This window comes from Galleria mellonella, unplaced genomic scaffold, assembly GCF_026898425.1.
Source record: "Galleria mellonella isolate WM207_F2 unplaced genomic scaffold, CSIRO_AGI_GalMel_v1 utg63, whole genome shotgun sequence".
In the NCBI taxonomy this organism is placed as follows: domain Eukaryota; kingdom Metazoa; phylum Arthropoda; class Insecta; order Lepidoptera; family Pyralidae; genus Galleria; species Galleria mellonella.
The window spans coordinates 12175875-12317691 of NW_026442130.1; the positions used below are offsets into that span (position 1 = coordinate 12175875).

The 141817-nt window shown below is 34.6% G+C and overlaps 4 protein-coding genes across 4 annotated transcripts; 2 read left to right on the forward strand and 2 right to left on the reverse strand.

Moving 5' to 3' along the window:
- Window positions 1-5449: 5449 nt before the first annotated feature.
- On the forward strand, window positions 5450-98767 carry LOC113521930 (sodium/potassium/calcium exchanger Nckx30C). Its single transcript, XM_026907607.3, has 7 exons — window positions 5450-6194; window positions 23960-23983; window positions 62689-62860; window positions 77476-77672; window positions 82624-82762; window positions 83298-83550; window positions 93770-98767. The coding sequence occupies exons 1-7, from the start codon at window positions 5499-5501 to the stop codon at window positions 94011-94013; spliced, it is 1725 nt and encodes a 574-aa protein (XP_026763408.1). The 5' UTR covers window positions 5450-5498; the 3' UTR covers window positions 94014-98767.
- Window positions 98768-99844: 1077 nt separating this feature from the next.
- LOC113521984 (uncharacterized) lies at window positions 99845-103865 on the reverse strand. The gene is made up of 5 exons (XM_026907688.3): window positions 103715-103865; window positions 102828-103065; window positions 101603-101765; window positions 100819-100980; window positions 99845-100514 (listed from the first exon to the last, which is right to left on the reverse strand). Exons 1-5 carry the CDS (start codon window positions 103746-103748, stop codon window positions 100386-100388), a joined length of 726 nt encoding a protein of 241 aa, XP_026763489.2. The 5' UTR covers window positions 103749-103865; the 3' UTR covers window positions 99845-100385.
- Window positions 103866-104954: 1089 nt separating this feature from the next.
- Window positions 104955-125896, forward strand: LOC113521737 (uncharacterized). The gene is made up of 17 exons (XM_026907385.3): window positions 104955-105513; window positions 107086-107262; window positions 107796-107973; window positions 108518-108697; window positions 109483-109659; window positions 110841-110959; window positions 117138-117279; window positions 118012-118082; window positions 119006-119225; window positions 119622-119810; window positions 120673-120770; window positions 120860-120979; window positions 121748-121906; window positions 122353-122430; window positions 123510-123581; window positions 124021-124197; window positions 125758-125896. The coding sequence occupies exons 1-17, from the start codon at window positions 105238-105240 to the stop codon at window positions 125827-125829; spliced, it is 2505 nt and encodes an 834-aa protein (XP_026763186.2). The 5' UTR covers window positions 104955-105237; the 3' UTR covers window positions 125830-125896.
- On the reverse strand, window positions 112479-117129 carry LOC128201814 (uncharacterized). Its single transcript, XM_052899898.1, has 2 exons — window positions 116055-117129; window positions 112479-113023 (listed from the first exon to the last, which is right to left on the reverse strand). The coding sequence occupies exons 1-2, from the start codon at window positions 116911-116913 to the stop codon at window positions 112665-112667; spliced, it is 1218 nt and encodes a 405-aa protein (XP_052755858.1). The 5' UTR covers window positions 116914-117129; the 3' UTR covers window positions 112479-112664.
- Window positions 125897-141817: the final 15921 nt, after the last annotated feature.

Consider the following 141817-nt stretch of genomic DNA (forward strand, 5'->3'; position numbering starts at 1 on the left):
ATCATTCGATTGGGTAGCAATAATTTAGATATTGGGGTAATAAAAAGGTATGGTGTGTTTTATTTATTCTAGATAAAGGCTGTTGATTTCAGATGTAATAATAAAATAAAATAAAAACTTTTAATTACCTCCATAATATGCAGATCTAAAAGTTTTTTTTATACAACTTAGAATGGCAAACAAGCTGATGTCCCACCTGATGGATAATGGTAAACGTCGCCTATAGACATGAGCAGTACCACGGACAAAACAGAGTATACTGTTTCGCCCATAATACCCCCCATACATTTCCATTCCTGAGGACTTAGATGTTATTCTTCTGTACCCTGTAAATTCACGTCATATCCCATCCTTCAAACTGAAACACAGCCATGCAAACACAACTGCTTCACGGTAGAAACACGAATGGGACAGAGGTATCCAAGCAATCGACTTTTGTACAAAGTCTCCCTCTGGTAATCTATTATTAGAGAAGCATGCTAAGTTTGAAAATTTTAATAAAATCAAATGGTTAGCAAAGGCTTGATAAATCCATTTTCTACAAATTATGAAACGGGAAGCCACACCTGCAAGTGACAAGACTTTTATATAAAGTCACCCTCTGGTAGAATGGAAAACGATAATCGTAACTTGTAGGCGTTCTTCTTCTTTGATTTTATCTTTTCCTGTTACTCAGGGCGCAGATAATATAATACTGGAGGGTCAGCTTTGCCAATCATGTGGTGTCATTTATTCCTGTTATACACGTCTTCTTCCACAAGATTCAATTGTTACATATATATATATATATATATATATATATAATTTTATATTTGTGATATAAATAAAATTAAAGGAACCTTTATATTACAAACTCTTTTGTAGTTTGTGTATTTAAACGGTTTTATTTTACTTTGTTCTTTTTTATTGTTCATTATTATCTTATATATAAAATTCTCGTGTCGCGGTGTTTATTACCAAACTCCTCTGAAACGGCTTCACCGATTTTTATGAAATTTTGTGTGCATATTGGGTAGGTCTGAGAATCGGCCAATATCTATTTTTCATACCCCTCAATGATAAGGGTGACCCTCCCCAAAAAAAAAATTTATTAATTTTTTGTCATATTTTTCCATTTTTATTTTATTATGATTTAGCATTGAAAAATACATACAACCTCAAATTTTCACCGTTTTACGATCAACTCGCGATTTTTATATGCCGCAATAGGGTTGCAAGATGGCAATCCAATATAATAATTGTAGTAGGATAAATTTTCATGTATAGTTCTAGAAATAATGTATATGGTAAAACAACGTTTGCCGAGTCAGCTAGTTATAAATATATTATTGTTTTTATATTTTACAGGTTTTGGTGATGTTTTAAAAGGGTCGCTGCTACCTATCTCTCGACCATTAAATTCTTTTAGTCACCTCTTATGACACCAGCGGGAAAGAAAAGGGTAGCCCGTTCTATGCCGGGACCAAATGGAAAGAAAAAATATAAGTAGTTCGAATACTCTATTATTGGGATATTGCTCTCAATAGAAATCAAAATAATATTTTTAAGGAATTTTGTCTGTCCGTTTGTTGCGGGATTATGTAAAAACTACTGCACCAAAGTGGATTATTAGTTTTATTTTGATACGCCATCTAAAATTAATTTGTTGAAAATCAAATCGAATTGCCAGTAGTTGCCACGCTTGGCAGACGGATTGGCAACCGCAGTCAAGCTTTAAAGATGTTTTAAAAGGGACGCTGTTGCCCATCCCTCGTTCTCCCTTAGTTACCTCTTACGACACCCACGGGAAAGGAAAATATGGCTTTTTATATGCCGAGACTACACGGCACAGAAGTAAGTCTATAATAAATAAAATTCTCAAATGTAAAAAAAAATTCTAAAAGATCTATAGTATAGGTCATTTTTGGTCTACGGTTTTAAGGATATTTTCTTAATGATATCTCTGCTTAACGTTTTTTTTTTTTAACTTTTTTCTATTCGATAAGAAATATCCCCTTCGCTCTTATCAAGGCACGTTAAGCTCTTGCTCTCGACTACTATCATTAAGGTGCAGTCGAGAGACGTCGGCCACGTGACAAATGCTTTTTAAAAATATTATCATCCAGGTGAAATCTTGGAAATAAATGAAGGGATTAATATATATTATTATTACTATACTTATACATTTATTTATTTATATATGTAAATTTTAGTATTTTTATTTATTTATTCATTAGTATAAATATGTGTACATGGCGGACTTAATGCTAAAAGCATTCACTCCCGGTCAACCATAGGGAAGTGTATGAAGAATACTCGAGTGCAGTACTACTAATTATTGATATACATACATACTAAAATTACATATATAAACGAATAAATGTATATAAATAACAAATATACTTAGATATATATGACATATACTATATTATACACGAAATTAAGAATAATATAAATTATATAATTGTTAAGAGAGGGACTGGCTGAAAACCAGCGCTGTGCAGCTGTTCACATTGCGCTGGGACACTCACAGCATCAGCTGAGCCGGTTCCTTTTGCCTAGTATGGGACACTTTTTGTATATGGTATGTTATCTATATTTCATATTGTAATTGTGTGTTTACTGGCAATAAATGTTTTCTATTCTATTCTATTCTTTAATCATTACTAGTACCGCATTCGAGTATTCTGACACTTCCTTAAGGTTCAATAGGAGAGAATGCTTTCAGCATTAAGTCAACCATGTACACATACATGTATTAACGATTAAATAAATAAATAAAAATTAATATATTGAAATCCGAGTGCGTTTTACCATAAACTTAAACGAGATGGTTGCAAATATGGCACGCATGTAATGTCGACTCAAACAACCTCTCACTAGAGCAAGGTTAGATCCTTATCTGCCACCTATGTGGGATTACAGTGAGCATAATTTCTTGTACTAGTTAGTAACCCGTGGGTTCTAACTAGTACACGGGTGGGTGGGGTTCATGTATTTACAAAAGTATTTAAGTGGTTCTATCAATAAAATTAAAAAATAAAAAGCTATATAAAATTAAATGTTTAAACTACTCAATTTAGGTACGTATGTTATGTTGAAAACATACCGTACGCTTAAGACAAAGTAAATAAAAAAAATATTATATATAGAAAAAGCGATAAATCTTACTCGAAATAGATAGATAGATAGATATATCGTTTATTTGTTTGTTACTAATCACACACAACATGTACATAAGAATAGATAATACATAAAATAACATAAGATCTATAAAATTGTGTTATTATGTGTGATCTGCAGCAATACAAAAAGGTCGAAGCTCAGCGTGGAACATTGTTCGAGGAACAAAACACTGATTTTCAGCTTTAACCCATTTGAGGGTACGTGAAAATAATAATTAAAATATATATAAAATAAAAAGAGCAATATTTTTGGTGATTGTCTGTGCAGTGTGTGTATAATAAAAATAATGTAAATAGTTCAGAGTATAATTTGATATAATTTTAACTGAGTGGTAAGGATAAAGCGAAAAAAAAAAGAAATTATTAATAAGAGAAACATGGAAAAAAAATATAATAATATTATTAATACAGCTGTTAATATAGCTGAGGTGGGAAGGAAACCGCAGGTCTACTCTTGAATCCAATATCAATATTAATTTAATCTATTGCCAAGGGCAATTTTATACTGCACTCATGAAACAACAGGAATTAGGTTATAATTGGGATCGGTTTACAATAGTTTGCATTGGACTCTATACAACAAGACTCTATGGAACAATATACAATCATGTCGCTAGTATTGCAATTCGAGAGTGCAAAACGTCACCTAATGGAAAGTGGTAACCGTCGCCTATAGACATGAGCAGTACCATGGACATAACAGAGTATACTGTTTCGCCCATGATACCCCCCATGCGTTGCCATTTCTGAGGACTCAGGTGTTATTCCTCTGTACCCTGTAAATTCACGCCATATCCCACCATGCAAACCGAAACACAGCCATGCAAACACGACTGCTTGACGGTAGAAACATGAATGCGACAGAGGTGCCCAAGCAACTTTTGTACGAAGAAGTACAAAGAGATACAATAGTTAAGAAGTAATTAATAAATAAAATTATAAGTAAAAATAATAAATACTATATTTCATTAGATTTACCACAAAATGCATGCGATAAAAACCGGGTAAAAACTCAACTCGAGTTTTTTACTCGAGAATAATTTTTTTTTTCTACTGCAGATGTTCGTAGGCTGCGGTAACCGTTTATCACCATGCGAACCGCAGTATTTGTTTGCCATCTCAGCAGTTCAGAAACTTTTCGGTAAAATGGGTCAGGAGTGGACAATAGTGGTTCAAGTGACAGCGTTAAGAAAAACCTCCAAAGATTTGAATTCCTACATAGTAAATTGCGATTTTAACTCTTGCCTTATCAGGTCCATAGGCATTGCGGTTGGGTGAACGAGAAATCGCTTCTAGCTGTATCTATCAAGGAAACTTCGTCGCACGTACACGAATCGAAAACCAAGAGGCGCATAGTTGTATAATCAATGTGCTGAAGTCATGTAGGAATTATGAAGCGTATTATCACGGCCAACTCGAGAGATGTTAGTTTTTTTAAAAGGTTAATCATGGAATAGTAACTCGGTTGCGCTAATGGTATACACTGGCGGAGCAGTGAGGATGATAGGTGAGGATGAAGCAGGTCAGTTAGTCCATCGTGACAAATTCAATAATAAATTAATCACAATAGCTTCCAAGGAGAACCCGTGTAGGTCAACCTGATAGGGTATATTGCTAGTAATGGGGTTCACACGTTGTTCTTCCTGGAAACCATCGTGGTTAGCTCTAGTTGAATTCATCATGATGAGCTAACGGACCTGCTTTCATCCGTATCTGTCATTTCTCACTGGTACCATTTTATCTTCATCAATTAAAAATAATATAATGAATAGTTGAGCCTTAAAGTGCCAAGAGATAATTAACTTAATTTGTCACTTATGGTGTTAAAAGCAGTCTGTGTACTTGTATGATAATGGGTAAAAGACTTGGTCCTATTGATGGTTAAGCTGGTTTGAGAATTAAACAACTATTATCGATTTATAACAATTGGCAAGTATTAGACATTGATAATATTATAATTTTGAGAAATTTTAACTGCACCACCAAAAAAATTTCCTGCTCGCTCCAAGGTTGACTCTATTAGAAGATTCTATTAGAAGCCTTTAAATATTATGTATAATATGCATACCGTCATTTCAGCGCCATACCTATCTAGCATTTCCAAACTAGGTTTTCAAGGCGAGCGTCCAGGTCGGGAGCACGAATAGGGGGTTCGCGAGGCGGCAGCGGTGGCGGCGGCGGCGCGGCGCAGTGCGGCGCTATCGAGCGGGCGCCGGGCAGCTGGCGGCGCGGGTGGCGCGGGTGTCGCGGGTGGCGCGGGTGTCGCGGGCGGCGGGGAGGGCGCGGCGCGGGGGAGGCACGCGGCAGTGTGCTCGGAGCCCCCGGGAGCGCGGCATGGGTGGCGCGCTGCTGCTGGCGCTGCTGGCGGCGGCGCGGGCCGGCGAGCCCAACGCGACCGACGCGCTCAGCCCCTCGCCCTCCGGCGCCGAGCCCGAGGAGAAGCCCGCGCCGCTCTTCCCCACCGACCTGTTCACGGAGGAGCAGCGGCGGTCGGGCGCGGTGCTGCTTCACGTGCTCGGCATGGGCTACATGTTCGTCGCACTCGCGATCGTCTGCGACGAGTTCTTCGTGCCGTCGCTGGACGTGATCATCGAGCGGCTGGCGATCCGCGACGACGTGGCCGGCGCTACCTTCATGGCGGCGGGGGGCTCCGCGCCCGAGCTCTTCACCTCGGTCATCGGGGTGTTCGTGTCGTTCGACGACGTGGGCATAGGGACGATCGTGGGTTCCGCCGTGTTCAACATATTGTTCGTGATCGGTGCGTGCGCGCTGTTCTCCCGTACCACTCTGTCGCTGACGTGGTGGCCGCTGTTCCGTGACTGTACCTTTTACTCCATCAGCCTCCTAGTGCTGATATACTGTTTCCGCGACAGCGAGATCTACTGGCAGGAGGCGCTGGTGCTGTTCTCGCTGTACGGCGCGTACGTGATGTTCATGAGGTGGAACCAGCCAGTGGAGCGGGCGCTCAAGAAGCTCATCTACAAGAATAAGGTGACGCGCGTCCGAAGTACAGATCAGCTGATGCCGACGGTGAGCTCGCCCGCACAACCTTGCATGCTATGTGTACCTAATGTTTGACGCAGACTTGTACTGAGCGTACTACGTCTTTACTACGCCCCATGTTTTCGCTACTTTGCCTTAACAAAACACTCGAAGCAGTTTGAATTAAACAGTCTACTGTGAGAGTTGATATTGAAATATGGATAGGCAGATGTTTATATAAAATTTTAACCAATAATGTAGTGTACAGTTAGATGTGGACAAAATAGATAGGTAGAGGCCATTAGACTTAGTTCTGCATATTTCTTAAGGAACCTAACATGTAGATGTAATTAGAGTAGATATAACATAAATGGACGATTTCAAAAATTCTCTAGAATTTATCTCACCAGAATTCGTATATAAATTGTATACCCATCATGACGATGATTATAATCTCTATATAAGGCCATGATCTATAACTATGACACGTTGAACTTCGAACTTCCAAATCAATTGTTTTACCATGAATAGACACCCTTTTCTATTATCGGAGGTAAATACCTAGTTAAATATAGTTTTCAATTAAATAAAGACGTGTTTACATAAATTAGATTAATTTAAAAATAATATTTAAGACCTCAAGAACAGTAATTCTTTCTATTCTTTTGTATTTGACATCGTTCTGTTAAAAGTCATTTCCATTCTTACATAACATTTTCAAACTGTCTGCATTTTTCTATGTAAAAGTGACTGCTTTTATGTATACCACATATAATTTAGACCGATTTAAGGCAAATGTCTTCACTTTGCATCAGAAGATTTATTGATCATTTGCAGGACCCTTTAACAGTAAAAAACAAACGAAAGAACAACAATTAAAGCACAGAGGGAATTGAGCACGTCCCTCGTATCTTGTTTACAAATGTATGCAGTACTATAAAAAGAATTAAGTAAACACAATTTACAACTCTGTCACCAAGTTATTTAGATAGAAAGCAATCGTACGATATACAATACAAATTTATAATGGGCAATGGAGTAAAAAAGATTTAATGCAATTGTTAAAAGAAATTAATAGAATGCTAACTCTCTCTCTCTCTAAGATTTTAGCCCTAGTAATAAATGCAAAATAATCGCTACACTATTTAAAAGATGTCTCAGTCCGATAGAACTGGAAACTGAATCTGTACGAGCATTTATAAATGATTAAAACAATAAAATAAATGAATATTCATAGCTTTGTATAACTATTTATCATAGATCTGTGTCTAAAATATATGTATAAAATATATCAATATGGATAGGTTTTATGAAAAAATCTACCTGCAATTTAGTATAAAATTTTCAAACTCAATGAACTGGTTACATAAATTTCATTTTTTATTCAAAGTGACTGGAGACTGGTACTACTTATTTGCTCAGTGTATTTTTCATTTATATAAATCTATTTACTTAAAGTCTGACAGTATAAAATCTAATAAATTTAATAACAAAAAGTTTTTGACACAAATCGAAACATAATTATGAGAAAATACATAAGTAGTAGGAGTATTTATCCACAAAGGAAAAGGCAATAGAACTAAGTTATACACCCTGATATTAAAAAAAACATAGAAAATATAAAAAATGGACAATGTATCTTTTTAAGTTGTTGGATAATAAAGCAAAGTAAGATTCATCATTCAGTTAAACACATTGTTAACAACAAGTTTACCTATTTATCTAATATTCTCATGTTATTTATTACCTTTATATTAAGGCAGACAGATATTAGAGTGTCAAAGGCCTCTTTATATTATAATTTTGTATAATTCACTTTTGTCGCATATTTACATGAAATGTTTCAGGAAGGTTTCGTCCCACATTAATGAGGGATACAGTGGTGTAATGTTTTCATACTCATTATAACATTAATGTTGTAAAAAATACATATCTCTCTATCCCTCTCTCTCTCTCTCTCTCTCTTTCTATCTCTCCAGCATATCAAATTTAATTAAAGTATATACAAGTCTGCGTCAAAATTATAGATATCTAGAATATAGATACATAAATGTTGATATTTAGATACTAGGTACGAGTACCCCATTAGTCCATAGTGCATTTGTAGTGTTGGTCTAAACTAAACTGAATGTAATATTAAATTCGTATTCCTTGAATTAGTACTTGTCATTATTTTAACACTCGTTAATAGTTTCCCGCCATTTAACGTAGACTGTAGAACCATAGATAAAATAATTCGTTTTATTTTTTATGACAAAGACCTTAAAAAATTAAAGCTTTATTTACAAACCGAGATTGAGTTATTTGTAAAATGCACAAAAGTATTATCAAATAGTGCAGTGGCTTTTCGTTTCGAATTAATTTCAATTAAGTAATTCTTTTCACTAAATTAATCCTAAAATGTAATGTTACGAGTTATTTGAGGGCAAATTTTCCTCTAAGAATAAATAAGACATATTTTATGGCGACCCATTTTTAGGTAGGTGTGCGCATCGCGCTTTCTTCTTTTCACATAATAGGAAGGAGTGAGAGGTCACAATGCTATCTGCGGTATATATTGGAACAAAATGTTCTGAATATATACAATTGTGGGCCATTACGCGGTATAAAAGCTTTGATGTCATCGCAAGAATTAAGAAATGTCGTAGAAAGAGAATGCTATTCTTAATCTGTGAGAATGTAAATAAACCTTACCTTATAGATGTGAATAGGTATCCAGATTATTTTAAAATAAAAAGGAGAAGAGATAGAAAATTACAGTAAATTATTTTATAACTTTACTAAAGTTATAATGTAACATAAACATCCCATTGCTGGGCGCGAGTATCTCCCCGGAACAGGAGGGTAAAGCCTACTATTTCCGTGCTAACCGGGTAGTCTGGTTTTTATCTGGGTTTTGTCTTTATTATAATTTATTTTAAAAGTTCTTTCTCCAGGCAGTTTTTTTTTAATGATTTTCACTACACTTAATGAAATGAAATAACATATTTATTTGCTTTAAACAAACATTATCCCATAATAAAGGCCATGTGACAGATCTTTTTGGCATCTATTTAATTGCCTTAAAATAGTAGTCTTGCAAATTTAATGTATTAATTAAATAAGGATATAAGACTAATGCTCGTGATTATAAAGATTATAGAAAAAAAAAATAGATTAAAAAATAAACCTTTATAGAGGAAAGTTATACAGTTGCATAAATACTATTAGTGAGTATTGGCATAAGAATAACTATGTTAGGGTGTTAACGGCCCTCTTGTTTTTAAGATCCGAATCGACAAGGGCTTGCACGCAATAGACACAGTGAGTCATACGCACTCACACGTCACTCACTCGCACGTGTATCACGCTTAGAACAAGGAATCACACAGAAGGAATGATAAAATAAAAACTGAGAATCATATGGTTGCCTCCTTTCTTCTTATGCAAATATAATTAGTAAAAAGAGGACGAAAGACACGTCATCAGTTGCTATTTTTGCCAATTCATAGCAGGCTAGTGTATAGAAAATGTATACGGCCGTATAACCCTGCCAAATTCAGATACAACCTGCTTGCATACTTTCTACATAAACTGTGTCAAATATATAATCTAGTTATGTAAAATTTGTCATTGACAAATAATTGACATATAAAACATTTTCTATATACTTGTTGTATCTTTCGTCCTCTTTTTACTAATTATATTTGCATAAGTATAAAGGTGACAACCATATGATTTACAGCTTTTATTTTATCATTCCTTCTATATAATTCTTTGTTCTTAGGTAGGTATCACGTATGTGATGCGTCATATAGTAAAATTATTTGCTATTCATTTGTGACAACTGTCCCGACCTACGTAGTTTCTGAAGGGAAGAATGGTACATATTGCCGCCCTTTTCGCCTTGACAAAGGAATATACACAAATATCATTTCTACTAGGTCCATTTATTCCTATGGATTTTGATTTGAGATACGCGTTACGGGTAACATTATATTTACCGTTTCTTGTGCACATTGACGAATTGAAAGGGGCGCCCATCCCTGAATAGTCTGCTGTCCGCCGTAAGATACGAACGGTAAAGAAGTAAATAATACTAAAACTAAATTTAAAAAAGACCCAGACAGATATCGTGACAACTACGTGCGCATCAGAAATCTCTGCAATAAGATGTGTAGGGAGGCCCAACGTCGCCACATCCATAAATCTGTTGAGAATGGAGATCCAGCAAAAGTCTGGAAATTTCTTAAATCTTTAGGAGTTGGAAAAAAACACAATGAGAGTTCCACTAGTATTGATATTGAGAACCTTAATAGACATTTTTGTTCCTCTTCTATTGTTGTTCCTAATGACAAATTAAAAACACTGTATTATCTTTCTTCACTTCCAACTCCTGATTACACTCCTTTTGTTTTCGGACAATTGTCCGATTGTGATGTTGAGAGAAGCTTACTGTCAATATCTTCTAATGCTCTGGGTACTGACAACATCAGTCGTGCTATGATCATGCCTATCCTTGATATCCTGTTGCCAACTATTACTTTTCTCTTTAATAATTCATTGTCCTCAGGTATTTTTCCTCATATCTGGAAAGAAGCCTTTATTATCCCCCTACCTAAAAAAAATATCCCCACAGTTTTTTCCGATTATCGACCTATTCTTCTTCCCTTCCTTTCCAAAGCTCTGGAAAAGTTAGTACATCAGCAACTCAACTTGTTTCTGTCCTAAAATAACCTTCTTAATCCTCTGCAATCTGGTTTCCGCGCAGGTCACAGCACGACTACTGCTCTTGTAAAGATCTCTGATGATATCCGTTTCGGAATGGATAGCTCAGAGCTGACAGTTTTAACATTATTAGATTTCAGTAATGCTTTTAATACCGTCGATTTCGACATTTTGTTGCAACTGATGACTTCTCTCAACATATCTCCAACGGCAATTGAATGGTTTCGTAGTTACCTGGTTGGACGTCGGCAGCGTATTCGTATCAACGACTCTTTGTCATCTTGGTGCAGTACATCTGCGGACGTGCCCCAGGGTGGCGTCTTATCTCCTCTTTTATTTGCCTTATTTATCAACAATATCACGTCTCAGCTTCGGTCTTCCTACCATCTTTATGCAGACGACCTTCAAATTTACTGCCGGGCTCCTCTTATTAATATTTCTGTTGCAGTAAATACAATAAACGAAGACCTTGAACGTATATCTGCCTGGAGCAAATCCTATGGTCTTGCTGTAAATCCGACCAAGACCCAGGTTATAATCATGGTAGCCCTAGTTACATTTCCAGAATGGCTTTGAATGACCTTCCTTCTGTAGTTTTTAATGGAATGAAGTTAAACTACAGCGACCGCGTCAAAAATCTCGGCATTTGTTTTGATAGTACTTTATCCTGGTCACCTCAGATTGCTGAGATTAGCAGGAAGATGTTTGCGGCAACTGGATCCCTTTACAGGTTGCGTAAGGTTCTTCCTATGGATACCAAAATTGCGCTTGCTCATACATTGCTCCTCCCCATCCTTGACTACGCCGATTCCTGTTATTCAAATGTCACTGAAGAGCAGTTAAATAAACTTGAGCGTCTTCAAAATTTATGTATACGGTTCATATTTGGACTTCGCAAATATGACCATGTATCCCAATATCGTACACGGCTCAAGTGGCTCTCTATTCGTCTTCGTCGTAACTGGCACATCCTTTCCCTTCTTTACTCAATTCTCTTTAATCCAGTTACACCTCATTATTTAAAAGAACGTTTTATGTTTCTTGGAGAGAGCAATTCTAATTCTTATTCTTTACGTAGTACTGACAACCTCCAACTCATAATTCCTACCCATTCTTCCTCTTTCTACTCCAAATCCTTTTCCGTGCAAGCAGTTCGTTTGTGGAACTCACTCCCTACCTCTATACGGTGCGCTCAATCGTTGCCCATTTTTAAAAACTTAGTTAAAGCCCACTACCTATCCTTATAATCACTTAGTCCTACGTATTTCCAGTTTTATGTGTGTTATATATATGTGAATTAATATGGTATATTTGTATGTATTTATGCGTATATATGTATATGTATGTATATATATTTATAAGTGTATGTGTATGTAGATATATGTATATGTTTGGTTGTATGTGTTTATTTATGTATGTATATGACTACGCTGTCACAGATATTATTTTTTACAAATCTATCTTTTTTAACGCGCCACCTACCTACTTATGCTTTAATCCTTTCTACCCAAAGGTTGTCTGGAAGAGATTGCTTAGCAATAAGACCGCCTTTTGTACTTCACTATACGTATTGAAAATTGTTTTAACAAAACATGTTATGTTGGTGCAATAAAGTGTTAAATAAATAAAAAAAAATAAATAAATAAATATAGCCCATTTTAGGGGGCCAGGACTCAACTGGAAAATAATCTTAAATATGCCAATACTTGTGTAGTCGATTTAAAATTTGGTAGTAGGCCATTATGCTACGTTTACGTAACGTGTACGGAATGCGTGAAAATACTTCGTATTAATTTACTTCTCCATGTCGTTCTCCAGGTAAAAGTATTCGAAGCAAATTGTTAACAGAGTGTTATCGAAATATTTAGCATCCCTTCAAGAGTTCCCATCGATGAACAATTTAAAAAAATTAATATTGGTCGAAGAACGACAAAAAATTTTGAGCTACCTACACTAATGCAGCGCATTTGGATTCACATAATTTTTGTCCTAATGTTATTATTAATTGAGACCAAAAAGACATGTAACAATTATACATTCTGCCCCTAAGCCGACACATAAGTCAAGGGCTTTTTTGCTTACAGTTATCTAATTTTTAACAATTAACAAATTTTAGTTTTATAGTTTGTATTATATATTTTGACCAAATACATTCCCAGTTTTTTCACAGTATATATTGTCTCTTAGGGTCCTTTTTGGAATATTTTAACTTCTGCTCTAATAGTTGTTTAATAAAATTATTGATATTATTATTTTTTCCTTTTATTATTATTCTTTCTAATCTAAACAAGAAATTATTTAATGTAGTGAATCTTATATTAAATAATATTAAAATAAAAAATACCAACCTCAATTCTGACAAAAATCAATTTTAAAATTGGAAAACAAAGTGAATTAAAAACCTCATTTTTTAATACTTGTACATATAGAATACATGTAACTAATGAAATGGAATTGGAATGTAGGGGAAAGGACATTATTAGTAATAGAGATCTGACAGTTCTGTTACTAATAATATATCCTATCAGGTTGACCTCCACGCGGTTCTCCCTGGGAACCATTTTGGTTAATTCTTTATAAATTCGTTATTATGGGTCAACTGACTTGTTTTATCTCTACCTACGAGTATCACTGGAGCCCAGTCAGCGTATACCGATAGCGCAGACTGGTTAATCATTCCATTATCACCCATTATAAAATATATAATAATAATATTTATTTATTGAATCCAAAAATATATGTTACAATTTTACATTTGTTCCCAAGACTTCACACTAGGATTCCCTGTATCGTTATATATGTACATACATACGTACTCGCAAATACATTTATAAAAACAATTATGTAACGTAGATAGGCTTCGCTGTAACTATAATGGCGGCTAAATATGAAATATCTATTCAATATCACTAATCTATTACCTAGCCTTGGCCCGTTGTGATTTCATATTACGACGACCTTGATACATAATTTCTTTGTGGGCTAATTTCTATTTGCTTACAACAGGTTTTTTTTATGATCGATAAACGTACTAAAACTTCCATGGTTATTTTTCGAGCGCGTTTTAACTTGCCTACTTACAAATTATTATAATAAACATCTTTTATTAGATATTTATTATGTAAATAAATAAATATTAAACGGCGCTGTCTAGTCTTAAACTAAACAAATCTTATACTATAGATATTAATTAATTTAATTTATTAAAAGTATTAGCACAGTAAAATTTTATGTACATTTGGCGGACTTAACACCGGACGGTGTTCTCTACCATTCAACCAATCTACTGATAAATTTACTTAAATACTTTTTTAATATTATTATCATCACATCAATCAAATTAACTGTCCACTGCTGAAAATAGGACTTTAATTTTATACTCGAATGTAATTACAAGGTACAGAGGTATACCATCTTAGTGCTTAGGAATGGCAACTCATGAAGGGTACCATGAGCAACATACTCGTAATATACTCTGTTATGTCCATGGTATTATAGTTCATGTCTATAGGCAACGGTCATCACTTACCATCACGTAGGCCATCAACTTGTTTGCCATTTTAAGTTGCGTAAATTTTTTTTTATAAATATGGACATAATAGAGTATACTGTTTCGCCCATGATACCCCCCATGCGTTGCCATTCCTGAGGACTCAGGTGTTATTCCTCTGTACCCAGTAAATTCACGCCATATCCCACCCTTCAAACCGAAACACAGCCATGCAAACATAACTGCTTCACGGTTGAAACACGAATGGGATAGAGGTACACAAGCAATCGACTTTTGTACAAAGTCTCCCTCTGGTTCTGTACTCAGATAGACATTGTAATTTTACTGTACATTCACTTCAGCACTTCAATATATTTATAGCGAATCTGGTATCGATAGAAGGACCGTAGTACCGCCAATGCTTCGACGGAATCAAAGACTTTCTTTATAGTTCACAAACGACAGACATACGAGTAGTGGCAGATTATACAGAATGATGTAGAGACAAATCTATACTTATAATAAATCTGTAGAGAGGTCAATTCTGTACATGAAATATATCCAAAATAACTATCAGGGGGTGATTAGTGATCGATATTGATGCCAAAAATGCAATCAGTAAAATTTTTGTCTGTCTGTCTGTCTGTATGTTCGTTATAGAAACAAAAACTACTAGACGGATTTTAACGAAACTCGGTACAATTATTCTTCATACTTCTAGGCAGGTTATAGTATACTTTTCATCACGCTACGAACAATAGGAGTAGAGCAGTGAAGGGAAATGTTAAAAATGTCCACCCGTGCGACGCCGGGACGGGCCGCTAGTATTAAATAAATTACAACAGTTTTACCCAAGGTATCAAACATTTGCCACCTTGAGTTAAATCAAGTTAAATTAAGTTAGTATCAACTCGTACGAAGCCAGGGAAAATTGCTAGTGATTAATCATTTAGCAATCAACTTAAGATATGCGTAAACTGGTATACAATATACATATTCGGTGACCAAGTTACTCGATAGCAGTGATTATTCTAGGTTAAGTAACGATCGCGTGATTGGATCACGTGTGGAATTTAGTCCTGATTTTACTGATTACGTCCCCCTCGCCTTCCATCGTTTTATGGGAACGATTAGCAACTTAGTATTAAAGCATGGGTTAGTGGCTCTCGATTGCTAGAAATTGGGTTAAGTTTTATGGGTGGTTTACGAAAAAGGTACGATTTTATAAAAAAATTAGGTAACCTTTGCTCGCAACTTCGTACACGTGGATTTTAGAAGTAGCTTATATAATCATTTCTAGATAGCGTATCAAGATAAAACACAATAGACTTATAGCTAGATTTTCTGGACTACGACAGTGAAAATTGCATCTAATTTGAGAAAGTAGTTTTATCGTGATGTTGGAACAATCGTATATTATGTAGTTACTATCGTTATCATCATCTTCATTCGTTAACTGTCCACTGCTGAACATCCGTCTTCCCCATTGGAGGGTTTTGCCAGTAGTTGCCATACTTGGCAGACGGGTTGGCAACTGCAGTTAGGCTTTGATGGTGTTCTAAGAGGGACGCTGCTGCCTATCCCTTAACCATTAAGTTCCCTTAGTCGCCACATACTATTACATTACTTCGTTTTTGCCCACCATCTCGTACTAGTGAATTTTGGAAATAGGAAAACAAAAAAACCCTTCTAAAATACTATATAATACATATAATAAAATATAATATTCTAAAAAAATACCAAGATGAAATGAACACCATATTTTAAGTTAGAGCTTCACGAACATAATTAAGAAAATTGTATCGAACTTGGTGTAATAGTTTTTATATGATACTGAACCAAACATATAGACAGACATGACAAACATATAAATATTCATTTTTTCTTAAATATCTCATTTACAGACATCGCCTAGTTTCAATTTTATTATATTAATAAATGAAGATAATATGAACTGTGCTGGACACTCGATTTTAGTAACGTAAAATTTGACGATACGTAGACATCTGATTTTAACATTTTAAATTTAATACTGTAAGTAAGTATTAAGTATTAATGCGTACAACATTAATTATATAGTGTAGTAGTTGTAGTATAAAGTATTCATGTAAAATAGGTTTACATAGATATTTCTCATCATCATTATCATACCAGCCGTGAACTGATGAACTGGCCTCCTCATGAAGGGAGGTTTTGCCAGTAGTTGCCATGCTTAGCAGATGAGATTTCAACATATCATGGGCGAAACAGTATACTCTGTTATGTCCATGGTACTGCTCATGTCTATAGGCGACGGTTACCACTTTCTATCAGGTGGGCCGTCAGCTTGTTTGCTATTCTAAGTTGTATAAAAAAAAAGAGTTGGCAATTCCAGTTAGATTTTGAAGTGATGTTTTAAAAAGAACGCTGCTGCCCATCCCTCGACCATTCAGTTCTTTTAGTCGCCTATAACACACGCGAGAAAGGAAGAAGGTAGTCTATTTTATGCCGAGAATACATGGCGTGAATATTTACAATCTGTTGCAAATACATTCGGATTTTGCCATATTTTTATAAAATATAATAGCATCCATTCTGTTGTGACAGTTATTTGGTTTATCTTTAAATAAGATTATTTGACTTTTTTTTTAATGGATGATAATGAAATGGTTACCCCGCCTGCGCTAACGATATACACTGGCGGGGTACCAGTGAGGGATGCCAGGTGAGGATGAAGCAGGTCAGTTGGCCTATCGTGACTAACAATTTAACAGTCACAATAGTTTCCAGGGACAACCGCGTGGAGGTCGACCTGATAGTGTATATTGATAGCAATGGGCATTAATCTCTCCATTACTAACAATCCCTTCACCCCGCAGATTATTTGTCTTTACAGAGTATAATTCTAGCAATAATCTATAAGATGTCCTTAGAAAATATCGTGGTTTAAACTTGATGAAAAAAATGTGATGGGCCTACTGACCTGATTCATTTTCAGCGGTATCATCAGTGGATGATGATATGGTGATGATATGATGAAGGTATACGCTGGCTGGGTAGGTATCAATGGATACCTACCCAGCCAGCGTATACCAATAGTGACAAGCGAAGTATTATTTGTACAGGCATTTAATTTTTGTTTACTGTAATAAATTAAATATGTTATATAACTAATGAAGGGATATATAATGTGGAATACATACATATGTAAATTTATTATAATGTCAAACATTTGCACACCGATATAAAGGCAGAACATGTACGGGAAATGTAGACCTCTTTAATCTAAGAATTAATCTACATCTATCTACTAGCAAAATAAATTAATTTAATTTCATGTTGTTATTGTGTTTTAATACATCCAAAAAGGTTGTTATAATATGGCAACGAATAAAGGCTATCATGGGCGATACAGTATACTTTGTTTTATCAATGCTACTGTTCATGTCTATAAGCGACGGTTACAACTTTCCATCAGGTGAACCGTCAGTTTGATTGCCATTCTAAATTGCATAAAAAACCGTTAATTAAGATATAATCTCGTATAAAGTCTATTTAAAAATAATAAATACAAAATTTTATACCCTAATTTTCTGATTACTGGGTTTTAAAACGGGAACGTAAAACTACCGAGCTCACTCGACTTCGACAACAAAGCTATGCATTATTTTTAATAGCTCGTAGCCATCAGCGTAGGCTCGTAGTCCGTAGCGTGAGTACTGTAGTATAGGCGTAGCGCTACGAGATTCTTTGTGTGAAAATTTCACTTTTGATGTTTATTGTATTGTTATATTTTTAAACTTATTAAAAAAAAAGGAGGAAAATAAAGTGGAATTCGATGGTGCTATTATTTTTCTTATTATTATTCATCATAGGATATCTTTGTCTATTTCGAATAATTTTAAGTCGATTGCTTGGATACCTCTGTCCCATTCGTGTTTCAACCGTGAAGCAGTTGTGTTTGCATAGCTGTGTTTCGATTTGACGGGTGGGATATGGTGTGAATTTACTGGGTACAGAGGAATAACATCTGAGTACTAAGGAATGGCAACGCATGGAGTATCATGGGTGAAACAGTATACTCTGTTATGGCCATGGTACTGCTCATGTCTATAGGCGACGGTTACCACTTTCCATCAGGTGAGCCGTCAGCTTGTTTGCCATTCTATGTTGCATAAAAAAGATATAAACTGTTTTAAAGAAAATTAAATTAAAAAATAAAAGAAATTTAGAGAGTATTTCCATGATAATTCCAGCAAATCTTGGTCGTCTTCTCGTTAAGTTCTAATTAAATAGACTGTAGCGCCACCTACCACTTGTACAGTGGAATTATAATCTTATTACATAGAGTAGGTAAAGTTATCGCCCGCTTGAGCACTTGGGCAGAAGCCAAGCGATTCTCCAATATAGGCCGTCGGTGAAGCGTGTTCGCGGACTAAGTGCTTGTGATTAAGTGAATTTAGTTGTAACTACGCTTGAACTAGTTATGACTTGAAAATTTCGACCTTGGCAGCCTGGATTGCAGGTTCGATACCCGCGCAATATAATTATATTGTATTGTATTGTATGACGATACAAAGTTAATCTAAATTTCAATTCAGAAATGTCCATTATATACGAACTAGAAATAATTATTTTTATACGCACTGGACATTGTATTGATCTGGGCATTTACAATTTTCATCCTTTTTGGAAATCGGTTGAAAAATAGGAGATTTTCAATGCGATCGTATTTTTTTTAATGTTTGTGTCTTCAGAATTCCTTCATTTATAAACCGATTTCGAAAATTCTATTTTTATTTGAAAGGATATAATTTTAGATTGGGTATATCCAGTTCATTAAAATCGATTAGGTAGTATAAGTTCACAGTACAGTTTGATTTATAATAAAAAAGCCGGTTAATGGAGGGTCGGATTCGCAAACGAGAGTTCCGTATAATAAAAGTACGTATAAAAGTGTAAGCAGTTGCACAAAAAAATGTGAAGCTGCATTCATCAAAAAAAAAAGAAAAAAAAATGTGAAATAACTGCATATTTAGGATTTTCGGATTTTACTTATACTACATTACGTTGCTTCTTGACAAATTTCATGATTCTAGGTCAACGGGAAGTACCATATAGATTTTGATACCCTTTGCAAATGTCAAACTATACGATATAAATGAAACATAAACGGCCGTATCTTTTGATTGCGTCGATTTAGAAGCTTGATTTTTTTTCACTGCTTTAAGAGATTGCAGACCTGAGTATATAATACTTGATACCTCAACCCGTTCCTAAGAAAAAGGATTTTGCCAGAAGTACGAACGGACAGATGGACAACGAAGTGAACCTTAAAAATTCATTTTACTATGAAGTCGATGTTATTTTGTGTAATTAAATATATATAAGCATGGGTAATATTTTTTTTATACATTTTAGAATGACAAACAAGCTGACGGCCCACCTGATGGAAAGTGGTAACCGTCGCCTATAGACATGAGCAGTACCATGAACATAACAGAGTATACTGTTTCGCCCATGATAAGAAAAAGGATTTTGCCAGACGTACGAACGGACAGATGGACAACGAAGTGAACCTTAAAAATTCATTTTACTATGAAGTCGATGTTATTTTGTGTAATTAAATATATATAAGCATGGGTAATATTTTTTTTATACATTTTAGAATGACAAACAAGCTGACGGCCCACCTGATGGAAAGTGGTAACCGTCGCCTATAGACATGAGCAGTACCATGAACATAACAGAGTATACTGTTTCGCCCATGATACCCCCCATGCGTTGCTATTCCTGAGGACTCAGGTGTTATTCCTCTGTACCCAATAAATTCACGTATTTGGAATGGAGACAGAGATACGCTATCTTTTATTAATTTGCCAGCCGTTAACTGTCCACTGCTGAACGTAGTCTCCTTAAAGAGGAGGGCTTGCCAATAATTGCTACGCTTGACAGGCAGTTTAGCTGGTGATATTTTAAGAGGGCTTACGGCCATTCCTTAACCATAGACTCTCTTAATCGCCTCTTGCGACACCCACGGGAAAGGAAGGAGTGGCCTATACTATGTAAGGAACTACATAGGAAGTACATAGACACCTTTTATTCCTATCAATAAATAAATTTTTGCCCACGACTTTGTTCGTATGACCGGGTCACACGATCGTAGTCGTGGGCAAAAATGTTCATTAAACGAATGATGGGCAAAATAAAGAATAAAAACAACAATTATAATAATTATATTAATATTTTGATTTTAATTATATGAGTTACTTTGTATATATGTCAACATATTTATTTTTTCTTAATAGAAACATCTATAATATTTCCTCCTATTATTGTACGCACACTGCCCGCTGGTAATTAATGCTCCTTCCCACTCAGGGTTTGCTGGAAGAGAACTCTTACAGAGTTAAGCTCGCCTGTTGTACATCTTTATTTTATATATATTACCTATATGTTTGTAATTTTTTGTGTACAATAAAGAATAAATAAATAATTCTTTGGCCGAAGCGGCAAAATAGCTAGATCGAGCCTTGTAAACAATTAAAGCTATTATTACCTCAAGCATTGTGGTGGTGAATTTACAAACTAACTAATTATACAAACATGTGGACACATCAAAGTTAACTGTTCTGATTACTATCTAGTTGAATAAACAGTACGGCCGCCGGTACTTTACTTGAATATTTAAGTAATTACACGACTTAAAAACCTTTGTGTGTAGCGCTTACATTTGTTAACCTGTATTGCGCTACCTTGATTTTCACACAATGAAATAATAATGGGGTACTGTTTTAAATGTAATTATATTTTTTTTTTGTATTTTTCTAATTGAACTGTCAAATCTTAAAATCGTTAAACTAAATTCTAGTGTAAGTAGTATATTCATTTATTTTAACATTTATTATATAAGTAGGTAGGTATTATATGTATTTATAGTGTATGTATTTATGTAATATTTTATTATATATTTAAATATTTTATTTATGTATATTTGTTTATGTATTAATAGATGTAGTACTTCAGCTGCCTGCTGACGTAATGCTTTCTTACTGTACTGTATTGACTGGAAGAGATCTCTGTCAGAGATAAGTCCACCCTTGCTCACAACATTTATAAATACATTATTTTATATGTAACATACAAGTGCAATAAAGAATATATATAAAAGAATATATATTTATACCATTGTATCAGCTGTTAACCGTCCATTGTTGAATATAGGCGTGCCCCTACTGGGAGTTTTTGCCAATAGTTGCCACGTTTGGCTGGCGGATTGGGATTATATTTATATAGTACTATATAAGTACCTGACCAACATAATTGCTAGTAAGCTAGCTTAGTAATAAGTAAAGTTAGTAGTAAGTAAGTAAGTTAAAGTTAAATTGTGGTCAGAGAATAAATGCTTTATTATATTATATTATTATTATTTATATATAAGTACATATTTTACACAGTTATTACCCGCGTCTTCGTCAGCGTAATCGTAATGTTTTCATTGACTAAAATAAAAAGTATCCTATCTATGCCCTACTCTATCACATATAGTAAATGTGTACCAAATTTCATAGTGATTGGTTAAGCCGTTAAAGCGCCATGAGGTAACAAACAAACAAATAAAGAAACTTACTTTTATAACATTAGTTTGGATTTAAATCCAATATAGGTACTATATGTTATGACAAATAAATAAAGGCTGAAGTTTGTGAGAGTTTATGAATTATGAATCTTTCAACGACTAAAATGTTTATAGGACTTCAATGTAAGTTAATTTTTATGCGGTTGTATGTGTCATAACACAGAAAACTTTAAACTTATACTGATTAAATCATCAAATAGGGAGAAGTATATATTTAAAAATATATTAAATTGAGTATAATAAATAAATATTAAAATATAAAATATAATATATATATATATATATATATATATATATATATATATATATATATATATAGATAAATAGATATTTCCTCTAAAAGATTACAATAGTAAACTTATTATAAAAACAAACAATTATAAGAAAATATTACACTCAGAAAACAATGGGCAGCCGTACCGTGAAACGCGATCTCTTTTAGGCAACCTTTAGATGGACAGCAGTAATTATAAATAGTATACCAAGTTCGCTGTGTAGTCCCGGCGTAGGTCATCATTTGCTTTCCCGTGGGAGTCGTTAGAGGTAACTAAAGTAACTTAGTGGTCGACGTATATGGCAGCGTCTCTCTTAAGAAATCATCAAAGCTTAACTGCGTTTGTTAACTCGCTTGCCAAGCGTGGCAACTACTAACAAAATCCAGGGAGGCTTAGATACAGCAGTGGACAATAAACGGCTGATAAGATAGTACAAAGTTAACCTTAATTTCAATTCAGATATTTCTACTACATATAAACTAGAAATAGTTACTTACACACTGTACATTATTAGACATATTTTTTTTAATACAACTTAGAATGGCAAACAAGCTGACGGTGCACCTGATGAAAAGTGGTAACCATCGCCTATAGACATGAGCAGTACCATGAACATAAGAGAGTATACTGTTTCGCCCATGATACCCCCCATGCGTTGCCATTCCTGGGGACTCAGGTGTTATTCCTCTGTACCCAGTACATTCACGCTATGTGGGATATAGCCTTCAAACCGAAAGACATCCATGCAAACAAAACTGCTTCACGGTTGAAACACGAATGGGACAGAGGTACCCAAGCAATCGACTTTTGTACATAGTCTCCCTCTGTATAATATAATAAATATAATATATAGACATATATAATATACTCATATTTTTATTGTTTGACATATTTAGTTAATAATATTTACATGTAATTTTTTTTTTACACAATAACGTGCCCATTTTAGTTATTTTTTTTTTGATATTGCAATTTGTACTAAATTAGTGACAATTAGTTAGTGACAATTAGAAACAAGCTGATGGGGAATTTGATGAAAAATTAGTAATAATTACTTATATGTAAACTTACATCCTGAACATTAGAGAATACTGTTTAAATCCATGATACACCTACGCTTTGTCTGCATTAAGATTAAGGTATTATGTCTCTATATGTTACCACAGATAATATATGAGTAATACTATACTAGATTATATACAGTAATTACACTGCACTTACTTTAAAAAAAATAGACTATTATGTATAAAAAATAAGCGATTAGTATACAGGCAAATTTTAATTTCTAGTGTGCCTCCAACATATATGTATATCTGTAGCTAAAAGAATAAAATAAAAATCTTTCATATAAAAGTTGTTTAAAAATTAAACAAATTATATTTACTTATATATTCATATACCAATACAATTTCAGTCACACAAAATTATAAAAGTCTAGTAATTTTTTTTTTATTCTTAAAGAGACACTTGACAATTTATTACATAATTAAAAAAATGTTGTAGATATTATTTTTAAAATATGAAACTCATATTCCAATAATTATTATCTTATTGAAAAATTATTCAATTGCTTGAACTAAGTGACCTAAAAATCAATAAAAAGTCATTTCTTTTTTAAAAGTATACTAATGTGTCTTATATTTCATTGATTAAATTGGGCTGTCTCACTCTTGCTTAAGTGACTCTTCTAACTGGCTTAACTGACTTCAGCCTGTTTTTGCAGCACCAGACGGCAGCACAGAGTTTGGTGAGTGTCCGCCTCGTTTCAGCACTTCTCACTTCTGATTTCCTGTTTGTTATTCCTTCGCTTGCATTCAGCTTCACACCGTTCCCGAGGTACAGTCAAATTGATCCCGCATTCAAATGTTTTATTCTTTATTCAAAAATAACATTGTTGTGTATTAGCCTTAAAAAAAGTATACATTTTGTTTATGAAAATATCAATTCGAAATTTGAAAACACTCATTGAATAAAGTAAACAAAAATATCATAAAGTTCATTGTACAATATGTTTATATTATAATTTCCGATTTGTTTAAATATTGATGATTGATTGATAAAAAAATCTTAAAATAAATAGTTTCCTTTAGAAAAATACTGTTTCATTAAGTTATTAAAAAAAATATACATTTGTGGCATAAATAAATGTTAAGGAAAATAAATGCAACTGCTAAGCTAATTATATTCTTTTTGCATGAATTATTTATTGTACGAGTACATAATTTTTTATAAACATATATTAATTAAGCATTTTTACAAGAGCATGCTATGCTTTATATATTTATATTTAATTATTAAATATAAATAATTGAACTCTGCCTTTGCTTGGAATTTTTTATTTAAAAAAATATATATAAAATATGCCTGTTGCATTAATATCAATTCGCATGGTACTGAGTACAGGAAAATTTTGCATTTTAATAAATTTACCACTTTATTATTGTTTGCACGGATCCAGTATTTACAATCTTTATTGTAAATTTAATTTATTCAAACATATAACACCTTGAGTGATGGCCTTATACGGGCAAACGCAGCACGACGCCCCACTAGATGAAGCGACGATCTTAAATGTATTGCAAGCAGTCAATGGATAGAGGTGGTTTGGAACCGTACCTTATGGCAACAATGGCGGAGACCCATATTCAGCAATGGTCAGATAATGGCTGAAATAATGATTATGATGGTTCTTCATTTTGACAAAATCTGCAAACACTTTTTGGACATAAGCCTAGTTGGGCCATGTATTTGTTTAGTTTTTAGTGTCCAGTGAGAGTCCTTGTTAATACACATGTTGATTTAAGGGATAAGTATGCCCGCGTATAACCTTATCGTTTTTTTATAACCTGATATTTGTTTAAATCAACAAACAAACAGTCGTTATCATACATTTTAATCCAGTCATAATAAAGCACTTAAAATTACATGCTAATAGTACGCATTTGTCTTTAATAAATAGGTATGTACTCGGTTACACAGAGAGAAATTTCGTTGTTATATATTAGTTTGCTTGGATAGCTAATTAAGGAGCCTTTTGCTGAAGACTGAATACTATATTTGCTACTTGCGGGTAGAAAGTGCAAGTCAGCTTCTCCCGTGGTGGGTGTCATGATTAACATGACCTTGCGGATTGCTGATGGATGAGGGAGGTCGTGTGCTAATCTTCACCCATTTCTCTCAATGTCAATGTTCGTTTTTATAATCTACGACTGAACGATAAGATATCGTACGATATTACAGCACAAATAAATGTATAGGACGTCTTTGTAGTTAACCGCAGCATGACACGGTATTATACAATATTACCGCGATATAATAAGAAAGTCAAATGTATAGGGCATTTATATAATTAATCATAGCATGCTACGATGTTGTGCAATATTACTGCCACATATAATAAGAGAGTCAAATGTACAGGGTATTTATATAGTTAACCATAGCATGCTATAAAATTGAATAACATTATCGCCACGATAAAATAAGGGAGTCAACTGTACGGGGCATTGATATAATTAATCATATCATACTATGATATTGTATAATATTATCACTACGATACAATAAGGCAGTCAAATGTTCAGGGCATTGATATAATTAACCATAGCATGCTATGATATCGTACAATATTATCGCCACGATATAATAAGAGAGTTAAATATATGAAGAAAAACATGAAGTAAGTACAAAGATTAAAATGGTATATTTATTTGCAACCTATTTAATGTTTAAGTTCGCTAATAGAACACTTTTTAAATAATCAATCAGAAACATTGAAAAATTTGAAAATGATTATTGAAAATTGACAAAAAATTGCGAGGTTGTCACACGGTAAGCAGAAATTATGAATACTCTTCATTTTCCTCAACGATATCGTGGCTCGTTCGCGTCTCCATATTTACAAACATTTAGCTTTTCTATTATATCGATACAATAAAATGGTACGAAATTTTGCTACACTACAGTAAATTATAAAATTGTCTATGCATTTTACGTATTTGTATAACAGACTCTGTCTTTGGTCATCGTAATTTTATTCTATTTACCATCATTCCCTTGGCCTTTTCCCATTTATTTGGGGTTAGCGCAGTATGTTTTTCTCTTTCATGTATCCTTATCAGCATTTATACTTAGACTCGCTCTTTTTTTATGCATATCATCTTTCATACTATCCGTACACCTTTTCTTCGACCGTATCCTTCCTTTATATCCATTCATTTTCGAATTTAACACCTTTAAAACATGGCTTTCATTCCTCCACATGACTTGACCGTGCCAAAACAGTTTGTTTGCAACTTTTCTGTTACTCGGGCAGCTTTCGGACTTTTCTGTAGACATTCATTTCTTATTTTCCTATTTCTTGTCATCCCATATCATCTGGATCGTAGCTACTATTCTTAATCTATGATTTTAACATAATTTTAAACTATCAATATCTGCAACTATGATTTTAAGCCACTTACAAGAAAGGAGGTTTTCTGTTTATACAGTATATATGTTGGCAATGTAAAAGAGAAGAAATATAATAATATATAAGTTAGAAAGGGATAGAAAAGTAGCCAAGAATAAGGTAGGAATATGAACAAAATAAATTCTGATTATTTTTAGATTTTGAAACGTTATTATTTTTAATATACAAAATTTTACATTTTTCATGCAATTATGCTGTAAATAAAGTTCCGAACGTCTGCGAACTAAAATAAAAATTGTAACAAACACATGAAAATTTTCCTATTTTTGTAACTTCATTTCGATATAAATTTAGAACTGTCACATTGCACACATTTACATTATACGTACTCTAGTGTAACCATTTTCTTGTCTCGTTTTTGTGATTGCATTACCAATCTGTCAGTACGTGAGTATTTTATACTGCGTCTATGTTTGGCTTGTATATTTTTTTGTGAATAACATATGCGATATCTTTGCGAATTCCCAATAGATTTTGACTTTTTGTTATTGATAAAGTTTTCTCTAATGTTAGTCTTAATATTCTATCATATTAATTTTGTTATGGTTAGTTGTTTTTTCGTTTCATTAGAAAAACAAATTCGATTCCATGAATACTATAATATAGTATTAATCTAAGATATAGTCTATCTATGCATTAAATTTTATTTAAAAGCGTTCAGTCTTTAATATTGCCTGGTGCCTTAACTTCCCAATGTTCCAAATGTCTTTACGAAATTTCACGTAGTAAGATTTAAAATTGGGTTTACAATTATTCAGTAACTCTAAATTAAATCCAAGTAATAGTAAGGACTTATAATTGAGTTATTATATAATAAATGATACTAGGAGCATATTAATGTCGTGACACTAATTAAATTGCAATTAAATATGACGGATGACTGACCGATGATAAGAAAATTCAATTATCGCAGTATATTTATCGTGAAAGGCGAGTAGAAGTATTAAAACTTTATACAAGGCTGCCTGTCTAACAGGATATTAGTGGGCTGACAATCTCTTCTAGGAGAGAAGCGGGGGGGGGGGGGGGGGGAAGAGAAATTATTAGTAATAGTAGTAGCTTCACTGCTAACAATATACCTACACATATATCAGGTCAACTGCATTCTGAATTCGTCACGACGGACCATCTGACCCGCTTTTCTCCTCATCTATCGTCTCTTACTGGTGTCTCGCCATCGTACACATTGATACAGCAAAGGATTTGAATTCAATTTTTACTCATCAATTTTTTTTACTTTTATTACTCACCATGGACTAACTGACCCAACTTCATCCTCACCTATTATCCCTAACTAGTACCCAGCAAGCGTATACCATTAGTGCGGGCGGGGTTACAGTTCTATTTTCACCCATTAAAAATATCCCCTTCTAATTGGAAGATATCCATATCCAGCAATGAGAAATTCACTAAATTTAAATTGAATCAACATGGGAGTTAACCCTATCTATTGCAAAAAAAATTGTAAAACTTAGTTCATAAGTAGCAAATACAGCAACATACTTCTTTAAGTTCCACTCCTATAGATGATTTATTTATTTAAAACAACACCAATAGCATATTGCATTATAACACTATCTATCTATCTATCTATCCTATTTAAGAGCTGCGCTCTTGTCGGTGGAGCTCTTGCCACTCACTACGATTTTCAGCGAGTCTATTCACCTCTTGATACGACACGACACCAACTCCTTCCTTGATCTGCCTGATGTAACTATGTCTCGGTCTCCCTCTTCCCCTTTTTCCTTCTATCTTACCTTCTATTATAATGTTCATAAGTTGGTCGTGTTAATACTATGGCACGTTCCATTTAAAGGTATTCACAGCATTTAGTTTAACATAATTTATACAGTATGAAATGAAGTAAACAATTGTAAGGAATTAAAAAATACTAGACTACAAATATTCTAAAAGTTACGTTATTAGTTATGGAAATATACATGTAACCTGAGTTGTGATGATTGAACAATATAAGAGCGATTTTGATTATTAAAACTGCTGCTCTGAAGAGTGCAGTGGCGGTGCATTCAAATCACTCCCGCTTGTTTTTAGCCTGAAGTGCCGCCTCCCCTGACACTTCTATTACCAGCAACCTTGCTTTAGATGATTAACTGGAGTAATCTGTACTGTTTTTCCCCAGTAACGTGACCGAAGTACGACATATTCCGAAGATTTACGATGTTCATAAGCTCCAACATTGTACATACAAAAAAATCAAGTAAATTAATTAGAAGCATTTTCTTGTTTATTACTCAGAATTGCCATCCGGTATTACGTTCTCGACCACAATTTAAAATTCTTTTTAATTCGATAATATTCTAGAAAAATAATATCTCATATCTGTAATATTCTAGAAAGAATATCTAATAAGAATTATTAATTTACAAAGTTTTTACTCATTTCAAAAGCAGTAATTACGGTGATGAATAGAAGGCAAGTTAATAAAGAATAAAACTCTAATTCGAGGATTTTTTGCATCGTTAATTTCTCTATTCTTGAGTTTACATTGATCTGAGGGATTGTTTTACTTGTTTTTGAGCGACTTCTAAAAGAAAGTCTTTCCCAATTCATATTTTTCTATATGTAGTAACTATGTTGCCATGTTTGAAATAAATTTGCTATCGTCATAGTCGTAGAATACTGACGGATACTTTATATGTAATCTTTGTCAGATCCATCAGTATTCTATGACTATGACGATATGGGTTCAACACGGAATCAAATCCTATGATCTGATACCGTATTCGATCCATATTAATTTGCTTACGATTGAAATAATTTCACACTTGCAGTAAAACTTTTTTATAAACACCCAAAACTTCGTTAAAGGGGTTTTTTTTTTTAAATATTACGTCTATTAGTTATTTGGACGTGTAAATAAGAATCATAAATTTAAGAATTACATATCCTTATTCACAAGAATAGAGGCGCGGAATATAGGTAGCGAGAAATTAATATTGTTTGAACGTAAAAGTGATTTTGTTTATTTATCTTGTAAGTGGTTATTTGCTTAGAATTATTTTGTTTAATTCCACTACCATTAGTATGTAGTTACACATACTAATAGTAATAATAAAAATAGTCACATCTATCTATACTTATAATAAATCTGTAGAGAGGTCAATTCTGTACATGAAATATATTTCCAAAATAACTATCAGGGGGTGATTAGTGATCGATACTGATGCCAAAAAATGCAATCAGTAAAATTTTTGTCAATCTGTATGTTCGTTATAGAAACAAAAAACTACTCGACGGATTTTAACGAAACTTGGTACAATTATTCTTCATACTCCTGGGCAGGTTATAGTATACTTTTCATCATGCTACGATCAATAGGAGTAGAGCAGTAAAGGGAAATGTTGGGAAAACGGGAGAAGTTACTCTGCTTTTAAGCTTCCGGCGCGTGTGCAGCCTTAATGGCCACTTTTTAAAATATAAAAATGTCCACTTTGATTTCATAATTTCTAATGAGTGCATTGGTAAAAACTGTAAAACTTACCAAAAATATGTATATAAATAAATAAATATTTAGCAGCGGACAGTTAACATCTGATATAATAAAAATAATAATTCATTTGACGAAAAGAGAAACGTAATTAGAGAAGTATCATAAGACGTTTAAGCAAAATCGCTTTAAAATATGAGTGCAATTGTTAACGTTGAGCCTTAAAACCTTGCGGACGGTATAAATTGCGTAATGGTAGCAGTGACGCCGTATAATTAATACCCCACAAAGGACATTAGTCCCTCTAGAGGGACGTGAAAGAACTTCTGCTCGTGATTATGACACGCTAATAGTTAATATTCAATACCTACTTTGTTTGCCGCTTCGACCACCTCGTGAATAACGTAAGATGGTCATTAGAGTTCATATTGAGAAATTTTAATGTATAATATTTAATTAATGGAGTTTGTGGTTTGATTTATTGCACTGTTGGGACTTCGTATGGTTACTAGTATAGCATTATTGGCTTTTACCCACCATTTGATTTTGTTGACTGAGACATGTGCAATATACCAATGTACCGAATTAAGGTCATGAGGTAAGAAACTCACTTTCAGATTATTAGTTTATATCCGTCCTTTTACTTCGGCGATGTGACAGAAATAAGAAAGAAAGAAAGAAAACATTTATTGACGACAACAAAAAAGTTACATTAATTATGAATTAAAAAACAAAAAACATTACATTTATTATTGCCAACGTGGTCACCACTCAGCATGTGCTGCAGCAATTTAATTGCTACAGCGCTAAGAGGTAGCTTAAATCCTTCTACATTTCAAGTCCTTAATAGAGCGATCATAAGGATTTTCTTAATGATAAAAATGGAACGGTAACTCCGCCTGAGCTATCAGTTTATACTGCCGGAGCAACAGTGAGTGATGATAGATGAAAATGAGGACAGAACAACTGGTCCATCCTGACGAATCCTGACGAGGGGGGGGACCGCGAGAAGGTCTACTTTACCAATCTTATATTGCTAGCATTATCGCCGCTTCAGTATTAGTAACAATCCTTTCCCCCAAACATAAGAGTTTGTAGACTTACCGTATAGAATGTATCCACATTCGACATATCCACGTTTCTTCAAGTGTAGAATCCAATACGGTAGAAGAGCGTACCCCCATCATTAAGTTTTATTTAGTTAGGCGATTCTCTTCACTGGAGAATTTAAATTGACACTTAACATTTTGTTATTCATAAAATTCGAACTTACGACCTTTGAGATTTATACCTTGGAGTAGGTCACTTTCTTTAAAATCGAACCATGAGCATAACCATTCATCCATATCCATCCATGGCCATCATAATCACGCTACCACTTTTGCTTCTAATTTTAGATATATGAACAGCTTTCACTAGAATCGATCGGAATAACTTCCCTCAAGGTAAAGTAATACAATGCCAATCATCTTGATGTGATAAGGGTATGATAATTAAATGTATTGATCGAGAATCGGTTTTAGATTGCCGGTATTAATAACATTCGGGAGGCTTAAATTTATATTCTGTGATGCCCATGATACTGTTATTAAGTATAATTAAGTAGATATTAACTATAAATGAAGGGTAGAGCAAGACCTAAAAAAACATGGACGAACTGCGTGAAACATGATATGGCCAGAATGAAAGTGAATCCAGAAATCACTGCAAATAGATAAGAATGGAAGAGAAAAACATATTACGCCAACTCCAAATAAAAATTGAAATAAGTATAGGAAGATGATGATGTCCTTGATACTTAACGAGTATAGATGACAATTACAACTTTCCATCAAGTGAGCTATTAACTTGTTTAAAATTCTTTATTGCAGTAACAAAGTAAATTTTTGCCGGCAAAAAATAGGCTACTGACGATGATGATTACCGTAGATACATTAGATTGAAAATATTTAGATTTAGAAAAAAATGTGATTTTACTTTTTTTTTGCTAAAGAATAGAATAGGCTTTTGTACTGATATGAAATGGTTTCTAATGTTACAAACCAAGATGAAAGTAAACCGTGTAGTTTAAAAAATAATTGAGAATAACCACTCAGAATTGACAACTTTATTGCGTAATGTAACTGTAAAAAATTTTGACGATTTATGAACCTCTTTCTTTAGAAAGTTACATAAAAATAGCGAATCTTCCCTGTTCTCTTTCAATGTCTATTTCAAACTTCTTTCCTAAATCAGAAGACTAAATGCTTCTTACTTTTCCAAATTCAATACTGTCAGATTTTTTAACTTGAGCATTCTTAAAGAAATTACATTGCGATTCAATACATCCAAACCAATTCAGGAATCAATAGGCGCCTAACCATTCTGTTGTAATATGCAATAGTTGGAAGTAAATCGAGATTCAACGATCCTATGAATCGATACATATCTCAGATACCAAACCGGCACTGGAATAACAATATCGCCTAAGAATGATTTATTGAAGACAGGCACGCGATCGGCTTGCTATAAGGAAACAGAGCACAGCCTTGGCATTTTTAATGGCAAGGATTTTGTTGTATCACTAGCGAGCAGGGTTGTCTTTGCACGAAACTACAAATTGCTAAGTTTAATAGTTTGAAAAGTATTTTTGTTATCTGCAGATATAAATAGAAGCCAAGTTGATACTGCAGTTTTGTTTTGTTTTTTACAAAGTATATAGATTGGTAATCTAAAAGAGTTAAAACTTAATAACATATATGTTAGAAGGAAATAGAAAAGTAGGACATTCATTTACACAATATAAGCTCGAAGCTGATTTGGCGGAAGTATGAATAAAACAAATTCGTATTTTAAATTTTGAAGTATAAATAGTTAATTGAATATTGTTAATTAGATTTAAGCATGTTGTTTCTGGATACAACATAAATTAAGAAAAAAAAAAAAGGATTTTTACATAGTTACACTGTAAGATTTATCTTTTTAAACGCAATATTATCAGAACCGTCAGAAATATTTTGTACAAGATTTGGTAGAAAAAAATATTTAAAGAAAAATATTTAATCCAAATAAAGTTTTAACCATCCACGAATTGAAATGAAAATTTTAACAAATACGTAATTTTTTCCCGTCACATGCACACAATTATAAAACATACATACTAGTGTAACTGTTGTCTTGTTTCGTCTGTCTGTTAGTATGTAAGTAAAAGGAAATACAAAAATTTAATACGTTTAATCATTATTTCACTTAATATTTAGTAACAATGTGGTCTAATGTATTGCATGCAAACAATGCTTATTCATTCTAGCCTTGAAAGGTCCTATGTTAGAAGCGTCGGAAATAGTAATGCCAAGAAAAGTACTACTTGGTTGTTCATATAAGAAATTATGAAGCTAATTGTTTTATAATACATATTTGATAACTAACTGCTTTTCTAAAGTACATAAGCTATTCTATGTACCAAGTTAAGATATTATAACCTACCTGTGTGCCAAATTTCTTTCAAATCCGTTCAGTAGTTTTTACGTGAAAGAGTAACAAATATCCATTTATCTATTTATTATAACGAAGTTTCACATTTATTAAAGTAATAGAGATAAATTAATATAATATAATAAAATTATATACTTTAGAATTAATTTTTTTTTAATTTACCAATTTTATAATTTTAATTATTTAAACAGGCTTATTTCTATATGTCCCAGTGAGTCTGATTTTCAAATTACAAGATTAGACTTTGATAACTACGATAGGTAATTATCTAATATTATCGCGGAAATAAAAATATTTTAGATATTTACATGAGAAATATAAAATTCTGGTAAATAAGTAACTCCTAAATATAAGGGTCCCATATAATATGTCAAATTAATTACATTACATTAAGTACCAAAAAAAAACTAATCTAAATTTCTAGTACAAGTACGAGTATCATACAAATTATAAATCAATTAAGATTCCTCTTTCCTGCTTCTGTCCAACAAAACCTTGTCGGTATTCTATTAGGATGATCTGGTTTTATGCCCAGTTGTCCAAACACAGATTTTCCATTTAATTCTGGAATCTCACCACATACCAAAGAACCATTACTCTTGTCTTCTATTTCTTTATTTAAGTTTACAGATACAACAACGCTTTTACCAGCAACATTCTGCTTTCTTCTTACATTTTTTTCTTTAGACTCATTCGAACTTGTGTCTTCATTAACATCTTTCAAATCCTTTCCTAGTTGTTCTAAAGTTGACGCTTTGACTGTGTGTATTTTAGGTGACTTAATGGATATAATTTTATTAGCAGGATTGTCAATTTTTTGCTCAATGCACGTTATTTTATCTAAAACGTTGTCTAGTTTTTCATTATTGCACTTTATAAATCTTTGCACCGTTTGTAACTCCATATTTGTATTATTACAATTATTTAATTCATAAATGCAATCTTTAATTGCGTTAATAATAGGGATACTGACATTTTCGGTAAAAGATTTTTTATCAGTATCATTCATAAGGTGTATTTTGATCTTTCCATCATATAAATCCATCGATTCTGTGGCCAAAGCCTCAAACGAATTAGATATAACAAATTTATTTGACTTATTATTAGATTTTATTTTATTTATTTCTTCTCTCCTACGATGCTGTTTTGCATCTGACATCTCCGAAATAGTATATGATAAAGTCTCATTTATATTTATTTCATCTAAAGTATTTTGTAACGAATGAGTAACAGATTCTTTTAGACTTTCTGTGTGGTTAATTACTTTTTTCTTTCGAATATATTCAGTTTTTTGGAATTTTTTGTCCTTCTTATATGTCAAATCCGGTTGTATATTACCATCTTCCGGATTTCTTGATTTTTTCTTTTTATATTTTTTTGTTTTAATAGTGTAAAAGACTGGAGAAGAAGAATCATTAGGTGGAATAGTTTCTGGTACCAGTTTTTTTGCAAATCTTATTGTTTGATTCATAACAGGATCATTTATAAATTTACAGTTAATAGGTTCTTTTTTATTAAAATTATTGTGTATTAGGTAATCGCTATTAAACTGTTGACATTTGTCGTGTTTAAGATTTTTCTTTTCTTTAGCTTTCTTTTTCTTAATTTGATTTTTTGTTTCTCTTTTATTACAGTCTTTACCATCAATCAAAAATCTTTTGTGTACATATTCTACAAAATTATATGAACGGTGATTAGGAAAGTAATTAGCCAAGTTGATCTCGTTAAACCCTCCGGCAGTCGGGAACAATTCTGCAAATAAAACGCAAAATATTCCGCTCCATTCATAAAAAATTTAAAAACAACAATTTAAATACTTTAATTTTATCGAATAAGAGAAAGTTGTATAGTGATAATTTTCAAGGTAACGTGTATTACTATGACAAAAAGAAGCACAAATAAATATTTGGATAGTAGTAGTATCGTATATACAGGTAACTAGTAAAAAAAAAAAACAAACAATATGGCAATAACCTAAGTGCATCTCAGCAACGCCTTATTGCTGAAATAATCTTTATATACAAGATAATATGATTATATACCAGAGATAACAATTTATCATTTAGAGATTCCCATAATGTAATCTTGATCATTATTAATTTAATAATTAAAAAAAATAGTAAAATATCTATAATAACTTTACTTTTTTTTAAAGAATAATCTATCTAGGAATGATATATATATATATATATATATATATACATATATATATATATATATATATAGTAACATCATATAATTATTTGATCATTTCATATTGTTGGAACAATAATTTGCTAAACCTATAAAGACTTTAGAACATTATCTTGCTTACCGAATGCCATGTAATTAAGGATTTAAAATTTTATATAACTACAATTGTTTCGTATCAAATCTTCTTTATATAATGCTTATATTAAAATAACTTCAAAAATATTACATATCCTGTTTATCGTGCAATTGGTTTTTTTTTGACATTTTGTCATTTGAGAGAAGTGACATAATTTTTTTTTTTCATTTTTGTTCAATAAGGATCTTTAAATAATATAATAAATAAATGATCGTGACTATTAAAGAAAAACTAGTAATAATTAAGACAATTATTACTAGTTTTTGTTTTTTAAAAAAACAAAAACTAGTAATAATTGTCAATAAAAAAAATTAATTAATTGTTCAATAAAAAAAAGTCTACTTCAATTGTGGCAAACTCAGTTATTTTGATTTAAAAATTAAACTAAGAAGATAAAATTTCTACGAGACCAATTTGTAAGTGCAGCCTTTCAGATAAAACAAATCCAAATTGATTTACAACTGACGGAGGACTGAGGTAACAAATTTAAAAAAATAATATAACCGAAGTGAGGAACTCTTTATTTTTAAATCGGTTGAAAATGCAACAATGGTATAAAGAAGGTTAAAGTTTTTTACCAGGTTGATTACCTATAAATTAGCCATTGACAATTACTGCACGATCGGTTCGGGAGCAATTGCTCATTGTCAAAGATAGAGGTATTACGAAGAATGATTGCTTCCCAATTACAAGATGATAGATAACGATAGATGGGTTAGAAGAATTTTCTTTAACAAACCGTAAACTAGCGATAAAATGGCAATAGGTAAAATGAATTCTAAATATTCTATTATAATTCTCTGCTTTTATGTATTACAATATGTAATAATAACTGAAGTCAGTCGTTTGTCGAACACAAAAACCATTATTCCAATTGTAATAGGCGCAAGAGAAATAGTACGTAGCTAAAAATATTAAAAAATACACAAATAAGCTAAATACCAACATTGACCGCACCATCTTACAAAAAACAAGCAATCAACCATCAACCATACTCAGCAAAGTATTTTTTTAATGGGTGATAATGGTATGGTAACCCCCGCCTGCGCTATCGGTATACACCGGCGGGGCACCAGTGATAGATGACTGATGAGGATGAAAGCAGGTCAGTTAGCCCATCCTGACGAATTCAACTAGACTTAACCGCGATGGTTTCTAGGGGGAACCACGTGGAGGGGTATATTACTTTATATTATTCTCAATTTCGTGTATAATATAGTATATGTCATATATATGTAGTATATTTGTTATTTATATATATTTATTCGTTTATATATGTAATTTTAGTAGGAGTATGTATATCAATAAGTAATAGTACCGCATTCGAGTATTCTGACACTTCCCTATGGTTAACTGAGAGAGAATGCTTTTAGCATTAAGTCCGCCTTGTACACATATTTGTACTAATGAATAAATAAATATATTGCTATTTGACACCATTACTAAAAATTCCCTTCCCTCCTGAGCAAAGTATTAAGAGATACCGTATTCGTTCAGAATACCTAAAATCATCACACTTAAGATACACAGCAGTCACCAACCATCACCACAGACACCAACACAACTATTCGCAAATTCAGTACACATTTAACAAAGGAGAGGGCAAGGTAGAAGAAGAAGGGTACAAAAAACTATCAATAAGAGGCATTATGTACCTTTTTCCCGTGGGCTAATGGACAGGATATATATTAAAGTCGACATAAGTCGAAAAGGTGAAAACCAAGTTGTAATAATAATAATAAACACAATTTTTGAGCAATTTTTGGTTAGGTATTGCAAACCTTTTGCGAAATATGTGATAAGAAGTGAAAGCATGTTTGCATATGTACATGCATACGTATATCTAGATCTCTCGATACAGAATATCTTTATTAATACTGTAAATATGAAAGTAAGTTTGTTTGTTTATTACCTTATAGCGCCTTAACGGTTCAACCAATCACTATAAAATTTGGTATACGTGTAGTATATAGGATGTAGAAGGCTACTTTTTATTCCGGTTAGTAAAAATATTGAAGTCATCGACTATATATCATCTCTCTTTAGATTGATAGATTGATGATTTTGAGAGATGACCGCGATTTGAGAAGACGAAATCGCGGGTAAAAGCTAATAGACTATAAATGGCTGAATTGAACTTATAAAATAAGATGTATTTATCTTGCATGCTAAAGCTAAAAGATTCTGTAGTATAAACTAAATGTAACAGAAATAAAATTTGCAAAATTTGTCAATAGAATTATTAGTGACATTTTCACGTCGATTTGTTTCAGTCAAATTACGATAGAAACAACTAGCGACCAAAATAGTGCCTAATGACTTTGGCCCGGACTCATTTGAACAATCTTTAACATCAGCAGTGCCTAATTTATCTCATGTTTCGTATTATCAAACGAGTTGCTGCAAAATCTCTCGAGAGATTCTCTACAGTCCATTACCAACTTTATGTCAAAGTGCTTGAGTCGCATTTCTAGAGAATACTTCAACTCGATGGAATTTGTGTCTGTGCACAAAGTATTTTCAGTCTTGCGGCTAGGCTTTAAAGACGGTATTACGTTGGGTCGCCTCATTTATAAAATGATAGGGTTTTCTTTGTGACAAACTGCAGGAAATCCCGAGCAAGGCTCAACCGCTCTGCGCTGCTTCTGGAGGCTTTTGTTGCTTCAGCCGCGAGTGTAGATCACTCCACTCGGCTTAAAGATGCATAATGTGTGGATTGTATTTTTCAATAGAGTTCATTCTCTTTTACCATTGTCTTTATTAGTATTATAAATTACAGCTCGTTTGTTTATTACTTGTTCCTCTTATACTGTTATGCTTCTTGCGCTTTAAGAGAATAACCAATTGTCATGAAGTTTAACACTGCTGTCTGTGTTAGAATCACGATCAGGACTCAACGTCACGCAATTACAGTTAAATGTACTAACATAATAAGCAAATATGTTGACACTGGAAATATATTATGCACAATTAAATCAATTATGTATGATAGATACATAGATATATAATTTATTTGCATTACTTGCAGCACATTAAAAACAATACAAACATACACATAATACAGACATACATAGTAAAAGAGATAAAAGAATGAAAAACAAAAAAAAAAGCACGTAAAGCAAAATATATAAAACAACAATTTCCTTCTTTCGTGCTTGTGCCATAGTAACACAAAATGGTCACAACTCAGTATGTTGCTTTGCTCTCAAAAGAGCAAAACACTGATATTCTGTATGCTAGATTCTGGTGAATAGTGTAAACAATATTTAAATATTATGTACCATACTTTTCCACTTTTCAAACAAAATAAAATTATTTGTATCTGTAACATATCTCATTTTAATTGTCGACGTGGATTGCACCATATCGTGGTCATAGTACGACTGAAGGAGAGGCGTCTTCTTGTGGGAGCCCGCGCAGTTTCTTCGGCTACCTTCACATTATCACCATTATTGAATATATCCACTCTACATATTGTAACCGTACTCAAAATGTCTTCTTTGTTTAAACAATTGTATACTTTGTATATTTTATTTAAACAAATTATCGTATGACTTCAGTTTAACACATCTTTAATGAATATGTTTTTATACAACTTAGAATGGCAAACAAGCTGACGGCTAACCTGTTGGAAAGTGGTAACCGTCACCTATAGACATAAGCAGTATCATGGGCATAACAGAGTATATTGTTTCGTCCATGATACCCCCATCCGTTGCCATTCCTGAGGACTCAGACGTTATTCTTCTGTACCTTGTAAATTCACGCCATATCCCACTCTTCAAACCAAAACACAGCCACGTAAACACAGCTGCTTCACGGTAGAAACACGAAAGGCACAGAGGTACACAATCAATCGACTTTTGTACAAAGTCTCCCTTTGGTAATATTTTTTATTATTAACAATTGGCAGTTTAAGACTATTGAACATCATTCTTTAGTAACAATTACATGATTAATTAATCTTTCGAATTTAAAAAAATTAATCGAATACTAAAGGAAATTATATTTATAATAAAACTAATTTGTCTTATACGTAGTGATGTTTAATATGTAAATCTTAACAATTTGCTATCTCTTTTTATCGAAAAATTAGTACATAAAAAAGAATAAAAAGAATTTATGTTAATGCATTACCATTATATGCCAATATCAGTCTTGGTTTTACTTGAGCTTTAAAAATATGCGTAGATTGTCTACTAAATAGCCGAGTAAACAAATACATATTGTTTCATAAATAAAAAATAAGATTGGTCTGCCAAGAAGCGGAAGAGAAATTTATAGCCTGTGTCATACGGGATGACAAAAGAATATTAATGCTACGTCATATATCCAAATCTGTAAATGCATTTAGGTCCCTATTCATAAAAATGTCAAACTTCTTATATCCTATTTTAACTATTAAACTGTTTTGCCCCTTTCTTGTAAGTTAAACTCCCATTTTGAAAGGAAGTGACAAAACAGTCATTCTCATCATTACATCAGCCTTTAATTGTCCACTGCTAAACTTATGCCTTTCCCATAAGATGGGTTTTGCCGGTAGTTGCCACGCTTGGCAAGCAGGTTGGCAACCGTAGTCAGACTTTGGTGATATTTTAAGAGGGACGCTGAGGGATTCCTCGATCATTAAATTCCCTTAGTTGCTTCTTACGACACCCACCACAAAGGAAGGGATGGTCCATTCTATGCCAAGGGACCACACGGCAGGCAAAATCTTTCTTTTTCTATACAACTTAGAATGGCAAACAAGCTGACGGCCCACCTGATGGAAAGTAGTAACCGTCGCCTGTAGACATGAGCAATGACGAAAATGGACATAACAGAGTATACAGTTTCGCCCATGATATAGGCGTATAGGCCCATACGTTGCCATTCCTGAGGACTCATGTGTTATTCCTCTGTACCCTGTAAATTTACTACCATATCCCACCCTTCAAACCGAAACACAGCCATGCAAACACAACTGCTTTACGGTTAAAACACGAATGGGACAGAGGTACCCAAGCAAACGACTTTTGTACAAAGTCTCCCTCTGGTAAATAGTCTAATAGTTAAAATAGATTCGTATAAGGTTTAATTTTTATGAATAAGGTGTTCTTTTTTAATGAATGATAATGTAATTGACAATCTCGCCTGCACTATCGGTAAACGCTGGCGGGGCACCACCGAAGGATTATAGGTGAGGATGAAAAGGCAAGTCAGTCCATCGTGATGAATATACCGGGAATACGCCATGATGGTTTCAAAGGAGAACCACGTGAAGATCGACCTGTCAGAGGGTGTATTGCTAGCAATGGGACTGGTGGACTGCATTACTAGAATTTAGAAGTAAGCGTGGATTAAAGAAAAGTTACTTACATGTATGTATAACACTTGAAAATATTACATTCTATTTTTGGGCGGCCATGTAAACATAAAGCGGATAATATATACATTTTTCGTTAACAAATATCAACATAAGTATTCTTATGTCTCGTTAAAAATTATTATTCTTGAGAGGGCTCGTTCGCTGCTGACATTTAGGCGTTTCAAGCAGATATGAATCGCATAAAACTTTTTTCTCGTTGTTGTATTTATTAGCAAGAGGGGAACGTTGCCTACTTTCTTTTGAAAGTCAACCACTCTCAGATTATTGGGCTGCCTTCCATAACTTTAAGCATTATGTGTATATTTTTTTTTTGGACATTCAATGGGATGTTCTCGGAGCAAGCATGGAATTGTTAAGGTGCATTTACACTTAGGAAATTAATCATCTTTCGTTTCTATGTAGCCATTCCTTATCATCTTCGTAAAAAAACTTATTGTCTGTTTAATAGGATTTAATGAAAAGAAAATCAAGTTTTATTAAAATAACCTCAAAAACGGTCTCTAAATTGAAATAGTAACTAATTATGTAGTCGTTCTAGGTAATAAGTAAGAATAGCTAGCTTTATATATTTACATATATTATAGGTATTTACAAGGAAAATATACAGAAAATAAAATATAAAAACAGAAATTCGTGTTAAAAAAGTCTTGTTTCACCTTGTAAACTCATTACGACAATATCAGCTGGTCACCTGATATCTTTTATATTTTATTTATTTATTTACCATTTATATTATCTGCCTACTTATATATATATATATATATATATATATATATATATATATATATATATATATATATATATATATATATATATATATATAGTGACTATTGATTAATTTGTAGTATTTGTAACATTGTAAGCAAAATATCGTAAAATATTGCAAAATTATTTATCAAATGAAAAAATAAATGTTTGACAACCCTCGTAACCTATGCGGAGCTAGAAGGTAAAATACATTTTAGCTGTATTGTTGCATTCACAAAAGTATATGAATACCTTCTGTCCAGTCTATTTATTCTTATGGTAATGGTATAGTGCATAACTCTCAATATCCTTAGATGAACGAGCACTTATTTGTTACTATATTTTGAAAACGAGAGAGCTGTGTTTGGCAGTTGTGTATTGTGGCTGCGCTTGGATCGCTTCCAACAAATGTCCGTAAAGTGATTTGTCTCTAGACCGTTATGTGGATACATGGATTGTACAGCGGCTGGCGAGATTTATTTCGCTTTAAACTCAATTCGATATTCGAAAACCGATTAAATTTCAAATATCGTACACTAGTAACCCGCCCTAGCTTCGTGAGTTTATTATTTTTGTTGTGTTAAATTAATTAATTGCTAATTATTGACTCATCCTGGCTGTGTGGTCCCGGCATAGAACAGGCCACCCTTTTCTTTCCTGCAGAAGTTGTAAGAGACAATTAAAGGAACTTAATATTAGAAGGATAGGCAGCAGCGTCCCTCTTAATACATTCCTAAAAGCCTAACTGCAGTTGCCAGTCCGCCTGCCAAGCGTAGCAACTACTGACAAAACTCCTGTTATAGGGAAAGCTTATATTTAGCAGTGAATACTTAACGGCTGAAATGACGATGATGATTGATTCATTCATGTTACTCATGTATAATTTTCACCAGAGGGAGACTTTGTACAAAGGTGTTTGTTTGGGCACCTCTGTCCCATTGCATGGCTGTGTTTCGGTTTGAAGGGTGGGATATGGCGTGAATAGATCAAACAGTATACTCTATTATGTCCATGGTACTGCTCATGTCTATAGGTGACGGTTACCACTTTCCATCAAGTGGGCTGTTCGCTTGTTTGCCATTCTAAGTTGCATAAAAAAAATATTGCTTTCTATAGATGAAAAATCTTTTAAATCGTTTAAGTATTATTTAATTTATTCATTAGGAACGGAAAATAATCTTTCCTCTTTATCTTATGACTTAGATAAAAAATAATAAATATTTTTAGGGTAAAATCTAAGCAAATTTACACTTCATAATCTAAGGAACGCAATATGATGCTCATGGCCTAAGAACAAAGAATTACATAGAAGAACTGTATATCATATGGTTGCCTTCTTTCTTCTTATGCAAATATAATTAGTAAAAAGAGGACGAAAGATACACCATCAATTACAATCATATGGGGCATAATCCATCTCACCAGAGGGAGACTGTACAAAAGTCGATTGCTTGGGTACCTCTGTCCCATTCGTGTTTCTACCGCGAAGTTGTTGTGTTTGCATGACTGTGTTTCGGTTTGAAGGGTGGGATATGGCGTGAATTTACAGGATACAGAGGAATAACACCTGAGTCCTCAGGAATGGCAACGCATGGGGGGTATCATGGGCGAAACAGTATATTCTGTTATGTCCATGGTACTGCTCATGTCTATAGGCGACGGTTACCACTTACAATCAGGTGGGCCGTCAGCTTGTTTGCCGTTCTAAGTTGTATAAAACATTAAAACATATAATTTACAGCTTTTGTTTTATCATTCCTTCTATGTAATTCCTTGTTCTTAGCTCATAACACCTCTCATGGCACAAGGATGCTTTCTTGTAAAAAAAATCCAATTTCAAATTCGAAATAAAATAGAACCTTCTTTTTAGAGTCAATTGACAAATAAATAAGAAGCTTATGCCTAAGTAATTACTTATTGATTTCAAATGATGGCGTTATAGTTTAAACTCATAATTCAACGTTAATCGTTGTTTTACGGTACAACCGACGGCGCTCGGACGCTAAGTAAATTAGGGTGCTAGAGATGCTGAAGTTAAAAACGTGAATTAATTTTCTTTAAGTAAAAAAAATCTTGTGGTTACTAACGGAGAATGCTGTGTAATAACATTGCTTTTCATCAATCAATCAATAAGTCGTGTTTATTTTTTAATTATAAATATTTAGAATTTAAACTTATGATAATTTATTTCCAGTATATTGTAAGTCTATCATAGTAAATTAAGCATTACAATTAGTTATTATAGTTTATTTATTTATTAAACTTTAATATATTTAGAAAGTGTAAATGGCGGCATTAACACCATATAGCGTTATCTACCATTACAATAATTCAAAAATAACATAGGACTCAGATCGCTTACATTATACATAATATATATATATATATATATATATATATATATATATATATATATATATATATCAATCGAGATTCAGTCAGCCAGTAAACCTTTCAAGCAAATATAAATGCAATAGTCTTTTTGGGTCTCTACGATGCTATAAACGCGCGATCATGAAACGTATGTAGGTACATATAATAAAATACGCCATTTTCAGTCAACGTAAAATGCGATTACAAGAAAAAACACAATGGACACTCGAAGTGGTCTGAAACAGGTAAAATAAGGCATCTTGTATTCTCCAGAATAAAAACAAACCCACTGGCTTATTCCAAAATAACAGCTTGTTCCAAATATCGAAACACTGTTTCTTTTAATGGGTGATAATGGAATGGTAACTCCTCCAACGCTATCGGTATACACCGGCGGGGCACGAGTGAAGGATGATAGGAGAGGATAAAGCAGGTCAGTTAGCCCATCGTGACGAATTCAACAAGAATTGTTTACGATGGTTTCCAAGGAGAACCACGTGGATGTCAACCTAATAGGGCATATTACTAGCAATGGGGCTGTCAAACTCCATTTCCTCCCTATCAGACGGGTGTGTTTGTCACCTTTGTGGTATAAAAAAAGTCACTACACTGGACAGGCATCCCAGTATACCGCTTTGTTCCGAGTCTCCCATCTCCAACGCCGGCGCTACGTTCCGTTGTACCTACAATGTATAAATTACCGCCCCTAACCGTACACTGGGGGGTAATTAATCACTTTTTGTATGATGTGTAGCTTTGTGCCCAAATAACATGCCAAGGCGTATTATGCAAACAGACGTATCTACCTACTTCCTTTGCGATGTGGGCAACGTTCTCATGCAAAATTCTTCTATTATAACGATTCAGTATTATTTTGATTGATCGATTATGGTATTGCTCGCATTTTGCGCAACGGGTTAACATTAAAGCTTTATAAATAAATATTATTTATTTTGTGATACATAGGTAAAAATGGATGGTAAAACAATATAAGTCCTCTATGATCAACCCCATCTATCGAGGTATACAAATTTACAATTATATAAGAAAAAAATTATATAAAAAGAAAAATCAGCAATGACACATTTATAGTAAAAAAATATAATTATGGAAATTTATTACATTTATCTTCAAGGATTCTTCAAGGAATCCTTAGATGATTATGTATATTTATAAAGATATATATATTTATACTATTAAGGTGGTAAACAAGCTTACGGCCCATCTGATGGTAAGCGGTCATCGTAGCCTATGAACGTCTGCAATACCAGAGCCATTACGCGTTGCCGACCCTGAAAAAACCTCTTTATCTCTTTTTTGAAAAATCCCATGCGACTACATCGTTTGGAAAAACCTCGACTGGGAGATCGTTCCATAACCTGAGCGTTTCATGGAAAGATATTAGTTTTTACCCGCATCTTCGTCCGTATTACATTTTTTTTATACAACTTAGAATGGCAAACAAGCTGACGGACCACCTGATGGAAAGTGGTAACCGTCGCCTATAGACATGAGCAGTACCATGGACATAACAGAGTATACTGTTTCGCCCATGATACCCCTAATGCGTTGCCATTCCTGAGGAGTCAGGTGTTATTCCTCTGTGGGTCTAATGGATCTGCGGGAGGAAAGAGATTGTTAGTAATGGGGACTAGCGGCCCCATTGGTAACAATATGCCCTATGAGGTCGACCTCCACACGGTTCTTCTTGGAAACCATTTTGGTTAATTCATTATAAATTAGGAATTAACAAAAAAAAATGCAAACAAACAAAAGGAATGAAAATATTTTACAACATGATCATTACAAAGCCGGTGCTGTGAACATCTCTCTGGTGTGGTATCTCTACAATATATTATGGATGATCATGGACGGCGGTAGTCACTTACCATCAGGTGAGCCGCATGCTCGTTTGCCCCCTGTGTTGTAAAAAAAAATTAAACCGACTACAAAAAAAAAAGATGAAACAAAAACCAAAAAAGCGAAAAATAAACCGTTTTTAGGCTGTTTATTTAAAGGGCAAAGTCTATTGAGACATTATGCATTATAACAAACTATATGTAACACTTTTAATACACCAGTAAATAAAAAAAAAATCACATATCAAACCAAAAAAAAGAAACAATCCACAACAGTGGGTGTCCAATAAAACTGAAAATGTTACACGATCAGCCAAATTCAAAGATAAGAGTTTCGCTCGTGTATCTTTTCATCTATTCGGATTTCACGACTCTTTTAGTGTTACAGAGGCATTTGTTTCCCGCCGGAGGGGACAAGCCTCGAGCGGTGATGTAACGTTGACAATCAGAAAACTGTAGCCAATCACTTTTGCTTCAGCCATTTTTGTTTAGGTAAATTTAGCAGCTTTTTGAGTACTGTCATTATGTTCATTACAATTTTTTACCCGCGACTTCGTGCGTGTGCCCAGGATATATTCACTGATCACAATTTAATAGTGATTGTTTAAGCCGTTATGGGGTCAAAGGTAACAAACAAACTCTGTAATATTCTATCTATTTTATATCTATATCTATATATATATATATATATATATATATATATATATATATATATATATAGATATATATATATATAATATATAATGAAATGTTAACCCCGCCTACGCTATTGGTATACACTAACTAGACACTAGTGAAAGATGATAGGTGAGAATGAAAAAGCAGGTTTTTTTTATTGGATGAAAATGGAATGATAACCCTGCCTGCGCTAACGGGATACACTGGTGGGGCACCAGTGAAGGGTGATAGATGAGAAAGAAAACAGGCCAGTTAGCCCATCATGATGAATTCATCTGGAATTAATCATGATAGTTTCCAGGGAGAACCGCGAGGAGGTCGACCTGGTTGGGTATATTGCTAGCAATGGGATTCTCAGTCTCCATTATTAACAATCCCTTTCCCCCCTAAAAAAGCAGGTTAGTTAGTCCATCGTGATGAATACACCTGAAATTCAGCACGATGGTTTCCAGGAGGGACCATATGGAAGTTGAGATGATAGGGTATATTGCTAGCAATGGGACTGGTAGTTCGCATTACTAATAAACCCTTGCCCCTACCCTCTATAATTTTAGTTTATGATAGTTCATAAAATATTAATTTCGCGAAATTATCAAATTAAAATATTAGGTTTTCAAAATGATGCCCTAGAATCGAATCAATTGTGTCAAATAAAAAAAATACACTAACACCAAACTCCATCTTTACACACGAATACCCATAGACACTTCGCCGAAAGAGAGCTACATTCCTTGTGATATTGACGTAACTTTATCGACAAGAGAATTTCGTTATTACAACTCAGTTATAAGATCGAGTTTACCATGAATCGTTTACGGGACCGACAATTAAAATGAACAGTGAATTTTCAGAGATAGATGAACTTTCAGAATTAGGTCGAAGCTCTTTTTGAATTCTAAAAGAAATATGGACGAGACGATCGTCCTTGTAATTAGATTGTTCATGTTACATTTATCAACTCTTATTGAAATTAATATTTTGTTGACAATTTTGAATCCGTTTTGTACTATTGCATAAAGGAAACGATGCCCAATTTGTTTTTTATACAACGTAAATGGCATTGAACTTACAACAGGCATTTCTCCTAGTTGCCTATCATTGAGATGATATTAAGTTGCACCCACCTTGCATTGTCAGTTGTGAATCAATCTTCAACCTACTTCAAAAGGAAGTTCTCAATTCGGTTATGTTTGTTACCTCATAATTTTGTCAGTTCTTCTTCAGATTGGTCTCATAGAAATTTTATCTTCTTAGTTTAATTTTTAAATGAAAAGCGGGTTCGAAATTTATGCCAAAACCAGTTAGGTTTTGTCACAAATCTATTTTTTGGGACACGATCTTTAATTTAATTATTTTTAAATGTCACATAATCGACTAATCCTCAAGTCAAAATACCCTATGTTTTGAGGAACCTGGCAACATACATCTGGAGGCACATTCCAGAACACCCAGACCCGAGATTATTTACAAAATTTTCTATCCTAAATTAGCCTGACAAAGAATCAAAATTGGGACTTTTATTATTAGACAAAACAATGCGCCACGAAGCTCAATTTTTCGTTCTGGATTATTCGAAACATAGATATAGATGTAAATAGATACCGCAAGTGTCTGTTACTTTGCATGCCAATTTTTAACCCTAAAATAGGTTTAATTAAACCTATTTTAAGCTGTCAACTCCGGCTAAACGATTTACAGATCCTATTTTCGGAAGGGTTTAGTCCGAGAGTGGGTCTACTGTGAATAAATAGCTTTTGTGATATCAAGACAAATTTAGTAGTGACAAGGTTGGTTTTCATATAGTTATACGACTACTTGTTTGAGACGTCTGGGTTCAATAATAACTATTAAAATTAATAGAAATAGGAAAACATTAATTGCGCATTTAATTAAGGAAACTCTCTCTCTCTCTCTTCGTTCACTTCATTGCTAAAGGTGGTGTCCTTGAAAGGTGTCTGTTGCCTTTCTTATGATGTTACTCTATTTCGCACGGCCTTCAACCTCTCGCAGGGTAGCTGCAATTGACAGTCTAGTAACGACGTTTACTTGATCCGATCATCGACTAGATGATCGTCCACGTGATCTTTTTCCGTCTATTTTGCCTACAACCATAAGCTTGTCCAGATTGTCGGACTGTCAAACAAAGGAGTGCAAAACAGAAAAGTACCATTTGACGTACTTCATTGAAGGGGACTCCCACTCAGCATATGCTGTGGTATTCGACAATACCATAGCGCTGATTTTCAGTGAGGCCATCGAACATGAGACAGCGTACATGCACTAGTTTGAAGAGACCTATACTACTGTAGTTTTTAGGGAAAACAGGGAGTTCATTCACAGCCTGAGCGTAGGCGTAGCGTGGACGTAGAATATAGGCCTCCCCCATAGACTGCCATTAAGGACAATCCTAAGCCATCTGCATCCACTGACTCCTTGTAATGCATTTGAAGTCGTCACTCCATCTAGTGAAGGTTCATCCTACACTGCGATTACCCGTTGGAATCGCCACTCAAGAACCTTTCTTCTCCATCGATTTTCGATTCTTCGAGCTATGTGACCAGCTCATTGCCACTTCAGCTTGCTTGTCCTTCGCGTTATGTTGGTTACTTTGATTCTTCTGCGGATAACCGCATTACGAATTCTGTAATCACGCAAAGAAACTCCGAGCATAGCCTTCTTTATAGCTCGCTGAGAATTTTGAAACTTTTGCAAATGGACAAATATTTAGGACCATTTTTCGGTTTCATAAGTCATCACTGGTAACACGCATTGGTTAAAAACTTGTTAGGATAAAGAAAGATGAATTGAGTTATTTAAATAACGTGCAAAGAACATGTTTGTGTTCAATTATAATACATATAAACATATGAATTGTACGTTATATACGTATGAAATCTATAGAGATAATTTTTACATTGTTTTTTGTAATAGAAACACTACACTACTATACTATTTCTTATTGCTATTTATATTAGCCTTCAGATTTATAGTTCGTGTTCTGATTAGGAGTGAACTCTAGTTTGAATCTTCCTTCGTGAACTAACTCGTTCTTTTAGTTCTTTATTTCACAGCATGACTGCTAGAGAGATAAATCACGACCGATCGCTGTTGCAGAACCTTATTCCTCAGGAATTGGAACGCATGGAGGGTATCATGGACGAAACAGTATACTCTGTCACGTCCATGGTACTGTTCATGTCTATAGGCGGCGGTTACCACTTCCATCAGATGGACCGTCAGCTTGTTTGCCATTCTAAGTTGTACAAAAAAGGAAATAATATTATCAAAATTGATATAGTTTATAAAAAAAATATTCGTATATTTTCGAGTATGCATAGTTTACAATATTTTCGTTTGCTGTATTTACTAGACTCGTGATTGTTTTTAAATGGATGGTAGTATGAGAATAAGAAGGCAGGTCAGTTTGCTCATCGTGATGAATACACCTGGAATTCAGCACGACGGTTTCCAGGGGTAGACCACGTGGAGATCGACTTGATAGGGTATTGCTAATAATGGGACTGGTAGTCATAACAACCCCATTCCCTTCCCCCTAGGGGATTGGAATTGACTAATGATTAATAATGACACTTTAGTTCGAAACTCCTTTGCGTACGAGCTAAAGCGTTCTTTTAGTTTTTTAGTTCGTATCTTAAAAACCGCAGACTGAAGTAGTAAGTAAATCAACAATAAACACTGTTCATATTTGTTGTACTGTAATTAACTCTACTAATGTTTGTATTCTGTGTATTTCCATAACTACAATGTATCTATTAGTTGTTTTCTTTGTAACGTTATAATGCAAATTTCGTATCCTATCATATGATATTAGAGAAATAGCATAGAAATAGAGAAATATTGATATTTTATCATTAAAATAAATATGCATCCATATCCCTAACTCCATTTCTAGATTGTTAGAGCATGGTCTAGAAATAAATGAACATTATAGTTTCTATTTATTAGATGACAATGTTTATACCCTTTAATTGCGGGCGAGCGAACCATCTAGTTAATATGTATCTATGTATTAATTAACCATACATTTATTTGCAGCTACCAGTTTTTTTTTTTTTTTTTTATTTAATCTACAGATGGCGTTATGGCGATATTTGATCTTATTAATATTATAAAATACACATGTCCCACGCTTGTATCAGAATGAATTAATATAAAAAAAATAGCTACAGTTTTATCTAGAATCTAGTGTGACTATATACCAAATTGCGTAGAAATCTGTTGAGCTGTTTTAGCATCAATGGGTGACATACATATATCCGTACAAAAAGAAAACTTAAATCCGATGATATATACAAATGTTTGCATTTATAATATAATATTACTAGTCGTTACCCGCGACTTTGTCCGCGTGCCCGGAATATAATTAATTGACGGACATAAAATAGCCTGTGTGCTTCATGTCGTTTCAAGTATTACCTGTTATGTCAAATTTCGTGATATTTAGTTGAGTCGTTCAGGCGCCAAGTGGTAATAATAATAATAAATGTGTTTATCGCTATTTTTTATAAATATAATACAATAATTATTAGGTTTTTTTTAAATGGGTGATAATGAAATAGTAACCCGGCCCGCGCTAATGGTATACGCTGACGGGGCACCAGTGGGAGATGATAGGTAAGGATGAAAGCAAGTCAATTAGCCTATCGTCAAAAATACCACGAGAAGTAACCACGATGGTTTCCAGGGGAAACCACGTGGATCACCCATTAAAAAAAAATAGTAGAATAGATTTGTTTGAATATTGTTTGTCTTTAATATTATTTGTCTATAGTCTTACTAAATGTCAAACATAACCATAATAAATATATGTTATAGTCGAATTTCAACCACGAGGCGACCAGTAGTATTATTAGACATTCCAAACATTTGTTATAGAAATATTATAATAATTATTATAAAATCATAAATGAAAACTCTTTATCACTTCAAAACGGGCCCAAGGAATTTCCTACAGATCTTAAATATAATATAAAAGTTAGCTTGGAACGGTGCTTCGGGTAAAAACAATGACTCACTATAATTTATGGGCGTCGAAATCGGGTGGCTAATGGTCAATTAGGAGGGAAGACGTACAGCGATAACGCGCCTGCCAATGACTTTCGGAGGCACATTGCAGCTATTCCGAATTAGTGTCCGTTCACACAGACCGGCTCCGTAGGAAAGCGTTTAAAATGAGTTTTAAGTTCATTGTTATAAGGTCTATTTTCATATCTTAATTCTTTCTATCGTGCTCAAAAGAAAATAAAAAGATTAAATATAAGAAAGCTGGGTTTAACAAAAAAAAAAAACAAATTCTATTGTGGTAAAACTAGTTATTTTGATTTAAGAAGTATACTACTAAACCGATTTTGATGAAATTTCTATTATACTAATCTGTAAGTATATTCTTTCAGCTAAGAAAAGAATTTTTCAAATCGGTTTAAAACTGATGAAGTAATGAGATAGCAAACAGAAACAAGCGGATTAAGAAATTCCTTTTATAAAGTCGGTTGAAAATAAACCTTATTTCAATGCACTTAAAATACTTTTCCTTTTTTATATACAACTTAAAATGGCAAACAAGCTGACGGCCCACCTGATGGAAAGTGGTAGCCGTCGGCTATAGACATGAGCAGTACCATGGACATAACAGAGTACACTGTTTCGCCCATGATACCCCCCATGTGTTGCCATTCGTGAGGACTCAGATGTTATTCCTCTGTACCCAGTAAATTCACGCCATGTCCCACCCTTCAAACCGAAACACAGCTATGCAAACACAACTGCTTCACAGTTGAAACACGAATAGTACAGAGGTACCCAAGCAATCGACTTTTGTACAAAGTCTCCCTCTGGTAAACGTATCTGTTATTTTAAACGCGATCACTCGCTTTCTATTCCGAGCCGGTCTGTGTAAACGGACACTTACGGTGCTTGATAACCAGTAAAAATTCTATACACTGGTAATACAGGCTGCGCTTTTTTGTGTGTAGGTAATTGATGGGCTTACGTCACCAGTTCTGAACGAATTTTTAACCGACTTCAAAAGAAGGAGGATACTCTCAAGTCGTTTGTATCTTTTGTATGTTTGCTACCGTCTCCATTGGCACGTACTTCGTCGTTTATAAACCTATCTGGAATTTTTTTTTATGTGAAAGGATATATCCTTTCAGATTATTCCCATCATAGAAATGTAATCAAAATCGATTCAGTAATTTGTAAATCATACGAGTAATAACTGATTTTGTCACGACTGAAATTGATGTTTTTTTTTAAACAAAAATATAGCCAAATTCACTCCACTGAAACTGCACTGTGCCATTTAATTTTCCAGGTTTTGAGAAAGTATTTCCTGCGATGATAAGCGGTGCGATGGTAAAAAGGGACTTTGTACTAAAGCAAACACACACATCGAAAAGTTCTTTAAACATACTCCTTAATGATGATGATGATGATATGTTGTTTTTTACTTAACAATATTTACTTGCATTCGGTTGATGATTGAGAATCTCCTACTTTCGAAAGTCACTTTAAAATTATAACTGCTTTTAAAACTTACGTACGCTTAGAGCTATTTATTTATTCATTTAGGCACAGCAACAGTAATACAATTCACATTAAATTTACTATAATAAGCTTCATAACTAATTGTTTTAAAATTGGACACAGTTATTTGCTACGCACAGCGTTAGCTTATACTATCGGCAGCACACCTGCAATGCCGCTGGTGTTGTGGGTGATCATGGGCGGCGGTAGTCACTTACCATCAGGTGAGCCGCATGCTCGTTTGCCCCCTGTGTTGTAAAAAAAAAAAAAAAAAAAAAATACTAGTTTCAATATTATATACAATAACAATAGAAAATAGGAACAATTATATACACTTCTTTTGCCATTTTAAGAAAAGAATTTAAACTATAAGTAAAAATGTCCAATTCATTACAATTATTGAAATGCTTATAAATATTTTTTTACGAGGGTATACTTCAATTTACAGTATGCTAACTAAGGACTTACTCGCCATATTAAAGCCACACATACACTACAATACCGGTCAGGGTTCGCTCTTGGTCCGAACTCGGTCTGGTGGAATATTGTTATATTCGTAAGAAAGAATATGTGTATTTACAATCTAGTCCAATTGCGTTCCAATCATGATCAATCTCGAAATATTTCTATTCACTAAACCGAGATCTGACTGAGAACGATAGTGTAAATGTAGCTCACATTATAATGCCGATCACGGTTCGTTCTCGGTCCGATCTCGGTCTTGTAGAATATTATTACGTAAGAAACAATATGTATATTCATACCACAATCCAGTCCAATTCAGTTCCAATTATGATCAATCACGAAATATTTCTATTCACTAAACCGAGATCTGACTGAGAACGATAGTGTAAATGTAGCTCACATTATAATGCCAATCACGGTTCGTTCTCGGTCCGATCTTGGTCTGGTAAAATATTACGTAAGGAACAATATGTGTATTCATACTGTAGTCCAATCCAATTTCGTTCCAGTCACAATTAATCTCGAATTGTTCCTGCTTAAGCCGGATCCACACTAATGCCAGTTTCAATTCGTTCTCGGTCCGATCTTAATTTGGTAAAATAATATGTCATAAGAGACAATGTGTATACTATCTGTGAAGTTGTGTTGTAGTCATAGTCAATCTTGAAGTGTTTCTACATAAATCGGATCTTTACTATACCGATTTCGGTTAGATCTCAATCCGCTCTCGGTCCATTCTTGGTCCGCTCTCGGTCCATTCTTGGTCAGCTCTCGATCCATTCTTGGTCCGCTCTTGGTCCAATCTTGGTCTAGTACAATATTATTGCATAAGAAAGAATATATGTATTTATACTATAGTCCAGTCCAGTTCCGTTCCAGTGCCGATCGATCTCGAAGTATTTTTGCTTACCACTCCAAGATCCAACTGAGGCCGGTATTATAGTGTCTAGCTTAAAACTCGACGGTACCCTAAACCCTAAACTGCTGTAATTATTTTTCTGTCAGCACTTAACGTAATTACCATCGACGGGTGTACACGTATTTCATTTTTAACCCTTTTTTAACTTCGCAATAAAAAGGGTCCAAGTATCAGATCGTTAAATAATTTGGACGCAATACCGAGACCTGGCGTTGACGATCGAAATGTCATACTGAAATGATTGCTTTGAGACTGAAGTCGGCTTTGGAATTAACGTGTTTTTACACCAATTGCAGTTCCTCATAAGTGATATCCTATACAAAGGACAAATGAATCTATCGATAGTGCTAATTGAGTGAAGATGGTTACCATCTAGTGTCAAAAGTTACGAGCGTTTCTAATGTGGTTTATCCGACGACGCCTTTACTTTCCCTCCGATGGACCAAGCCATATAATATAACGAAAATTTTATGAACACTACTCGCCAACGCCAGGAAGTTCACCTCCATACCTTAGAAATTAGGCGATCGCGTACAGTATTCTTTCAGGGGTGCATCCTTTCGCGGACACTCAGGTTTTAGAATGAAATCCTTGCCGGGACTTTCATAAGAGTATAGCATGGAATTCTTCAAAAAGGTAAAGAGATTTACTACAACTACTTACCAGCAATAATAATGTTTGTTTATTTATCTCACAACTTTTTGAGTACAATGTAACACTTAATACCATAGATACAAGAAAGCTGTGGAAAACTGATGCCTGAAATGGATACCCGAAAAACCCGTATCACAAACATTAGGCTGGCCGTATGCTTGTGTGCAACCTTAATGGTTTAAAAACATATAAATATAATGATTTAAAACCAAATCTGGACTGATCATATGTGGCACATCATAATTAGTGTCACATATCAACAAAGCTAGTATCTATCTATAATTTTGTTCGTCACGCTGACCCACCCCGTTCGTCAACTGTATATTCAAAGTACACAGTTATTTTGGGACGTTCTCAAACCCATTTCAGACTATTGTATAGCGTGGCTTTCCTTTCATGAAGCGTCACAATAGACATTGAACTTACAAGTCACTAAATTCAAAGCCGAAAGACCTGCGAAGTCATTTTGTTTAAGCGCACATGCCTAAGTGCTAAATAGTGCTTTCTAGAAATAAATACTACTCTTTTAGAATCTAGATGTATCACAAAATTAGGTAACTAACTAACCAGAGGGAGACTTTGTACAAAAGTCGATTGCTTGAGTACCTCTGTCCCATTCGTGTTTCAACCGTGAAGCAGTTGCGTTGCTACGGCGTGCAACGGCGTTGCACACCTGCAATGCCGTTGGTGATTATTGGTAGCGGTAGTCACTTACCATCGGGTGAGCAGCATACTCGTTTGCCTCCTGTGTTATAAAAAAAAAACTGTAAAATATCTCACACCTATGTGTATTTATAATTAATATTACTGTTTAATTGAAAAAAAAATGTGCAATGTTATGCATATTGTGTGTAGTGACATTATACATTAGCAAATCATAAAAAAATTACGATTTAAAAGAGCTTGTTTTTTTTTTTATTATACAACTTAGAATGGCAAACAAGCTAACAGCCCACCTGATGGAAAGTGGTAACCGTCGCCTATAGACATGAGCAGCACCATGGACATAACAGAGTATACTTTCGCCCATGATACCCCTCATGCGTTGCCATTTCTGAGGACTTAGTACTTGTAAATTATTTTAATAAATATTATTTCTATTCTATTATATAATTTTAGAATAATAAGCTTACCAACTGTTTACCATTGAACTAAACTATAATCCAAAAATATAATATCAAAATGCAGTTAAGGAAAACATAGATCATTATTTTATCATCGACTTGACTAACTGTAATCAAATAAAACGTTGACGTCAAACACGAAATTGGTATTAAATGAAGATTAATTCTAAAGATAGATTTAACAGCATTTTCATAATTTTCTATAGATAGCATAAAATAAAGTATGGTATATGGTAGAGGGAGACTTTGTACAAAAGTCGATTGCTCAGGTACCTCTGTCCCATTCGTGTTTCAACCGTGAAGCAGCTGTGTTTGCATGGCTGTGTTTCGGTTTGAAGGGTGGGATATAGCGTGATATATATAGCGGATATGGCGTGAACTTACTGGGTACAGAGGAATAACACCTGAGTCCTCAGGAATGGCAACGCACGGGGGTATCATGGGCGAAACAGTATACTCTGTTATGTCCATGGTACTGCTCATGTCTATAGGCGACGGTTACCACTTTCTATCAGGTGGACCGTCAGCTTGTTTGCCATTCTAAGTTGTATAAAAAACATCGTTATTATAGGTATACTATGGCTAGAACGGTCAGAAATGTATAAAAATGTGATCCAAAATCAATCTGTAAGTTATCATCATTATCATCCGTTAACTGTCCACTACTGAACATAACTTCTCCCATAAAAGGGGCTTTGCCAAAAGTTGCCACGTTTGGCAGGTGGATTGGCAATTGCAGTTTGGCTTTTAGTAATGATTTAAGTGAGACGCTGCTACTCATCCGTCCATCATAAGTTCCCTTAGTCGCCTTTCATGACAACCATGGGAAAGGAAGGGGTGGTTTATTCTATGCCGAGACCTACACGGTTTTATGAGGGTACCCAGTTATATTAATACGATTTTTTTTTATACCACTGAAGTGGCAAACAAGCATACGGCCCACCTGATGGTAAGTGGTTACCGTAGCCTATGAACACCTGCAATACCAGAGGTATTACGCGTGCGTTGCCGACCCTGAAGAAACCTCTTTACCCCCCTTTTGAAGAACCCTTTATTTATTTTAATATTGATGGACCTTTTGATTTAAGCGACTACTAACCAGTGCGTGAGAAACACATGAACATTTTAAAACAAAATGTATCATTATTATCGTCATATTAGCCTTTAACTGTCCACTGCTGAACATAAGCCTCCCCCTTGGTTGGGGATGGGGGTTTTGCCAGTACTTGCCACGCTTGGCAGGCGGATTGACAACCGCAGTCAAACTTTAGAGATGTCTAAAGAGAGGGGACGCTGCTGCCCATCCCTCGCCCTCCCTTAGTCGGTTCTTACAACACCCACGGGAACGAAAAAGGTATGCCCTATTAGATCGACCTCCACGTGGTTCCCTCTGGAAACACGTCTGGAAATTCGTCACGATGGGCTAACTGACCTGCTTCATTCTCACTTATCATCCCTCACTAGTACCCCGCCAGTTTATACCGATAGCGCAGGCAGGGTTACCATTCCATTATCATCCATTAAAAAAAATTATAAAGCCAACATAAAAATTGTAGTAGTGAAATTACTAGTTATATTAATGGTATAATAATAATATTATAATATATATTTGAAAAAAAAAACTAATTACAATAGTCAGAGAAAATAGCGTAGAAGTCAATCTGACAGGATACATTGCTAACAATAGGGACTTTATATTTTTTATTGCACTTGAGCAAAAAATACAGCGATTAGTTTAACAACTTGTTAACTAAAGGGACGGCTTATCTCTAAAAGAGATCTCTTCCAACCAACCCAATGATCACCCCATTGGATTAGCTGGAAGAGAGAAAATAATTAGCGGCTAATCTTAAGCAAGAAAGATACAGGAAAAACGAGCATAAATACAAAGTAAATAAGACCACAAGTAAAATATACATACACAAATTTTAAATAATTATACATATATATGTACAATAACATAATATACAATATATAGACATATACAATACATATAATAGTAAATGTATAGTATTAAGTGTTATTAGTTAAGGTTTTCCCAAGAGACTACAGCATGAGGTTCTTCAAAAGGGGGATAAAGAGGTTTCTTCAGGGTTGGTAACGCACGCGTAATGCCTCTGGTATTGCAGATGTTCATAGGCTACGGTAATCACTTACCATCAGTTGGCCGTATGCTTGTTTGCCACCTCAGTGGTATAAAAAAATGAGAATTCAACCTGTTCTTGAAGGAAGTAATAGAAGGACTAACCTGTATGTTAGAAGGAAGTCTGTTCCACAGTTACGCAGCGCGGAATGAGAAAGGATTTCCAAAATAATGGTGAAAAATGGGTTTTATAAATAATCTTAAATCTAAATATTCCTACTAGATAAATAATTATTTCAAATTAATTTATCGTTTTTAAAAATTGACTCCTCTAATTAAAAAGAGATGGTTTAATTTTTGTTTGCTGCCTGCGTCATAACGCATATATATATATATATATATATATATATATATATATATATATATATATATATATATATATATATATATATATATGCTGGATATCAGTGAAGTATGATAGGTCAATTAAATTAGTCCATCGTGACAAATTCAGTAGGGGTTCACTAAGAAATAGAGATCGCGTGGAAATGGACCTGACGATATATTATTTTACACAGTAATATTGACATTCGACCGCATTTATTAGCACTGCTGACTGAAGCTCCCTCCCCCCCAGCCCCGCTCTCCAGTTGCTAGAGTTTGCTTACATTAGCAAACATCAAATTTACGCATAACTTGTGACACTTCGAAAACATTCAGCTATTTGGGTCAATAACTGCATTAGCAATATTATACCCAAGGGTAGACAAATCCGCCTTGCGTTTACGAATTTATCCACGATATCAGAACATTAGGCAACAATTTATTGTTTCCTGCGGAACCCGACGGTATCGTAAACAACCTATCTTCACGGTATCCTATCGGCTGTATCGGTTATGATATATTAAAATTTTATCATATTTTTGTAGAACTTGAAATCAAACAAGTTGAAGGTTCAACTGATTATTTTTATAATACTTAGAATGGCAAACAAGGTGATAGCTCACCCTATGGAAAGTGGTAACTGTCACCTATAAACATGAACTGCACCATGGACATTACAAGGTACACTATAATACCCATAGATTACCTCATACGTTGTCATTCTTGAAGACTAAAATGTTATACTTCTGTACTCTGTAATTTCATTGACAAATTTAAATCAGAAATAGCCATGCAGGTGAAGCAGCTTCACAACAAAAATACTGATGACACAGAGATAATCAAGCAGAAGACTTTTGTACAAAACGATTCTGGTAGAATAGAAAGCCATAATCGTAACTCGTTGAAATGACAACGGGCTGGTCACTTAGCTTGAAGAACTGACAATCGGTGGGGAAGAAAGATTCTTGAGTGGTGACTCAGTACGGGTGACAGGAAACGCAGTGTACCATGACCCTCCACTAGATACAGTGATGACATCAAATGTATTGCAAGAAATCAGTGAATGTAGGTGACTTAGGACCATTTCTTATGATAATCTCGATATGCTATATCTAGAAGCGCTATTTTTTATTGGTTTTTCTATTTCTGGAATCTGGAATTGCAGTCAAAAAGTTTGTAATTGATATAAAACTTGTGTTTACCCGCGACTTCAAAAGTAGCCTGTATCCTTCTCCATGCTATATAGGAGTAGTATATGGCTGTACACGACTGCCCGTATGCAAAAGCTTCAAGTTACTCAGCGGGATATTGAGAGAGCTATACTCGGAGTCTCTTTGCCCGAAGGATAAGCAAGCTGAAGTGGCAATGGACTGGTCACATAATTGACAACCGACATACCGATGGGGAAAAAAGGTTCTTGAGTGGCGATGCCCACTAGATGGAGTGATGACCTGAAATGCATTGCAAGGAGTCAGTGGATGCAGGTGGCTCAGGACCGTTCTTTATAGCAGTCGATGGGGGAGGCTTATGTCCAGCAGTGGACGGATAATGGCTGGAATGATGATTATGATTAAGCCGTTAAGACGCTAAAAGGTAGCAAAGTAAGAATTGTACAAAGGAGTGGTAATTAAATGATTTCTCTGTAATATTCCTCGTTTCAAACTTTTGGTGTTTGACTGCGTCATTCCAGGAAACGGTCGGACAAATCGCGCGCATTACGCGTGATGGCCAGCTTAAGTAGACGTATTACTAGCTCTTGTTGAATTGTTACAATTTATTTTGCCTTATGAGCGCTTTCACTACAAACATTACCATAATAAAAATGTGATAGTGAGTTTGTTTGTTTGATACCTCTTAGTGCGTTAGCGGCTTAACCAATCACTATGAAAATGGTATACAACAGGGGTGGCCGACTTGACTAGACCCAAGATCTACTGTGCGATCTAAATAATCCAATTACATACTGCTTGAAATCTCAAATAAAACAATATAATTCAGTACACAATAATGTAGTATTGTAGTATTTTTTTTATTTTATTAAGAGGAAAAACATAAAACTGAAATTATATATGTGTGAGCATTGCGTCTGAGCATCTTCCGCTAGATTAGTAAAATATTACATTTTTTGCCTTGCCACGATCAACTGGACTCATAGTTACGATCGACCGATCAAGTGCGATCCACTAATATTTTTTTTATGGAATGGCAACGTCTGCGCTATTGGTATATGCTGGTGGGACACCAGTGACAATTGATAGGTGGATAATGAAAAATCAGGTTAATTAGCCAATCGTCACGATGGTTTCCGTGGGGAACTGCGTGGAGGCGACTTGACAAGGTATATTGCTAGCAATAGGACTGGTAGCCCGCATTAATAACAAGCCTCTCCCTCCGCGATCGACTGATTGACCATACCTGGTGTACAGGTACTATGTGAGACGGAGAAGGACATAGGCTACTTTTATCCTGGTCAATGAACATACTCAGATTACAAGGACGAAGCGCTGAGTCAAAGGCATTTAAAAATTCTTTTTTATTACTACCGATGGCACTGAATACTTGTTTTCTCTGGGTAAATAGAAGTGGTATAAGAATAGCTATATATTGGCCCAATAACGAATATGTCAAATATCTGTTATATACAATATCGATGTAAAGAATCCGATTGAAATAAATATAAATATCCCACCTGTATATGTGATTTCAAAATTGACAATGACCATTTTCCTGCCATCTATGTCTAGAGAAACCCAATATATAGATATCCAAGCAGTGCCAATATTACCCATGCCTACTGGGTTTTTTTTTGATAGGTGAAAATGGAATGATAATCCCGCCTGCGCTAACGGAATACGCTGGCGGAGCACCAGTGAAGGGTGATAGATGAGAATGACAACAGGCCAGTTAGCCCAACATGATGAATTCATCAGGAATTAACCGTGATAGTTTCCAGGGGGAACCGCGAGGAGGTCGACCTGGTTGGGTATATTGCTAGCAATGGGATTCTCAGTCTCCATTACTAACAATCCCTTTCCCCCCAAAACCATAGTGGTTAATTCTTGTTCAATTAGTCACTATGGGCCAACTGACCTGCCTTCATCCTCACCTGTCACCCTTCACTGGTACCCCGCCAGTGTATACCGATAGCACAGGCGGGGTTACCATTCCATGTTCATCCATTAAAAAAGACTCATACACCTTGTGGGAGGTAAATGGATACTGTGGGAATCTCCCCGTAAGGCGGGGCGGGGTATACCCACAAAAACCAGACGATATACTCTCGAGGTGCCATATGTCGGAGACATGGGTTCGCTTTCGCACTCACCACATCTCCGACGAATGGGCTAACTGACCTACTTTCCTTGTCACCTATCATCCCTTACTGATGTCCCACCAACGTATAGTGATAACGCAGGCGGGGTAGCCATTCTATTATCGCCCCATTTAAAAAAAAAGTCCCTTGGGAAAACTTCATTGTGAGAGGTAATATTCATTTACAAAATATGTAACGGTCCAATTTGTTTCTCCAGCAGCACGGCAACGCGACGACATCGAGTGAGACCTCAGTGGGCACGAATACGGCAACGGCCACCGCCGCGCCCACAGCCGGCCCCAGCAAGGCTCCACCGCCAGCTGCCAAGTTCCGCCACGGTCTGCTGCAGCTCATGATACATACCATCGATCCGATGCACGACGGTGAGTTAGGTACGCACCGCGCTTCGCTTTACACCTACACTGTTGCTGTGTTGACGTCACGTGACAGAGGTCGTTGCAATCTTGGCCGTATACGACAAGTCATAACCGTACTACAATCCTGGATATAATGGAATTTAGCCAAACTTAATATACCGTCGAAGACATGCACGATATAGGTATTACCCAGCTATTCCTTGTGACTAGAAGTATACATGCAACCTTTGAATAGAATGGTAAACTTGGCTATGCCTATACTAATAGATATATGCTAGCAGAGACCCAGCGTGTGATGATAGAATAGATAAAGGCTAGGCCAGTTAGTTTGCCTGATGGCCTATTGCAGTAAATTCTTCAGGAACTAATTACAATAGTCAGAGAAAATAACGTAAAAGTCAATCTGACAGGATACATTGCTAGCAATAGGGACTTTATATTTTTTATTGCACTTGAGCAATTGTTAACAAGGATGGGCTTATCTCTAAAAGAGAACTCTTCCAGCCAACTCAATGCAGTGTGCATCTAGTGCAGTAAAGGTAGACTTTGTTTAGCAACAGAGAGAAGTCATGTTATTAATAAAGCCTAATATATATGCAGGTTCTGATAATGTTTGGTGGAACAAGGCACCATAGTTACGCCATTATTCGTTGTTGTCAACCTTATTATGTTTTCCTCCATCCTACATAATATGCGTATGCCTTCCGTAACAATTGGCTAAACCGTTAAACCGGTAACAACAAAAAACTCACTTTCACATTTATAATATACGATATTCGGTCACTTGACGACAACACAGATTGTCCAGAATAGCCAAGTGCCAAACCAGCCAAGTACAATCAATCAATCGGACTACACGCTACGCAAGAAATTCCCGGCCAAACACGCCAAGTACTGCTTACACACAAGCTCTAAAATTCTCTCCATTATCAGGTAAGCGTTCAATACTTGAATATTGGTAAATATTCATCTATTTCTCTCCAATACTATTTCAATATTTTACATTTATTAATTTCCTTTGTCATTATGCACTAATGATCTTAATTATATTCGTAAATATAGTTCTGAAATGTAAATATGTTGGGGGGGGGAGGGATTGTTGGCAATGGAGTTTGACAGCCCCATTGCTAGCAATATGCCCTATTAGGTCGACCTCCACGTGGTTCCCCCTGGAAACCATCGTGAACAATTCTTGTAGAATTCGTCACGATGGGCTAACTGACCTGCTTCATACTCACCTATCATCCTTCACTGGTGCCCCACCGGTGTATACCGTTAGCGCGGGTGGGGTTACCATTCCATTACCACCCATTTAAAAAAAAAAATGTAAATATGTACAAAAATTAAATTAGCTGTACAATATTTAACAAATATTGTGATTGTATGTTCAAAGGTTTCTGAAAATGGTTTGTTTACACTTCATCTACATATGTGTTTTGTTAACATTACATGTTGTTACTTACACATGCTTCACGTATGATATTTATTTTATATTTATAAACCTATGTTATTTATTGCATTTATTCTAAATGTATAAATTAGATTACTTTATATATTTATAATAAAATACAATTGTTGTAACATAGATATAACTTTTAACCTTTTAGCTTTTTATTGCTTATATCTTTGTGTACTTTAGACATAAATTTGTTATTAAACAAAAAAAACAACAATTATTGTTAAACAATATTTTACAGACATTATTAGAAATATCTAGATAACGACTGATTTAAAAATTGATTAAAAATTTGGATCTGTAACATAAAATCCCCTGACTAGTGTTGCCTTACGTCATATCTAAACCGATATTCATAATTGGCCAACTCCCAAAACATCATATTCACACTCGGGTTTGTTAGCTGTGAGTTCTACTGTGAACTCTTTACAGATTATTTGTCATTACAAAGTCTCTGTAAGATGGAAATACTCTATACCATTTCGTTATTATTACAATAGATAAATATCTCGATCAAAGGTTTACAACAAAATTTCTTACTTTAAACATAATCCAATAAAGATGTTTAAATATAATTTTATGCAGGTACAATTCATTTATTTCACATTTTATTTATCAAAATTGTACGCCTCATAGATCTTGAATCTCGGTTCAGACATAAAACACAAAAATGGAACCTTATAAAAATATGGAATATTTTTTTTTTGCATAAGTGGACGTGATGACTTTGTATTTTTAATTTTTGTCTATGCCAGTGTGAGTTATTTTTGCGTAGTAGCTATAAGTAATGCTAAAATGCCAAGTATTGTAATTTGCCAAGTATCATCGCTGCCACGCACCACCGCGCCATCTGTAGAAGCTAACAAGGCTGTGGTACACACGGGCTTTAGTAATTTAAGGTACTAAATTTTATTATTGTGTGCTTTTCATTACTATACCCTGTGTGTGCCGTGTCATCGCTTGTGATCACCGCTGCCTGCATCAACAGTAAAAATGTTTGTCTCTCTGGTAGGTTTGAACTACTTTACATGTATGTATATATTTAATCATCCTTAAATAAAATTATAGGTTAAGCCGGACTTTACGCGGCCCTCCTGGATATTTATACGGTTATTTCTTAGTTAATACGTAACTGACTTCATCCTCACCTACCATCCGTCACTGATGCCCGCGGTGGTGGGGGTGGTGTCATTAGTATTATGGTCTAACTGCCCCCATTCTGCCCCATTTCCAGTATGCCCTAACAACTACCGCGCGGTTCCCCCATAAAATTATCATGTTTGATTGTCATCGATTTCGTCACGATAGGCCAACGAATCAGCTTCATTCTCACATATCATCCATCTCTGGTGAGCAGCACCATACGTTTGCCTGTGTATATAAATAGCGCAGGCGGTATTACTATTTCATTTTAACCTATTACAAAAAAAGACTAACGCCAATTTGTACAGATAGCCCAAGCGGAGTTACCATTCCATTTTAATCACTTAATGAATAAATCAAGCTATGCAAATCTTCTAACAATTTTGTTAACCTACACGGGGTCTGAAAAGCAGACATTTTGGCTTCATTGCCACAGACACAAATTAAATTTAATAATACGATTGTTGATTTTTTTTTTTTTATATAACTTAGAATGTCAAACAAGCTGACTACTCACCTGATAGAAAGTGGTAACCGTTGTTTATAAATATGAACAGTACCGTGGACATAACAGAGTATACTGTTTTGGCCCCGATACTCCCATGCATTGCCATTCTTCAGGACTAAGATGTTATGCCTCTGTACCCAGTAAATTTACAGCCATATTCCACCCTTCAAACCGAAACACAGCCATGCAAACACAATTACTTCACGGTAAAAACATGAACAGGACAAAGGTACCCAAGCAAATTACTTTTGTACAAAGTCTCCCTCTGGTAGTTGGTTGTACCTAATCTATTTATTCTTACGCTAAAACGTAGTAATTATTCGCTCAGTGCCCTATGGAGAACGAACCATTCGGTATCAAATATGGTTGTGAAATTAAAGAGTAGGAGAGTATATAAATTCCGTGCACGTCCTCGACAGCATCGCGGTATAAAACCTCACCATAATAATGCATACATTTTGCTCTCCCATTATATCGCGACGGTAAAATTGTACGATATAGTACCGCGATACGGTAAATTGTAAAAGCCCCCAAAAACGTTGGCGTTGTAATTAAATAAATTTCTCACAATGGGTTGGCATAATTGAGCGGGGCAAGTTACATAATCTTCAATCATAATTAAGCTAATTTGTATGTAAAAATTTCACAGCAGCATAAGGACGGTCGGCGTTTTTTAGTGTATTTTTATCATCTCACCGTGCTCTGATGAATTTTTCATGACTACGTAACGATTTGAAAGTATGATTCCTAATATATTAAATACACAATCGGGATTTAACGCGATGTAAAAGCCATTACTTATTTTATTTTTTATTTATTAAATATAAGAATTTTACAACGCGAGCACATTGGATCCCGCACTAGGCGAACCTATATCGCGGGAGACCATATGAGATTACCAAGACACGGTGATTTACAAATATAAATTAGTGAATTTACAAATATCTACATAGCTGCTTCTTTACTGCAGACCTTTCGATGTGGATTGCACCACATCTCCATTACGACAGGATTGCGTTTACAACAACCCTAAAGTTTAAAATTAACAAATTTTTTTTATATACAACGTAGAATGGCAAACAAGCTGACGGCCCACCTGATGGAAAGTGGTAACCGTCGCCTATAGACATGAGCAGTGCCATGGAAACAACAGAGTATACTGTTTCGCCCATGATACCGCCCATACGTTGCCATTCCTGGGGACTCAGGTGTTATTCCTCTGTACCCAGTAAATTCACGCCATATCCCACCCTTCAAACGCCATTTGATAACTATTTGTTTGTTATTATGTACTGTGAAAATTAAAGATTGTATCCCAAAAAAACAGACTTCAATTGCGACCAGTTATTTTGGTTTAAAAAATAAACTAAGGAACCAGTTTTGATAATATTTTAAATATGTATGTATATATGTCCCATTCAGATAAAAGAAGAATGTTTAAATCAAATCGGTTTAGAACTGACGAAGTTATGACGTAACAAACATAAAAATACAACCGAATTGAGAACTCTATTTGAGAAGTCGGTTAAAATAACTTTCCGAAATGGATCTGTGTCCATATAAAAACAAAATTAACCTAGTTTACAAATTAGGGATCCGTGTACGGGACCCACGGAACCAAATTAGCCAGGTCCGACTGCGGACCGTAGGTCGACCTCTTCGTGACCTCGCACTACTTATTACTACATATCGATTCGTGCAAGTTGTCATAGATACCTATTATAGGATAGATAAGAACGAACTATCGCGAGTACGGACTTACATCACTTCGACCAGTAATAACATAATTTAACTTTTTTTTATACATCTTAGAATGGCAAACAAGCTGACGGTCCACCTAATGGAAAGTGGTTACCATCGCCTATAGACATGAGCAGTACCACGGACATAACAGAGTATACTGTTTCGCCCATGATACCCCTCATGCGTTGCCATTCCTGAGGACTCAGGTGTTATTCCTCTGTACCCAGTAAATTCACGCCATACCCACCCTTCAAATCGAAACACAGCCATGCAAACACAGCTGCTTCACAGTTGAAACACGAATTTAATGTTTGTTATATGTGTTATAATGCAATATGCTATTGGCGTTCCTTTAAATAAATAAATAAATAAATTGGTCGTATAGAAATTTTGTCCAAATTAATTCAATAGTTTTAGTTTGTTTTTAAATCTAAATAACTGGTTTTGTCACAATTGAAGTATTTTTTTTTTATGGTACAGTCATATCTATATATACGTATAATAAAACTGTAGAGGTCAAATGGCTTTATAACATTACATAGACATAATAAACTTAGAAAAAAATGCTAAAAACCGAGTCAGGGGGGTACTAAAAGTGAAATAGAATACATCCAGATTTTTTTCATTTTTTCTTTGTTTCTCTGTCTATTTGTCTGTTTGTACGGGCTTATCACCAAAATTGTTGGACCGATTTAAATAAAATTTTGTATAATAGTACCTTACATCCCCGGTCAATATTTTACATACTTTTAATAACGGAAAATTGAAGAGTTCCCGTAGGATAGTTAAAAACTATAGTAGCCTATACAGCTTAGTACACAACTTAAGTAAAGTCAATTTGACCTATGGCAAAGAGTGAGAACGACACGTCATTTGTTAATTTTGGTCCAGTATTCACAGACATAATAAATAGGTATATACTAAACTTACAAATCATAGGGGGGAAAGGGATTGTTAGTAATGGAGACTGAGAATCCCATTGCTAGCAATATACCCAACCAGGTCGATCTCCTCGCGGTTCTCACTGGAAACTATCATGGTTAATTCCTGATGAATTCATCATGATGGGCAAACTGGCCTGTTTTCATTCTCATCAATCACCCTTCACTGGTGCTCCGCCAGCGTATCCCGTTAGCGCAGGCGGGGTTACCATTCCATTATCACCCATAAAAAAAAAAACTTACAAATCTGTGAAAATTTCAACCCTCCATTCTAACTTTCGGTACACCACGCGGATAAAGTCACGGGCATCGGTTAGTTATAAATAAAGCAGTCAGTTAATAATAACTTAGGCACGAAAATCCACTATATAAATAAAGAGTAAAACAAATTAAGCCTAAGTAACATTTAAACGATCTGACCTTATTCATGATCGTGTATAAATAATATTTTATATATTTGGATCAAATTTTTTGACTATTTATAGGTCTGAATGAGCCCGGTGAACCCGTTACGGGTTAATAATGGCCGTCGTACGTGATCCGTGAAATATTTATATAGTTATAAATATAAATAGTAGCTTGGCTTTGTTCATTATTTAGTTAATCGTTGAACTTGAATCATCATCATTGTCATCATGAATCATTCTCCATTTATATTCGGAATTTCATTCATATCTATTCAAACTAAATATATGTATCACATCATCATCATATCAGCTGGTAACTGTTCACTGCTGAACTTGGACTTGCCTTATAAAGCGGGGTCTTGCCAGTAGAAACCGCAGTTAGGCTTTGTTGATGTTTTAAGAGGTGACTTACGAAGTTCACTTACGTTACCTCTTACGACACCCATGGAAATGGAAGGGGTGCCGTGCTATATATATATTTATTTATTTATTTATTTATTTATTTATTTATAGCAAGGCAACAGATTACAAATTAATACATTTATAAAATAAATATTATATAAAACGGCATTAAATTTGCACTCCAATAACTGCTCTGCATAACATTCGATATTATATACATTAAAAGAATGACGGCTATAAATTTAAAGTAACAAATTGGCAGCCTTAATGTAACATTGCAAGGATTGTTGGAAGATATCAAGGTCCTTGCATACATTGTTATATTTTCTGCACATGCGGATAATTGGATTGTGATACGATACATTATTATTACAAATCGGTATATAAAATAATTTTTGTATTCTTTTATTACCTGTACGAAATGAAACAAGGCTCAACAATGTGCTACTGTCCCATTTATAATTTATTATTTTATAAAGAGTAATGAAATCAGACATAGATCTTCTATTTATAAGAGAATTAATGTTAAAATGATTAAGTCTTAATTCATACGAATGAAGTTTCCTTCTCAGACCATACTTAGTGCTCAAAAATCTAACAAAGCGTTTTTGAATTGCTTCTATTCTGTCAATGTGGTTCTGATAAAAAGGAGACCAAATAACAGAACAGTACTCAAGTGAACTTCTAACTAGTGATGTATAGAGTGACAAGATAGCATGCGAGTTTTTAAAAGGTCTAGTTGTTCTAAAGATAAACCCTAGAGTTCTATTTGCTTTTGCAACTAAATAATCATAGTGTTGTATAAATGATAATTTTGAGTCAAGTATAATACCTAAGTCACGAATGGATTCCTTTTTTTCCAAACGCATATTATTAACACAGTATGGATAACTTATAAGAACTCTATTTTTAGTAAAAGATATGACGTGGCATTTAAATATATTCAAGTTCATATTATTATCAATGCACCACTGATGCAAACGATTGATATCTCGCTGCAGTATTTCACAATCTAGATCACAACTTATCGTACGATATATCTTTATGTCGTCAGCAAAGGCTAAATGCTCACATGTTAAAGTTTGGAGAAGATCATTGACAAATAAAATAAATAATAGAGGGCCTAAATTAGAGCCCTGGGGTATACCAGATTTTAATTCAAACGGGACTGAATCATAGCCGTAAATAGTTACGATTTGCGGACGATTCATTAAATAAGATTTAAGCCAAAGCAAAAGTGAGCCATGAATACCCAAATGATGTGCTTTGATGCAAAGTATCTCATGGTCAACCCTATCAAAAGCCTTCGCAAAATCCACATAAATTGAATCAACTTGTACTTTGTTATTAAAGGCTACGTTTATATAATGGATATATTCAAGAAGATTTGTCAATGTGGAACGATTATTTATAAAGCCATGTTGGCTGGAATCAATAATATGCCTAAGATGAGAATAGATATGTTTATACACTAGCCCTTCCAGGATCTTAGCAAAGCAAGAAAGAATGCTTATTGGTCTATAGCTACTTATATCTGCTTTGCAGCCTGTTTTATGTATTGGCACAATTTTAGCAATTTTGAACAAATCAGGGAAACTTCCCGATGACAACGACTTGTTAAATAATATAGTTAGAGGCTCAACCAATGCTATTGCACAATTTTTAACAAATATTGGCGGTATTCCGTCGGGCCCTGCACCCTTAGTAGCATCGATAGATTTCAATGACTTGATAACATCGTCTTTTGAAATATAAATATGAGACAGACATTGCGTTGCCTGAGAAAACTTTGGGGTATATGACTTGGCCGTAGACTGGCTGTAAACGGAAGAAAAATAACTTGCAAACAAATTAGCAACACTATAACCATCGTTTGCACGTTGCTCTTTGTAAAACATTTGGTTTGGAAGATCGTTTGTTAATTTTTTAGCCTTAGTATATCTCCAGAATGCTTTGATATTAGTCTTTATATTCTCTTCCATTTGTGATATGTAAATTTTAAAGTTTTTATCAAATAACTCTTTAGATCTGGATCTTAGTAACGAATACGTGTCAAAATCACGCGGGTTGCTAAACTTTTTATATTTGCGATGATATTTATCCTTTTCCTTTAATAGTTTTATCAGGGATTGAGAGAACCAGGACGGATATTTGGATTTTTTAGATTTGGCCACGGGAGTATATTTTTCTATAATTTCCCATATGACATTATAAAATAACTGTAAGAAATTATTACAATCAAGATTCAAGTATTTATGCCATTCGACTTTCGAGAGATCCGCTGTACAACCTAAAAAATTGCATTTATGAAAGTTAAATCTTTTAATGATATTTTCCTTTAATGATGAAGTATTGTCTGCGGTAATATTAATCTCTAAAGGGGGGTGGTAAATATCGACACGACTAAGTGGCTGTGCGTCCATCACCTTACATACCAAGTCAGTACTCGCCAATACCAAGTCAAGAAGCTTCCCATAGCTGTTAAAAGTAAAGTTACGTTGAGCGAGTGAAGTTCGAGATACAAAGTCTCTCATAAGCAAATATTTCTCATTAATAGTTTTAAAATTTTTTGTGTTATCCCACTCATAATCTGGTAGATTGAAATCACCTATAATAAGAAAATGTTCACCAAACGACGATAACATTCTTTCTTCACAAATTTCTAGATAGTCAAAGAATTGCTCACTCGCAATATATGAAGGCATATAAGCTGTGCAAATATTTAAAGAAATATGTTTTAGCTTAATTTTAACCCATACATCTTCAAGTGACGAATTCCAATCATATCTACACTCCGATAAAATACTTTTATTTACTGCTATTAACACTCCTCCACCATGGGTTTTACTATATTTTGTTAAAAATTCAATAGGTCTATCTTTACGATAAACTTTATACCGTTTGTCAAATATTTCTGCTGAATATACCGTATCATCGAGCCAAGTTTCACATAGACATATTATATCATAGTTATTACAGATAATAGTTTTATAAATATCATTCGTTTTAGATTTCATACCTCTGATATTTTGATAATAAATCGTTACATCCATCTTATCCATTTTAAAAAGGTAATTACAAAAAAAATACAATAAAAATAAAATAAAAAAACAAAACAAAAAGTACACTACGAAGTTATAAACTACAAATTCACTGCAGATTCTCCAACACCTGCAAATTTTTAACATGTATAAATTGTGAGGTTTCGTTTTTTCTCATAAATATGTGTCCATTTCGTACCCACACGAATCTATAAGCTAATTCCTTCGCTTTGAGTCTGGCTGCAGCATGCACAGATTTATTAAAAGGAGAAAGATGCTCCGATACATATATTGGCACAATATTACCACTGATACCGAGGTTTGATGAGTTAAGTTTATTGTGGGGATGAGACTTATTATATCTAGCAATGGCAGAGTACAGTTCGTCACGACATCGTGTACTTCGTAATTTTGTGATTATAGCTCTTGGCCGCTTGCTATTCCTATTCATACTGGCAACTCTTGTACAATTCAAAACATCAGTGTCAGAAAGGTTGTAAGACACAGTTTCAGCAATTTTCTTAATAATACTAAGCGGGTTTTCTGTTTTACTTTCGGGGACTCCCTGTATCTCAATATTAGAATCTCTTAGATTTTGGTCTATAGTATTAATGCGTTCCGTTAAAGATAGTACTGTGGATTCCAAATTATCACATTGACATTTCATCTTATTGTAGTCCGATGACAATGTTGATATTGTCTTGTTTAAATCTTCATACTGATTACTTATATACTGAACTGTGTTTTGAAGATCTTGTAGTCTTTCTTTAAGGGGGTATAGTTCTTTTTCTAACATTGGGCGAATCAGATCAGGAAGCTCCTCACGCAGCGAAGCTCGCATTTCCGATTTGATGAGTCTTCTCAATTCATCTTCAGAATGCGAATACAACGATGTTGATTGCTTTTTTCGTTGAGTGACATAGCTGCTCTGAGAATCCTCGCTATCAGAAGACTTGTTTAGGTTTCCTAAGTTCCCTTGACGTATGGGTGTATTGGTATTATCTCCCTTAGGTTGTTTATTTCGGCATGCAGGGCATACCCAAGCCTGTTTATGTTCCTTGGTCATATTGTTGTTAAACCGTTTTTCAGAAACATTAGCACACGATAAGTCGTAAATATCTCTACACGTATGGCATTTAAGATACAGTTTGCCCATTATGATATTAAGACATCCAGCACAAGATATTTTCTTTGATGCCATTTTAATAGATTTGCACGTGTACTGAAGTTATAACGTAGTATAATTAAACTACAAATACTCAATATGTAGGTAGTTATAAATAATGAACAAATTATATTTCCTGAACGGCCGCTCAACATCAACAGGTAGGTAGAAATGCGCGACTGCGCTGCTGCAGCGATGACTCACCGTTACACTAAAATCACTGCATGAACGCAACGGAATTCATAAGTTGTTAATATATTTTTATTCTCTGTTACACTTCTACAATATTAAGTTGTAATTTTGCAATGGAATGTAAGTTTGATAATTAATAAATGTTTTTGTATAAGTTGCACTACCGAAAATCAACTTTTTAATAGTATTTTAAATTAATTTACACGGACCGTATGTTTACACGTCTTACTTCCACAATATTTGCGGGTTGAGTATATATATATATATATATATATATATATATATATATATATATATAAGTCAATTGCTTGGGTACCTCTGTCCCATTCGTGTTTCTACCGTGAAGTAGTTGTGTTTGCATGGCTGTGTTACGGTTTGAAGGGTGGAATATGGCTGTAAATTTACTGGGTACAGAGGCATAACATCTTAGTCCTGAAGAATGGCAATGCATGGGAGTATCGGGGCCAAAACAGTATAATCTGTTATGTCCATGGTACTGCTCATGTTTATAGGCGACTGTTACCACTTTCCATCAGGTGGGCCGTCAGCTTGTTTGCTATTCTAAGTCGTATAAAAAAAATATTGATAAGCCATCTAGTGACCTATTTCATTGATTTACTTACTTGTGCCATCGTCACATACGACGCAGCGGGCAAAAGGCAAAAGTCAATCCGTTTCGGCATCACACAAAAAGTACTGCATCAAATTGGATGCAGTTTTTGCAGTTGTATTCCTCAAGATCTAACTTAAAAACTGGTATACCTTTTATCCTAATACGCCATCTAGAACAATCTATTTCATGATTTTTCCTACTTTGAAAATCTTATGAAAGTTAATGTTTAATAATTCCACTGTCATTTATGCCTTTCAAACTGGAGTACAGCGTAGAGGCCACTTGGCATCTCACCACGTCTAGTTGTTATCAAAACTTCAAAGCAGACTCTTCTAAACTTTCAGTTTACATATACTGTAACTGCAAGTAGATGTGAACAAACTATTTTAAACATATAATATAATCTCACCCCGAGACTATTTAAATGGACGGTCATACGTCCAACTCGCGTATGGCGTTCTTGTTCAACATCGCGCATTGTTGTTCAAAGTTTCTTTTGCGCAATAGCCTACTGTTTGACCTATTTTTGGTTCCCGCAGTACGACTGGCATACAGTAATGAGTTCTAGCAGAAAGTTTTGTGTGTTTTTCTCTCGTGAGATGATAATCTGAATTCATTATGTGGGTACTGGTATTTTATTGGATTTGAAAGTTTGGGAATGGTTAATTTTTATTGATGAAAATAAAATGATACGATTTTTTGATGGGTGAAAATGGTATGGTAATCCCGTCTACGCTATCGGTATACACTGGCGGGGCACCAGTGACAGATGACTAATGAGGATGAAAGCAGGTCAGTTAGCTCATCCTGACGAATTCAACAGGAATTAACCGTGATAGTTTCCAGGGAGAACCGCGAGGAGGTCGACCTGGTTGGGTATATTGCTAGCAATGGGATTCTCAGTCTCCATTACTAACAATCCCTTTCCCCCCACTAAAGTAAGTTGACTAGTGAACTGTCTGCCTTCACCGGTACCTCTTCCAGCGTATACTAATAAAGCAATCGAAGTTATTAATTTTATCTTTAAAAAAAATCTATCACACCGTCGCCAATTTTTGCAAATTTTGCTTTTTAATTTAAATAAGTAGGTTTATATATGTAATTTAAATAAATTTATTTAATAAAAGCTAACATATTACAAACGATGACCAATGGAAGAGAGACAAGGAGTTGCCAACTCTTAAAGTCTTAAAAATTAACAATTTACAAAATTGGTCCCTGTTAAAAACATTTTTAACTATAAAATATAATAAATAATTATGTTAAATATTATATAATTCAAATATTTTAATAAAATACCTGTTTTACTCGTAATTATCAATTTATAATATTATTGTTTTGATTTTAAAACTCATATAGGTACAAATCCGGCCCGGCTTCTCACGGGTAGGTTGATAGCAGAATAAATTCGTATTTTACGAGTATATTTGTTTCAATAGGCAAATTTTTAATACTTAAAGATATTTTATTGTAATTTTCATAGAAATCTCTAATTTTTTTTTTAATAATTTATAACCTAAGTTACACGCAAATTATGTAATTTTATACATGAAAAGACAATTTGAAAATCAGTTGAGTAATTTTTGAGTTTATTCACTATCAAATCTCCTGAATTCCTCTCTATATCTAAAAATATTAGTATAAGTATAGTTTTTTTTAATGATAATGAAATGGTAACTCCGCCTGCGCTAACGGTATACGCTGGCGGGGCACCAGTGAGGAATGATAGGTGAGGATGAAAAGACAGGCCAATTAGCCCATCGTGATAAAGACACTTAGAATTCAGCACGATCGTTTCCAGGGGGGACCACGGTGAGGTCGACCTGTAAGGGTATATTGTTAGCAATGGTACTGATAATCCCCATTACTAACAATCCCTTTCCCCCCAGTATAAGTATAGTATAGATACTTATTTGAAACATTCTCGTGAGGTAGAAGTTCATTTATTCGTGTCACTCACACCCATTGTGCTCTCGACAGAGGGCAGCATTGCTCCGGTTTTATATATCTTATAATCGCATACGGGAATTGTTTCTGTATCAAACGTTGCTGAAACATTTCTCACTTTGTACTTTAATGTACAGTATTAAGGTTTAGTTTAGAACTGTGGTATATATTTACATAAGTAGTAAACGGGTCTGACTAGTGATTTCCAAACATAAGGTTTTATAAACAATATCTAACCATATTTTTATTGTAAGTACCTTCTTTCTTGAGATATATTGGAAAATATTAAGAATTATCTTGACACCTTCATATAAATTCAATGCTGTATACGCTAATACGCAATACACCTATGCACTTAAAAGCAGAATACAAACATTTTTATTTTATTATTTTTTTATTATTAATCACGACCGCTTTATTATGTTTTTTTTTTATTTTATTTTTATAAGTATATGGGTATCATTAATATTATTAGAGAACTGTTGCAATATCTACACATAAAAATTAATCATTCATTTGTAAGATTTATTACAGATAGTAATAAATAGAAATTATGATATATAATTAAGTACATGCGATATTATATATAAATAAATATGAAAGTTTACCCTCCTCACCCTAATTTGATGTGCCCAATGTTGTCTAGAAAATGAAACCGTTAAAAATTGTAATTTTACCAGTTATAATGTTATAAATAAATAAATAATCTGGTCATAAAAACTTCTACCTTCATATTAGGTAGATATTATTAGATTAAAAATGAAGTAAATTGTTCTATTAAATAAGAATCATCAAAACACGTTCAAATTTTTCAAGCAAAAACTACTGAACAGATTAGAATGAAATTTGCTACATGAGTAGGTTATATATAACCGTTAGCCTAATTTGGTACATAGGATACTCTATGTACTTACTGATCGATGCGCCGCGGGATGTAGTTTGTATATTAATAAAAAAAAGATAAAAAACTCCTCTGTTAAGTACATTCAAAGCAATATTGTATTTTATATTACATATATTTTATGACGTGACCGATTTGGCCTCACACTTTTCACAATACTTTGTCCGCCAGGCAAAGTGGATGAGAAGGCAACGCAGCTACACGCGATAGCCTCCCTCAAAGTGCTGCTCGAGGCTACGCGGCCGACGGCGGGCGGCGCGGGCGCCACCGCCGCGAGGCATTCGGCGGTCGCTGCGCAGGCGAAAGAGACACCGCTCGATCTCCCCAATGGGGGGCTCGCGGACGTTCAATTAGATGCTATAGAAGAGGTACGTATGAAAATATATCTGCAATAATTAAGTTTAGATAAACTATCCGGCTCGAAGGACCAAATTATTAAGATCTTGTCCCACCGAGCCGGATAATTTTATTCGTTTATAAGGACTTCTATAATAATTGTATCGATTATGCATCTGAATGAAAAGACCAGTTTATTATGGTCTAAAAACCCGGTCCTTCGACGCGAACCTATATACCATACATATTTATAATTACTATAATAACAAACGAATTTGATCCTCTCATATTACAGCGTATTCAATTATAGAATTATGAAACCGTAGTGTACGATGCTATATTTTTTTTTATTGTTTTTTATTCCTTGTTTCTTTAGGAAACAATCTAGTAGTATTTTTTAAAAGAACAATATTGTACAATAATTACTACTAACTTCTTAATTCTTAATAATCAAGTAATTATTATTAATAAATTAATTAATAATAGAAAAATACTAATAATTCTGATTTTGGCATATACAAACTGTTGACAGCGGATTCCTCAGCCATATTGCAGGCAATATGGAAATAGTATGTTTTCATAGTAATTTTTGAAAATCGATTCATTCTTTCTTTCATGCACCTAGATATATGACGGTATAATTGTATGTCAGTCAATCTGTTACATTATAAATGACTACTAGCTAGCTTCGATACTTATCCAAATTTGAGTGGCATCGTATAGATTTTTTGATACACGGATATCACTCGACATTTATCTAGTTATCTTGTATATAACACAACTTATGAATTATTATACATTTTACCAAAAAAATACATATAAAGTACTCACAATTTATTAATATTTCTTTAAATAACTATATCATGAGGTATCATGGGCGAAAGAGTATACTCTGTTATGTCCATGGTACTGCTTATATCTTATGATGACGGTTACCAATCTCCATCAGTGGCTTATTCGATATTCTAAGTTGATTAAAAAAATAACTAGCAGAAAGCAGATGATCTTGGAACACAACCAAGGTCATCTGCTTAAGTAACTCTGTCCCCCCCAACCCCTTTTTCTTTTATGCAGCAGCTATGCTTGTATAGCTGCGTTTCGATTTAAAAATTCGGCCATTATCCGTCCACTTCTGGACATAAGTCTCCACCATAGACTGCCATAAGGAACGGTCCTAAGTCACCTGCATCCACTCTCTGCAATGCATTTGAGGTCGTCACTCCATTTAGTGAGGGGTCGTCTTACACTACGTTTGGCCGTATGGGGTCGCCACTCAAAAACTTTTTTTCCCCTAGTCAACACCCTAGTCTTGAAGAATGGCATTACAGACTATTCTGCGACATTCATGGTGATGTTCATGTCTATAAGCGAAGGTTATCGCTTTCCATCAGGTGGGCCGTAAGCTTGATTGCCATTCTAAGTTTTATAAAACAAAAAACGATAATAATCTATCCTTTTCGAACCCTTATTACCTTATTCACCCTGGGGTCATACCACTTAAAACAAGAGCCGAAGTGGCCGTCTATCAGATAATGTATCAACCCTATGTCCTATCAGTCAATTAATCTTGTTTCGTGTAAAATTGCCCTAAAAGTGTCCGACACTGGAAGTTAATAAATTACCTTGTAATTAAAGGATATATAGGTAGTAGGAAGTACCAACGTTCAATCTTAGGATGGGATGATTGATGTAAGATGTTACCGTAGAAATAAACTCAGAACTAATAATTTAAATATTTATTTAACACTTTATTGCACCAATATCACAAGACTTTGTTTTTTAATGGGTGATAATGAAATAGTAACCCCACCTGCGCTACCGTATACACCGGCGGGGCACCAGTGAAGAATGATAGGTGAGGATGAAGCAGGTCAGTTAGCCCATCCCCAATGACGAATTCAACATGAATTGTTCACAATGGTTTCCAGGGGGAACCACGTGGAGGTCGATCCGATAAGGCATACTGCTAGCAATGGGGCTATCAAACTCCATTGCTAACTTTCCCTTTCCCCCTCTACCCATATCACAGGACTTGTTGAAATTTTTTTCAATAAGTATAGTGTAGTAATTCGGCGGTCTTATTGCTAAACAGTCTCATTCAGTCCCATTCGTGTTTCAATCGTAAAGCAGTTGTGTTTGCATGACTGTTTTTCGGTTTGAAGGATGGGATATGGCAGTGAATTTACAAGGTACAGCGCGATTGAGCGCACCGTACAGAGATATTTGTTTTTTTTTTTATACCACTGAGGTGGCAAACAAGCATACGGCCCACCTGATGATAAGCGGTTACCGTAACCTATGAACCCCTGCAATACCAGAGGTATTACGCGCGCGTTGCTGACCCTGAAGAAACCTCTTTATCCCCCTTTTGAAGAACCCCATGCTGTACTCTCTTGGGAAAACCTCGACAGGTTTCTAACAAACAATATTAATATAAATGATTACAGTACATATTCATACTAATATTACAAATACGTTAATAACTCTATATTTGCTTCAACCTACTAGATAAAAAGATTTATTTTACATTACCTTTTACCCTTATTATTTACCTTTTCACGTCTAAACCTCTAAACCAATTTTATTAAATTTTAAAATAGAGATAGATTTGACTTTAAAAAAGGGCAGAGACTACATTTTATCTTTAAAATAAAACTTAAGGCATGGAAGTTTGTATGGGGAATCAATAATATCTCAAGTAAGGGATTTAAGGGAGGGAGAAAGTGTTTGTGTTCTAAAATTTAAGATATAGTTGTTATTATTGATTTCAAAGTAATTAATACATTTAATTAAACATATATGTTACTGTACTGATGCTTTCCTGGGTGAGCGTATTGGGAGACTGTAAAGCTCACTCAGCTGATGAAATAAATAAACAAATAAATATAGAAATACTAATTTATTTATTTATTCATTAGTACATATATGTGTACATGGCGGACTTAATGCTAAAAGCATTTTCTCCCAGTCAACCATAGGGAAGTGTCAGAATACTCGAATGCGGCACTACTAATTATTGATATACATACATACTAAAATTACATATATAAACGAATAAATATATATGAATAACAAATATAATTACACATATATGATATATACTATATTATACACGAACTTGAGAATAATGTAAGCACTAATCTATACAGAAACGAGGAGATACTGATCTAACCTAGGCGAAATAAGATAATGTCAAAACATGTTCGCTCGATACCCCACATTTTACCCACAACTAGCCGATAGGTTTATCGACAATACATTACTACAGTACCTTTAGAGTGAGATTAATGACGCCTGCTTCCTACCTGAGGAAACTAAAAAGTATAGGCCACACATGTGCCGGTTTATCATTCATGTACAGAGATAAATGGACAGAACAACTATTACCATTTTGTATTACCTTTATTTTACGTTTCCATGAATTGTAAATTAAGCTAATGAATAGAATGGAATAGAAAATATTTATTGACAGAAAAACATAATTGCAACAGAATATACATATATAAGAAGCGTCTCATATGTTCCATTCGTGTTTATGCCGTGAAGAAGTTGTGTTTGCATGCCTGTGTTTCGGTTTGAAAGGTGGGATATGGCGTGAATTTACAGAGTACAAGAGAATAACACCTGAGTTCTCAGAAATAGTAACGCGTGAGTGGTATCATGGGCGAAACAATATACTCTGTTATGTCCATGGTACTGCTCGTGTCTATAGGCGACAGTTACCGCTTTCCATCAGGTGGGCCGTCAGCCTATTTGCCGTTTTAAATTGCATTAAATATATATATATATATATATATATATAAAAACGAGCAACTATTTGTAAGGGTAATTAAATGTAATCTAACATCTAAATTGATCTAAATCGATGCACGTATATTAGCTAATTATCGATTAAAATGTGCTACACTCAAACAGGGTTTATATACTTTCTCTTCATAAGAACATTGTAACAACCCTATTTCATGATACATAGGCTACAGTGACCCCATTTGCAAACGACTTTTGTTCAAAGTCTCCCTCTGGATTATTATATAGATATGTCATTCGATCTCATCCTCGTCATTATATCAGCTTTTAACTGTCCACTGCTGAACACTAGCCTCCCCCTTGAGAGGTTTTGCTAATAGTTGCCACGCTTGGCTGACGTATTGGCAACCGCAGTCAGGCTTTAGAAATGTTTTAAGAGGAACGCTACAGCTGCTTAGTCGACTCTTACGACACCCACGGGGTAAGAAGGGGTGGCCTGTTCTATCCTGGGACCACACGGCAATTTTGATTTACATTGAATAATTTAATATGTAATTAGTAATGCCGTATTAATCATACATAAATGAATTTATTGCAATTGAAAGTTTGTAATAAAAAAATGCATGCAAATCATTAAACTAAATTTCTAATGTAGGTAATATATTCATTTATTTTAACATTTATTTTAATTAGGTAGGTATTATATTTATTTCTAGTATATGTGTTTATGTAATATTATATATTTTAACTAACGTCCCGCCATGGCTTCATACGGGTGCAATGCCGATACTAAATAGCGTCGCCGCCCCCCATTACATTACAACATTACGTTAGAAACTTCTAAAATTATCAGTGTTCTTCTGCTATATTATGTATGTTTTATACATATAAACCTTCCTATTGAGTCACTTTATCTATTAAAAAAAACGAATCAATTCCCCTGTCAAGATCCATCCGATCTAAGCATACAAGCGACTTTGTTTTGTACTATGTACATAGTGATATTTCATTTAAATTAATATTTTTTTATGTATTTATTAGTGTTCATAGCATTTCGTATTCTAAATATTAATCGATGTAGCACTTTAGCTACCAGCTAACGACATGCTTTCTAACTGTATTGGGTTGTCTATAAGAGATCTCTATCAGAGACAAGTCCACAGTTGCTCACATTTTTAAATGCATTAACAATGTAACTTACAAGTGCAATAAAGAATATATATAAATTAATTGCAGATAGGGGACTTGGAGGAGGACACGACCCCGCTGGACATGTCGTGGCCTACCGGGTTCCGTAAGCGACTGACGTACTTGTTAGTTGCACCCATTGTCTTCCCTCTATGGATCACCCTCCCGGACACGCGGACTCCGAGAGGTTAGTCGCCAGTTGTTAAATGTACCACAATGTAGATTTTTTTTAATAAATAGCAATGGAGTAGTAACCCCGCCTGCGCTAACGGTGTACGCTGGCGAACACCAGTGAGGGATGATAGGTGAGACGGAAAGGCAAGTCAGTTAGCTCATCGTCATGAATACACCAAGAATTCAGCACGATGATTTCCAGGGCGGACCACGTGGAGATCGACCGGACGAGGTATATTTTTTTATGGGTGAAAATGGTATGATAACCCCGCCTGCGCTAACAGGATACGCTGGCGGAGCACCAGTGAAGGGTGATAGATGAGAATGAAAACAGGCCAGTTAGCCTATCATGATGAATTCATCAGGAATTAATCATGATAGTTTCCAGGGGGAACCGCGAGGAGATCGAGCTGGTTGGGTATATTGCTAGCAATGGGATTCTCAGTCTCCATTACTAACAATCCCTTTGAATGCTACATAAATACAAAATAACAACAAAATGCCACATAAATATAATTAACAATTACTATAAACCTATTTCTTTTCAGGGAAAAACCTATTCCCTATAACATTTATAGGGTCAATAGTTTGGATAGCGTTTTTCTCGTACCTAATGGTATGGTGGGCGAACGTTGCCGGCGCGACCGCGAAAATACCCCCCGAGGTGATGGGGCTGACGCTGCTCGCGGCAGGCACCTCGGTTCCGGACCTTATCACGTCCGTCATCGTGGCCAGGAAGGGCTTTGGGGACATGGCCGTCTCCAGCTCGGTGGGCAGCAATATTTTCGATGTCACTGTTGGGTGAGTTCATCTTCTTATCATCATTTTTTTATACAACTTAGAATGGCACACAAGCCGACGGCGCAACCTGACGAAAAGTGGTCGCCTATAGACATGAGCAGTACTATGGACATAAGAGAGTATACTGTTTCGCCCATGATACTTCACATGTGTTGCCATTCCTGAGGACTCAGGTAATTCCTCTATACCCTGTAAGTTCACTGTCATATCCCACCCTTCAAACCGAAACACATACTTTTATTAAAATAGGTTGAACGTTTTAGAAAATTAGCGAGAATGAATAAATACCATGAAAGTAATTTTAACACGATAGATTTAGATAGATAGATTTTATTTAAATATATATTGCAAGGGCACGAGTAAATTGTGAAAATAATGGCTTATAATTTACGTGTCTTTAAACTGTAGTGATTCGCGTTCTATATCAGCGCTTTACTTTGGCTTGCCTCCAGCACTCCAGTAAATAGCAGCCCATTATGCTCGTGTGTAAAGCTGCAATCCAATCCTTTCTTATCGGGACGGAAACAAGATATTTTTATTCTCAGTTACATATTTAGACATTTACATATTTTTAAACTACCTATACTACAGTAGGAGGTTACCAATTCGCATGTACTTCTTTATTTTATGTTACGCGATAAATTTGGATAATTTAAAACTAATTTTGTGAATATTCTTTTATTATTAGTATTTGATTTTTGAATTTTTACTCCTATATTGCCCATGTGGGATGTTTTGTTAAGAATATAATAGTTTTTTTTTTCCTGTTACCTGTCACTTTTTTTTTCTAAAATATCTCCCATATACATATATAAAAATATAGTCTATATGCAATTTTATAATATTAGGAAGACATGTAAATGCGAAAATTTAAAATTAATTATCGATTTTTGTTCTTTTCATTTAAGAGTTTCCACTTGTCGGGGAAACTAATTCATGTATTCTCTTCCAGCCAGCTCTATTCCAGGCCATATACGACATGCCTATACGACATGACACCTAGTGTTTCCTTTATCTGTCCCATGCAATTGTTTCTCGGTGTTCCCCTTCTTCTTTTGCCCTTTATTTTTCCTTGTAGTACGCTCCTACTACCCTTGTAGTAGTTAAAAATCGACATGTCGTGTATGGTGACTCAGCATTTTGCTTCTTCTATTGTCTATTGTTTTTATTAATATTCTTTCCTGATTCAACCTTTTCAAGACATCCTCGTTCGATTCTTTTTCTGTCCAGATGAAAAGTATAGTCACGTTTTTTTATGCTACATAAATTGAAAAAAGTTCACGGCCCAATTGAAAATGGTAAAAAAGTTATAAGCTTAATAAATACAATAGACATATTGTTTGGCTTCAGTATTACCGAACACGGGGAAATTCGATTGGCCCGTTGTAAAAATAATGGGGAACCGTTTAAGTGTCCCTGACCTGACACAGAGCCTTACCTCCTTGACCTTTTAGCCCCCACTTCGTGCACCGCGACCTTGTCGTTACACCTTTGAAGTGTCTATAACGATTTAATTGTAGATCTCTAATATAGTTCACAGTAGACTTTGATACAGTTTTTTTTTTTTTATTGTTCAAATAGAAATTATTATGATCCTTTGAAGTGAGTGTTTTTAATGAAACTAAACGTTTAAACCTAAGGAACAATTAAATGACAAAAAAATTTGGAATCTCCTATAGGTACACGGCGCGTTTAGGAGAGAAGAGATTGCTAGTAATGGGAACTGGCAACTAGTGATGGATAATATCTAATATCTATATATTGAGGTCTACTGTACATTGATGATCACCCATTGTGATATCGCCCATACTAATTGGATATCTATATTCTCTACTAGCTGTTGCCCGCGACTTCGTCCGCGTTTCCGTCCTTTTTCGTAAAATAACTAGCCTATGTCCTTCCTCACCGTTCAGCGGTTTTGATGTAACAGATACATTTCCCTTCACTGCTCTGCTTCTATTGATCGTAGCGTGATGAAAATTATACTATAACCTGCCCAGGAGTATGAAGAATAATTGTACCAAGTTTCGTTAAAATCCATCGAGTAGTTTTTGTTTCTATAACAGACATACAGACAGACACAAACATTTTACTGATTGCATTTTTGGCATCAGTATCGATCACTAATCACCGCCTGATAGTTATTTTGGAAATATATTTCATGTACAGAATTGACCTCTCTACAGATTTATTATAAGTATAGAAGATTAGCATTCTTCTTATCGATATATATTGGATAACCGATATCTTATATAATATATCTGTATAGATATAGTAACTACAATATATAAATATAACTATATATTACCCAGTTTTACTAGCAATACTATTGCTAGCAATACGCTCTATTAAGTCGACTACATTCACGAAACCATTGCATTATCTTCCATTAAAAAAAAAACAGATAAGGCCCTGTTTTCTTAAATATACCTATTAGTTGAGGTCTATATGACTATAGACACGACATCTATTATTATTGATAATCCACCGCAAATATTGTACTTATTCACTGCTAAATACATCGATAAATCTTTTCAAATATAATACTAAGTCACAACATTTCTTCTTGAACATTTTTACTTTTTACTATGTACTTTACTAGTAACAACATAGAGTTTGATATCGCAGAAAACAATGTCAAAACACAAACAGTGCCCGTCGTTATATACATTCAAATAAAGCACCGTATACATCCTTACTGAAACGTGTCTGTGTGGAATGGAATGCGAATTTGTACTATATTTTGAAATGAATAGGGTCGCATTTGTAATACTAAAAGATTAAACGATATATCAAGAAAATAAAACTTGAGGTCTCAAACGAAATATTTCGAAAACTAGCACTCGGTATCGTATACATTAGTATTTATATTTTAAAACTGGTAAATATTGCCATATACAAAAAAAAGCAACTAAATTTGCAACAAAATAATACTGGCAATATCAATATTTTTCTTTTAAATTGTATAAAATGTACTAATGGACGATGATTAAATTATTAAATATATATATATATATATATATATATATATATATATATATATATATATATATATATATATATATATATATATATATAAATTTGAATTCAGAACGCGAAATGATGTGAGTAAAAGAAACATTTTGTTCAAAGTCTTCATTAGACACGTTAGAACGTCCATACAAGCGAAGCTTGTACAGAACTATTTTTCTGACCTAGGTATTATTTTACGGCAGTCCATATCACTGGTTAGTCGATTAGAATTAGTCTGTTTAATTAAACAGCTATTAATAAACGTGTGATTGCCAACACTTGAAGATTATGTACTATTACTATAGTAATAGGGGTGGATAATATATAGTAATATTTATATATTTTAGTTACAATATCTATATACTGGTCAATAACAAATATTGTTAAAATTTATCCAAAATAATATATTTTTCTCAAACATGCTTGGAAATGTGAGCATTATTTTGACAATCTTCTTAAAGATAGATCAAAATTGCCGTACTGTCCAGATACATGCGGGCAGCGGCCGGCAAAAGTTGTATGAAAATCCGTATCTGTCGTGTTTTGCGGCCAGATAATTTACTATGTAAACTCATATCTGTCCTGTAATTTAAAAATGGAATGACCTTTTACTTCGAAACATGGCTACCAAGGAGGTAACTAATATAAAGTTTTATTTAAATTTCAGACTAGCTTGCAAATATAAAACTGTTTATTGAAAAAAAAACAAAGGAACATTATGGCGCGTGAAAAATTATTATAGTTCGTTATTCGTCATTTAACTTAAAAAATTAAATTGTGTTTTTGATTTTCGCGCATTGTTTGAGAAAAGTTCTAAACAAGCCTTAACCACAACTAGGCATTAATGGACTCACGTATGTGTGCCTCGGCTAAACCTCGGCCCACATTTGCACGTTCGTCCATCAATGCCTCAGTTGCTGGCCGCTGCAGTAATGTACTGTATATATAATATTTGATAACAGACTTTTAACATATTCGACGACCGATATGGCCGATATGGATATTGACCTTTTTTCCGCCATCAATGTCATGCCTAATTTGTAGTCACCATGTGGTCCCTAGAATTGGTCGCCCTTTTCTTTACCGTGAGTGTCAAAAGAAGCGACTAAGGAAATGTAAAGGGACAGACAGCAACGTATCTATAAGTATATATTGTAGTACAGCAATGGACAGTTAATGGCTGATACGACGATACGACGACTATTAGTAGAACTTCTATGACCTTCCATGTTAGACGTCAATTTCCGGAATAGTAGCGGAATTAAACAAAATAATTCCAATCTACTTACGCCTCTACACAGAGGTGTGAGTACATCTACACACACACACACACTATCTGCCTATGCAAAAGTGTAGCAACATTGGAGTTTTCAACATTTCTAATTCGATTATTTAAAAAGTACAATTAAGCTACGACAGCGAATAGCGATTTAAGATCTTAAGCAATTAGCAATTAGCATTCATATTAATCTGGCACTGAATCTAGACGGCGATAGAATCATATTTGTAAGTTCCGAAGCAAAATATGAAATGAGGAGCAAAAGTTATTAGTGATAGATTCTTTGGTTAACGTTTAAGTTTACTAAAAAAAAAGACTTCCTGACAAAACCAGGTATTCTAATTTCTAAACTATACTGAAACAACTGATCCTGATGAAAATTTATGTAACCAATTTAAAAGTATATCCTATCAGATAAAAAAGATTTTTCTAAATCGATTGTTAAATGGAGTTCGAAAGTAACAAAAATAAAAAAAAAATACAACCGAATTTAGAATCTCCTTCTTTAAGTCGGTTAACTAAACCGAAATATTGATAACAGGTAGTTTTTTTACTCGCTACTTCGTAAATGTAGATTTGCAATTGAGTAAACCACTTCTAGACGGCGAATTAAGATATGACATACATAGATTTTTATGCAGTTTTGTGCATTCAATTTGACGCAATAGTTTTTGGCGTGATGCCGGTTTGTTCCGGCACAACCAATCTACTGTCCCATTCGTGTTTCAACCACGAAGTAGCTATGTATATGTATGGCTGTGTTTCGGTTTGAAGGGTGGGATATGGGGTAAATTTACTGGGTACAGAGAAATAACACCTGAGTCCTCAGGAATGGCAACGCATGGAGGGTATCATGGGCGAAACAGTATACTTTGTTATGTCCATGGTACTACTCATGTTTATAGACGACGGTTACCACTTTCCATCAGGTGGACCGTCAGCTTGTTTGCCATTCTAAGTTGTATAAAAAAAAAAAGATAAAATTTCTAAATATTATTGTTTTAGCTTCTATTTCTCTTAACAAATCCCCTAGTACCAATTTTTCTTAAATATCTCCCATGTACAAAGCTTTACTTACATTTTTATTATAGTTAGATTGTGGTTTTTTTTTTTATATTTTATAATTCCGACCTTGCCTTACTTCGGTTGCTCTTAACTTATTCTTTTTGAGGAGCAACGAAGTATCTTAAATATAAATCCTATTTAGGTCGCGCCACCGAAATACCTTTCGCAAACTTGGGCCAACTTTCATGGCATAATTTTATCTATACAGCGATGCGAGCTTATCTCAAAGCTTTTGCGAGGCTCGTAATACAATTGGCTGCATTCCTCGGTCGATACCACAACCGCAAACACTAACCGCTCAAATCCCTCGAGTTAAAGTTTAAAATCCTTTAGCTGAGTAATTTTAGAAACGTAAACCCTTCAAGTTTTTATATAAGGACACTCGATGGCTGAAACGTTTTTGCTTTAAGTAAATACAAAAGACTAGTTCGCTCGTTGTAAAATTTATTTATTAACTTCTTAAACTTAAAACTATCAATATAAGAATTCTTAATTCTATTATTAAGCAATTTACTAACGATCATTGACTAAATTTGTATAAACATCGCCTTCTATAACTTATATTACACGTATTATGATGACTTTTTAATTATTTGTTAAGTCAACAAAACCAGCTTGTCACATATTTTTCACCACATCTACCCTTCATGCGCTTTTTGTTTTTACCTAATGGTTAGCTGGTAGAGAATGCTATAAAACATTAACTCGCCACCTGTGCAAAGTTTTATTGTGCAATAAAGAATAAATTCAAATTCATAATTATATATATTGCGATACATATAAATATACTATATATCAGATTGTCGTGAATTCACTCAGAGTATAGGAGAAACAACCAAATAATTTGCTATTAAAAGCGATCGACACGCGCGTGTTCGTGATGCTTCCTTTAACAAATTGGTTATTCCAAATCGTTCCAACTATAAAGAAAATATTAGCTTCTGTAAATATTTAAATAAATGCGCCAATGAGTAAGTAATTTGATAAAGAAGTAGTTATGTATTCCAGTAGTTTCTTTTTATTTGTTGTTATTGTATATATATAGCACATTGCACTTATATTTACAGAGCATTACAATCATTACCAGAGGGAGACTTTGTACAAAAGTCGATTGCTTGGGTACCTCTGTCCCATTCGTGTTTCAACCGCGAAGCAGTTGTGTTTGCATGGCTGTGTTTCGGCTTGAAGGGTGGGATATGGCGTGAATTTACTGGGTACAGAGGAATAACACCTGAGTCCTCAGGAATGGCAAAGCATGGGGGTATCATGGGCGAAATAGTACACTCTATTATGTCCATGGTACTGCTCATGTCTATAGGCGATGGTTACCACTTTCCATCAGATGGGCCGTCAGCTTGTTTGCCATTCTAAGTTGAATAAAAAAAAAATCAACTTTAATACACTCAGATAGCGTAAATAGCGAATTTAAATAGACAATAACCTTCCTCAAGAATTGAGCTATCAAATGCAAAAAAAATTTTTCAAATCCGACTGGTAGTTCCAGAGATTAGCGTGTTCAAACAAACAGCCTCTTCCGCTTTATACACCTAAATGAATTTGTATATAGAACTATATTTAAGATTTTATACTATCTACTGTCTTATACTAATAGTACAATTTTTGCTTAGTTTAAAACTAGATGGCGCTCTGTAATATATTCAGTACACATATTATATTCTTTAGATAAACAATTTATGCATGTTATTTTTTAAATTACTGTTATATTTTAATACAGTTTTTGTTTTACTATTTGCTTATCACGTCGTACCATCAATTATACTTTTCCTGTTTACAGTCGACTGATAGATAACGCCATATGGTATTAATGTCACGATACGTCTACAGGCAAAGCCACGGGATATGACTAGTATTTTTTTTTATAAATACAATATAAATTTAAATATGACATAGTTTTTTTTTTTTTTTACTATTAAAATACTCAGATCAATAGAAAAAGCTGTAATCGACAATTTAACATCTGCGAGTGCTAATATTTGCGGGAGTTGAATTCACAACCATTAGAAAACGAGGCAGTTTGTTAAACCACTACACGACGAATCATCATTCAATCATCATTATTATCAGTTGTCGTGTAATCCATTTATTACTTATCTTTATTATTATTTATTATTTTTTTACCAGAGGGAGACTTTGTTACCAGAGGGAGACTTTGTACAAAAGTCGATTGCTTGGGTACCTCTGTCCCATTCATGTTTCAACCGTGAAGCAGTTGTGTTTGCATGGCTGTGTTTCGGTTTGAAGGGTGGGATATAGCGTGAATTTACTGGGTACAAAGGAATAACACCTGAGTCCTCAGGAATGGCAACGCATGGGGGGTATCATGGGTGAAACAGTATACTCTGTTATGTCCACGATACTGCTCATGTCTATAGGCGACGGTTACCACTTTCCATCAGGTGGGCCGTCAGCTTGTTTGCCATTGTAAGTTGTATTAAAAAAAACTTATCTTTATATAAATATTTATAACGTTATTGATTGTAACCTGTTGTGTATACCTTTTAATAAATAAAGAATGAATAAAAAAATTGTTTTTAAATAATAATTAACTAATATTTAATGCATGACAACTAGTTATATTTATAATTTGTGTCTAATTATTATAGCATACTTACATTTTTTTTTTTAATTTTAATTACATACATATATATGTATGTATGTGTATGAATTTGTATATATATTTCTATGTATATGTAATATTATAATTTATTTACATATTAAGTATAGAAGATTATAATTATATATCTATATTGAAATCTCATTATTATAATACTAATAACTAAAGCTAAAACCCGCGTGAGCTTTGCGTGCAATGCAAGTAAGCAAGTAACTTATACTTTCCAAGGACTACCGGCTGAGAACGACGCACTATGCTCACCAATAGCTAGGGCTGTCACTTAAAAATTACCAATAATTTTATAAATCGTGAACATTTATGAAGATAAAGGAAATTTAAATAAATATTATGTCTATTATTACATACATACACTATCTGTTATCTGCATTTTTCCTCTTTAAATTGAAATTTTCAATAATTAAAGATTGTGTCCCAAAAAAAAATGGCTTTAATTGTGTCAAAACCAGTTATATTAGTCTAAAAATTAAACTACTCAACCAATTATGATAAAATTTCGTTTTTTGTTTTCGGTTGCGGCTTTGATGACTTGAGGACTCAGATGTTATTCTTCTATACCCTGTAAATTCACGCCATATCCCACCCTTCAAACCGAAACACAGCCATGCAAACACAACTGCTTCATGGTAGAAACACAGATGGGACAAAGGTACCCAAGCAATCGACTTTTGTACAAAGTCTCCTTCCTTCAAAAGGGAGGTAAAGAGGTTTCTTCATGGTCGGCAACGCGCGCGTAATACTCCCTGGTATTGCAGGCGTTCATAGGCTACGATAACCATCAGGTGGCCCGTATGCTTGTTTGCCACCTCAGTGGTATAAAATAAAAAAAATCATTAACTATTGAAATTAATTGGAGATATTACGAATTCCAATAAAAACGAATAAGTGGCAACCCTGACATAGAAGACCGCTAGGGTGAAAAGTAACCCCGCACCTCGGTTTGATACTTATCTAACCAATACAGGACCTTGCCCCAAATATCGGGTCAAACAAATGCCAAGTAACATAAAAATACTTGTGTAAATTCATGGATGCGTAGTTTTGGGGTTTACCGTATATACCTGTTTATCGTTTACCTACTTTCTTCTGATAAAATAGATAAGTTTGAAAACTTAACGTAAACTTACTTGATACTAACTTATAGTTTACTGGTAATAATGAAGTAATAAAATAAATCATTTAAATTTAATCGAATACATGCTAAAGACACATCCTAAAGGTTGACTGGTAGAGAATGCTTATAGCATTAAGTCCGCCTTTTCTACCATATTTTATTGATTAATAAAGTTTAAATAAATAAATAAATTGCTCAACGTACTTTTACAACCTTTTGTTACTTATGTATCACAAAATAATTATTTCGAACTACAACTTTTTTTTGCATGATTTAATTTATCTTATATTAATCTTACATTCTAGTATAGTAATACTAGTTGTTACGTCAAACAGGATCCTGTTAAAATTACATTTTCTATTTGTTTTTTCTAAACTTTTACGAACATTAAAAAAAGTTTTATTAAAAATTCCGTTATAAAATTTCTGATGTATATAGTAATAATGAAAATAATTGAATTTACATGCTATATGATTTTACACAGGTTTTTTCATACCTACCTCGGGAGTTAGGGACTTCAAACTATATTTTAACAAAGAGTGAAATAAAGTTTATTTATTTATTATTTATTTTAGCAAAGCATATGCAGTTTTAAATATAATAAAAACATTTAGACCATATTTTTTGCAAAAAAAATATTTATTATTATTAATAACAGATCAGAATATTATTTCGAGAAAATTTTTGTTTACAATTGTTAAACACATGCCCATATAAATACAATTTATATAATAATTAATGCTCCTTTCCACTCAGGGTTTGCTGGAAGAGAACTCTTACAGAGTTAAGCTCGCCTGTTATACATCTTCATTTTATATATATATATATATATATATAAATATATATATATATATATATATATTATATGTTGTAATTTTTTCTGTGTACAATAAAGAATAAATAAATAAAGAATAAATATTTATTGTTGAGGAATGTTTTCATAAAAACGGATTTTTTACCTGTGTGATATATTTTATCTAAATCTATTCAATTAAATGCACTGAATAAATTTGGGTAATAACAAATATACAAATAGTACAAACTTTCACAATTAGTAGTTTAATTTATATTTAAAATATTATAACTTTCATTGCAGGTTACCTCTGCCCTGGCTGTTATATGGGTTAATCAACGGAGAACCAGTCCAAGTCAACTCAAAAGGAATGGTCTGCAGCATTGTCCTACTCTTTGCTATGCTGCTCTTCGTCATCCTCAGCATTGCCTGCTTCAGGTGGAAAATGAACAGAGGATTGGGCTTCACCATGTTCCTTCTTTATTTCGTCTTCGTTGCAGTTAGTTTAGGTCTTGAATATGGATACTTACATTGTCCCACCGAGTAAACTAGCAAATTCACAATTACATGGAATTGAAGGCAATATAACTTTATGGTTTTAGGTTTCTGCCTTTACAACATTACTGGGAACAAAACGATTAACGTAATTGGGAAAGATCTTTGCTACAATCCAGTTTCTAATGTAGACAATAGGTACGTTAACAATTGTAGTGTCATTAAAAACGACATAGCATAGAAAGCAAATTTTGTACAAGTAGCAAAAGTGCTATATAATGTAAGAGCCGATTTAAATGCTAGACTAAACATCTAACAATTTCCATATAGTGGAAATACTACATTTAATAAATAATAAAGGAAAATGGAAAGATTCTTATCAACTGGAATTGGATTGAAATTTTGAAGAAATCAAATAGGATTTATCTATTGAAGATCTAAAAAATCTGGATTTAACTATATAAGACCTGAATGATGATGTACTTAGTACCGTAAATAAAGATAACAGCGCTAGCGTTATCTTGGAAATTTTCTTTGTTCTTTTCATTAGAGGTCGTTATAGCACAAATTGTAAAAAAAATTGCTCAAATAACTTTCTTACGTTGTGTTGTGATTGCTTTGCTAAATAGATTTATTTTAGAATTTTCTAATAATTGTACTGCTTGTGATAAAGTTCAAGAGAGAAATGAGCACCAAAGATAATTTTTAAGAAGTTGCAATTTGAAGATATTTCCTAAATATGGAAATTAAAAAGTTAATACTCTGAATATTCCTAAATGCAATAAATTATAAATGAAGATTCAATGAATATGAAGGTGTAGGTCTATACAAAACATTGAAGGATATGAAAAATGTGTTAAAGTATTTCATTTTTTATATGAAAGGAACTAAAGTAATTACAAATATATAGCCATCAATAGAGACTGTAGTTTATTATATAAATGTTAGTTGTTCGTTAAATGGCGCTTAAAGCAACGTTTCAACGTTGGTGGTATAAAGATAATTTTTCTAATTGTTATTAAGGACTAATTTGAAAATACATTCGTTATTAGATAAAAAAAAAAAACATGTACAACACAACTATTGCAATATATGTGATATGGTAACAAACTTGAAATAGCTAAAGTCGATTATGTTTTAGAGTATGTACGGAAAAATTAGGCTGTTCGTGTACATGTCAGTTGAGTTATTTTTGTAAATAAGTATTTTGTTTTGTATACAAATGATAATAGATTATGGATAGCAAAAGGTCGGTGTGACCTAACAGTTCAGTCCACGATTCGATAATTGAAATTTTATCGTGATGTGAAATAAATTCTCGCGGATAGATGTCGGTAATGTTGTCTTAGCACAAATTGCTAGAAATGAAAGTGTTGTAAATACACAAGTAGATGAAGATAAGGTGGTGATGGAGCGGGGCAAATGTGACAGAATTTTTAATAAAGTTCTCATTCCATAAAATGTGCCTAAGAGTTCCTACGAGCTCAGTAACATTGTTAGCTTCGATTTAAATATTGTAATGAGCCGATACGAAATGTACTTACTCACTTTCATATAGGTACTATCAATATGGCTGTCATTATAATAATGAACCTAAAGTTTTCAGGACGCATGTGTCCCGCTCTCAAATATTATACGGTAGTTATATTTTACCCTATTTACTATAACTCGTCTATACTTTAATTTCTTGTATTTCTCGAACGTTTAATCTTTAACTTCAATGAAAATATATTCTATTATAAAAATATTAACATCAGACAAGATAGTCAATTCTTAAAAATACGTCTTAGCTATAAGAAAAATATTTTTCTTCGTGCGTTCAACAAGACATGGTTTGAAAAGTTAAATGTTATGACTAAATGTTTCATTAAAATTGGTTCATCAATAAAACCGTCCATATTTTTTCTTTCCGATCTTTCTGTTGTCTGTGCTTTCGCTTTCTCAAATTATTTTCTTATTTCATTATAACTAGCTGATCAGTGAGTGAATAATAGAGATTTTTTAATCAAACATTTTTGTATGTTCAATTGTTAACATCCCACAAAGTTTTATATTGATAACCCGCCTATTTGACATAGCAATAAATAGACTAGAATAGATAGTTAAATATTTGTATTTTAAGCTTTAACAATCAGACCATTGTGTAACGCTCAAATGGTTAAAATTCATTATGAAATTTCTTTAATTCATACAATTTCCTTTGATATGTATGTGAATGCGCACAAGTGTACCAGGAAATACTTATAAACGCTTCTAGACGAAACATTTTATTTCATTTTAGTTAAACTTGTATTAGAAGTTATTAAAACAAATAGAGGGGCATTTGAATTCGAATAGAACGAACACAATTGCACTTAATACATAAATATATAAACAAATTAGCAACGGTTTTGAAATTTTTAATAATGACATATCGATAGGTACCGGACAATCGAGTAGGTCATAATCTGTGATAAGGGCATGCTTATGACGTATTTATAAAGTGTTTATAGAAATTCATCTCTTTGCAGTCACATATTCTCTGTATATAACGTTAGGCTTGGATTTGATAGACTTCTGTAGTTCGCTTAGCGGCCACTGTCGGTCGAACGGTTTCAATTTCTAATACGAATCCTTATTCAACATCTATAATTGCAAATTATTCTCTGATTGCGATATTTATATCTAAATCTTCCAATGGAACTGTGAGACCGTTGAGTGGCCGGTCTATACAGATATTAAGGAACGAATCATCTTTGCTCTGACGCAAATATTTATTTAAGGTTTGGTGATATATTACTCATTAAACTTAATAATTCAATTTAGTACGATGTAGATGCTGTAAATCGTAATATATCCTTTTACATACTTGTAACTGTAATACTGTGGGAAGCACCAAGTACCAAGCGCGTACGATTTGTATGTATCGCCTATTAAGCTATGCTAATTATAATTATTACTATTACACTAGCGATTTCTATCTATCTCTTGTATAATGTAAGTAGTCTTTGTAAATTTACCATCCTTCCATTGTTTAATGTGGTGCGATGCCATTAGGTCTCTCGGACTGAGTCTCGATTCATGGATTACATCACATGGGCGTTGTTCCCTCGTATTGCATGTCACACGTAGTTACATTAACTTGCATTTGTTCAATACCAAATAGCACACCGAGCTAGATACCATTACTCAGCATTTGTTATACCTAGTTACTATAAGGGTTGACTCTATTAACTATTCGTACGGTACCCTCTCACTCATTGGTACCGATTAACTCGTAAACTTTATAACTTCTTTCGTAGACTAAGATATCTATAGACTAAATGCTATCATTAAAATTAATAAAATGTTTATTAACAAAAAATTAAAATATAATAATATCCAGGTAGAAATTGTTACTAGAGTGATGGTTTTTATATAAAATTATAAAGTAAAAATTATTGCAGATTATAAATAATATTAGCATTACACTTTTTTTGACGCAGACGCGTGAATACGAACACCATAAATGTAATTTCGTATATTTAGTGGAATATGCTATTATCTCTTTAAATTCAGCTTTAAATTTAGTATGGGTCAAGAAAAGTGGAGTGGACTTACATAGTCATCGATTTCGTTCGTAGCTGATTCATCTCGATTTCGGGATATTATTGAAAGAGTAACTTTAAAATAAACAGAACCGAAAATGACAGTGTTATAGCAAAATATTTAAATTATTCTACTGTATCTTTAACAAACTCTGTAAATTATGGAAAACATGCTGATAAATGAGAAATAATTGAAATTCTAAAAGAAGCAACGTACAGAAAACTATTTAAAATTAAAAAGGAAACATCTTTATGACTGAATCTAATCCATTCACATGAACGAAAATGTAATATTTTGAAAAATAGACAAATATGTCGAATGGAATTAAATAATCAAATACAAATATAGATACTGAATTAAACTGACACAAACCGACAATAAATTGCCACATAAACATAAAATTTAAAAATTTGACACAAACATTGACAATGACGAAAATAACTTAACTCGAAGTCGAGATGTCAGCGTAGATTGTTAATAGTGATACTACAAATTAAGTAAAAGTAAAAAAAAATGTTATTAATTTTAAACAAAGTAGATAAGTTTTAGGAATTTTCATCATGTTGTAATGATAAAAAAAAAATGGGAGGTAAAGCTCTTGCTGGCATTAATTTTGTATCGGGTTATTGTGATTTTGGTGGTGTATTAACAGTATTATATGGATTTTTAATGGTTTCAGTGAGCTAGTTGAGTTTTTAGAAATTGTATGTGTATATATATATATATATATATATATATATATATATATATATATACATATATATATTAAATTTTGCTGTATATTATGTAATATTGTTGCTATTGTCAAAGCTTTTAATATTGTTGATGCAAAAATAAATCTTGGTAGGATTGTGATGCGGACATGCGAAATTAATTTGATTATTGACAGAAACTAAAGAATACGAAAGATACTATATCTGAATATTAATATACAGTTAAATATATATGATATATCTTACATCAATGTCGATGAACATTGAGTACTTTATTTAAGATCATGAGTATGCGACATATCTAAGCGTGAATAGCTTAGCAAGATTTATTTTTGTAATTGTTAATAATTAAACATTGTGATAGTTTCTGCAATTGTTTAATACATTCAAATGTTTATAGATGATACATTGGTTTATAATTAAAGTTTTAAAATTTTTAATTTTACGTATCAGAGGAGCATCGGCGTACCCGCACGCAGTCAGACGGCGGTATTATGAAAAATTACAATAAAAATAATAAAATAGTGAGTGAAAATGTCTTTCATTTTTTTTTTACAACACAGGGGGCAAACGAGCATGCGGCTTACCTGATGGTAAGTGACTACCGCCGCCCATGATCACCCACAACACCAGCGGCATTGCAGGTGTGCTGCCGGCCTTTTAAAAAGGAATATACTCTTTTCTTGAAGGTTATGTTATTTTTATAATATGTTTATATTCTTATATATAAGAATCTCTTTGTTTTATATATTTGGTAGTTATGAGAAAAGATCGTAAAGTATATATCGTACAGCTAGATGATTAGTGTCCCTAACTATAAAAAAATTTTGATGTTATTCCTCTGTACCCTGTAAATTCACGCCATATCCCACGCTTCAAACCGAAACACAGCCATGCAAACACAATTGCTTCACGGTTGAAACACGAATGGGACAGAGGTACCCAAGCAATCGACTTTTGTACAATCTCCCTATGTATGTATATATCCCATCTATATCCCATAGTAGTTTAGCTGTAGAAAAGAGTGGGATAATCTTTATGCTTTTCACTAGTAGTAACAATTAAGTCGTTAACTCGATGTCATTCGAAATAAGGAAAATAGCCATATTACAGTGAATATTATTTTATACTGAATTTACGGAGGAATAACACCTGAGTCCTCAAAAAAGGCAACGCCTGGGGGGTATCATGGGCGAAACAGTATACTTTGTTATGTCCATGGTACTGCTCAGGTCTATAGGCGACGGTTACCATTTTCCATCAGGTGGGCCGTCAGCTTGTTTTACCAGTCGTTAACTGTCCACTGCTCCCCTATAGGAGAAATTTGCCAGTAGTAACCACGTTTGACAGGTGGGTTGACGACCGCAGTTAGCCTTTGATATTTTAAAGAATGGGACATTAAGTTCACTTAGTCGCCTCTTACGACATCCACGGCAAAGGAAGGGATATCTCATTCTATGTTGGGACCACACGACAAACATCAAACCATGGTATATGTACATGAATAAAGACAATGGTTACCACTTTCCACCTGATACTTGTATAAAAATTATAAATTTAGGAAAAGTCGCCACGAGTTCTTTTTTTAATAAAAAAAACTGCGTTATTATCTAAATACTTTTTATTGATAAACATAAATACATTACTGCTATATAAAAATAACATTCAATCACATTTAACACCATTCTGATAGAAAAATACAATAATACCTAAGACACTGTTTGAGATCAAACCCCATAAAAATATTTTAGACCGTACGCTGTGCGTGTAGCTTACAGTAGTAAAAATAATTAACTATAAATATACTAATAGATACCTTAAACACACCTTTTTTACTTTAGAAGAAAGAGGAAATAAACCTAATTATTTAAACATAGGACAAGAACCTTTATTCTAGGACGATAAAATAGAACATTTTAGTGATTTGCCAAAAGTTGGCTCTATAGTAAAATTTGCCACCTGTCTCAGTACTTTTCCTTGTACCCCACAAAAGCTTGTACACAATAATAGTTGTGCTCTCAAATTCCAGTGAAAACATCAATCGTACAAGAATGAGGCATATGCATTTTGTAAATTTGTCATTCCCATCTTAATGATGAAAAATTACAATATGTCATGACCACAACAATATGATTTGAGGGTAGTTACAACAAAGCTTGACGCATTCGCGTGCGGCAAAACAGTAAAAATGCCAGTAGCGCGGCGAACGCCGCCCCGGCCAGTAGTGTCGTCTCCTCTCTGCGAGCGCCACCTGCTCTCTCTACCACTGCGCTCTGAAAAATACACAATGAAGTAAAATATCTGAAATATAAGTAGAATACGAGTACGTTTCCATTGTTTGGTAATTTTGTATGATTCACTTGTGTATGCATAATCACCTTCTATTTCTTTAAGTGGACGGTAAGTATTTTGTATCAGACAGTTTGTTTGAAGTTTCCATGATCTACCTGGAACTTTTACTTGAAAGTTACATTTATTTGTCAATTAATTATATGTCATTTACCGCAATTAAAGATTTGCAACTTGTTTTTCGTTCAGACAAAACCCTTTTTTAATCCAATTCTGACAGCTACTTACCCATCCTCCATGTCTGATCGCCCACGGTGTAGCGCACTGGGCTACATGTTTCGCTGCCCAATCTGCCGCCCGGCACCAACCTCCAACCCGAACAGCTCTCGCGCATACTTCGCATAGAAATGCTAGCACCACCAAAGCCCGTTGCTCAATATGGGCACAAGCCTGAAAGATATTAAAAAGTATATAAGTATTCGACTAAAAAATTTAATACTTAAAATAATAGGATACCGCGTAGTTCTCTCAGTTATTTAAAAATGTCTTCCCAGTTAATACCATAATTATACTTCATGGCAAAATTTTCAATAATTTTTTCCAATATTTATGCCTAACGTAAACTACATTGCTGTAGAATTACACGGTTTTTTATTCTAAATCCTATCCCGTCCTAAATCTAAAACTTGTAGGTCATATGGATATTTCATCATATTCAGCTTGGATATTACAGAGATGCTTGTTCGTATCCTATCATATATAAAATCTGCAATAAGATAACCATATAAATATTTTGTTTTTTTCTTTTTTACTGAACACTACAAATGCCTGTGTTTCATTCATTTAACGTAACCATTTCCGGCAATAATACTATCCAAAACAACTTTGTTAATTACAAATTAACCTTGACTTGTAAATATGAATTTTCCTCGAACGCACGCAAATTTCTCTGCTTCCTGTAGTGAATATTTTTTTATTATCGTCACTTTTATTAAATTCCGATATAATAAGAAGTATGTTTTCGTCTTTACCATTATCAACTGCATAATAAAGATCACTTATCAAATTCTACCTGGCATAATTCCTGCATAATGTCTTCAAAAGCGACTTCATCCAAGCTGAGAAGCGATATTTGTTCAGCCCTAGCTGCTAGTCTCGCTCTTGCTTTTGTTCCTCGAAATCTCTTAGCAGCCCGCTCCAGGGCTCGCCAGTCGCGCCAATACATCCACCAGCCACTAACAATATAAAAGTAGATAGATAGATACTCTTTATTGTTTCCTCCAAAAGATTACAATAGTAAACTTATTATAGATATAAACAAGTACTAGAAATAATCACAATGAGAAAACAATGGGCGACCTTATCGCTAAGAGCGATCTCTTTCAGGCAACCTTTGGATGGAGAGGAGTAATTATAAACAGTTTGGTGGGAGGCACGATGAAGATGATGATATTAATGTAATATTGGAAAAAGCTGTGAACGAATTGATATTTCATATTGGTAGAACTGAGAAAACATTTTAATAATTTAGCTGATTGTTTATAATGACCAATTGTTATTGATGATTGTTACAGATGTATAATTGTGAGCATTAAATATGGCTAAGACAACATAACGTTTTACGTAATAGTAGAATAAAACCCTTGAATGTACAAGAAATAGTGATTTTAATAAAAAGTTTAGTTTAAAAAGCAATAGAGGATTGGGAAATAAATATGGTGGTTTAGTCATAATGAGAGGACAAATGGTAGACAGTTATGTAAAACCTAAAGGTTAAAAATAATTGGTCAAGTTTGTGCCTTTATTGAAGTTACAACTGCTGTGATATTAATATTTTCAATTTGGTATCTGTAAAGGTGTGCCACATTAAAAGACGAGAACATATGAAGAGTTGCAGAGAGAAAGGTAATAAGGTATATTATAATTGGTTCAAATGATGATCTAATTTACTACCATCTATTTCTATTATGTAGCAGCAAAATAGTATGTTACTGTGTTCTGTTTAAGGGTTATTTTGATTTGTATAAGACCTCTAAATATTTACTTTGATCTTTAGGAGTAGTAAAGTAAGTAAGTAGACATATGCCATATAACCGATATTGTATCATAATTTTGTATGATTCCCAATCATAAATGACCTGTAGAATATTAACACTTTACATCAGAGGCTCCATTAATACTGTTTGCCAGTCTTGTACCAGTAAAAGTTTAATAAACAAAACCACAATTGATAACTCGAAAACTAACATTGTTTTATAAATAATATTAAACATGGTTACAACTTTTATACTACACACCTCGGATCGGGTCTAGCCGTCGCCACAATACAAGGTGGTGGCCTCAATTCTTCCAGCCTCAGATGCTGTAGTAATAAAGCTCTGAATAGCCTGACACCTTTCTCCTCTTCTTCACCCTGGATGTGAACTCCCCTCCAATGTCCCTGGCATTCGTCCCGACGCTCCTCGTCAAGGGACACTTGACGAAGTAAAGGTGCTCTTGGTCCATCGTAGTCTTCTAAAGGTTGAACACTGCATGCTGAAAATAAGTTAGTATTATGATTAGGCACCCATTAGTGTGTAAGTAACAAAATTCATACTTATACGGGTACCATTAAAATATTTACAGTTTTGATCATGTATAGATTCTACAAAATACTGCAGTATCTTACAAAAGTTCACATAACAGAATTAAAAGCATGAAACTAAAACGTGGTACCAAATTTTATCTAAAATAATGCAAGCAGCACTTAAGAACAATTATAGAATAGTAAATAAATCCTAATTTTCGATAAACTATCAGAATAGGAAAAATTCACGGTTGCGCTCACTTGGTCTATCATTTTGATCACGTTAAGATACATAAGCATTATTCCATTTCTCTAATATGTTTGTACATTCACAATTTATAATTAATTTGTTTTACGTCCTTATTAATTTTATAACACAGATATAGTTTTAACAGATTTTAGAATCAACACCAATACAGGAGTTAGACCAATAGAGGACTTCAAATTACAATGGAACGGATGAACAAAATTGTATAATCAAGTGATGTATAACAAAATATCACAAAAAATTGAACAAACCCACTACAAATAGCGCTTAGCAACAACCTCTATAACATTCAAGTTCAAAGAAAAGAAATCATTATAATGAAAAACAAAACCATCTACTTGAGAACATACCTTGAACAGCGGCCAACGGAGGCACTAAATCCATACCCTAACTAATAATGTAATTTAAATTTTATATTTTTAAATTCCAGATCGTGGAGTATACTCCTTGAAGTCGCCTAAGTAAATGACAGTGTAAACGTTAAACACAAACGACCTTGAAGGCTGCAGGTCATGTCCCTGACATAGTTCTGGGCGCATGCGCGAGGGTTACATCCCTTTTGAGGGAACTTCAAAGGTCTTTTGTCTCAGAGAATAATAGATGAAACTAAATGATGACAGGAAAAATAGACTTATTGAATTAAAACAGATTTAAAATCAGAACAACATCATTTGAGGGAAATAATTTTACTAGTAGATTTAAATTAATTGCCATCAGTCCCCTGATGTTGCATGCGTCTAACCATAGGCTACATATAAGTAATTTATTGCAAATAGACCGTACATTTAATTGCTAACAGTGTATAGAATAAATTCAATATAATCTTAATCTATTTTAACACATGATACTTATCCGAAATCTTACTACAATACTATACTGACTTCCTTCGTAGAGATTTCTTTTGTTATCTGCAAACATGTTAGATAATCAATAACTTGTTATAACTCTTTGCTAGACTAGACTTACTTATAATACTTTTTCCTCAAAAACAAGCAATAGACTTTCTATGTTAGAATGATTAGAAATAATTAAAAAATAAATGAATTTTAATGCACTTAATGTCCTATAAATAGTGATTTGTATTTCTGTTCTTTTTAATTAGATATAATAGGAACGTAATTTCACCTACTCGAACCCATTATTTCTCGTTTCCAAGAAAATTTCCTAAATTGTTTTTCAAAATCTGTCTACATTCCACATTAATTTCCCTAAACGATCTTTTCTATTTATTTATTTATTAGGTAATTTTTTGTGGTTAAATAATTTGCGAGTTAGTCATATTTAGTTCTATCTTCACGCCAGTTTTACTTAGAAGGCTGGCTGCCTATTAACCAAGAGGACCGAGTTTATAATTTTCATAATTCATTAAAAACATACACACCCGTTATGGAGGCTTTTCTTGAGGTATATGATCTGTCTGGTCATGATCGGTTACTCTAGGTCTCTTCTAATACTTATATTCTTTGATTTTCGAATTGTAGATTCCTCTTATGTATTTTTTTATTGGCCATACTATCATTGGTATCTGAATAAGCAATCTGAGATCAGACCGTACTACGGCTGTCGATTGCTTGATTGAGTTCAGAGTTTAAATAGCGCTCTCAATTGTCGGTTATCGGAGCTGTTGTGCAACTACTCGTATCATGCCGGAAGAACCATATTGGACCGGATTATGTTCAGATAACTCGGCAAGGGAACACGTCCCTCGAAATGAAACGAAGCGTCCCTCAAAATTAAGTCCAAAGTTCCTTATTTAAAAATTTCAATTATTCAACCAATGTCTGTAACAAGGAGACGATGGAATAATGATTAGTGATGCAGATTTGTGGATTAGTGATCGTAGTAAAACAGTGATGTCAATGTATTATACAAAATGAAAAACGGTAAAAGAAAATATTCAACGGACAATGGTGTTGATGCGCCGTGCTGTAAACATCTCTCAATTTTTGCTTGTGTGTGTGCAGTTATATCCCTTATAGTTCATACTTATAATTATATAGAAATTGGTGATGCGAAAGCTAATATAAATATAGAAGCTAGAAATGTAGTGAGAAATATGTTAGAAGATAAATTAGAAGAAAGAATTGAAAGTTACTTCACAGAATTAACTGGAACAACTTCGAGCAGATTAAAGCGAGAAGCAATGTTGGTATGTAGACATTAATGAAAAAGTTAAGAAATTTAATTTGTAAAGTCTCGTTAAATATTAGGTTATGAATATTATCAATTGTGTACCTATATTTCATTGCGGTAATGATGCTTTTCTTATGTATACGTCAATTGTTTAAAATTATAGAGTAACTGAAATTAATTAAACAAAATTATAATAAAGCAACTGACATAGACCACGTGGAAAAAGTATAGAGCTATTATTACTAATATCACCTTATGCTATTCAAATTATCTAAGTAATTTAAACATGATCTGTTTGATAACTTTCGTATACAAAAATAAATAACATAAATACAATAAATAAAGGAGAAATTCTTTTATCAACTTTTCACTGCTGAATATAAGCCTCCTCCTTTAGGGGTTTTTTCCAGTAGTTTCCACGCTTGGCAGGCGGAATGGCAACAGCAAAACTAAAGCTTAGGCTTTAGAGATGTTTTAAGAGGGACGCTACTGCCCATCCCTTGACCTCCCTTAGTCGGTTCTTACGACACCCACGAGCAAGGAAGGGGTGGCCTATTCTATACCGAGACCATACGGCCAAAAGTTAATATAAAAACTATTATGAATGGAAATTTTACAATAAGCAATCGTATGAGACATTCTATATGAGTGTTATTGTGTGTAAGTACTGTTGCCAACCAATTGATCGCCCTAAATTCAATTACATTATGGAGATAGGTACTTACCACGATCTTTTAGTACCGAATTATGCGCCACATTGTATATATTTGAATATTCCTCAAAATACTAATAATTTCAGTAAGTAAATAATTTAATGTTTCTTAATAACGCTTACTGAAAATTGAAATCTGTCTCTATGAGTATAAGGAAAATTACTGCTATTCGTTTGTCTAAGAATCCTCAGATCAGCCATTGTGGCTGAAATGGTTCAGCTATTGTTTTTTTTTTAATTTTCGTAATTATTAGGGATTTTGGGAAAAAATAGAATTTGTAGAAGACAGTATTTGTTTTGTTAACTAGTATACTAGTATAAAAATAATTGATTTTTTTTAAGTTGTGTGCAGCTTATTCATGTATTGTCAAAGCTTAAGTTTGGTGCCACTGTCGTCAAACGCCTTGTGTTTACATTCCCATATAAGTTTTAAAATAAATCAAAGCTATATGGCCTAAAAAAATATAGACTAATTGAGAACATGACATTCTCAATTCGTCTTTTTGTAGTTGTTTTAAGAAAATGTACGTAACAAACTAATGAAATGTAATGAAATATTTTTGGTCTCTAAACTAGTATACCATATGCTGTGAAAAATCATGTAGCACACTCAAAGCTCATTAATTCCAAACATTACTGCTACGACACTTGAGTCATTATTTATAAGTATCTGCGCAAGTTTTTATCATATCTTTTAATCAGTATGTTCATTGTAATTTTATTAGAAAATTATATAAAGCCTCATAATTTTCATTAAAGAACTTATTTACCTAAATAACGTCTAATAATAAGTATGGTGATAATTTATGAACATACAAAAATTTACTGTTTGAAGAAAAAGAAAATAGAGAACATAACCTTAATATATTTTTTCAGAAATCATCTCAGATTCAAGAAGATAATACAGTGGCACCGCACGTCGAGTTTTTCAATCCAAAAATGCGAGCCGAGCTCGAGGAGAAGGACGCCGCAGAAATGCGCCGGACTGGTGCCAAAGGTCCAGCTCCTGGTGGCGACACGTGGGTGTGGCTCACCAGTTACTCTAGAGTTCCAGTATGTTCACTCACCATATAATTTTGTGAATAAATAAAAAATATACTTCATTTACCAGAGAGAGAAATTTACCTTCCTTATTTCTCTCGTAAAGGAACTACATCTACATATGGTTGCGGTTGCAATAATGGTAGTAAAATTATTAATCTTCGAGACATAAACTCGGTAATGCATGAATTTTATATTTAACTTTATGGCTTTCCTTTAAGAAAACTATAACCAATTTAAGAAAAATAAATGCTTATCGTTAAAAATACAACAGCCCCTATCATGGAACAACAAATTTGAAATATGTAGTAAAGACTATTCTATACATGGTGATCGAAATTGTTGTGTTACAGGCAAAAATTATTTATAGAGGTTAATACCTCGAAAAGTGATCATAGAATACTCATGAAGCATGAATACTATGGTTTAGGAATGCGACCAATGTTGACAAAGAAGATAAGCCCGCGTCCTGTCCTGATTATCTTCTGTTTAATGTTTATGCTAATTTTCCATCATAGTTTTTTTCGATATTTCTTTGTTTCTAGTACAAAGTCGTGCAGGGATTTTGTAAAGCAACGCAGGACTATTGTCCTCCTGGAGTACAAGGTCCTAAAGGTCCTACTGGTATGCCAGGACCTAAAGGAGATAGAGGAGATGCAGGAGCACCCGGAACCCCGGGCCATGCGGGAGCTAGAGGGCCGATTGGACCGCCTGGACCAAAAGGTGAACTTTCATCAGAACAATTAATAATTAAATTATCCCAGTACTGAACATGAGTCTCCCTCGGAGATTAGAAAAAGATATTTGCTTACTATTACAGTACTGACTGGTGTATGGTTTTACTTCAAGTTTTCCTGTTTTTGAACTGCTGTGCTTTGTCCTGTCAACTAGATTGAATAGAATAGAATAAAAAAGAAATGAAAATATTTACTGGCTACAAAAAAAAATCACAAGAAATAAGTACATAACCGTTTTTACAAACAGAAAAAAAATACCAAAGGATCCTTAACCAGTAATATGTAATATGAGAATAAAAATTAAAATAAAATTCATTATCATCATAACAGCCGTTAACTGTCCACTGCTGAACATAGGCCTCCCAATAAAGGGGTTATACAACAATGTACAACAATCTCCTATAATCTGAGAATTAAATTTAGATGTATATTCCTTTTTTTGAAAAAAAAAAACAGTTTTATTCACAATGACAACAATGGTCCATTTATGACGAAAAATTAATAACTTTAGTATTCACGAAAATCTTCAGGAGAACGTGGCTTCCCTGGCAACGCGGGGTTGGACGGTCGAGATGGTGTGCCAGGGGAGCCAGGACTAGATGGGATGTCAGGCAGGAATGGCGCTGACGGTGCTCCAGGTAAAGACGGTCGGGACGGAGTACCGGGAAGAGACGGCAGTCCAGGAAAGAATGGAAAAGATGGGAAAGACGGTATCTAAATGTTACTATTTATTTTTAATATCATTATTAACGTTATTAACAAGTTAGTACTTTATGAGTATGGAGTAATTAATAATACATAAAGGTAAAATAATTTCTACCCGATTACTTACTGATTATTAAATTTCAAAACTATATTACCTATGAGCAAATGTGTGCAATTAAAAACATTATGGGATGACTTGGTATGATATTTCTGGAATGTAGGCATAGATATCCACTAAGAGAAGTAATTAAGAAAGCCCAAAGATTTATATAACAGTCATTAGTTAAATATAAATAGAAAATTATAATTGACAGAAAAATCAGATACCAATGATAAAATTAATATCACTTTACATTTAAGAGTTTCCTCTTGTCGGTGCAATTAATTCATGCATCTTCTTCCAGCCAGCTCTATCACAGGCCATATCCTTGACCTCCCTATACGACATGACACCTAGTGTTTCTTTTATCTGTCCCATGTAGTTATTCCTCGGTCTTCCTCTTCCTCTTTTGCTTTCTATTTTTCCTTCTACTATATACTGTTTCAAAAATCATCATGTCGTATAAGGTGGCCCAGCATTTTGTCTCTTTTATTCTCTATTGTTTTTATTAATGTTCGTTTCTCGTTCACCCTTTTCAAGACTTCCTCATTCGTTACTTTTTCTATCCAGTTTATCCTTTCCATTCTCTTCCATGTCCACATTTCGAATGCCTCAAGCATCAAAATTAATATAATAAGATATTATATGATTCATAGCATAGCGTAAAATAAGAGATCATCCATTTTACAGGCAGAGCAGGTGCACCAGGCCCGCCGGGCCTTCGAGGTGTAAAAGGCGATCGGGGACCGACAGGACCCAAGGGTCAACGCGGCAACGACGGCCGAGATGGCGCTCCAGGAAGACCCGGTCTCTCCATATACAACTATACGAAAGAAAAAGAACTGTTCATACCGCCAACATTTGCACGTTAGTAAATATATTATATTATATTATTATATTCTGTTTATTTATTTATATAAGATACACCAACAATATGGTCACAATACTTAAACAGACTACCAGAGGGAGACTTTGTACAAAAGTCGTTTGCTTAGGCACCTTTGTCCCATTCGTGTTTCTACCGTGAAGCAGTTGTGTTTGCATGGCTATGTTTCGGTTTGAAGGGTGGGATATGGCGTGAAATTACTGGATACAGAGGAATAACACCTGATTCCTCAGGAATGGCAACGCATGTGGGGTATCATGGGCGAAACAGTGTACTCTGTTATGCCCATGGTACTGCTCATGTCTATAAACGACGGTTCCCACTTTACATCAGGTGAGCCATTAACTTGTTTGCCATTCTAAGTTGCATAAAAAAAGCTAATAAGTAAACTTAAAGCTAGATGAACATATCAATTAGAAACGTATACAGCTCTTAGAGATAAGTGTTAATTTATACTAAGGTAACAATCATACAATTAGTGAAGACTTAATTATTAATCTACACTTAATCTACACAGGTGGGTACATGATAATGGGCGAAACAGTATACTCTGTTATGTCCATGGTACTGCTTATGTCTATAGGCGACGGTTACCACTTTCCATCAGGGGTGCTGTCAGCTTGTTTGCCATTCTAAGTTGCATAAAAAAAAACACTATTAATAAGCTTAATAAATTGGAGAAGCCGTCATTAACTACCTCATCACTTGTGAGCTGAAATTATTGGTTATAAAAACCATTTTAAGAAGAATATTCATTAAATCTAATATGTTGCCATTTATAAGATCAATGTGCTCTTTATAACTGAAACTATACCAAAACAAGCGGGACAGAAGTATATGAGTACTTCTGTCCCACTTATATTTCGGTAAAGTACAGGCTTTTATATAATTTTCCGCTGAAAATAACAAATACAGTAAATAGATCTAGAATTTTTCAACAATTTTTTTATTTATTTAAACTTTAATGCACTGTGAAATTATGTACATGTAGCGGTTTTAATACCAGACGGTGTTCTCTATCAGTCAACCATTGGGTTAACCGAGAAATAAGTAAGCGGTGCATTATTGAATTGAAGGAATATAAAAAAAAATACTTAATATATCTATTATAAACAAATAATAAGACTTAATCATAAATTAATATTCGACTTTTCAATTTCAGAGGACCACACTCGTGTAATAGTGCGCGAGAGTGATACCCTACGCATCAGCTGCAACCCAATGGGGCGACCTGAACCCACCGTGGAGTGGCGAAGATCTGACGGCACTGCTATTATTCAGGCAAGACAAAATATTTTTAACATTTAGACTTTATCACTGCATGTTTTATGATATATAAGAAATGGGAATTAACCTACGACCTGGAACCCAGTAATACAGAAAACATTACCTCGTTATAGTCTACAGTCGGTAAATGTATCGAATCAGTGGTGTGCTTTCTGCTCTTCTCGATATAGTGACACAATTTGTGCGATGTGGGACAATGAATGGGTAGAAGAAAAACCTTCTACCTCGGAAGCAGGAGACGTGATAGCACTACATCAGTCTACTCGTACCCACGGTCGATGTAACATGATCGGAACGTCGAGAGAATTTAGGTAAACTATCCTAGTATACCTAAATGATCGCATTAATTCTCATTTCTTATAAACTATAAGGCAAAATATAATTTGATAGAGACAATAAAAAATGTGGTCAAGTCAAATAATTCCTCAGTTTTTTTTTATATCACTAAAGTGGCAAACAAGCATACGGCCCACCTGATAGTAAGTGGTTACCGTGGCTTATGAACACCTGCAATACCAGAGGTATTACGCGTGCGTTGCCGACCCTGAAGAAACCTTTTTACCCCCCTTTTAAAGAACCCCATGCTGTAGTCTCTTGGGAGAACCTCGGCAGAGAGCTCATACCACAACCTGAGTATTCCTCAGAATATAATCTACTATACAATTCAGCATTTTATACGAGTAGGTAAGAGTGGGGACAAGCTTGCAAACATGCAGTTAGGTCAACATTTCCAAGCTCCCCTCTAAAAACCATCTCGGTTAAAACCTAAAAATTGGCCCCGACGAGCAACTTTCACCCTCACCTATCATCAGTAAAAAGTATCCAGCCGGCATATACCAATAGTGCAGACAGGGTTATCAATTTATTTGTCATCCGTGAAAAAGAATCTGACTTATCTTCATGCCATAGTTGTCAATAATGCATGTTAACATCTCTGGCCTTACAAGCGTCTATGGACTGTTGAACCAGAGGGCCTACCATGATATGTTTTTCGAAATTTCGGAACCGAACAATACAAAACTTTTATGTCAATCTTACATATTATAGACCATTTAAAAATAACATTTTTTTTTTAAATATTGGGTTTTTAAGGACGAACAAAGTCTTACGCTACATGTACTGGGCTAATTTTAGTATGAACAAAAACATGAAATCATCATATCAACCTTTAACTGTCCACTGTTAAACATAAGCCTCCACCTTGGAGGGTTTTACCAGTAATTGCCACGTTTGGCGGGCGGATTGGCAACCGCAGTTAGGCTTTAGAGATGTTTAAAAATGGACGCAGCTGCCCGTCCCTCGCTCTCCCTTAGTCGACTCTTACGACACCTACGGGAAAGGAAGAGATGGCCTATTCTATGCCGGGACAAAACGACAATAACACAAAAAGGAGTTCGAAAATTCGGAACTTCAATTCATGGTAGACCCCCAGTTTACTTTCATAGTACTGCACTGTAGTTGGTACGCGTATAAAAATTTTAATATATTTATACTGTTTAGGGATATCGTTTCAAATATATACACAGTTAATCAGCTATACGTTTTAAGGCCGGCAACCGACTGACAAATCCCGATTGAGAGGTAGGTACACATTTACAAATGTCATACATTAATGATGTACCCACAAACATCACATCCCTCCACCAGTAGTATAAAATTATCTAAAACAATGAACAGCCTAAAATATCTCAATTACAATTTATAATTTATTTTTTTTTCGAGTCGCTCTAAGGGGTCTTTGACGCAAGGTGTGTTCATTATTATCAGTTGATGGCACATTGAGAGGCTGCACTGGATCCGAACCTAGAGGTATCGGACTCGACGCGCTGTTATCACTTAATATTCTCTCCTCCCCACCAGCTCGCTCCTCTCCCAATTTGGACATCATACTATTATGGATGTTCTCCGGTAATGATTGAAATGAAGAATCGCTGTTTTGATCTTGTTGCTCGTATATGAAATCTTCTTGGCCCTCTGTGCTCTTCTCATATTCTTGTTCAAAGCTTCCAATAATGCTTACATCATCAACCTCATAAGTTTTATCCGAGCCTCTATAAGCTAAAATTTGATCCACATGTTTCTTTACATACTGTTTACTTCCCGGTAATAACACGTTGTACATCCTAGAACCGATTTCCTTAGATATGATCCCAAATTGCCAAATATGTTTGTTACCATTATTATAATACTGCTTAACTAAAACTTTATCTCCTTTTTTGAAATCAGTTCTGCGATGTCCTCCGTATTGTTTACTCTGTAAGGTCTGTTTATTTTTAACATTAGAATTGGCTGTAGCTGATACTGACTCTGTTAAATTATTTGTCCTATCCGCATTTGGCACGTGCAGCAGGAGGTCGAGTCTACAACGTAAAGACCGACCCAACAACAACTGGGCTGGAGAAAAACCGGTAGTACAATGACTACTATTTCTATAATCAAATAAAAATTTATTCAATTGTTGTAATATAGTTTTCTGTGTTTTGTTTTCTTGTAATATAATTTTTAAAGCCTTTTTTATAGTTTTTACACTGTTTTCTGCTTGCCCATTTGATTGTGGATGATAGGGTGCGATAGTTAAATGTTGTATTCCATTTTTGTTACAGAACTCATCAAATTGATTTGAACAGAAATTAGGAGCATTGTCAGTAATTATAGTTTTCACCAACCCAAACCTACTAAACAGTTCACATATTTTAGAAATAATCATTTCAGTAGTAGTGGTCGTCATTAAAAAACATTCTAACCATTTAGAGTGTGCGTCTATTACTACCATGAAATATTTTCCATCTATATACAACATATCTAGATGTATACGTTCCCATGGCTGCGAAGGGTACGGCCACGGCGCGAGCGGAGCGCGCGGTGGCGCGTTTCGAAGCGCGCCGCATATACTACAAGAGCCGATTTTTTGCTCAATATTCTTATCTATTTGAGGCCACCACATACGACTCCGAGCTTCCGTTTTCGTTTTAACAACTCCGAAATGTGAATTGTGCAATTCGTTTAATAACTGTTCCCTGAAAATAGCCGGAATAACTAATTTATGGCCACGCATTAAACAGTTATTCTCAACTGATAGTTCTAATCTACAGTTATAGTAAGGCCTTAATTCTGGATCGGTTATCTTGGTAGGCCACCCTTTTTCGATGTAACCCATTACTTTTTTAATTAATTTATCGCTAGCTGTAGCTTTTTTAATATCTGTTATAGTCACTGGTTTCAAAATTGTATCCGTGACAAAATTTATATATAAAGCTTGGTCCTCTACATTATTACTGGAATTCTGATCCGGTAATACCGATCTAGACAGGTAATCGGCAACATTTTGATCGCTTTTAATGTATTCTATGTTAAAATTGTAGGCCGATAAAAATAAGGCATACCTTTGTAATCTATTGGCCGCCATTTCCGGTACCCCTTTCTTACTTCCAAAAATTGATAAAAGTGGCCTGTGGTCTGTGCGAAGCGTAAATGGAATCATACGACCGTACAAATAGTAGTGAAACTTTTTTATAGCAAAGACAATAGCAGCCGCTTCCTTCTGGATCTGTGCGTAATTACGTTCTGCTTTGGAAAGTGACCTAGACGCATAAGCAACGACCCGCTCGCGTCCGTCGCTTTGCCGCTGGGCCAGCACAGCGCCCAGTCCTGCTGGACCGGCATCACATGTCACCACAGTGGCTAACACTGGATCGTAATGCGCCAGCACCCGTTCCGATGCCAATTGCTTTTTAATCATATTAAATGTCTCGTCATGTATCGCATCCCACCTCCATTTCTCATTTTTTTTCAATAAAGTATGCAGTGGATTTAATAAACTAGAAGTGTTAGGAATAAAGCATCTATAATAATTAACCATACCTAAAAAAGATTTTAATTCATTTACATTTTTTGGGCTTGTACAGTTTAAAATTGCTTCAACTTTTTTTTCCGATTTATGTAAGCCGTTACGATCTATTTTAAATCCTAAATATTCCACCGATTCTTTGAACAATTCGCACTTGTCAGATTTTAGTCGTAGGCCAGCTTCTTGCAGTCGACTTAACACCTCCTCTAACCTCTTAAGATGTACCTCTTTAGTCGCCCCTGTTATTAAAATATCGTCCAAAAATATACAAGTACCCTCGATATCTGATAATAATTGTTCCATTGTCCGTTGAAAAATAGATGGCGCATTTGACAATCCAAAAACTAAACGGTTGTATATAAACAAACCTTTGTGTGTATTTATACATGTAAATTTTTTTGAATCGTCTAGTACTAATTGATTGTAGGCTCTAGAAAGATCTAATTTAGAAAATTCAACCCCTCCATGCAGTTTAGCAAACAAATCCTCAATGCGGGGCAATGGATAATTATCTGAATATAAAGCCTTATTTAATGTCACTGAAAAGTCACCACATATTCTAATATTACCATCTGACCGAAGAACGGGTACAATAGGAGTGGCAAAATCAGAATATTCTACTTTCTCTAAAATTCCTAATTCCAAAAGACGTTGTAATTCATTTTCTACTTTTGTTCGAAGAGCAAGGGGTACCGGGCGAGGCTTAAAAAATTTTAATTGCGAGTCTGATTTTAATTTTAAATTTATTTTATATTTGTTAAAAGTACCTAACTCATCTTTGAATAAATCACTAAACTTTTTTTTTTAATAAATCACTAATATTTTCAACATTTAAATTATTGCAACCGACCCTACACAAATGTAAATCAAATGCGCTAATGAAATCCCGGCCTAATAATGCTGGTTGATTGTTTTGTGTATTTATTACAAACAATTTAATTGGTTTAATGCGACCTTCAAAAGTGACTGAAGTCATTATGTAACCTACAGGTGAGATTTTGCTCCCGTTATAACAATTCAAAACAACTTCACACGGTTTAAGCTTATTTTTCTTTTCAAACGCGGACCGATATATACTATAAGGCAAGACAGAAACAGCGCTACCACTATCGACTTCGCTCATTATTTTGCAACCATCAATCTCGACTGCCTGCCGCATCGGCTCACCATTAATGCATTCTATATTAAACATATCATAACCTTTAACAGTGTCGTCATCATCCACAGCCAAAAAATAATTACTTTTTACGTTCGATTTACACATCCGTAACAAATGTCCCTTTTGATTGCACTTCCTACATGTGAACTCGGCATATCGACACTTATCTTTTGAATGATTTTTATAACCACACACATCACATCGATTCGCACCATTTCGCGACGAAAATCGCGCCGTTGCTGCAGGCGCCGAGCCAGGCCGCGGCGCGCCGCCGCCGCCGGTCCCGCCGCCGCCGCCGCCACCGTCGCCGCTGCGGCCGCCGCGCTCACTGCGCTCTGTACGCAACGAGAACACCGGCTGCGCCAGCACTCCTCCACTTGCATCCATGTCCACCCCTTGCAATGCTTGCCGCGCACACTGCACACCTTGAGCGATCTCCAAAGCTTGGTTAAAGGTCAAAGTTTCGACACTTTCAGCAAATAACTTTTCTTTCTCCTTCGAAAGCACCATACCGAGAACAAAACGATCTCGAAGCATTGTTTCCAGTTCAGTTTTGTACCCACAATGTTTAGCCAAATTCCGCACTCGAGCTGCCCATTCCGCTAACTCCTCACCCGGTCGTTGTTGTGCCGAGTTGAATTTGAGCCGCTCGCCAAAGGAACTTTTTTTACTTTTGAAATGATTATTTAAAATTTTAATCAACGCTTTGTAGTCGATAACCTCCACAGAGGTCGGGAAGGTCAAATCGATCGCTATTCGGTAGGTATCTTCAGCCAGCGCCGTGAGTAACAACGCACGGCGTTTTATCCCTGTCTTGTCTGTGTTATCGTCGATATCATTCGCTGCACAATATTGTACAAAACGGCTTTGAAAAATGCTCCATTCTTGCGTTCTATGATCGAAGCTGAGACTGCCGCCGAACATGCTTCCACTACTAGCCATTTTACTTCCACTACACTAAATGACTAAATGCACGCTTGAGTTCAATACCTCGTCGCCAAAATATACTGTTTAGGGATATCGTTTCAAATATATACACAGTTAATCAGCTATACGTTTTAAGGCCGGCAACCGACTGACAAATCCCGATTGAGAGGTAGGTACACATTTACAAATGTCATACATTAATGATGTACCCACAAACATCACAATATTGATAATGACAGGGTTCGTGGCGCGATGCCTCTGTAAGCGGCCACCTTCTGAACATACCGAACGTATCAAGATGGCATACTGGCAAGTACGTCTGTCTGGCCAACAACGGGATGCTGCCAGCCGCTAATCAGACTACAGACGTCGAAGTGCATTGTACGTGTCTATAGATATCACTTTTTGTTATACAAAAAAAAGCGACTTCGAAGCGAAAACATCGTTTACAAAGATAAAAGATAACACATGTAAATAATAATTTAAATTAAGAACTTTCTTATTTATTTATTTTATTCGCATGCCAAATGGTACAGATTAATTCTTACAGTACATTAATATATGACTAGGTCTTTTATTGGAATGGGCATTAAATGTTATAATAAAATGCCGAAGGATATTTTCGATCTACCTTTTTAATAAGTTTAAAACTGTTATTAAAAACACTTATTGAACAAAACCCATTACACACGAAATGATTACTTGAATGACAAATAACATGATGTTAGTCGATCATGCACGAGCTTTTAACGACCATGTAATTTTAGACATAGTACATTTAAATAAATACACATAATATTAACGGAGATTTAAGAGTAACTGTTGAGTTTCTTGCGGTCTCTTCTCAACAACCTTCCAAACTCTGCAGTAGATTTTAAAAAAATGGCAATTTTTAAAGTGCTTGTAAATAAGTCTGTTTGAATAAAAATAATTTGAATTTGAATTTAAATAATAACCACATAAGACATATAATAGCCCGTAGGTTACCACAGTTTCCAAAGAAAGGCCCATCCATTTTTATAGCAAATTTATCTATACAATAATTTTGAGGTAAAAATTTAATTTATTAAACTTTCTGATTTTTATTAACATGATGGAATTAATTCATTTCAGTCAGTCCTTACATAAGGGTACCGAATAACATAGTGTATGTTTACAACAAAACTGCTAAAATAGAGTGTGAGGTAAGTCAATTATTTTTTTATTTATGTATGTATATGTTGAATGAGGAAGTCCTGAAGAGGGTGAACGAGAAAAAAGCATTAATTAAAATAATACAGAATAGAAGAGGCAAAATGCTGGGCCACCATATACGACATGACGATTTTTTAAGAGCATAGTAGAAATAAAAATAGAGGGCAAAAGAGGAAGAGGAAAACCGAGAAGGACTACATGGGACAGATAAAATAAACACTAAGTGTCATGTCGTATAGGGAGGTCAAGGATAAGGCCTGGGATAGAACTGGCTGGAAGAAGATGCATGAATTAGTTGCACCGACAAGAGGAAACTCTTAAATGAAAAGAAGATGTGTATGTTGGAATATATAGAATATATTCCTTTGGTTAATTTTTGCTAGCTGTAATCTGCAGTTTTCCTTTTCATGAACTGAATAAAAAGAATCGTACTCCATTTATAGCCGGAAATCCATTCAAATCCATTCAAACTAAATATATGTATTATCATCATCATCGTCATATCAACCGATAAATATCCACTGCTGAACATAGGCCTCTCCATAAACAACTATAAGGAACAATCCCGAGCCAAAGGACTGGGGGTCATTACCTCCAGGTATTTGCCATTGGGAGAGTTTTGCCAGTAGTTGCCAGGGTTGGCAGGCGGGTTGGCAATCGCGGTTACATGACGTCTTAAAAGAGGCATTGCTGCTTCTCCTTCAACCATTAAATACCCTTAGTCGCCTCTTACAATACCCACAAAAAGGAAGGGATGATTCTTTTGTATGCTGGGACCACACTAAACAAAATAATAATGATAATTATTATTTCAGAAAATTTTCAAAGATAATAATGGTATTTTATTATTATAATAGAATTACGAATAACTCGTAAATAGCATCTAATAAAATTTTTCGTAATAATGTTACAGATACAAGCATGGCCAGAACCAGTTCTTGCTTGGGAGTATGAAGGTATCACATTGGAGGGCCCACGTTATAAGACCGAGGTGGTAACCACCGGGGACCCCTGGCGGTGGATCATGAGATTAGAGATCCCAGGGATTAGGGAGCATGATCTACGCCAGTACAGCTGTGTTGCAAAGAACGAGTTGAATAATCAGACTGTGAAAGGACATATAAAACTTGCGTGTGAGTGGATTTTACAACTTGAATTTCTTGTGAAGTTGGTAAAGGAATTTGTCAACCGTTGTGGTTGCCCTCGAGACGTCCACATATAGTGAAACATACTTTCAATCTCTCGGGCAAGAGCAATAATTTATGGTTGATTAACAATATTTTCCATTACCGGAATGTTAGTTGGAGTTTAATTTAACAATGCCTTATTTTAGTTTTGGCCATATACGAACTCAAGACCTTTGGGGTCTAGTAAAATTCTTATTCATTGAAGTCCAAATCCCAGGCTCAAGTATACTAATATTACAATAGTCAAAACTATATGAACAACACGAAACCATATTTCATAACAAAATGTCAAAATTGGAAATTTGAAATTCTAATATTTATATATCACGATTGTATTAATAGATCCGAGTCCCCACCAGCACATGCCAGTGCAGCAGCCGATGGAGTTTGGCTCACGGCCTCCGATCTTGACCTCCTACGAAGAGCTTTGCCAAGTACAACGATGCCCGTCGTGCCCTCGGTGCGACCGTGCCCAGTTACTTATACTCAGTATGAATTCAACTGCTGGTTACAACATACGAAGGAATACTAGTAAGTAAGCAATTCGACTCTTGGTGGATAGAGGCTAAGCGTACGAATGCTTGAACATCTCTGTATGCTAGATGACTAAGAGCATTCTAAAATCATCCTTATACCAAACGAACGAATATTCATTCTTCACCAATTCTTCAACTTTGGTATAAACATGCGAAGAAAATTCTGGCAGACAAAAGAACCGCTGTAATTCTGTTCTATTTATTCTCCTGTGTACTTTAATTATTAGTTTTAATCCTACACTATATATTCTAAGTTCGTTATGTATCCCAGCATAGAATGGACTACCCCTTCTTTTCCTGTGGGTGGGTTTTAAAGGCGATTAAGGAAAGCAAATTGTCGAGGAATGGACAGCAGCATCCCTCTTAAAACATCACCAAAGGCCTAACTACGGTTGCCAACTCGCCTGCCAAGCGTAGCAACTACTAGCAGAACCCACTTATGGGAGAGGCTTCAACAGTAGACACATAATGGCTAATTTGATGATGATAATGACATTCTAAGTTATTTCTTTTTATTCAACTTAGAATGGCAAATAAGCTGACAGTCCACCCAATGGAAAGTGGTAACCGTCGCCTATAGACATGAGCAGTACCATGGACATAACAGAGTATATTGTTACGTCCATGATACTCCCCATGCGTTGCCATTCCTGAGGACTCAGGTGTTATTCCTCTGTTTGACTTCTAGACTATTCTAGATCTACTGAGTACTATCGTCTAAGTTTATTTGGTACATTTTCATCATTAGAGGCTCAAGTGCATTCGCAAATCATTTTATATGTAATTCTTCAGTATAAAGTATATGTTTTAGCTCTTATTCTTTCCTAGCAATAATAAAGTTATCATTGCTCTTCCAGATTGCCAATTATACGCTATCGGAAAACCTGTTTATCACAGATATAAGGACGAACTGTTCGGAGCTTGGCTGAGGGATTCTAACGCTACGGATGCTCAGGTAACTTGTACATATATTTATAGACATACAGCTTATTCTCTAAACCTATGTATTTTGATAGATAAATTTTATAAAAACATATATTTCAGAGGGACAAGCTGTGGACTACACAGGAGAACGATGTGGAAAGACTACGGGAATATGGGAGCAAAGTCAGTTTCAAATCGGATCACGTGGACGAATTTCATAAACTACAGAAACCGTTCTTTGTAAGTTTACTGAAAATAAATACAAAACTGCTAAGTTATATAGCAAATACAAATATATCTCTTGTGTATTTATGACATTGTATAATAGGTATCACTCGTAAGTGTGATAATAATTAAGATCGTGTTCCACAAATAAAAACCGGACTTCAATTGCGGCAAAACCGAAACAAAATTTTGATTTAAAAACTATAGTTTTCTGGACCGATTTTAATAAAATTTCTGTGGGACCAATCTTTAAATATATCCTTTCAAATAAAAAAAGAATCTTCGAAATCAGTTTACAATTGTCGGAGTTATGAGGTAATAAACATAAAAAAGTATATATACAACTACTTAAATTACTACAAATAGAAATAAAAAAAAGAAAGAACAAGTGATATGATAGTCGTCCTCCGTGGCGCAGCGGTCAACACGCCTGCCTGCGACGTGGAGGCCCCGGGTTCGATCCCCGGCCAGGTCATGATGGAAAACGATCTTTTCCTGATTGTCCTGGGTCTTGGATGTTTATCTATATATGTATCTATTATAAATATGGTATCGTTGAGTTAGTATCCCATAACACAAGTCTCGAACTTACTTTGGGGCTAGCTCAATCTGTGTGATTTGTCCGTATATATTTATTTATTTATTTATTTATACCGACTCTAAGTTAAAAGAGTTACTCGTAGAAGGAGAAAGATGGTGATAGATTGAGTACACCAATCACTTAGTACATATAATAGTAGAGAGCCAAAAAAAATAAATTATTTGGTTTTCCTTAACACACAGGGTAACGGACACATAGTTTATAGTGGGTCATTCTTCTATCAAGCCAACGAGTCTGGTCATCCTGGTGATATCATCAGGTACGATCTGACGCAGAGTAGAATCAAGTCTGTGCACTTACCCCATGCAGCTGGAAGATTGTATACCTCTCAACATAATCAGGTATCTATTTAATTTTATATTTCACACATCATCATCATCATCATCATCATCATCATTATAACTGTCCACTGCTGAACATAAGCCTTCCCATAAGTTTCTTCCCAAGAGTTTTGCCAGTAGTCACCATCCAAACATGGCAGGGTTGGCAACCGCAGCTAGGCTTTTAAAGATGTTTTAAGAGGGACGCTACTGCCAATCCCTCGCCCTCCCTTAGTCGCCTCTAACGACAACCACGACAAATGAAGGAGTGGCCCATTCTATGCCTGGGCACACACGGAGACAAAGAATGGGTAATATTACAAATGCATGATGATAATTTCTGGGCTTTCGAATTCTTTTTTATTTTTATAATTTTTAGTGCATACCCCTTAATAAAATTCATTAGCCATATAACATCTTAGATTTTGCTATGAAAACCTGCAGGTAATAATTGACATTTATTACAGGTAGACTTCAGTGCTGATGATAATGGCCTATGGGCCATTTATTCAATTGAAGGTTCAAACAACACCGCAGTTGCTAAGGTACTTTGAGTTTTAAATTGAAAGCAGAAAGTTTTTTTTTTTCTTTTCGTAGAAGAATATAATCTCGTACTAAGTACATACGAGCTACCTAGGATGGAATTTCTAAATTTAGAATTCGCTATTGTTGTTTCTCTAGATTAGTGTGTTTCAAAGGGATATTCTCTGAGTTTAACATTTACTGCTGAACATAGGCCTCCCTCATAGACTGCCATAAGGAACGGTCCTGAGCCACCTGCATCTACTGGCTCCTTTTCATCATATACTTAGGAGGCTATTAACTCGTTAGTAATAAGAACTTAACATTTTGAAAGCACCCACCTAGTTTTTTTTTTTTTTTTAAATGGATGATAATGGAATCGTAGCCCCACCCGTGCTATCGGTATACACTGTCGGGGCACCAGTGAAGAATGATAGGTGAGGATGAAGTAGGTCAGTTAGCCCATCGTGACGAATTCAACAAGAATTGTTCACGATTGTTTCGAAGGGGAACCACGTGGAGGTCGACCTAATAAGGCATATTGCTAGCAATGGGGCTGTCAAATGTCCATTACTAACAATCCCTTTCCCCCCAGTACCCACCTAGTTAGATTATGTAACAACAGAAAGTTGGACTAGACTTGGAATATAAAATATTATATAAAAGGATCAGAATCAGAGTGCATTTTAATATGTTACATGTTTGAGTTACCTTATTGTGTTATGTTACCCAAAATGTTAATTTTTTATCTTAACGGATGGGGCAAGGTGATAAGGTGCTTATTAAAAATCAGCGTTGCTGCTTCTGCAAGGACTTTAAGCTGAATCCACATCCTTTTTCATTACCATGACACTGACCGAAATTCAAATGCCAAGAACAAAAATAGGTTCACTTCAAATATTCTTCAAAACTATTATTATAACAAGAAAAGATTTAAGTTTTGTTTGTAATGGATAAACTAACAAAATACTTAACCGATTCAAAAAAAAATTTTACCTATAGAAAAGCATGTTTTCTGCGACTACCAAAGAACATCTGAATCTGAAGGTTTGCTTCTGAATATCGAAATATGAACAGATAAATAGTTTGTGTTTATTTTCAGCTTAGTTTCGACCCTAGCAGGGATGGATTAAACATAGACTATATTTGGAATATCTCGCTTAATCACAGACAGGTATTTATTTTATTTTTTATAATAATTAAACTTAAAAAGAAAAAATCTAGAGCAAATGTCATAATACCAATCTGAAAGTATATCCTTTCAGATGAAATAAGAATTTTCTAATCCGTTTTATAACCAACCAACATTGAACCGACCTTATTGCTAAAAAGCTACTCTTAGTTAATGGTTTACAGGTTTTCTGTATAGAATGAAAGTGGAATGGCAACCTCGCCTGTGGTATCGGTATACGCTGATGGAGCACCAGTGAGGGATGATAGGCGAGGATGAAAATAGGTCAGTTGGCCCATCACAGCGAATTCGACAAAAATTAACCACGATGGTTTCCAGGAGAAATCGCGTGAAGGTCGACCTGTCTCAATGCACCCTGTATTGCTAGCAATAAGGCTGTTAGAACCCATTATTAACAATTGCTTTCCCCCATGATTTATAGGTTGGAGAAATGTTCATAGTATGTGGGGTATTGTACGCTCTGGACTCCGCCACAGAACGAGAGAGTAAGGTCACGGTAGCCATAGACCTATACCTCAAGAAACCAGTTGAAGTATCCCTTCAATTCACCAATCCGTTCAGAAAGACCACACAGTTGGGGTACGATCATATGCACAAAGTAAGTTGAAGGGGAAAATATTACCACTGTTTTACCATAGATTAGAAAAAGACATACATTAGGTGTTATTTTGTTGATAGCACAATACTGCAGCGGCCAGCAACTGAGGCAATGATGGACGAACGTGCAAATGTGGGCCGAGATTTAGCCGAGGCACACATACGTGAGTCCATCAATGCCTAGTTGTGGCCATGGCTTGTATAGTACTTTTCTCAAACAATGCGTTGAAATCAAAAACACAATTTTATTTTTTAAGTTCAGTAATGAATAACGAATAATAATAATTTTTCACGCGCCATAATGTTCCTTTGTTTTTTTTTCAATAAACAGTTTTCTATTTGCAAGCTAGTTTGAAATTTAAATAAAACTTTATATTAGTTACCTCCTTGGTAGCCATGTTTCGAAGTAAAAGATCATTCCATATTTCAATTACAGGGCAGATATGAGTTTATCTGCCCACATGAATCTGGCTAGTACGGCAATTTTGATTTATCTCGAAGAAGACTGTCAAAATAATGCTCACATTTCCAAGCATGTTTGAGAAAAAATATATTAATTACATTATTGTTTAGTTGATTAAAATTAACAATTTTATTATTATGCAACTACTAACATTTAATACTGGGAATTGGCATTCTTTTTTTTTTTAATTGATGATAATGAAATAGTAACGACTCCTGCGTTATCAGTGTACGTTGGCCAGATACCAGTGAGAGGTGATAGTTGAGATTACAAAAGCAGGTCAGTTACCTGAATTCTAGGTGTGTTCATCACAGTAGTTTCCAGAGAAGACCAGGTGGAGGTTGATCTAAAAGGGTATATTGTTAGTAATGGTACAAGTATTAGTAGATTTTTTTTTAATGGATAATAATATAATTATAACCCCGCTGCGCTATCGGTATACACTGGCGGGGCACCAGTGAGGGATGATCGGTGAGGATGAAAAGGCAAATTAGTTAGCCCATCGTGACGAATTCAACCATAAATTAATCACGATGGTTTCCACGGGGAACTGTGTGGAAGTCGATCTGATAGCATATATTGATAGCAATGGGGATTAACCTCCCAATTTATAACAATTCCCTTCCCTCAGCATTAGTAGTTTTTTTAATGGGTAATAATGATATGGTAACCCCGCCTGCGCTATCGGTATACACCGGCGGGGCAGTAGTGAAGGATGATAGGTGACAATAAAGCAGGTCAGTTAGCCCATTGTAACGAATTCAACAAGAACTGTTCATAATGGTTTCCAGGAGGAACCATGTGGAGGTCGACCTTATAGGGTATATTGCTAGCAATGAGGCTGTCAAACTCCGTTGCTAACAATCCTTTTCCCCCCAACGGTATAGGTTGGCCGGACACCAGTGAGGGGTGATAGGTGAGAATGAAAAGGCAAGTCAGTTAATTGAATTACAGGTGTATTTAGTTTCCAGGAGAGACCACGGGGAGGTCGACCTGGTATATTGCTAGTAATGGGTCTAGTATTAATAGTTAGGTACTAACAACCATTTTGTCAAAATCTATGTAGGTATTTAATATTCTTTCCTACTCATTTTCCAGGAGTTATATTCCTGGGACAGAGGCAATCAGCTTACGTATCCAGTCCGATATAATGAATTACCTGGACCCTAGCACGTTACGTAACTTACTATTTAAACCATAGTTTAAGATGTAAATAAAAAGTTTGTACCTTCAATAAGTTATGTTTATTTCATCATCATGATATCATCCGTCTCCTATCCACTGCTGAAGATAGGCCTCCCTAGAAAGGGAGTTTTGCCAGTAGACGTCACACTTGGCAGCGGGTTAGCAACTGCACTTAGACTTTGGTAATGTTTTAAGAGGGACGCTGCTGCCTATCCCTTAACCATTAAGTTCCCTTAGTGGCCTCTTACGACACCCACGGGAAAGGAAGGTGTCACAAACTCTCAAAATTTGTAACACAGTGACAGACAGATAGTGGCGTAACAATAGGGTGAGAGACCGGGCAAAATGCCACGGGCCCTTGTTCTGGGGAGACCCCTGATCCGAGATATCGTGAACACAGAAAGTTTCTTATATTCATAGTAGGGAGTTCAAGTTCTTTGTACTTTGCCTGTATACATAATTATATATATTATATTTACAAAATTTATTAACATTTCCTAAAAGAAAAAGTGGTGCCATCTAGAAATAGTTGGATTTATTCACAAGTGTGATATTCTGTGCAAGCCGTTTGCAAACCACTTTAAAATTGAAAAAAGGTATCTAGAGCATTACGAAGCATTTTGCACGATAAGTTTAGCTCTTGCGACTGTTCGTAACAGATGGCGCTGTATCATTAAAATACACTTAACAGGTTTATACCTGTAAAGTGTATTTCATTTCATAGCTTAAAAAATAACCTCTGTTTATACATAGAATATATATTTTTTTTATACAACTTAGAATAGCAGACAAGCTGACGGCACATCTGATGAAAAGTGGTAACCGTCGCCTATAGACATGAGCAGTACCATGGACATAACAGAGTATACTGTTTCACCCATGATACCCCCCTTGCGTTGCCATTCCTGAAGATTCAGTTGTTATTAAATTAAATTAAATAAGCAATTAAAGTGTAATAGTAACTCCGCCTACGGTATCAGTATATTATTATGATGGCGGAGTACTTTTGCAGAATGATAATTGATGAATATGAATTCAAGTCGACAACGTGACGAATTCACCACACCAACAATTGTCCACGACGGTTTCCAATGGCAGACCGCGAGAACCGAAGAGAAGCGACCTGACAGGGTATATTGCTAGCAATGGAACTGCTAGACTTCATTACATTACTTCATTATACTACATTACTTCCCTCAAACCTTTAAAAAAAAATGCAGAGAAAAAAGACATTATAGTTAGCGTAAATGCTCCAAAGAGAATCTTATGTGTAACTTTACAATTAGACGCACCGCATTAATACGAGAGGTTCAAATTTAAAAAAGAGGGAGACTTTGTACATAAGTCGATTGCTTGGGTACCTCTGTCCAATTCGTGTTTCAACCGTGAAGCAGCTGTGTTTCGGTTTGAAGGGTGGGATATGGCGTGAATTTACTGGGTACAGAGGAATGACACCTGAGTCCTCAGGAATGGCAACGCATGGGGGTATCATGGGTGAAATAGTATACTCTGTTATGTCCATGGTACTACTCATGTCTATAGGCGACGGTTACCACTTTCCATCAGGTGGACCGTCAGCTTGTTTGCCATTCTGTGTCGTATAAAAAAAAATTAAGGTTTCTTTCAATAAAAGAAAAAAATTCACTTACTAAATATCCCACAAAAGTCGTCTAAAGACCCTTATTTTTTCATCAGTGACAGCCATAGTTCACACAATTTAAGCATAAACTCCCCAAGATGGACTATCGCTACAGTATACCTAAGAAATACGGAATTACGAGCAATAATATCGAAGCATCAGCCACGACCAAGTTGAGTACAACTGAACAGCTAAATGTTTCAACTTCTAAATACCATAATAATAAATATACTTTTAGTGCAAATTGTATAGCAACATAAAAACTCGACCCCACCGCTACTTAAGATGGCCTGTTAAACCAAAAGGGGGGAGCAGACGAATAAACTTTTATTATTATAGCCTAGTATTGGCTGGATAGCGACCTGGTTGCTATTTAAGCAAAAAAAAAACAAATCCAGAACATTCGTATACCACACTTAAAATGCCAATGAGGGCAGAGGGGCCTTTTTTTAATGGACGATAGTGGAATTGTAGCACTGCTTGCTCTTACGGTATCCGTTGCCAGTAGTTTCCACGTTTGGTAGTCGGATTGGCGACTGCAGTTTGGCTTTTGACGACATTTTAAGAGGGATGCTGCTGCCCATCCCTCTACCATAAGCTCCCATAGACGCCTGTTACGACACCAACGTTAAAGGACTATTCTATGCCGGGACCTACACAGCTATACCATACGATTAAATAAATAAGTGGTAATACATATCTTATACAAAGTGTAATCTAAAAGGCTACCATTAAACGTAAAAATTAAACATTTCTCCTGGGTCTAAAAATACACCATGTAAGTATACGTCCAGCTGTTAAGTCAATATTGTAATAGTCGTAGAATACTGACGGATCTGATAAATATTACATATAAAGATCCGTCGGTATTCTACGACTATGACGATATGTAATAATAAAAATTTTATTGTATTCTGAATTTTTTTTTTTAAGAATATTATATCAATTTCTGTGATAGATCAATTCTTTAAAATAATACATTCATTTATTTCCTATTCATTCATTCGTTCCATTCCAATCTATATAAAACTATATGTATAATTTATTTCATAATATTATTCTACTATTGTCTATCAGCCAGTGTCTTCAGTACTTTTTTTTTTTTTACTTTTCTTTTCCTTAACAAACAAGCGGGCAATGCCGTGCGCTATACTAGTTTGTGATTAATTACACCGTTGCAAAGTTGTGACGATTAATGCGAACATGGCGGAAAATTGCCGAGCTATTGGCAAGTTTCCGTCATTCTCCCACCCCACACCTACGCACCAACACCACAGAACACCTAATAGTCAGTACTAACACGTACAGTCCCGCAAGCATACTTATAATTTGGCAGCATTGATCATATACATCTAGATGGGGCGTTGTATATAAAAAAAAGTTCTCAAAAACAACCGGCCAACTATTTGTTAACGTCTCGCTTTCTTATATTGTGTATTTAAATGTTCAATCTTTTTTTTAAATCGAAAGTCTATTAAAACGAATTTAAAAAAAAAAACAGTTTTCGTTTACTGAAGCACTTATGGCAAACATTCTATGCCATTATGGTAGGTTGTTTGGTTGTGTTTGGCTGACTGGTAAAAACCTGAACATGTAATGTAATGTGATGAACGAAGTTAACCAGCTATTGTCTATCGTTTTTTTTTTTCGAAAGAAAAAAAAACATAAATTTCCTAACAAAACTAAATTTGCAAGAGAAAAATGTTTAGATTACTAAATTAATTTATAAGTTCTAATTTTAAATCTTTGTTTAAAATTTCTTGGGCAACATAATTGTAATTTTTGTTCCTTAATCTTAATAATAAAATGTATTTAATATGCTTATTGAAATTAAACAATACACCTATTCGAACCTACCTCGAATGTGCCAATCTGCACCTGTACAAAAATAAAAAGCACCGAGCCCGCCAACTTTTTATACGGAACCGTTAACAGCGCCCGCGAATCGATACCGTTCCGAATTTAAACTGTGTCCCGCCATTTTTGTCGGATCTAATGAACTATTAAACTGCAATTTGGATGCGCGGCCGTGGGTAGATGGCGCTGTGCGCACGTATTGATCGCGCGGGGGGGCCAAATTCTCGACATCAGTTCTGCCAAGTCACGAAATGTATTGCTGGCCATTGTGGCGAAAAATGGGGGGGGGGAGCTGAGATGGGATACTGAATACTAGTACTGTTCGATACACGTTACGTCCCGATTGGACATGCGACTTTGACGAGTTCAATTTAGACTTGGAATTTCTGATTTGATAACATACCTGAATAACCATAGACTAATTTAAGCTATTAACCTAAACTATTATTGATATAGAGTCTTTAACATTATAAATATGCATTTGTTGATTACCCTTACAATCGTCATATGTATATTCACAGTGTAGTCATAGTTTGGGGAGAAAGAGATTGTTAGTAATGGAGGTCAAATAGCCCCATTACTAGCAATATATCCTGTCAGGTCGACCTGCACGTGGTCCCCCCTGGAAACCATCGTGGCTAATTCTAGTTGAATTCGTCAGGATGAGCTAACTGACCTGCTTTCATCCTCATTAGTCATCTGTCACTGGTGCCCCGCCAGTGTATACCGATAGCGTAGACGGGGTTACCATACCATTATCACCCATTAAAAAAAAGTATAGTCATTGTATCCATTTTTTTTTTTTTTTTTTTTTTTTTTTTTTTTTTTTTTTTTTTTTTTTTTTTTTTTTTTATAGAACTTAGAATGGCAAACAAGCTGACGGCCCACCTGATGGAAAGTGGTAACCGTCGCCTATACACATGCAAGCAATTATAGCAAGGCAACAGATTACAAATTAATACATTAATAAAATAAATATTACATAAAACGCCATCAAATTTGCACTCTAATAATCTATGTATGATAAGAGAGCCATAACGATGGTAATCGTGCATATCTTACAATACGGATAAAATTTTCCAGAAGACAGAAAACATATTAATTCTGAATCTATTCAAAATCCGACAAAACGAAAAATTTTATGGACACTGATGTAAAAATTTGAAAAAAAAAATTACCTACCTATATTTTGTAAATGTCAATTAGGAGATATTTAATGGTGATTAACCATCCACTAGTGACGTTTTATCCCAGTTGCGAAGATAAAGTTTTTTTTTTTACTAAATGATAATGGAATGGTAACCCCACCCGCGCTATCGGTATTCAGCGGCGGGGCACCAGTGAAGGATGATAGGTGAGGATGACACAGGTCAGTTAGCCCATCATGACATATGATATATATAATGAATTAATCACAATGGTTTCCCGGGGGAACCGCGAGGAGGTCGACCTGATAGAGTATATTGCTAGTAATAGTTGCTAATCCCATTACTAACAATCCCTTTCTCCCGCGAAGATGAAGTTGTGAAGATTACCAGAGGGAGACTTTGCACAATAGTCGTTTGCTTGGGCACCTCTATCCCATTCGTGTTTTTACCGTGAAGCAGTTGTGTTTGCATGGCTGTGTTTCGGTTTGAAAGGTGGGATATGGCAGTGAATTTACAGGGTACAGAGGAATAACACCTGAGTCCTCAGGAATGGCAACGCATGGGGGTTTAATGGGCGAAACAGTGTATTATGTCCATGGTACTGTTCATGACTATAGACGACGATTACCATTTCCCATCAGGTGGACCGTCAGCTTCATTGCCATTCTAAGTTGCATAAAAAAAAAATATTCATCTTTTATAACATATGCAGTTCTGTATTAAATGCATTTAATGCAGAACTGCAGTTGTATGCACATTCATATCCTTACTGGGTGGGAAAAGGTTTATTAGTAATGGAGACTTCCAGTCCCATTGCTAGCAATATAGGGTATACTAAGACCAGATCGATCGATTTTCATACCCCTCAATCATAAGGGTGACCCACCCCTAAATTTTTTTTTTGTTTTTTGACAAAATTTTTTATTTTAATTTTGTTATGATTTAGCATTGAAAAATATATACAACTTCAAATTTTCACGCTTTTACGATCAACCCCTGTTTTGTAATCGCGATTTTTATATGCCACAATAGAGTTGCAAGGTGGCAATCCAATATAATAATTGTAGTAGGATAAATTTTCATGTATACTTCTCGAAATAATGTATATGGTAAAACAAAGTTTGCTGAGTCAGCTAGTATCATAATAATAATATTATTACGTATTGTCAATGTGTACAATAAAGTATAAAATAAATAAATAAATATATTATAGAGTGCATGTGATGATATGAAGTGCTTCATCATCATCATCATCACATCAGCCGTTAACTGTCCACTGCTGAACATAGATCTCCACAGTATTTTGCCAGTAGTTGCTACGCTTGGCAAACAAGTTGATGTGTTTATACATGTATTATTCTCCTCAACTTGTTGCAATGTAAACGTAATATAATGAGATTGATAATGAAATGATGACAAACAGCTTTGTTCCGAGAAACTTTATCCATTATATCAGCGTATTGTGTTAGTAAGTGATAAATTTATAGCTACCTAGAAGCATAGTTGGTCAAATGCAAAAATAATTGTTTAAGATTTTGTTCTACAGAAGAACCGACTGATTTTGATTTAAAAACTAAACTAATTAATCGATTTTGAAAAAATTTCAACGGTAATAAAATTCAAACGATCAACCTGAAAGTTTCGTATAAAATAATAATTTTCAATAACATAACCCAATTGAGAACCTCCTCCATCTTTGAAGTTGGTTAATAGTCATCGAAATGGGCAAAAATACGTTTAAGCCAGTATGTTGAGTAATTACTAAATGTCAAAAATAATAATTAAACACGATTGCTTCCTTATTGCTCGATGGATTAAAATACACTTTTCTATGACAAGAACGCCATTAGTGATGAAGTGGCAATAGAAAGAACTAATTCATATTATTAATTTTAGTTCCTTAATTGCTCAGCAGAGGCAGCACAAATGTTCTTTTACAGCTTTTAGATAATACAAAATATGTTACTAATTTATTGTCAACAACTATTCGGCAATTCAGCTACTGCGAACTATTTGCGAGATAAGCATGTACGATAAAATAGCTACCCGATGTGAAAATATTCCTAATATCTTCAACTCGCTCATAGCCGCACTTTTTTATATAAAGATTTCAGAACGCAATTTTTCATATTTCCATACAATTTTTCGAACGTTTACTTCCATATAAACCTTCTCCTGATAATTATAAACAAAACAAAAAAAGAATTAGCCAAATAGGTGAAGCCGTTCTCATATGATTCTTACATACATTCGGTAATCAATTTTTAATTATATAAATATACCATTTTTTATTATTACTTTTCTTATGTTAGAGAGATAGGTACGTCGCTGTCGGTAGATACGTAATCAAGAAGCGGGTTACAGAGTGACCACAAGCTGAAGAGCTTACACTAACGTAGATCTGCGCTCTAGCCCCTTTGGAAGCTATTGGGGCGCCTCCCACCCCATCCCACGCCACCCGGTGAAGCTAATGAATGAATCATTGGACATTCAGACTGTTTGTTAATTTGTAAAATCCTAATCGATAAATTGTGGGTGTCGGGTCCATTTGCTTCAAAAGTACGCCATTTATACTAATACCATTTGTAATTTATCTAAACACAAAAAAAAAACTTTAAAAAAAAAGTTGTTATTATTGAAGATATAAGTATATGTAAAGTATATTTTGGCATGACCACACACTGGGCATGTCATGCGACGTAGATTTTGCTTCGCAAGAAGCAGAAACTAGCCTTGCAAATATGAATACAAATTTTAATTATGAAAAAAAAATGTGAGATGAACACGGAAATAAGCAAAGTAATACACCAAAATCCGTTCAAAATTATAGGTAATCGGGTAATGTACGCTACAAAAAGTTATTTGACAAATGAAAAAATTAATTGAAGAGAATTTTGTTTTTGAAATCTTTACAAATTACAAAGGTAAGCAGGTAAGTAACTTTCAACGTTGCCAAAGTGGGTATTTTTTCGTAATTTCACAATATCGAGTAAAAGTATTTGTCTTCATGAAATTTCGGAGAAATAAAATTGTTAGAGAACAGTTAAATAGGCATTGAGAAATTTGGATAATTGTTTGATAATTTGGATATCTGTAAACCATATATTTAATTTAATTGTAAATTTAATAAAATGTACTAATGAAATGGAGGAACATGAGATGAAGTAATAAGTTTTTTTCTTATTCCTTAGAGACTATATAGTAAAACGTAGTAAAAACTAACACTAGTTTGTGATTGGGCTCAAGCTAATGAATGAATGAATATTTATTTGCAAGAAACATGGTAAATATACAGACAGATAAAATAATATTAAGTCCACATATTTCGCCACAAATAGTCATGCAAAATTTTAAATACTTAAATATTAAATTAACAATTCTTATAACAAAACAATATGTCAATTACAATTTGAAATCGTATCAATTTTGAGAAAAATTACAAGATCAAAAATCACATCTGGCAACCTTAGTAATTGTTTTTATGATATGGCGAAAGGACATTTCCAAGCCAAACCTCCAAATATAAAAAAGGAAGGAAAACCATTCGGAAGATTCTAAACCATTATTGTATATTCTTACAAAAATATGAAAGAAAAATAAGTGACTTTATGCTTTTTAATACGGATTTGAATCAGAAACTTTTATTTTTATCTGTATAATTGTGAAAGTTGTGAATAGGCTGCAGAAAACGGCAATTAGACGAGGTAGTCAGTTAACCTTATAATGTTTACTAAATTGCCACAATAAACAGGCCTAAACTAAGAACTAAACTAATTAAAGTAAGAACCAAATAAACGGTCCGGTCAAACAACCATTGCTTGAAACATTTGGAGAAAAATGGGACGAATATGGAAAAAGAAACTTAATTTAAAATGAAGTATATTTTTATTAGAATTTTCGGGCTGCACTGCAGAGTTGCACAGTGGACAGATAATGGCTGAAATTATGATGACTGCCTATCTATATTTCCAGCTATGAAATCCATAAAAAGAAAATTACTACTTACAGCACTCAAGGCTGTATGAGCTTTCTTCCTTTTACCTGTCCTGCAAAAGTATGAACATAAAAAAAATGATAGTCATAATTTGATATACAAGAAAATACTGTGTGCTTATTATATTTCATATAAGACATAGTAATAAATAAAGGTCAATATACATATAGGTTTCTGCAACTAGGTCAATTGATTTGACCTTTTTTGCTCGCGACACAATCTAGGTTTTAAATAATAATGGCAAATTGACAACACGTAGCTTCCAATTCAAAACTCAATTCAATCGTCTGGTTTATCATTCTTATACATATTGCATCTAGTACTCATAATACCACCAAACTTTCCTTAGTTTGGAACTAGATGGCGTTGTACAATATAAAATTGTTGTATAACAAGCGATCCGACCCAACTTCGTACAGGATTTTTTTTGATGGGTGGAAATGGTATAGTAACCCCACCTGCGCTAACGAGATACCAGTGAAGGGTGATAGATGAGAATGAAACAGGTCAGTTAGCCCATCATGATGAATTCATTAGGAATTAACCATGATAGTTTCCAGGGAGAACCGCGAGGAGGTCGACATGGTTGGATATATTGCTAGCAATGGGATTCTCAGTCCCCATTACTAACAATCCCTTTCCCCCTACTTCGTACGGGTGGTTAGTTTTTTTAAAATAATATCTAGACTGATAATAGAGCTGTTAAGATTTTTTAAAATTGGTTGAGTAGTTTTTAAGTTTATCCATTATTTATTTATTTATTTATTTTTCTCGTAAACTACCACAAGGAACGGTTCTGAAAGTCAACTATTTTTATTCATCGATACCTTGCAACAAAGAGGTCGTCGCGCCATCTACAGTGGGTCGCCGTAATTATGTTTCCCAATATGGAGTTGCCAAAGTGGATTACTTTTTAATTATCTTGATACGTGTATTAATTAGCTTTAAATTCATTATTTATTTACTGGATAATTACTCCAACTTTATTCTGCAGCGTTACGGACAAATGGTAAATAATGTGTATGTACCCATAAACAAAACATAACAGTTTAGTAACTTTTCAAATGCTGCAAGTATTTACACTAGTGCCCAAAAAACATGTTTTTGGGATTCATAATAAGAACAAGGAATCACACAGAAGGAATGATAAAATAAAAACTGTAAATCATATGGTTGCCTCCTTTCTTCTTATGCAAATATAATTAGTAAAAAGAGGACGAAAGATACACCATCAGTTGCTATTATATATATATATATATATATATATATATATATATATATATATATATATATATACTAAAACTGTATTATATATACTGTAACTGTATATATACTATATACTGTAACTGTATTATAATTGTAAATAATATAATATAATAAGTATAATTGTAAATTGTAGTGCTTCGCCGTAAGGGGAGGTTTTGCCACTATTTACCATGCTTGATAGGCTAGTTGGCAACTGCAGTTAGAATTTGGTAATGTTTTAGAAGGGACGCAGCTGCTAATCCCTTGTATATATATATATATATATATATATATATATATATATATATATATACAGTTTATGTAGAAAGTAAGCAAGCAGGTTATATCTGAATGTGATAGGGTTATACGGCCGTATAACATTTTTCTGTACACTAGCCTGCTATGAATTAACAATTTTATCACTCCTTCTATGTAATTCCTTGTTCTTAGGTTCATCCTCAAAATCCTGTCTGATGTAAACTAGTTATTGTCAATCATTATTATATTTTAGACATATATGTAATTGTCTTTGTCACACCTGTCTAATTGTCGGAACAGACTAGAATGTTCCACCATAACTTCTGAATCCCTAAATACTCGTAGATTTAGGTGAATAGGATCTCGTTTGAATCCTTGCATTATCCCGAGTGACAATAGCAATCATTTTTATGAAAATATTTCATTTTGGTCGGACAATAGTGTTTTTCTTTTTTATTTGCTGAATAAAATGTACTTATCACCTTCAGAAAATGCGAAAGGCTAAAACATACGCTTTACCTTCTTATCTTTTAATACTAGTTTTGTGTTCGGGAAATTCGACCTTATAGCCTTACATAAAAGATCTTTATTTCAAAACTTTCCGAAAGCATAAGAGATACATAGACTCCCAACAAATCCCCAAGTTTAAGTCGACAGTAGTTTTTCCCCAGGGCCTATGTGAGTTTCACTATACTCTGATGCACTACTGTAAATAGCTGCTAAACAGGATATACAGCATCAGGACAATGTCAGGGGATTAGCCTAGATTTGTAACGTATTTAAAGCAGATTTTGAAATCATATTTTAAAATATGTATTGAGAACCAATGACCATGATAAATATATATCCTTCTCTAGGGGGGAAAGGGATTGTTAGTAATGGAGTCAAATAGCCCCATTACTAGCAATATACCCTGTCAGGTCGACCTCCACGCATGGTTCCTCCTAGAAACCATCGTGGCTAATTCTAGTAGAATTCGTCAAGATGGGCTAACTGACCTGCTTTCATCCTCCATAGTTATCTATCACTGGTGCCCCGCCGGTGTATACCGATAGCGCAGACGGGGTTACCATACCATTATCACCCATTAAAAAAAAATCCTGCTCTATCTCATATACGTCATCTTCTCATCTTCATGTAAAATACTGTATATCTTATATATATATATATATATATATATATATATATATATACGAGGTTTGTCCGGAAAGTACGTATAAAAGTTTTTTAAAAATTTTATTTTACAATTATTCAGGTAAATCAATTTTATCCCCTTCAAAGTACTCCCCCTGTGACATAATGCACTTGTGCCAACGCCGTTTCCACTGTGAGAAGGCTCCTTGAAAGTCCTCTGGTTGTAGGTTTCTCAGCTGCCCCGTCGTAGCTTTTTTTATCTCATTTATGTCCCCCAAATGCCGCCCCCGAAGTACCAATTTGGTTTTTGGGAACAAGAAGAAGTCACACGGGGCCAAATCCGGCGAATAGGGGGGTGTTCGGTCACCGTAATGGAATTTTTACTCAAGAACTCACGGACAACAAGAGAGGTGTGGGCAGGGGCATTGTCGTGGTGAAGAATCCAACGCCCCTCTCGCGCCAATTCTGGACGAACTCGTGCCACACGAGCTTTGAGGCGTCTGAGCACATCGACGTAGAATTTTCCATCAACTGTCTGGCCTGGAGGGACGAATTCTTGATGGACAATCCCCCGAACATCGAAAAAAACAATCAACATTGTCTTGACATTTGAGCGGGATTTTCTTGATTTTTTTGTTCGTGGTTCCCCGGATGTCTTCCACTCTTTGCTTTGGGATTTTAATTCGACATCAAATTCGTAGAACCAAGACTCATCTCCAGTGATGACTCGGTTCAAAAAGTCACCATTCTCTTCGGCTTCCAACCAGTCCTCACAGCAAGCAACTCTTCGTGATTTTTGATCCGGGGACAAAAGCTTGGGAACGATCTTGGCGCAAATTTTTTTCATTTGAAGTTCGTTTCTTAGAATTTCGTGGACCACGGTTTTGCCCAAATTAAGCTCTTCAGCCACCTGTCTGACCGTTAAACGACGGTCCCCATTAACACAAGTTCGAATTCTTTCCACGTTTTCGTCGGAATGTGAAGTGGAAGGACGTCCTGAACGTGGGTCATCTTGAACGCTTTCTCGGCCCTCTCTGAATCTTTTTAGCCACTTGTGGACGGTTGGTTCCTTCACAGCATCATCCCCATAAACTGTTCTGAGATCGGCAAAAATTTCACGGCCATTCTTGCCGAGTTTCGAGAGAAACTTGATTACGACGCGCTGCTCTTCAACGGAAGCGGGCTCCATGCCGACGGGGTTTCGTTAAGAGGTAACTTCACAGATGGCGTGACAAGCCAGTTCGCACCGCACGGCGGTCAGACCAGAACTGAAGCATTGTTAGGGACATAAGGAAGGGGTCCTGCGCTTACCTGGCCTCCCCACTCCTCTTTCTCGCATTCCAGAACACTTTTATACGAACTTTCCGGACAGACCTCGTATATATATATATATATATATATATATATATATATATATATATATATATGTAAATATATTTGTTATCTATATGTATTTATTCGTTTATTTTTTTTTATGAAACTTAGAATAGTAAACCAGCTGACGGCCCACCTGATGAAAAGGTCGCTTATAGACATGAGCAGTACCATGGACATAACAGAATATACTGTTTTGCCCAGGATCCCCCCCACGCGTTGCCATCCTGAAGACTCAGGTATTATTCCTCTGTACCCGGTAAATTCACTGCCATATCCCACCCTTCAAACCGAAATACAGCCATGCAAACACAACTGCTTTACGATAGAAACACGAATGGGAAAGAGGTGCTCAAGCAAACGACTTTTTACAAAGTCTCCCTCTGTTATTGTTATGTTCTAGTTCTGCGAAACAGTATACTCTGTTATGTCCATGGATCTGCTCATATCTATAGGCAACGATTATTACTTTCCATCAGGTGGGCCGTCAGCTTTATGCTATTCTAAGTTGCATTAAAAAAAAATTAATAAATTGTGCGAGAGACTCTAAAAAATACGTATTTAAAACCTTAAATAAATACAATACTGTTCATTTTTACCAAATACTGTTTTAATATTCTTCTCAGACCTAAATATACTTTATTTTTTGTAAAAAATAAAGTTGGAAACCCTAAAGTGCTTTTGGTATTTCTGGCGGGGCACAAGTGAGGGACGATATGTGAGGACGAAAGCAGGTCAATTAGCCCATCGTGACGAAATCCACGATTAACTTTATTAATTAACCACGATGGTTTCCATGGGGAACCGCGTGGAGGTCGACCTGATAGAGTACATGCTGCCCATCCCTCAACCATTAAGTTCCCTTAGTCGCCTCTTACGACACCCACGAGAATGGAAGGGCATACATATTTGGTGTAAACTTAAAAACATGGATGAAAGGTTGTCTGTAAGAGATTTTTTTTTAATGGATGATAATGGAATGATAACCCCGCCTGCGCTATCGGTGTACACTGGCGGGGCATCAGTGAGGGATGACAGGTGAAAATGAAGCAGGTCAGTTAGCCCATCGTGACAAATTCCACTAGAATTAATCACGATGGTTTCCAGGGGGAACCGCGTGGAGGTCGACCTCATAGGTTGTATTACTAGCATTGAGTCAGATCCCATTAATAACAATTCTTTTCCCCCCGTCTGTAAGAGATTGCCCTCGTGATAAGACCACCTTTTGTACCTTTATATGTATACATATTTTAATCTGTATTTCGCACTACTGTATTTCAGTTGAATTATTTATATTTTATTGTTTATTTTTATGTTTTTGGTGCAATAAAGAGTTAAATAAATCCCTAGATCTATTATTATACATATATAAGTAAATATCGACTTTAATAAAAATTAAAAAAAAAAACAAAGATTTCCCTTTCGACGAGCAGCTGTCACGTAATTATAAATATTATTATGTATATTGTATCATCTGTAGGTATGTACAGCATTGCCGGGATTTCCTCCGTCTGCGAGACTCATAATACCTACACTCCGAGAACAGACAGAGATTTCAAGCGTTTGCAGCGCTTTATTGATACACACTTTTGACAGTTTATTTAAGATTAGCGCTATTTTTTTCTATAGTCATTCGTTGTCGCCATAAAATGTATAGATATTAAATGTAATAAGTATTAAATAAATATAATATAAGTATAATATAATTGTAACTACATGATGTATGTACATGGGTGATATTTACTTTAGCCGACTAAAGAAATTAAATAGACAAGGGATTAGCAGCAGCGTCCCTTCTAAAACATCACCAAATTCTAACTGCAGTTGCCAACTAGCCTACCAAGCGTGGTAAATAGTGGCAAAACCTCCCCTTACGGCGAAGCCTATGTTCACCAATGGACAATTAATCGCTAATATAATCATAATAAACTATAATTTTACTAACTCTTTATTCAAATCGTGCAGCCACTTGATATTTTTATTTTTATGATTAAACCACAATTACACATCAGATGAACTTGATTTCAAGTTTTCATGAAGTGCCACAATTGCCACAATTTTGTGTCAGATCAACTATATTACAATTTTGTATTATGTGAACTAAGTCACAACTTTGTATTAAATGAACCATGTCACAGCTTCGACTCAGGTAAACTATATTACAATTTTGTATTAGTGGAACTAAGTCACAATTTTGTATTAAATGAACCATGTCACAGCTTCGACTCAGGTAAACTATATTACAATTTTGTATTAGTGGAACTAAGTCACAACTTTGTATTAAATAAAACATGCTCCAACTTCGTATCAGGTGAACTATATTACAATTTTGTATTAGTAGAAATAAGTCACAACTTTGTATTAAATAAATCATGCTCCAACTTCGTATCAGGTGAACTATATTACAATTTTGTATTAGTAGAAATAAGTCACAACTTTGTATTAAATGAACCATGCCCCAACTTCGTATCAGGTGAACTATATTAAATTTTGTATTAGGTGAACCATATCACAATTTTGTATCAGATGATCTATATCACAACTTTGAATCAGACACCATAAACCATGTCACAACCACAACTTTATATCAAGTGAACCATGTCGCAACTTTCTATCAAGTAAATTATATTACACACAATATTGTACGGGTGAACCATGTAACATTTTATGGGGTAAGTTTAATATTTCACTGGTAGTATTAATTCCTTAGCACTAATAGTTAATCATCGAATTCGTAAATCCTTTTACCTTAACTACCTAGTTGATAGTGTGGATAAAGTCACCTAGAGATATACCTATAGTCACCGTCAGATCCACTGATTAACAATACTGGATAAAAGTGATAGGAGGTAGTGATAGGTACCTTTTTTTATTTACATAGCCTGATTATCTACTTAGGTAATCAGACAATATAAATAAAAACCTTCTAAGCTATCACAGATAAGACTGACTGATTTTTGTATTTGTACTATCACATGATCCTGATAAACTTTGATACGCCATCATAGTTCCTCAGCAGCCAGTGAAATATCGACTATTAAAATTTATAAGAAAAAAAAAAACATAGTAAATAAAAGTATTCTAAATAATTTAATGTTACAATAAGACCCCAAGACTATAATAATCTTACGTAATGTTTACGTAAAAATAAACGATAAACAAAAAGGTCAACGCACACCGCACACCATTCAGCCGCTGAAGCGCTGCGCGACCAAATCTCAGCTGAGCAGCGCATGGCGGCAGGTCGCACACCTGACGTCGCCCCCCGCGCGACCGCCGTCCCCGACGCCGTCATCAGCTGTTAATGTACCCCCGCCCGCTCCC

What these genes read in the sequence shown, in the direction of transcription:
- LOC113521930 (XM_026907607.3), top strand. Translation starts at nt 5,499, where the DNA reads ATGGGTGGCGCGCTGCTGCTGGCGCTGCTGGCGGCGGCGCGGGCCGGC. An exon ending in AATTAGATGCTATAGAAGAG is followed by an intron (nt 77,673 to 82,623) that starts GTACGTATGAAA and finishes AATTAATTGCAG; the next exon opens with ATAGGGGACTTGGAGGAGGA. An exon ending in ATTTTCGATGTCACTGTTGG is followed by an intron (nt 83,551 to 93,769) that starts GTGAGTTCATCT and finishes CTTTCATTGCAG; the next exon opens with GTTACCTCTGCCCTGGCTGT.
- LOC113521984 (XM_026907688.3), bottom strand. Translation starts at nt 103,748, where the DNA reads ATGGATTTAGTGCCTCCGTTGGCCGCTGTTCAAG. An exon ending in TCCGTTGGCCGCTGTTCAAG is followed by an intron (nt 103,066 to 103,714) that starts GTATGTTCTCAA and finishes ACTTATTTTCAG; the next exon opens with CATGCAGTGTTCAACCTTTA. An exon ending in ACGGCTAGACCCGATCCGAG is followed by an intron (nt 101,766 to 102,827) that starts GTGTGTAGTATA and finishes TTATATTGTTAG; the next exon opens with TGGCTGGTGGATGTATTGGC.
- LOC113521737 (XM_026907385.3), top strand. Translation starts at nt 105,238, where the DNA reads ATGAAAAACGGTAAAAGAAAATATTCAACGGACAATGGTGTTGATGCG. An exon ending in TGGAAAAGATGGGAAAGACG is followed by an intron (nt 108,698 to 109,482) that starts GTATCTAAATGT and finishes TCCATTTTACAG; the next exon opens with GCAGAGCAGGTGCACCAGGC. An exon ending in TACAGACGTCGAAGTGCATT is followed by an intron (nt 117,280 to 118,011) that starts GTACGTGTCTAT and finishes AATTCATTTCAG; the next exon opens with TCAGTCCTTACATAAGGGTA.
- LOC128201814 (XM_052899898.1), bottom strand. Translation starts at nt 116,913, where the DNA reads ATGGCTAGTAGTGGAAGCATGTTCGGCGGCAGTCTCAGCTTCGATCAT. An exon ending in GTGTAAATCGAACGTAAAAA is followed by an intron (nt 113,024 to 116,054) that starts GTAATTATTTTT and finishes ATCAAATTTTAG; the next exon opens with CTTATAGAGGCTCGGATAAA.